The sequence below is a fragment of the Cygnus atratus genome, chromosome 5 (genome assembly GCF_013377495.2).
Source record: "Cygnus atratus isolate AKBS03 ecotype Queensland, Australia chromosome 5, CAtr_DNAZoo_HiC_assembly, whole genome shotgun sequence".
Classification (NCBI taxonomy): Eukaryota; Metazoa; Chordata; class Aves; order Anseriformes; family Anatidae; genus Cygnus; species Cygnus atratus.
Window position 1 is genome coordinate 44,733,485 of NC_066366.1, and position 144,179 is coordinate 44,877,663.

Below are 144,179 nucleotides of genomic sequence, written 5' to 3' on the forward strand. Positions count from 1 at the left end.
TCCTCCCCAAGATGTTTTTTTTTTTCTAGAACTGTTTTTAAGCAGCTATGGAGAGCTGATTGAATAAACCCTGATTTCTTCTGACCACATTGACCTGCATTTATTTTCCCTTTTGGATTTTACAAAAAGTTGCTAAAATAAATGGGCATTGATCTGTGTGCTTATTTAATTGCATAACCATATGTTTTCCTCTGCTTTCCGTATAATAAGCTTCATGGACACACAGTTGTTGTCACTGAATTTTTGCAATTTACGAACATCAGAATAACTGACAGCTAAGACCAACAAATCATCTTTTTGTTTTCTCATTCCCCAAATACATATATTTTCACTGAAATATTTGAGAAGAGTACTGCTTGATTTGCATCGTAAATACAAACAGTTTTAATGTCCAGACTGTTTTCTGTTTGGATTAGAGTCAAAAGTTTGATTACACAATTATAGCGGGAAAAAAGATGCAATGCTAAACAAAAAGTTTTGAAACTCTGAAAAAAAAAGCTGTAGAAATTTTAGATTAAAATGCTATTTTAACAGCAAATTTTTTGTCATAATTTCTTTTCTTACCAACTTCGGTGATAGTAGGGATTTTAAGAAGTCAGCAGAGTCTTAGTTTATAATGCAGCAAACATTAAACACTTAAGACACGAATGCATTTTATCTAAAATAAAAATCTGTAGCTGAATATAGGCCATTTGAGAAGAAAACTCTTCTTTGCCTCACTGTTGGTTGATCCATAAAAGAAAAGTTGATGAATTTAGGCGAGTTCATAGGTCTAAAGGAGGCAAGAACTGCTGTCGGCCTCTCTAACCATGAGGGTCTCTGCAAGGTTAGCGTGAGAGCATGTCCTCTCCTCCTGCTTCTGAATAGCAACTCTCCCATGCATAGATTCAGGATCTCCACTGACAGTGCTGTGGCAATGTGTGCATCTACTCTTAGCAACCGCTTTCTTTTCATTCTCCTTTCATGACCTGAGTTCCCCTCGAGGGATGGATTGCATATTTTAAAGGCATAGTTTTAAAGCTACAATATCTGGAGCATGAGAGAATATTTAGGAAAGTATTGCTATCTGCTTGCCCTAGTTTTATACTTCTCCCTGTGCATTTACTATATCCCAGGAGAGATAATACTGAGTTAGATTAACCTTTTGTCTGACCAGAATGATTGTTATATCTGCATGTACCTTCATTTAATGTATATCCGATTTTAGAAGTTAGTAGTACTCCAGAGATCTCCACAAAGAGTTGTTTTTCTTTGCAGGGCATCTTCCTGAACATTCATTTCTGTGTGAAGGTTCTCTATGTTACATTTGCTGTCTGTGGCGTAGCAGGCAACTACGTCTTTGCATCTTGCACTCAGAGATGCAAGGCGTGAGGTCTTTGGTTACCCTTGGAGGACAGGACATGGAAGAAGAACTCAGGCACTCATTTCTCCTAAGTGCGTGATGGCCAGATGACACACAGTCTTCCAGAGTTTAGATATAAGTTGCAGGCATCACCTGACATTTTTAGGTGGCATTTCCATAGAAAGTGATGATGTGAATTAGCTTTAGTAGTCTCTGGATAGTGTTAAGTAGGCATCTACAAGCCTAGGGATTTATAATTATAGTTCTCCAGAAAACAGCTTTGTTTTAGCCCACATGCAGCGTGGGGTTTAGTAGTTGTACAGACTTAGCAGGATGTTTCACAAAGACACAGTGTTGTTCCCAGGCAGAGGCATATCCTGCTCTAGGAAATGGGAAGAACATTTTTCAAAAGAAGAGGCAGGTGAGAAGTACTGACGTAGCTGTATTGTTGGTTAGTTCCTCAGGAGAGGAACTAAAGGCGACTCATAGAAGAACAAAACTTCAAAAACCTTCACTGAGGATTCGAATTAGTGAGATAGAAGAAGATCTTCTTGTGACCATGCTGCACCAAAACAGGCAGTACTACCAGCTACACAGTGTGTGTTCAGTGTATTCAGAGCTGAGTGACATATTACATCTTCTTTCCTGAGCAGGTATCCTCTTTCCCACAGCCATTCTGTGGCACGGTTCCATACAGGGTTGTACAGGAAAATGCAGGGAAAGCATTAGTGCATTCTTCCATCCTTCCATCATCAAAATCCTCTTTTCTATAAGAGGATAGTCCAGGACCTATGACAGAGGTCATGATGGAGACCAGAAGGTGGCCAGGAGCCTAACAGAGTGTGATAAGCAGCAGATGTAAAACTGCCCCCTACAGACTACAGCAAGCTGACTTGTCAAAAACAACATAATGTATTGTACGAACAGTGCAGTCAAAGCACACGTCTAGCAGCAAATTCAGTATTACAGAATACTGTACAGGCTCAGGAGAGCTGAGTTACGGGTGTTGTGGGAGCTATAACAGTGACTTTCCTGGCTTTTTTGCATTTTCATGCTTCTTCTTCATGCATGCATTTTGGGAGAAGAGCCATTTCAGAACCTGAAAAAAATCTTTTTGCAACAAAACCATATCAGTGAAAGGGAGCTGTTATAACCTGAGAAACTACAGAGACAAGGTAATCCTTAAACTCAAAAACAGGGAAGATTTCACCCACATCTTGGTATGTGTTTCTGCAGTGGGCTGCCATTATGAGTCTCAAGACTCCTTAGTTCTCTAGAATAAAAAAATGCCTGGGTAGTACTTCAGTACTATTGTATTTATTAGCAATGGAGCAAGATACTAAAAAGGCCATAGAAAGCAATTATTTTCCTCTTACCTCAGTCATCAGAGGTCTCAGCACAGTTGTGACCGCTTAAACCTTATCCACCAGAATAATCCCTAATGATGTGAAAACCCTCCAATGTCTCCTGCCAAATGATCTGCTTGAACAATAGTAATAGAGGTATTCTTTACACAAAATACCCCATTTCCACCAAAACATGAGTCCCTTTCATTTTCATGTAATATTCATGTGTGTGTGACTTACCAGCTCTGTACTCTTCTCACAACCCATCAGAACCATTCCTCCCGATGCTTCCCCTTAGCTCACCAGGCCAGTACTTCATGCAGCATCTCCTGAGCACCTTATTTAAGCCATTTCCCTAACAGCTGCTCCAGAGTCACCTTGCAGGTTGGCCCTGCTGAAGGGCGCTGTGTTAGATAGGGAGGTGACAGGTGAAAAGGCGAGATGGGCAGAGCCTGTGTGTGCAGACAGCAGCGAGCAGAGGCATGTGCAGCAAGTGCAGTGGCTGTAACTGGTGCAGTGTAAATGCCTGGTAGGCCTGGTGGCAGGTTCCACAGCAGTGACAAATACTTCCGGTGTGCCTGACTGGTCTGATAAATTATTTCCAGTATCAAAGCAGGGTTAGGCACTGTACCAGCATCAGCTTAACGTTTAAGAGCTCTGAGCAGAATATCTAACCCAAACCGGCTTGTTGTGGGCTCCATTTTGAAATCACCTGCAACCGATAGTCCTAATTTTTCAACAGGACAGAAATTAACACAGATTTCAAGGGCCATTCTAATACAACTTTGAGACTGTGCCTAAACTTTGCCATATGCTGAAACTGAGGCCATAGCTCTGTTATGGATCAAGGCCACAGGTGAAAGTCCTGCCATATTCAAGCTAGAAACCTACTGGGCTTTGTTTTGTTTTGGCATTTGTTCTTTATCACGTTGCTCCAATCACAATACCTTTTTCTCTAGTACCAACAAATACTTTGCTCAGTGCATTTCTGTATTGTAACTTCTTTTTTGTTGTCACTGGTCATACGTGGCTGTATAAATAATTCTTTCCTTAGACTGAGGTGCTAGTGCTCAGAAAGCACTGTGCTGGCACATCAAACTACGCACTGCATCTCTGCCTCTCCTTCCAGCTAGAGCTGGGATACCATCAATATGTTAATTCAAGGCAGCAGAGAGCAGAACTCCCTACCTGCATCTTTTTAAACTCACACATCTTCTAATCAGATTCCTAATTGGGACCTAGGGGACCCACTATGCTTTAATAATACATTTGACAAAATCTCTCTTTTTCTTTTAAAATCCTTAATTATGAGATGCATTTTAAATTAGTTTGATCAGGGTGAATATCTACATGTTCCAGGCTTCCCCTTCCCCCCCCCTTCCTTTTTTTTTTTTTTTTTAAGATCAATACACACAAATGCTCTGGTGTCAGACATGAAATGCTCCATATGGACAATTTATTTAATCCATCCATTGTATGGATCCAGTCACTACACAATAACTTTATTTTTGATTCAGTTGTTTTTGTTGTCTTGGCTTCTTCAGTGACCACAGTGATTGATATATGTATTGCTGTGGTCAGATTGATTTCTGTCCCAGACATTTTGAAGGACTATATAAGATACCGTGTTGGAATTTTGGAACTGACAATATAGACAAATAATTTGTGTGGTATACGTTCCATGGACACTGCAGGAAAATAAATCAGTTCATCGCAACGTTTCTGTAGGCAATTTCTCTTACAGAAATTGTGATTGGTGATTGGCACCATGTAGTGGGTTTACGTGGCACGGTTTTGGTAGCAGGGGGCTGCAGGGGTGGCCTCTGTGAGAAGAGTCCAGAAGCTGCCCCATGTTAGATAAGGGACAGTTTCAGTTGGCTCCAAAGGGACCCACCGCTGGCCAGAGCTGAGCCAATAAGCAATGTTGTTTGCGCCTCTGGGAAAGCAGATTTAAGAAAGGGGAAAAACAAACAAACAAACAAAAAACCTGCTGGACAACAGCAGCTGAACGAGTGAGGAGTGAGAACCAGCCCTGCAGTCCCCAAGGCCAGTGCAGAAGGAGGGCAGGAGGTGCTCCAGGCATGGAGCAGAAGTTCCCTGCAGCCTGTGGAGAGGCCCCTGGTGGAGCAGGCTGTCCCCCTGCAGCCCATGGGTCCCACACGGAGCAGATCTCCACGCTGCAGCCCGTGGAGGAGCCCCCGGTGGAGCAGGTGGATGTGGCCTGGAGGAGGCTGCGGCCCATGGAGAGCCCCCGCAGGAGCAGGCCCCGGGCCGGAGCTGCAGCCCGTGGAGAGGAGCCCATGCAGGAGCAGGGGGCCTGGGGGGAGCTGCCACCCGTGGGGGACCCGTGCTGAAGCAGTTTGCTCCTGGGGCATGGACCCCACGGTACGGAGCCACGTGGGAGCAGTTCTTGAAGAGCTTCTGCCTGTGGTCAGCCCCTGCAGGATCAGTTTGGGAAGGACGGCATCCCGTGGGAGGGACCCCACGTGCAGCAGGGGTAGAAAGTGACCGTGAAGATGACGGCAGAAATGAAGCGTTAGGGACTGACTGCAGACCCCATTCCCCGTTCCCATGAGCCTCTCAGAGGGAAGAAGGTCGAAAAGGGTGGATGGCGGGAAGGTGTTTTTAGTTTGTTTTCTTTGTTTCTCATTTCCCTAGCTTGTTAGCAATAGGTAATAAATTTCTCTAATTTCTCTATGCTGAGTGTGTTTTGCCCATGACAATAATTGTTGAGTGATCTCCCTGTCCTTATCTCAACCCTTGTTTATTTTCTTCCCCTTTGCCTGGGAAGGGGGATTGAGAGAGCGGTTGTGGTGGAGCTTGGCTGCCCAGCTGGCTAAAACCACTACACACCATGTAGTCCCTGAGCTTGAGAACTTTCTTCTTGCACAAAGATAAAAGCCTTTTTTTTTCCTTTTTTTTTTCCCTCTTTTTTTTTTCTTTTTTTCCACATAGCCAGGCACAAGCAATAGACACAAGTATAGGAAGAAGCTCATATATATCCACAAAACCAGTGACCTCTGTTGCATACTCTATGTGCTGATATAGTGACTGCCCAGTTTGTAAATCATCATCTTGTTGTTTCTCAGCTTACAAGGTGAAGACAGAGTCTTATAACACTTACACAGCTATGAATTTTGTCAGTCAGTTTGATTTAATTTCTGAGATACTGATTAAACTCCAAGCCAACATAATTTTCCCGTGAAAGTTAGATTAGATCTTCACAGGGACTATCCTGTATTGCCTTTTCTTGAGTCCCAATGAAGAATTCAGCAACATTATCCGTAGGACTTCAGTGACTGTCTTCATGGTTTCATTTTTGGGTGATGTCCATGCCAACTCTTAAGACTGGAAATCGCTGTAGTCTAAATTAGAGTTTTGCTTTGCTTTGTGACTATTCATGAGAGGCACAGTAAGAGGTATCAACACAATGAATCTCTTCTTGGTATGTCTGTGGTCTGCTTATGTCCTGTATTTTGCTGTTTGTTAAGTAACTGTATTCTTTGAAAGAGCAATTCATCTCAGTCTTCTTTTACCCAGCCAGGAGGAATACCATCTTCTCAGTTGTTCTAGGACATGCAACATATATTGATATGGCTGGCTTGCAAACTTTGTTTTCCTGCTGCAAACACAGGCAAATCAAATATGTATGTCCCTGACACTGTGTGTTCTGCCATCACCCGAATTGGGATAGCAGCTTCTGCAAAAGAAGCAGCAGATGTCAAACTGCATGACACATCCTCTTAAAAGAGAAAAGCAAATCCCTCTGTGTGAATAATTGCATAATAAATAAAAGCTCTTCTTTTTCAAAACTGTTGACATTCTGGGTCAAACCTCTCCCTGGTGTAATACCCCTTTCTTCAGTGAATTTACATGAGAAGAAAAGTGGCCTTCTGTTTAGACAGAGGAAATTCTGCCCATGCATTTGTCTCAAATCTTGGAAAATTAGTGTGACCTTGTCTGTATGTGCCTGTGTAAAATATATACGTGTGCATGTGCAAATGCATGTGTGTGCAGTAAGAAAAAAAAAGTAAGTAAAAAAAAAATCAGCTCTGTTGTAAATTTCAGTGTTCTTATTTATCAGCTTAATCGCATTTGGATCATCTGCTAGGTCCATTACCTGCTGCAATTTGCCTTTTCACTCTTGATGTAAACCTTACTGTCCCTTAACTTGCAGTGAAACAGGGTTCTCATGGTAATTTTTAGCATTAAGGATCAAAACACTATAGATAGAGTTTAAGTACCATAATAATCATAAAAGGGACTATAAAGCTGCAACTTCCTCTACAACTTATCTGCTATTTTAGTTCCTTCAGATTGTAGCTGCTGAATAAAAAGAAGTTTTTTTCTTCTATTTTCCTTGTAGCCTAAACATAACTACAGCAGACAGAGAGGAAACCTTTCTGCCTCATAGAGATCAGTTCAATGATCAAATTTTGTTTCAAATACTTTTTTGGGGTGTTGAGGTGAGAAACAACAAATACCAACTGGATTGCAAAATGCTGCAGTTGGCTATGAAGCATTAGAAAAAGGGGAAATAATAAATTTGTCCTCAAATCAGGATAAACTTTCAGCTAATTAAAAAACAAACAAACAAAAAACCACAACACACACACACAACCCCCCAACAAAACATTAATGGTTACTTCTCTGGGTTTTCATTTCTGCAGGGAGAGAGCACAAGTATCAGTGTCCTGCACAATCTGAATTGCCTTCCTGTTCACCAGAAAGAAGGGTAAAGCCCAACTAAATATATTTCCAAGAAATAAAGGCTATCTTACTATTTGGACCAATGGACAGAGATCAAAGCAGATAGAGTGGATGAAAACAAGAGATAAAATAAGAGACGAGCAGGTGGAGAGCTGATGAATTTGTGTATCTCTGTTAGAATTCAAGGCTGTTGAACAATCTCTTTGGGAAATGCACATATCCAGCAGAAACATTCCTCTTTAGTGCTCTGATGCACATTTTTTCCCTAGTATCTTCATCATTTGCTTGCAATTTTAGTAATATTAGAACATCTCTATAGAAGAATTTATCTGAAAGTTTATAGGGAAATATGCCGAGAAATTCAAAGCAGAGATGATTGTTTTTCACACAAGTGATTAGACCATGAAAATGACTCTGGCAGGTCATCATTGAAGGCAATAGCTTCTCAATATATGAGAAAAGAATATTCAACCAGGTAACAAAACAACCTGAAATTTTCATAAGTACCACCAGTCTCACATTTTTTTTTAGGGGGAAAGGTTCCTGAAACTTCTTCCTCGAGGCCTGAAGCCAACAACTAAAGTTAAAAATGGAGGCTGAGATGAAGGGGGAGGAGTCGACTGGCGACTGGAGTCGACATGACGCCCATCTACAAGAGGGGCCGGAGGGTGGACCCAGGAAGCTATAGGCCTGTCAGTCTGACTTCGGTGCTGGGGAAGCTCATGGAGCAGATTATCTTGAGTGTCATCATGTGGCACTTGTAGGGCAACCAGGTGATCAGGCCCAGTCAGTATGGGTTTATGAAAGGCAGGTCCTGCTTGACGAACCTGACCTCCTCCTATGACAAAGTGATGCACTTGGTGGATGAGGGAAAGGCTGTGGATGTGGTCTACCTTGACTTCAGTAAGGTTTTTGACACCGTTTCCCACAGCATTCACCTCAAGAAACTGGCTGCTCTTGGCTTGGACTGGCGTACGCTTCGTTGGGTTAGAAACTGGCTGGATAGCTGGGCCCAAAGAGTTGTGGTGAATGGAGTCAAATCCAGTTGGAGGCCAGTCACTAGTGGAGTATCCCAGGGCTCAATACTGGGGCCAGTCCTCTTTAATATCTTTATCGATGCTCTGGATGAGGGGATCGAGTGCACCCTCAGTAAGTTTGCAGACGACACCAAGTTAGGTGCATGTGTCGATCTGCTTGAGGGTAAGAAGGCTCTGCAGGAGGATCTGGATAGGCTGAACCGATGGGCTGAGGCCAACTGTATGAAGTTCAACAAGGCCAAGTGCCGGGTCCTGCACCTGGGGCACAACAACCCCAAGCAGAGCTACAGGCTGGGAGATGAGTGGCTGGAAAGCTGCCTGGCAGAGAAGGACCTGGAAGTATTGGTTGATAGTCAGCTGAATATGAGCCAGCAGTGTGCTCAGGTGGCCAAGAAGGCCAACAGCATCCTGGCCTGTATAAGAAGCAGTGTGGCCAGCAGGTCTAGGGAAGTGATTGTCCTCCTGTACTCGGCTCTGGTGAGGCCGCACCTCGAGTACTGTGTTCAGTTTTGGGCCCCTCACTACAAGAAGGACATGGAGGTGCTCGAGAGAGTCCAGAGAAGGGCAACGAAGCTGGTGAGGGGTCTGGAGAACAAGTCTTACGAGGAGCAGCTGAGGGAGCTGGGATTGTTCAGTCTGGAAAAGAGGAGGCTCAGGGGCGACCTTATCACTCTCTATAGGTACCTTAAAGGAGGCTGTAGTGAGGTGGGGATTGGTCTATTCTCCCACGTGCCTGGTGACAGGACGAGGGGGAATGGGCTCAAGTTTCACCAGGGGAGGTTTAGGTTGGATATTAGGAAAGACTTCTTTACTGAAAGGGTTGTTAGGCATTGGAATGGGCTGCCCAGGGAAGTGGTTGAGTCACCATCCATGGAGGTCTTTAAAAGACGTTTAGATGTAGAGCTTAGTGGTATGGTTTAGTGAAGGACTTGTTAGTGTTAGGTCAGAGGTTGGACTAGGTGATCTTGGAGGTCTCTTCCAACCTAGATGATTCTGTGATTCTGTGATTCTTAGTAAAGAAGCATGTTACTCCACTCTGTCCTGCTGTGCCATGCTATGCAAGCCTTTTCAGAGCCTGGGACAATCTGAGAGTTCAGCCTTTCACCATGATCTTTGGGCTTGAGAAAAATGTCTCATGCAAGGCTTCATTTGGAGCATCTGATGCCAATCAGTGTCAGAGACAGAACACTAGCTGGGTAAGGTTTTGGTGATTTTCATGTTTCTTTTAGCTGGAAAGCTTTAAAAAAAACCATCATCTTTACATTTTATAAATAAAGTTTTAATGTGTGTTTTCTCTTCTGTACCTCTTTAATATCTTTTTGTGCTCTGTAGAGGGGATCTTGCTGTAAAGCCACAATACTTCCCTGTGATAAATGCTGATGTTTTCATAATGTGTAGTGTGCTTTTTACACCTACATATAATTGTGGCTGCCTGATTAGAAGCTGTATTATGGAAGAGGGACAGTATTAAAAATATCATCTCTATTTTATGTACTGTAACGTGGAAGAAAAAGTGCTGAATTGTAAATGAAATAAAAATGGTTGAATTAACACTGTATCATGCCACCCCAAAAGTGGCTGTTAGATGTACTGCAGAAAGGTGGCTGCCTTGCATAGTTTTCAGAATATCAGATTCCCCTCCACCACACAATGAGTACTGATTGTTAAATTCATTAAATATAAAATGAAGGTTAAATTGGTTTTTGGCACTCGGACCATAAGCATAAACCATTATCTTCCTTTCTCACCTAAGAAAAAGCGGATATTTTTGCCCCTAATTAGAGTAGGGGTTAATTCCATATATTGGGCAGCATAGGGCTGGGAGAGGTAGTAGAGGAGACAGTATGCATTGAACAGAGGTCTCTAACAACTCAGGATTAATGCAGGATTTGATTCTTTTAAGTGACTTTTCCCTTAAATAAATTAGGAAAGGTTAGAGATTTGGTGCTACCAGACCACCATGCTGCTGTCTCCCTTCCCATTTTCCAGTGCATAGACTCACCCAGCTTGTGATTAATGACTGTGAATAGTGTATTCAATAGGCGTTTTCTATGCTAGAAGCTATCATACTACAAACTAATTTAAAGCACTTCATGTGCAATGTAGCTTTTTTCCCACTGACATGAGAAAGGTCTGAGGGAGAGCAGTGACATGCTCCAGAGAATGGGAAAACCTTTTGAAAAGGTTTGTGATAAAACTAGTTTTAACGTTTTTCAGCTACTGTCTCATGAATATCACATCCAACTAAATAGGCTATAAAACAACACTGAGATGGAAATGAGTATTTCCCTCGTCAGTATGAATTTAGTGTAGCGTAGCCATTCAAACACTTCATTTAAAGAATGGATTATCTCAAGCTGAATCTTAAAGCTTCTGAACTACTTTTTGAGAGCCTTTGAAGTTCCGGGGATGACTGTGCAAAGAAGGATGTACAGGTTACTCTGGCCTCACTTGGACTGCAGTGGCTACTTTGTTCATGAGAAGGATGTTTGGATTTGATCCTGAGTTGGCAATAGCTGCTCCCTCATGTTTCCCTGCCTGTTTCTCAAGTAGGTTGTGTTACATTACTGATATTTGAGTTAATTCCTTTGATACAACAGTGGTAAGAACTGAAGCCTGTATTGGTCTTTTTGGGAGAGAGCCTTTCGGGGCTACACAGTAAGACACCCTCTGTGGTGAGGCAGCAGTCTCTTCTTTACATGTGTTAACAATATTTCCCCATCCCACTTAAGTAAACACAAGGGCTTGATGCACACAGCGGGTATTTGTAAGGCTTCAACATGACAATGCCACTGTTTTAAAACTAACTTTAGTATTATTGATTTGTCAGCAGGAGAAAGATGACAAGTGGAGATAAAATATTATTTATGTTGTGATATCCTTTTTCCATTTATTTGTCTGCTTTTGTGAGGGATGCTATGATGGAGAATAAAATACAGTATCTATCTTCATTTACCTGAGCATAAAAAGTTGCATTTACAGACTCCACAGCAAGGCAATGCGTTCTGTTCACCACCACTCCATAGCAATTTTAGACTAACTCTAATGATTTCTAGAAGGCTTCTTGAGATGATAGAATAAGAGAGCTTAACCTGTCTAAATAAGATGACAGTGGGATTTCTTCAGTATTCAAAACTTCCTTTAAAACTCAGAACTCTGTACAATTAGCATTACATTTGAGAGCGGCTGCATCAAATACAAATTAAATTGGATAACTGTGTTAAATGTAGTCACATCAGAATTTTTGTTGTCTGCAGAACTGGGCAAATAAGATAACCTCCTAACGTCTGCTACACAGACTGATAACAAGATACCATGGACAACCACAACAAACACCTTGAAAAACATGCCTAAATGAAAATGTTTATTCAGTTGCAGCCAACTCTTGGGAGCTATCTACAGGTGAGGGAAAGCTCTGCCAAAAAGAGGTCACTGACATTCTTCATGGTTGTGTTTCAGACGTTGACAGTTTTATATATTTAACTTTAGAGCTATGACCTGCTTTCAGCCTAGCATGACAACAGGTCTGAGCAATGTTAATTGCCAACAGAAAAGAGAGATGATCAATAGGGATCTGTGCCCACAAACTCCCAGTACATGTGTTTATCTCCATCAGTGGGAGGGTCCATTTAAAATCAGTGAACCAGGAGCAATTGTAAACCTAAGCAGATACACGATTGAGAACCTCTGAGATTCTTCTTTCAGCTCATGTAATAGAATTGTCTTCATTTAAAGCAGAGAATTGGTCCTACACTTCTGTGAGGCGTCTATGATGTTTGTGGTCCACAGATTCATGATATATAACAGCCTAGACTTTTTTTTTTTTTTTCATTACTTGTATTCAAGCACAGATCCAACTCCCAGGATGAATAGGATTTGGTCAGTAGCGGAATTGCAAATCTCTAAAGAAGTCTAATAAGGTATAATGGTGCTGGGCTGTTGTACCTCTTAGTTTAACGTGACAATACTGTTCTATCTAGAGTGCATCTCACCTGTTGGGGAATAAAGACAGTCCTGGGAGCAAGGTGAAAGCCTGGCCCTTTAAAAGACATAGATTTGTTTTTCTGTAAAATGCAGAATTGTCAGACTGCCTTTTGCAATGCATTTCTCTTTGTTTTCTTGCCACTCCGACTTCCCACTTTCTCAGGTCTGTGGCAGCTTAGAGGAAACCTTTGACTGATAAAATAAAAGTAATTTTTATAAATAGGGAAGTTTAGGAACAAAGCTACCAATGCTTCTCAGAATTGGAAAACTATGGAATGATATTTAGAATAAAGTGAAGTTCAGATAGGTGCTGAGAGGCAAATAGGTTGTGGCCCAGCTGCGTTTGCAGCAGAGCAAAATAATCACAGAGGTCCAATGGCCATTTTCAGCTCTGAGGAAGCAACATTTCTGGGGGGAGAGAGAGCAGGTAATTTCATTTTTGTTTCTATTTTTTTTTTGTGTTCATCTGAACTCACTGTACACCCTTCACTGGAAGTGTTTAAAGTTTTGGCAGTCTTTGTTGACCGTTGGAAAGGCAGAAACATTGATTTATGGTATGTGTAAAAGGATCATTTTAGTCATCAATGAATTGCATCCATTTCTGGAGATAAACACAGCAGGTGCTTCTCTGAACACAGCAATTCTAAGCAATAGCATGAGATAAGATCAAGAGCCTGTCATATTGTAGAAGAGCAACAGAAAGAATGGTAGTAAGAAAGAATTAATAATTGGGGATAGCCCTTTATTTCTAAGAAAAGCACCATTGTGAGACACCGTAAGTGCTCAGAATATATCAGCAGAGTGCACCTTATAATCAAATTGTTAGTAACTTGGAAGAGTGTGACCTTTATTGAATTTATGAATTCATAAATTCATTGAACCTGAAACCAATTCATATTAGAGGTGGCTTTGAAAATGTCAAAATTGAATACCAGGAGAGAGGCAGAAGTAGATCTCTGCTATATGACATCGGTCTTCCTCTTTTTCCTGTATTCTTTTATAAGTGCATTCACTTTTATGTAAATGCGGTGGGGAAAATAAATAAAAATACCCACTACACACACAAACATAAGCTGATAAATGAAACAGCAGAGGCAGAGCAAAAAAATCACCTCAAAATTCGGAGTGCCCTAAGTATTTTGATTATAGTCCAGCATAGTAACATTTTCTTTCACCACAGCTTGACGTGGGTAGCCAAGGGTTTTTGATCACCCTGAATTGCCCGGTGTGTCATAGTTCCAGAAACACCTGCAAGAATCCCTCTCTGCTGATTTTTTGTTACAATTCACAGTGTTCAATGGTCCTTGATTTGTTTCATTCCTCATGGCAGATGTGATGGTCTAGTGGTTGTGCATGGGGTAACAGTATACAGCATGTAAGCATAAAACACATTTTTTCCTGCAACTGTAACTGTCAGATTTTAAAAGGGGAAAAAAAAGGCTTTTTTTTTTCTCTCTTTTTTTTTTTTTTTCAGTGATGAACACTTATTTCAGATCTCAGATGCAAGCAAATACAAAAACTCAAACTGTGCAGAAAATGAAATCCACAGAGATACTTCCATGGTGATGTAAAACATCTAGTGAACTGTCCAAAAGGCTTTCTATGACACATACTGTACAGGTATACACCGTGAATAGTCATCAGTGCAACAAGGGATAATTTATAGTAGCTGGTTAATTCTGTTGGCAATTGTATTTGTGTAGATGGTTCGTTTCTGTGTGCTGGCTCATTGCTACACAGTATGTTTTTCATTATTAAGTATCTGCATTAATTCTTTGGGATTGCATGTATTATGATCTGTCAGGCATTGCAGGTGTTACTAAGGAAGGACAGAGGACCAAATTGTGTCCCTTTCTTACCTGTAAAATGGGGCTAACAGTACTTTGCCCATCTTAATCAAAATTTTACAGCTTTTGGGACATAGCCTCTCTTACACTGGATTTATTTTGCCTGCTGCAGGGAAGCATTGACTCAGGCTTCAGATTCTGAGTGCTTCACTAGTGTGGCTGAGTTTGGCCCACCATCTTTCATTAACACATTTTCTCTACAAAAAGAATTAATGGAAAAAAAATGCCATAGTTCATCTAGAAGACCACAACCATCTGGAACAAAACTGAGTTTGGTATCAAAACCTGTACTTTACCTGGAAGACTGCTCATCTTGAGAAACGCCACTGCACTATTTCAAGGTTTATAGCAGTATAAATGATAACAAAACAAAAAAACAAAATCATATCTCACATTGGGTATATCCCCCTTGGGAAGGGAAGGTTCCATGGTCATTTTGTTAAATCATCCTTGTATATTATCCCTGTAACCATGGGTGGCAATAGTTTTGCCACCCATGTTAGGTGGAGAGGCAAATCTGGTATCTCCTGGAGGACACGAAAGAAGAGAGAATGACATCCTGGGAATGCTCTGCCAATGTGGAAAGCATTTTGACTTCAATCACATTGCTATTATAAATTATTATAGTGTCATATTTATAGTGTCAATAGTTATCGTGTCAGGGCATAGTGTCAGTGTTACTATAAATTATCTTTAAGCATTTCGTTATATAATAGATTTTTGTGTAGAATAATGATGATCGCATTCCTAGATATGCCATTCTGATGGAGTCATAGTACCAGAAATGTGTGTTAGTCATACCGAAGACAGGATTTAATTGTATTTGAAATGATATAGAAAAGTGCCCACATGGTGTAGCATAGCTATCAGAGATAAATGGTATAAGGAACAAAAAAAATTATCTTAGCACTGTGCTTAGTTAAATCAACTGAAAATTATTCAACCATGCACTACAGGACAGGTAGTAAAGACAAGTTAGAGACTGCTAAACTAGGCTGGCTTAAACACTGAAAACAGTCTAACAGGAGCTGCACAGAGAAGGGGGAAGGGTTATTTGGGGTTTATTTATTTATTTATTTATTTATAATATATATTTATATATATTTATAATATTTATTTATTTATTTATTTATTTGGGAAAGGGTTTATTTTTTTTCTCAGCCCCTTGCAACTACTGTGTAGCTTGGTAGTGCTAATGAAGACTGCTATATAGCATTAACAGGGAAGAAATACAATCTGATCAGGAAATCTGGGTCTGACTTTTGCTGCCACCTGCAATGAGGAGTGTGAAATTCAGAGGTTATGAAATCCAGCACATCTCATGCTGGGTTGTAACAGACATGCTATCGTTCCAGTGCCAACACTTGTCCTTTTCTTTCCAAAGTCAGCCTTTCAAAACACATTCTGAAAACATGGTTCCCTTTCGATTTTCTTTAGAAATACCTGCAATAACTGAAGGCTCCTCTATTATCCAAGTCTTCCTCCATGTGAATTTAAAGCTGGGGTCAGGTGCAGGATTTCCATCATCAGCATCTGAAGCTATCTGCTCCTAAAACAGCTGTAACAGAGATGAATGAATTAGGCAGCTTGAACTTACCCCAGGCTTCTTTTAATTCCTTAAGTTTCCCGCTGTGCAGGTCGTTTCATCATGTAATGGGAGCTGACCACAGCTGTCAATCATGTCACTTAAACTAATAACCTTAAAGGCCCTGGGAATAGGTTTAGGTCACTGCATGACAGAAAGGTGGATCCAGACGTGGGTTTCCCTTTCCCTTTGAAAGAAAGAGCATTTTCATTCAGGCCTCCCTCCTCAGTGTGGCCTTTTTTTTTTTTTTTTTGGTATATCTTCAATAGATAAAGCTGTACTTGGGGTTTTAATCTTGGCTGTGACGCTTTCTCCCATCCCTTTCTCTCCTTGGAGCTATTTTTCCTTCATTGTCCAAAAATACTTCATGTCCTGACATCCCCTCCCACCCGCAGTCGCTTTGCCAGGACCCAGGAGGGGAGCTCAGCTCCTGGCAGTGTAGGTGACAGTAGGTGGCAGCAGCAGTCCACGGTGGGAGCCCTGAGTGGCAAAAAAGTGATGGGAAGCAGAGGGGCTAACAGAAGGCTGGCGTGTTAAATAGCATCTTTTTTCTCTCTCTCTTTTTTTTTTTTCTTTTTTTTTTTTTTTCTCTGGCACATCTCTGGTTCTGATTTTTCCCCCAGATCGCCTACGTGTTCTATAACAATTATCCAGAAGGGCTTTTCATTTTATTTGCTGTTATGCTTCCACACATGGGTGATCAATAGAAGCCTTGGCCGCATACCCCTCAAAACATAAGCAAGAAGTGAATTTGGGAGGCTCAGATGATTTCTCTGCAAAATGCAGCACTCGGATTTATTCTTGGTTTTCCTAACGCTTCGCTCCCCACATCCTTGCTTACAAAACAAGGTGCTTCTAAATGACTTATTTGGATCCTCATGCCTCTGAAACTGCCATTGTGTACTGCAGCACAGAAGCCTGGAGAAACTGCTTTCTTCCTTCTGAACACTCTAGTTTTAATTGCTACCTCAGTAGTGTGTCTTATAATGAAGGGAAAAAGTAATTTTCTTTCATTATGCCAGGAAGTAGGGTCCCAGAGGACAAAATGATGGCCTTCTTGTAATCTTACATGCTAATATAAGGTTTTATATTTATTTAAGTGTGGTGAGTTTGCCCGTGCGAGTGACCCCAGTGGGCAGGGATTCAGCCATACAACCTGCTGAGTGGATATTTCCACTCAGTAAGTTCCAGCATTGCTCCAGGTTTCAGGCCTGTAGGGAGCTGCCTGAGGTGCAAACCCCATGAGCCTGGAGCTCACAGTGTCCTTTTTCCCAGCAGTAATGGTGATTTCTTCACACTCCTCTGTCACATCGAACACCTCCTTCCCAAAAACAACCTGTAGATTAACAGCTTCACAAGTCAGACGTGTGCAACAGCTACAACCAGGCTGTCAGAGACAGTAGATGGGATCAGAAGTCTAGAAAGTAACAGCGTTTACCCTACCAAACAAAAGCAAAGAGAGAGCATTTAACAAAGAGCAAAGTAACTGCAAGCCCCTTCACTCCTGATGGATTCTGAGTGCTGTCTGAGTCCATGAGGGCAGGGTTATCCCTGCTTCATCAAACTGATTCTCTTGCCACTAGCACCTGCACAGCCTCTAGCTTGTGAAAACTCCTTAAAACAGGATAGTTCCTGTCCTCCAGGCAGCGGCTCTTGCATCACTTGCCTCATACATTCATAGACCTTTGCTGCTGACTTTGTCAAAAATGACCCCTCCCTCACAAATTACTCTTTTGGATGTGATCCAGCCTGCTCACTAGGGCTTGCACGCTTAAATGCACAAATTACTGAGACTTGCTTGTTAAGCTTTAGAAATGGTTGTTTTGGAGAGAAGCAGTGAGACAGAGGACAGTACTGCATAATGCAAAATGGAGTCTGCAGGTTTCTGAGGATACAGACAGGGAGTTCATTATTTCGTATAGAAATCATAAATTGCATAAACATATTTCCTGTGCCTCCACCTGCCATATCATTACTTTTCAAATGCTGTATTCTCCTGTGGTTTTCACCACTTTTGTCACAGGCTACCTTAAACCTGGGGCAGGCAGCAGGGTTAAATGCAAACATCACTGGAAGAACTATTCAAATAATAATCAAATGATAATGTATATGTTGTTGTAACTGGTATGTCCCTTCCCCCTGTTTATGACTAGAAAAAAACACTGTTTTTGGCTCTGGAGGATAATTACATGCTGCCCTTGGGAGGCATATTTGAATGCTGAGCTGTGATATAGAAGAGAAAGGGCAAGCCAAGTATGTTTTGCCATTTTTGTGATTTACATTGTATGCAAGATTAGAAGTGTTTCCAAGAACTGGATAATAAGCTAGGAGATTATAAGGAATTGTAAGGTGACAACAGAAGTTGATGGCTTGAGTTTTCATTGACTTACATAGTAAAGCAGAGCTAAAGCCAACCCCTTGCTTTTAGACTATTTGCATAACTTATAGTCTAAACACTAAGTGTAGTCTAAAATGGCATTAATTGTTTGGTAAGATATCTGCCACCTTGGATGTTGGAAGTCTGACTTCATGGCTTACTTCTGAAAGGCAGCATTTTCCTTTACAGTTTGATTTGACTGGGATCCAGAACTGAGGAAATTAGTGTCCAAGCTTTCATTTTTTTGCTTTGAGATCATTTCTCTTGACTTGAAAAGAAATGTATACCTGATGTATGGATGGCAATAGAAGTGATGAGAGTAACTCAGGATTGCATTTGATGGTTCCAAAGGTTGGCAGGAACCTGGAGTTGTTCAGTCTCTGAACATTAACACCGGTTCTGTACTCAGTAGAAATTATGGTCTTTACAAACTTACTGTGATGAATGAAGACACAAAGCTTGGTGTAAGTTTCTAACACTGTTTGCAGCAAGTCAGCAGTTGGAGACACTTATCTATCGTCTACTGCCAAGTGGTAAAGCATTTCAGTTACAGTAAAAGTTTCCAGAAGTATTATTAGTAACAACTTTGAAGGGGGTTTGAAAGTAACATTAAAAATTAAAAGGAGTCTGAAGTATTCCTTAAGGCAGAATAATCAGCTTATCTCACTGCATTGTCCTAAGCACAGTGGCTGGACAGCCATCATTACTAGCCACACATCTTCATTATCCTGACTGTCTCTTACAGGTGAAAAGGTCTATTAAAACCCACTGTGAAGAAGTTTGTGAGAAGCAATAGTAATATCTGTGAAGGTTCTACTGACCAGCTTGAGTGTAAAGAACAAAATTAGCCTTCCAGCAATGGTAATTTCCATCCTAAGACATTACTCTAGATAATTCATCCACAGAATTCTTCATTTACATAATTAAAAGGATAGCACCCCCTAGTATTGAGTTTTCTTGCTGCATAGCAATTTGGAAAAAAAGGGTTAAGAAGTGTTTTAAAATACACAAAAAGTCTGGAACTTTCCTTGGTGTATCTGAGGTTGGTTCACAGATGTATAACGCAAAGTTGACTATATTGTGCTGTCCCAGAAAGGAACTTTAGAAAATGATAAACAGAAACAAGTATAAATGAGAGTGACAAAGAGATAGTTGAATCTGGAAGGAAAATTGAAGATAAAGTCTGCTTAGGTGATAAAAACTGTATCGAGAAAATCTTTGAAATCTGCACAGGAATGGCTCAGCTACATTCACTGCAGAAATAAAATAATAGTCTGCTTCTCTTAGATAATCTCTTCCTTTACACAAAGTGAAGATCTCTGTGGATAGCTAGAGAATCTGTCCCTCTCAATAGCAATAGCACTTCTATTTTTTAGACATGGAAAATAGGGCTTAGATGTAGATGTTGGCTGTAATGGTGGTCAGCATGAGTATTCTGGGGTGTATTATAAAATTTTGAATATTTTGTGTCAAGGAAGAGAGAGAGGGTTAGGATGAGAAGACACGGAGAGAATATAGGTAAATGTGTATTTGAGTTTCTGGAAGTGAGTGAAAAAAGCATCTATTGGCAAAACAAGCCGGTAAGTGCAGAAAAAAACAGGAATTGAAATCAAACTGAGCTAGGTCTTGCACAGGGCAGCAATGTGTTCTTCAAATATTTTTTAAAGAAAATGAGAAGACAGAACTCAAATCATTCTTCAGTGAGGATGAGACTAAACTAATAATATAGCTAAACCTCTAAACAAAATTCTTTGCTGTATTTTTTGATAATGATGGTGACGTCGATATTAAGGACGCAGACAAAGACTAGTATGGGTGAATAAATGAAAGTGGAGAAGATTGTAGTGATTTAAAAGCAAAACTCAAGAGCATTATATGGTTTAGTTGGGGTATTGTACTCATATATGCCGAAGACTATGTTTCAAGTCCAGGATCGGAAAAGGTACAAAAATAATACAAATAAAAGGGGCTGGGGGGGGGGGGGGGGATGCTGTATGAGCAATATATACAGCCTGTTAGTAAAAATATTACCCAAAACCATAATTAAATGCATGTAGGCAAGTGTGAGATGGGATAAAAATGAGAGATGATTTTTATCACATATATCTCATGCTGTTCTAAGCTAGATTTCTTTTTCTTTCCTTCTTCCTCTTTTTGGCAACAGAGGATTTGGGATTTTGCTTTTTTGCTTTATGATGGCAGCAGTTTCAACTGAAGAAGAAACAACATGTCGGATATAGATAATTAGCAGACTTCCTCAAAGATTGGTCTTACAGCTAATCTTCTTTGATATCTAATTAATAGCTGTGACAAAAATACAAGAAATTTTCTGATGAAACAATGCTTGTAGGAATATATTCGAGTAACATTTTTGGTCAGAACATCCCCAAAATGGGTGCATGACTAGAAACAGGAAGAAACATGGAAATAAACTCATGGTCAAATGTGAGGATCAGCTAAGCTAGTGATATTTCTCAACCCATTTCCAAAAGAAGAGGAAAAGCATTACTGCCATTGCAAAAGTTACTGGTGAGAATTTGTATGGAGATGTTTGTGTAAGTTTCTGACTCCCTCCTACAAGATTATATAAACTGGAACAAGGATTGAGCAGGCTGTTACAGTTAAAACAAAGGAAATGAAAAATAGGGAGAATAACACTGATGCTAGAAAGCAGATGCTGAAGGAGCCATTTAAGTTCTTAGAGAGGAAGTGCAGTGGTTGGGGCTTCTAGGAGAAAAATCTTACAGGATGCTTGTTCATCTTTAGTTAAGATATTTAAAAGCAGTATCAATTCCCTCTCTGTCAAGCTGACAAGTAGTAATAGTGTAATAGGAAAAAATGCTCTGTCATGGAGACATTACTGAATAGTGGTGTGTTCCGACATGTTACATGTTCTGCAGAAACTGTTGGTTCAAGGGACTGAGGTGATGGTACCAGAATCATGGTACTGGTGAATGTGTGCATACAACAATCTGCCTGTATGCAAGGTAGGCCTACATAGCCCAGAGAGTGGCTCGTTATGAATCATATTTGCTTAATAGTAGAAATACAGCAGTAATCCTGGAAGCACTCATACTCAAGCAACTACATCGATGTTCTGGTGGTGATCTGCACCAAGAACACTGGACAACAGAAAAAACAACAAAACAAAACAAAACAAAACAAAAAAAACACAAACCAAAACTAAAACCAAACACGAATGGGTTATACTGCTTTTCATTATCCATTATATTGAGAGGCAAAAACCTGGAATTCAAATGGGGCATGCCAGCTTCTTTGGTCTGTCCTTCAAGTGATTCTGCATGTTTTAATTGAGCTCACTCTTTGCACCTGATATTTAGAAGCATCAAATAGAACAACAACAGAAAAATATAACAACAACATGGAAATAAGGCAAAGGTATAAAACCAGATCCAGCAGTGTTAAATGTCAACATGTGCTGGGCAGTTTCCAGACCTTGGAAGCAGAGGTGGCAGGAGGGGGCATGAGAGGAAAATGCTGTGACATTTAAAACAAAGTTGAATTCACAAGGGAATCTTTTTCTCTTGAAGGCAATTATATTTTGTGAAGTCTTCATTCCTCTCAGTGCCTCACCTCCTTGAGATTATCTTAATTAGATATGAGCTTGCAGGGTAATATAGCAGCAAAGTAAATTTTGGAGCAGACAAGAGTGGAGCTGGCAAGTAGCTCTACTGAGACTGCACCTGGTGCATGGTGTTCAGTCAGGTTATACTAGAAAGACATTAAAAAACAGGAATATTCTGATTTCATGCCTCATGATACTTAACTTTATCCAAAAGGATCCTCATTATGTCAGGAAGCTTGCAAATATGTAGAAGGTGTAGATACTGACTTGGGTAGCAACAGTCTTAGTGAAGAAGGCAGAAAAAGGAGTGGAGGGATTAAAAGTAAAAAAATATAAATCCTTAAGGTCACAGAAATAACCCAGTGATTAAGCCAAAAAATGTAACCCACATTTTCCAACTTCTTCTTAATCTCTAAAATACAAAAGGAGTTTTCAAGCTTTTTTTTTTTTTTTTTTTTTTTTTTTTTTGTGTGTGTGTGTGTGTGTTTGTGGTGTTTGGCCTGCAGGCCGCTTTGGGGTCAGTCTTGTCCCACTGCGGGGCTGGAAATGCCCACCGCCAAGGCTGCTGCTGACTCTGGCAGCTGGGGAAGCCTGTTGCTGCCCTGGAGTAGTGCCTCTTACAAGGGTCTTCCCGTTCAAGCCTTCTTTCTCTTCTGCTTGTTGTCTGCAATACCTAAAGAATTATGAAAAGTGAGGGGCTGTGGTAGGACAAGAGAGATTACTAAAAGCCAAAAGTTAAGGCCTCTACCACTTAGCCTTACTTATTCCAGTCCACTTAATATTTCCAATTAACTGCTGAACAAATTTACATTACTGATTTACATTACTGATTATTGTCGATTATGACATTATTTTCAGCTAAAATAATTATTTGAAGGGTATCGTGTGTTATCCACATTCAGTTAATTATCCTAGCCATCCTGTAGCCTTTTACTGTGCATTTGCAAATCAGGAACCTTTGATTGACTTGTTACGAAGGCCAGAGAAGACAAATCTGCCAAAATATTATGAGATGGATGATGGCATACTCAGACTGAGGATGTACAGCCATGTGCCGTCCGTAATGAAGCTATGTGTGTATACGGGCCTGTGCTAAGCAAGAGGCTTTTTTCCCTGGCTGCACTTACTCTTTGGAAAGGCAGGGCCTGCACTCAAAATACCCTATGGTTGTATATGTCACAGGTACCACTGCCACGCCTGCTACAGGCTAACAACTGGCTGTGGTAAAAGTGCAGTAGGAGCGTCGTCATTCTTGCTGCCCTTTAACTTAGCTACAATCACCGTGTCATAAAATCATGAGCATATAGTATCCATAACTGAAACATATTTTGTTGTAAAGTGCCCTCACTACTGTCCACTGTTGGGCTGCTGAATTATTTGGATGAAACCAGAAAGATCTGTGCAGTGTGACACCTGGGTTCAAAGTCCTGTGATGTTGCATGTTTTCTGGTGCATTAGGGAAGCACTGGAGCTGCTGTAAAGGGAAATAAACAATTTCTGACTTCTGCCCCCCTTTGAATTCTCAGCTCCCTGGGCTGCCTTTGTGTTGTGCTGCCTCCCCGCTTCATAGTGGTTCATATGGTCTTGTAACACTGCAGAAACAGGGATGATGCAGGCTTCATGATAGATAATTTCCCTGGAAACTTCCACTTTGCTGAGGATTTCTCCCTAGCTGAACAGGGAAGGATCAGGAGACTTGTTAAACCTTACAGTTTTCACTTCAAAATCAATGAGAGACAGGGAATTTCTCTGCAACTAAGAGGTGATCTACTGAAAACTCTCTCCCTTTTCAGCTGAATTCCCTGGAAGGAGCAACCTCCTCCAGGATTAAACCCTTCCTCATCTCCCATCCCATGGAATACAACCTTGATGCTTCCTTTTCCTATGCCTTTGAGGTTTTGTAGCTGTCTGAGTACCTCAGTACCTAGCACTCATGCAGTGTTTTAGCATGTCATGAAGATTAACAAATGTCTCCTCAGTGTGTGTGTGGTGAAGGGAAGCTTTGTAACTTCATCTCACAAGCAAGCAACTGAGTTTTAAAGAGGTTAACACTGTGGCTGGACTGGGAATTGAGTCTCTATCCACCGAGTTTCAGATCCAGTGAATTAATTAAAATTGATTTAGGCCTTGACAGTACTTTCTATCTTGACAGGAAGAAAACAAAACAAAACAAGAAAGAAAACAAAACTGCACCCAAAGTAGAGTAAGATCTTGCCTGACAGTGCAGGTTACATTCTCATCTCACCCTCTGCAAAAAACCTGTAGGTAGGTGCTGTGCATTGTCTAGGTGCTTGTTGTTTGCCATTCTGTGGCTGTAAAAACAGATGACATGTCAGATCAATAATCTTGTATCCTTGAGGTATTTATATCTCATCTAATCTCCATGTAATGGGTTATACAGTGTACTTGCACTAGGGGGTTGAATTTCATTATTCTTATTAAGATGTCATTTCCATAGCTGCTTCATTCATTTTCATTTTACAAAGGCCTGTGCTGAAACTTTGGTGGCTTTGCTAACCAATTACAATAATGTCTTTCAATTATGTTACAAGACTCCGGTAGCTAATATTTAGAATGTGAAATGTTCGTCTTTTATTTGGCCTGACACTTGAGATATGCAAACATCCTCTGGTACTATTGTTATTCTAAAACATTTATAGAGTGGAATCAAATCACACACATTTTAGACACATAGAAAGAGACATGTTACCTGCCACAAGGAGCTCATATTTTAAGATAAGGGAAGACAAATATAAAACAAGACACTTGACAACAGATCAGTTCAGAAAGTGTCTGGTGGAGGATGGAGAGAGGCAGGTTGGCAGATAAGCTCCAGAAAAATGTTTTAAATGTAAAGCAGCATGTGAGAAGGCACAACACCCGCAGTGGGAAGTGAAATCAGGTGCAAGAATTAGGAGCTGTGACTGGAAGCAAGGGATAAAGGGAGAGCTCCACTTTACAACAAGCTCATATGTGGCCATCCTGTCAGGTACTGCTGTCAGGGTAGCTTGCTTCAGAAGTGAGAAGCAGCTGCATTGTCAGACAGGCAGGACATGGGGTAAGCCCAACCTTGTCAAGGCATTGAACCCAAAGTTCTTATGTCACCTTTCATTCCACGTGAATTTTCCTGCTATTACTTCTGCATTGGTTACATCTTGTAGGGACAAGTCCAGCAGGAGCTAGGAGTCGATACTGAGCTGACTTCTCTTTGCAGCTCATGACTTGATCGTGTCCACTTAGACCTGGAAAGCTGAAATCCCTGCAGCCCCTTGTTTTTTCGTGAGATAAAGAGAGGTAGAAGACAGCAACCATGGACTTTGATTCGTTAGCTGCTTTGTGGCATGAGTATTACTAGTTTGAAGAATGAAATGGAGAGACAGACAGTAGTCAGCATCAGATCTGTGACCTTTGTGAGTCCTTGGGTTGAATCTGTCTCTTTTTGATGCCATTTTTGAATGAACAGCTCACCCAGGTGAACTCTCCAACCATATTATTGTTTCAAGAGTGCCATAGGTGTGACTGACAGTTAAAAGGCACAAGATGAGAACTGTATCCTCATGAGCTTGCACGCTGTTGTTTCACTGAAACTTTCTGCTCAGAAGTGACAACTCTCTAAGGAAAACTAGCTTATCTTTTTGCATTATCTTTTATTAATTTGGCATGAGAGGATGACCTTTGTCTCAATTAAATAGGATCTGGGGAATGAAAAGCTGCAGCAGGCTCAGCAATGCTTGCAGTCATAACAACTCTGCTGTGCTTATCCCACCTGCTGTCTTAAGGTCTGAGACCCGTACATGTCGTGGAAAGAAATGCAGGGTTTGGTCTTAACAATCTCAGAGAACTTTATGAATGTTAGTAGTTCATGCTAAATGTCTCCTACCACTGAAGCTTGCAAGGGGGCTTACATTAAAGCTTGTGGTGGCAGTGCTGTTAGGACAGTATGATTTGCGTTAGGGCCCTGTCAACTCCTCTTGTGTTGTTGGTGTAAGAAGACAGCCCTGTTCTTTGATCATGGTGGAGAGTGTGACATTGAACATGGAGTGGACTTTCTCTTTTTGGCTGAGGATGGATGGCTCTTTAATTTGGGCTGGGGCTGCCCTCATAAGTGGTATGGCTCATGCTTCTGAATTTTAAACTGATTGGTTGAAGCAAAGGGAAAAGCATAAGTGGATTTATTAGCTACAGATCTGTGAAAGACAAGCTGCCCTTGCCTTCATTAATCATCTGCTGTCAGGTTACCTGCAGTGATTATTTTGCTAACCAGAAGCAGAAGAAGGAGAGGAAAAATGGAGAAGTTTTCCACACTGCACGTACAGGGAGGGGAGAATGCTATATGGATAGACAAAACTGCAAGTGCTAGTGATACAGAAAGGTACCAAATAGTTCCCTGAGGACATCCAGATTATCAGAACGAGTACAATTACTGATGTTTTCATATGCCAGAGGTGCATGTTGGTTTCAGCGTGACAGTGAAGTTATAAAACGTACCATAACAGTGAGAGAGAAGTCAGATAAGTCAGGCTATCACTTAGGAGATCTGGTTTCAAGTGTCTGCTTAGCAGCTTTCTAGAGCAAATTGCTATATGCCTTTGCACCTGACCTACCTGTGAAACGCAGATAACATTTGTAGTGATAGTAGTTGCATTAGAAATTGAACAGCCCTCAAGTGCTATGCTTGCTAAGGGTTCGTAAAATGAGGTCTGTTGGCCCAGGCCAGGTAACAGCACCCTGAAGGGATTCTGGTTTCACCAAAAACATACCAAAAAAACCCAACAAATCTCTAATACATCATGAGGAGGAAATAACATCTGATGTGAGTTTGGAGCACATCATTGAGAATGATGAGATAACAGCTACCTCTAGCTAGGATAGTAATTATCAGGGAATAGTCAGCTATTACTACTTCTGCCACAAATATGCCACAGATAAAGACAAAGTTTTTTCTTCTGTTCTGGAAGCTTGTGGTTTTCTGAGTCTCTGTTCTCTTTTGAAAACAGTACACTTCCTTGTCTAGAAGAGAAAAGCCTGAGTTATTTTTCTGCATTTAAGACAACACCCTTTAAGTATAAAAACATATATTTTGAGGAATGTGTATGCTACTACAAAGAAGGAAAAAACCTGCAATTTCATAGCAAAATACACTTACAGGGGTGATGGGAGGTGGTAGTCAGATCTACCATCAGATCAGAGAACATTTCTGGGACTTTTCACATTTTCACACTGTTTGCAGTATGACTTGATTTACTTTAGAATAAGAAAATGCCTCCTTTAAATTTACCTACTTTCTTCTGCCTGCAAATCTCCCCAAATGGCTGCTGCAGTACTGGAGTACTGGTTATAACTGCTTTTACAATTACAGTTATATGTGTTCAGATAGAAAAATTGTATATACCTACCCTCACTAATCATTGTTTATATCTTGCTTTAAGGCTTTTCTCTCTAGTGGTGGAAGAAAGGAATCCTTAAGTAATTCATGAGGCAAGGTAAAATTGCCCTTAGCAATGCTACAGTTAATATTTTGTAATACTTTTCTCTGGAAAAGTATGCAGCTTGGAAGTATCAGTGTCATTTATTGCATTTCTCATATGTGACACCATACTAGCATTTTATTTGCTCATTAATCAAAAAACACAGAGTTTCTTTTCTGGAATGCCAGGGACCACCTGTGACTAAGACTGGAGTAGGAAGAAAAATTGCTAAAAACTTGCAGAAGAATCTTTGATGGAGGTTGTGTGTTTGTAGCCCTTGTGCTAACACTGCATTTTTTGTTTGTTTGTTTTCTCTGCTATTTTATCTCAGTTAGCTCTGAATATTATAAAAATCAATAAATATTCAAGACAAATGCTAACCATATTGTACATCTAACAGTTTACAAGTCGATTTTAGTTGTGTAATAAAAGTGTAGTAGTAACAGTTCTGGCAAAACCAGAACACCCTCAGGGTGCTGATAAGCTCAGAAGAAATAGAAGAAGACATCAAAAAGGGAGAAGTCTCAAGTTTTGTGGACAAACATTGAAAAGACATGAAATGAATATATTTTAGATATACTTGATTTTGAGCTTTCATTTTTAAGATATTTCAGGACTTGATAACAAGCAGTAGATATTTTTGCATGTGTGTGTTAAGTTTTTCAGGATTTCCAGTTTCTGCGCATACATTTAAGGGCTGAGGATAAGATTCCCATGACTCCCAGCTTAGCAGCTACTGCAAAATAGAAGGTTATATACAGCATGGTATTTGCTGTAATACTTGTTGAGATATATCCTGATAAGCATTTGAAAAAAAAAAGAAAAGATGATCAGGGTCATCAAACCTTATTCATAGTAGCAGTAAAGCGTCAGCAAGCCAGACGGTACAGCTTGTGCTTTGTGCAAAAGATATGAGATATGCTAAGTAAAGGGTGAAGGATGAGAAATGAAAATGGATTATTTTTTGGCAAAATATTAACTTTGAGGAGGTATAACTAAATGGAGGCACCCTACCTGTTAAGCAAAAGGAAATCTAGAAGATTCAAATTGACACATGATTCATCTTTTAAACAGAGTAAATGCTTTGGTGATGGCCTCAGGAGGCAAACTCTTTTCTAGAAAAAATAAAAGAGCAGGAGCTTGGCCATGAGGGACAGTAAAGCTAAGGGGTATTTGCTGACCATAGCAAACAAACAAACAAATGCACAAAAAAAAAACAAACAATAGGGAAGGCTCAGATGACATGTTAGAATAACATATCCGGGGAGAAGCTGAGGAGGGGATGCTCTGAAAATCCCTCAAAATGTCTCCCTAGTTGCTAATAATGGCAGAGAGCCTGACGAAGAGGAGAGAGAATTTTTTTTTTCTTTTTCTTTTTTTTTCCCCCAAGGGAGATCTAGTTCCTCATGGAGACGGAAAAGCTTTGACAAGGTCGGTGAAGATTTGTCTGGATGGCAGAGCTCAGAGGGCTGTGCTTAGAGGTGTGGAGTCTACTTGGAGACCTGTAACTAGCGGTGTCGCCCAGGGGTCAGTACTGGGTCCAGTGTTGTGCACCCTCAGCAAGTCTGCTGAGGACACAAAGCTGGGAGGAGTGGCTGATAACCAGAGGGCCCTGCTGCCATTCAGAGGGACCTCGACAGGCTCAGGGTTGGGCTGAGAGGAACCTCATGAAGTTCAACAAAGGCAAGTGGAGGGTCCTGAACCTAGTGAGGAATAACCCCAAGCACCAGTACAGGCTGGGGGCTGACCTGCTGGAGAGCAGCCGTGCAGAGAGGGGCCTGGGGGTCCTGGTGGGCAGAAGGCTGACCATGAGCCAGCAGTGTGCCCTTGTGGCCAAGAAGGCCAACGGTATCCTAGGGTGCATTCAGAAGAGTGTTGCCAGCAGGTCAAGGGAGGCAAGGCCTACCCCTCTACTGGGCCTGGTGAGGCCTCACCTGGAGTATTGGGTCCAGTTCTGGGCTCCCCAGTGCAAGAGGGAGGTAGAACTACTGGAAGGAGTCCAGAGGAGGGCTACTAAGGTGATTAGGGGACAGGAGCACCTGTTGTACGAGGACAGGCTTAGAGAGCTGGGCCTGTTTAGCCTGGAAGAGAAGACTGAGGGGAGACCTCACCAATGTGTATAAATAGCTGAGGGGAGGGTGTCAAGAGGATGGAGCCAGCCTCTTTTCAGTTGTGCCCAGTGGCAGAATGAGAGGCAATGGGCACAAACTGAAGCACAGGAAGTTCTGGCTGAATATGAGAGGGCATTTCTTTCCTATGAGGGTGACAGAGCGCTGGCACAGGTTGCCCAGAGAGGCTGTGGAGTCTCCTTCCCTGGAGATATTCAAAACCCGCTTGAATGCCATCCTGCACAATGTGCAGGTGATCCTGCTTGGTGGGGGGGGTTGGACTAGATGATCTTCAGGGGACCCTGCCAATATCAGCCATTGTGTGATTCTGTGAATGGCCCAAGCACAGGCACTGGCAGAGAATGAAAGACACAGAGGGATTGAGCATGTTGTGACTTGGGGCAAGAGGTTGGATATAATATGAAGAATGTGGCTTTGTCAGTATGAGGCATATATGGAACCAACTCCTTTTTGAAGCCCTAGACAAGGTGATATAGCAATTTGTTAGTGAAATGAATAATTGCAAGGTTATATTCGACCATCTTATTTACTGTTTGATAGTTTGATCTTTTCATTGAAAATAAATGAAGGGGGATTTTCTGACATTGATTTCTTCAGCTGGACCAGTAAGCTGCTTTAGTAGAATAGAGGACTTCAACTCAGTCTGAAATTACATCTGCTTGTAGTTGAGGTTGCAGAGTTGTAAATCTTGTTCCCTCTAGCACATTCATCCACAAAAGGAGGTAGCGTATAGCAGATCTAAATAACTTCGTTGGTGACCCGTGACTTTTGTGCTGTCCTGTCTCTTTCTGTTGGTGTCCCAATGGATGCAGAAATAGCAGCAAAATAGCACTGGCGAAAAAGCTTCAGGAGTAGTCAGGACACTGGAGCAGTCAAACTAAAAAGGCTAGCAATCAGCAGTGTGGCTGCATTTGGAAAATATTAATAGACCACTGTGGTGGTTCTGTAAAAGGGAGATTTTTTTACACTCTAAGACTTGTTCCAGTTATGTACATGACAATCATAATTATAGACGTCTGGATGGGTAAAAAGTTGTTTGGAGTAAAATGTGTTTGAGAGTCATGCCAACCACACAAGACTGTGTAGCTGTAACTACATGTGCAGATTACAGTGCCATCTGTTTGAGCACAGCACATGCAAGCACCATAGATCTGCTTCAGCATGCTCTGTTGGTAGTTTGTTAGGTTATACATGTGAGTTTAAGTATCTGATAACCAGACTAAAAGTTTTTGTCTTTTCCCTTATGGAGCAAGCAGCCATAACTGCCAAGGGAAGCATTATGAGAAGTTATAATTCACATGAGTGGATTCTTTGACGTAGTTCAGTGGAAAGGAATATTCTTGATGACTTGATTATGGGCAGAAGACAGGCAACACGTTTTAGTCTTTCTGAAGATCTTCATGGACCTGGAGCTCCAGAGATGCACACTTTTATAGTGCATATGTTAGAGGCTCACCCGGCTCCTTCACTGCTGGAAAGCTGCTGAAGAATTTCACCTCTCAGAAGATCTGGCATGCACAGAAGTACAGCTTCTAAGTGCTCTGTTTAGAAACTCTGAATTCCACCTGTGAAACTTTGCAGACTCCCCCACTACTGGGATTTCAGAGGTAAATGGGTTGTTACTGTGTAGGAATGACTGATAGTAAAGTAAGCCAGTGGTAGGTTGGTTCTTTACCTTGTCTGAGGTATGGTGGAGCTGCTGTCAGTGTGTTTGGAACGAGTCTGAGCTACCGTAGAATTGGCATCAATGTGCTGGAGAGAAAAAGTGGATTTCTTGAATTTGTTGGAATAAGACTTCTGGCTTGCATAAAGAACTGGCCTTTTAGTATGTAAGTTCTTTGTAAGAAGGAGATAGAAATTTACACTGGTAAGATGATATAATAATCCTTTTCAGTCTGTCTTTATGGCTACTTAGAGTTTTATGTTCATGGTGCATCATAGTGCTTCTTCCTCAAAGCAGGAATAGCAGACAGGTATTCATTGCTGTCTATTCACTGGTCACTGTGTGTTGAAGACAAAGAAAATATTAAGATATGGGTTTCAGGGTGAGTGGTTGAAAGTGAGTCATTTTTAGATGGTTATGCTGTAAGTAGACTGGAAATCCAGAGCATTTAATTTAATATTGCTTTTTTTTTCAAGGCTGTCTCCCATTACTTGAAGACAGAGTGAAAACTTGTAAGGGATGTGAGATAGTGCCCTTTTTTATTACAAGATACAGAAAAAGACCAATTATCTCAAAAGATGAGAATGTACCAGTAGAACTAACTGGGAGCACAAGCAGAAGCACAAGTATGGCTGGAACTGGGCTTGGAGATGGGGGATTTCTCGAAAAGAGACTTCATTGTCACAGCCCTTACTGCCCAGGTATGTACTGTCTGCAGAAAGGAGTAATTATATCCTTCTGTGCTACAGAGATAAGACTGGTGATGACTTCTATTCATAATTGTTTTGGTACTCCATTTTTTTCTGTAAGCAAAATCAAGCAATATTATATTGGACATCTCCAAACTTTAAATGACATTTTCCCTGTCCTCTGTTATTTTGGCAATCAACAGCATAAAATGTGAAACATCTCTTTCCACTTGCATGATGAGAATGGCAGATGAATTTAATCAGTGAGCCCCACTAAATGCCAGATTACTAAATTGTTCTAAAATTCTTCATATAGTATAAGCATAAGCCTTTTCTTTTTCAGGACTGTCATTGATCCCAGTAAATGCTTTTACTGTTCTTCCTCCCAGTGATTACCAGGGTTCATTATGCCACTGTAGATATGATGAAATGGTTTGCCTGTCTTTGAAGCATGCCAAAGACAGTTACACATTAGTAATAAAAACATTTTCATAGCCCATTTCACCCCTGCTTACAATCACTTAGCACTTTTTTTATATAAAAGCAAGATCATTGCCAGTACCTTGACAGATGATTTGACATTCATGAATCACAAGGGAGGCTGGAACCATCCAGTGGGTGATTATTTTAAGGGAACTCATAAATGAGATCCCAGAAAATCAACACATCATGCAGCATGTGTCAAAGACCAAAAAAGTATGGGTAAATGTCAGGTGGAAAGGCTTGTGTAAAAGACAGAGGGGTTTCTCTGAATGAAGAAAGATCAATTTCAGCTCTTTTGGATGATTCAGTCTCAGATTATGGTGCAGCTGTTAAGGGAAACAACTTTAAAAAAGCTAGAGAGACTCTGCGGGTGTCCAATGTTAAGAAGAGCACTACCAGGCAATAGAAACAAAAACATCTTAAGAAAAATCCTTAGTTCAGCAGTCTTCATAAGAGGCTTAAAACCAAAAAGATAAATCATGGTCTGATGGCTTTTGGAAGTTGGTATACATTGGAAATACCCCTCTTCTGGAAATTTTCAGGGACCACCAACTTTGGTAAAAGATATTTTATGAAAAAAAAGTCTGGAATAATGCCAAGAGAACATTGTTAGGACTGAGAATAGAATAAAATAGAATAAAATATTGTAACAGTTGGCAACCTCTGTATAAAGACTTGCTTTATAAATATCCCTTTATTAAAACTATAGTGGGCTTATCTTTTGTTCTGATTAGTCAGTTGTTCTTCAGCCATGAAATAAATATAAGTTATTGTAGATGATTTGCTGTAGTCTGCTTGTGAAAGTAATGAAACGAGGAAAATCTTTATGAAGTATGTACACCACAGGAAACTGAATAGCAGGTGGGTAGGCCAGAACATTGTCCCTGGGAGGAAAAAAAGAGAAGTTTTCAGCATTAACCTGAACACAAGCTATATTTTTCTTTTTAAAAAATCCTGGGGTGAGGTGCAAATAACAGCTTCAAGCAAATTGAACTATTCTGGTAGCATTTAGTTCTTTTTTGAAAATTTAAAGAAATGCTCACCAAAACGTTAAACATTGTGGTTAATTGCTGCTGGATTTAGGTGCCCTTGTACCAGACGCTTGTAGATTAAGAACAGAGCTCTTCCTTCAGATTGGCCAGTGGTCTGTATATTGAAAAGAACTACTGCTGGGTATAAAATGAACGTGCGGGAATAGAATCTTTTAAAGCCTGAGTCTGCTGAAGAAAAACATGTCCAGCTGTGTCAAGAGGAATATACCTCCCTTAAAACAACTCATCCAGTCTTTTCTTCCCAAAAGAGAAAGCTACACACAGTTTGCTCTCAGATGATTGAATAGCAACCATTTCAGAAAGGTCCTGTAATATCTTAACAGGAAACATTCTTTTGATGGGACTCAAAATTGGGGGTCCTTAAAAAAGGCTAAAAACCATATGAAAAAGCTGAGGAATAGAAAGCTCTCTCTTGAAAGAAGGAATGGCTGGTGAAACAGTTGGGGGGAAGTTTAAAACAGACTGTTACTAAATTTTGCCATATTTTCTGCTTATTGGTTTTAATCTGAGACAGTAAAATGAATACAGAGAACAAAACAGATCTGGAGTTCAGTCACAAGAGAGATCAATGAAGGGCTTCTCTTGCAAAGGGAGAAAATAGAACTACAGCAGCTGAGGTCCTGGATGTGGAGGTACAGGCTATTTTCTAAGGACTAGGTTTAAGTGAATTTGATAAAGCAACATCTTCCTTCTTTATGCTTCAGAGATGTCTGACGTTTGAATTAGGATTGTGTGGATAAAAGAAAATCCAGTATGTTTCCTCTAAAATAGGCAGAAAATAGCTTCAGTACCTACCTTGTAAGTCAGAAAGCCTTGTATTTTGTGAAAAAAAAAAGTCTATTCAGGAAGATGCACTGGCAGATGCATTTTATCTCTGCGTAATAAAGGGTTCTCTTGTTAATGGTTATAATATGCACAACTTAGTTTGTTGTGCCCTGCAGACTCTAGTCTGTGCCATTAAAACCTACCTAATGCTGGGGATGCTTTTATGAAGCATGGGGGTATTGGCACGAAAGCACTGCTCTGGCTGAGGAACTCATCTTCTGCCACAAGCAGCAGTGCCGAGAGGGTCATATTGGAACACCTGAAATGTCAACTGCATACTAAAATTCTCTGATATAACAACTTCAAAGGTGAAAATTGGTTAAAAGAATTGTCTTTTGTTGTTCTTTTTTTTTTCTTTTGTAATGATGTTCATATTTACATAAACCTTTCCACTTTTCCTTAACACGTTCTCTGTTGTTATAGAGGATTTCTGTGAGCATCTAAATACAAAACTGATTTTCCTAAGCAGCAGTGATTCTTCATTAAGGAGTGTGATAATCATAACCTTGCAAAGGCATGACTGGATTTGTTGGAATGTATCTTGAAATGACTGTCAAAAACTCTCTCTCTGTAGTACGGAGCGTATATATAGCATATGAAGTGTATATAATAGAAGCATTTACTGCAGATAGATTTTCTACCTCTATAGTGTGTATATATATATATATGAGTAGCATCATTATTTTTTCATAATAATGGTCAGAATACGCATTGAAATGTATTTAGAAGACAACCTTCTCTTCCTGTAGTAGGAAAAATATGCAGGTAAAAATACAGAAGATTTTGTAATCTAGGCTGAAATATGGAACTCCCAGTATTGCTGTATAAGCATTTCATAATCTTTCTAGAAGGCAGAACACTGAGAACAGGGTTGGGGGCAAAGGTTGCTACTGTGAGTCAAAAACATTTTGAAATAAGGACTTTCATATTAGAATTTGCTTGTGAAGTTTGAATTAGGTGGAACCCATTTTCACATGTCATCGAAAGGCATTTTCTTCTTTATGCCAGTATTAGAAACTTCATACATGACAACATAAAGTGGAGATTGATAAAGTTCTTAAGAAGTGTGTTTCTTCTCTAAAGTTCCACTTTTTAATAAGTGAATAGCGCACACTGCTGATGGACAGGCAAGACAGACATGATATATTGTTTGGCAGACTCTTGGCAGTCAGTGAACACAGTCAGATCTTGCAGTTATAGGCATATATAAATGCCACGTGCCAGCTGCCTGTATCCTGTAGTACTGCCATCAGTGTCAGAGTCTGTGGAAGCGCTGAAGTGGTTGTTCTCCACCAATGTGACCAAATATCTCACTGATGTGAAGAATGTAATAGCATCTGTCTGCAGTTAAATGGATTTATAACAGTGTTTGTGCTAAAGGAATAATTCTCTGTGAATCTAGTAAAAACTCTTTTAAGCAACTGTCCCGAGAATAAGTTTTCCCAATTACTGACGTGCTTGCCAAATAGTTTCATCATTCTTGGTCCATGAGATAGCTGTTTAAGTGGCACCCGCAGCTTCTTCACATTTTTTGAAGAGAGGGAAGTGGGTATTGTTGCAGTTGACACTGACCAGCTGCAAGGTCACTCCTTTATACCGTAGGTGCTTTAATGTGAGGTAGTTCGCTTTTCTCTGTCTTCCTGCTGTGTCTGGGCTGTCAGGTTGGCATGTTCCTCTAGAACCATGCTGCTGCCCGTCCTTCAGGGGGTTGTCAACCAGAATGTCTTTACAAGGAGGCTAGTCACAAGTTGGGTGACCAGGGTGTAATGGCTGTAATTGAGTGGCAGCTTCTCCAGAGGCTCTGTGGGCCTGCTGACAGGGTGAGTGGAGCTTCTGAAATGGCAGCTCACATCCTGCTGGCTGGAAAACACGTCGGGAAGATTAATTTAATTTAATGCCAAATGAAGGGGGATGGTGAGAAACAGACAAAACTAAAAACTTCCGCATCCCCTTCTTCCCAGACTCAACTGACTTCACTCCATCCCAGCTCTTCTACCTCCTTCAGCCCAAGCAGTACAGAGGGGCGAGTAATGAGGGTTGCAGTCAGTCCATAACACTTTATCTCTGCCGCTCTTTCCTCCTCACACTCTTCCCCTGCTCCAGTGTAGGGTCCCTCCCATGGGACACAGTCCTTCATAACCTGCTCCAGTATGGGTACCTGCCACGGGTTGCTGTTCTTCGGGAACAAACTGCTCCAGCGTGGGTCCCTGATATTTTGGTATCAGAGGAAAATGATAATCACTACAAGAAGACAGTTCCCAGACAACTTTTCTGTTTGACAGACTTTATCAGGAACACTTCAGGAAATGTAGAGTGATTCATCTGTAATTGCTGAAGGGTTGAAAATAACCTCATCACATGAATATATTCTTTTTCCTGTTCGAAAAAGAGATTTGAAAAGAAATTAGTTTACTTATACCATTTCATCTGTAGGTGTGGGGTATTTCTATCAAAACTTTCTTCAGGACTTTGGATTGCCAAAGATTTAACTGTAGAGGGAAATCACATCATAAAAGTGTTACAACAAAATAAGAGCAATGGGATTTTTTTTTTTGCAGCTGCATTTGGAAGTGTCGTCTCTGAGAAGTTTTTTTTCAGTTGATGAGTTAAGCAAACCATGGAAGACCCTTGACTAGTTTGTCTTCTGTCAAGAGGACTTTAGTATGTTTATATGTTACCATCAATTTTAGAATAGGTGGGGTGTAGTACGAGATAGGCAATATGCCACACCTTTCCTCCAGTCTGAAGGCTTCTTCTGAACTCCTGGCAAAGGTGCTGTGCTGGCAGTAGGGGCTATACATCACTACAACCTGTACAGTAAGGGATGGCATCAGGTTGGGAGGTCCAGGAATGGGACTTCTCTTATTGGTCCTACACTCATGTCACTTTTGTAATACTGAATAAAAATACTGATGTGAAATTGATATATTAACTATTCCTTTCCAGGCAGTTGGAGAGCTTAAATCTGGAAGCTGAACACAGTCAAATCAAGTAAAGGCTTTAACTTAAGGATCAATGATTTAGAATATTTGGAAACGGGGGCTCTGCTGTTTATTTTAAAAACTAAACTCCTCCCTCTTTGTGGTATCAAAACCATGCAACATGAATACAAAATACTCAGAATTCAGAGGTAGATTGCTTGTCAGTACACTTTATGAACAAAGTGAGAAATAAGAACTCTTTAGTAAACTTAAGCATCTTAACTCATGGAATCATAGAATGCGTTGGGTTGGAAGAGACCTTTAAAGATCATCATCAACTCATCAAAACTAGTGAATTTAGAGCAAAAATAACTTGGACTCTGGGTTTGTAATGTTCATTTGTTGTTGGAAATGGGCTCAAAGTAGAGCCAGACATGAGGCGTTGCAATATAGAATAGTTGAGTGCTGCTGTGTGAGCTTACCTAAGAAATATAGTTATTTTTTATTATTGTATGCAAAGTTCAAGAATTAATGATTTAGAGGAAGAAAGAATCACTCCTTGGTTTGGCTTTTGAAAGGAGATATATTCTCTGTCTTACTCAGTGCCAGATCTAGAAGATCTACTGTGAAGCAGAGAGGAAGACAAGCATCACTAGGACTGAAGAGGGATGTCAGAGACTTCAGGGTATACAGTATTTGCAGAGAAAGGGTTGAGGTTCAGGGGGCATTTATGTATTCATTTCAAAACCATTATGATACCAAAAAGTAATGTATGCTTTCATTTGGGAAGGGGCTGATAAGAGCCTTAGTTTAGCTTCTTGAGAGTTGTTTTCTCTTCATTTCCCATTCTTCATCAAAAACCTTGATTGAATGGAAGTTAAATTCCTTTTAACTTCAGTGAGATCAGGACTTCCCTTATGATTGCCAAGTTTTATGTAAATTATAGTTCTCAGGCACAAAAGCTAGAAATTTTCTCAAATTGTGAGTGAACACCAGAATAGCCACAAATAAAAGAAGGAAAACTATCCCACTTATGTGAAGAGATCAGCTCTCCTCTCTGATGAAAAGACATTTTTCCTGCCTGCCACTGGAATCTCTTCAGTCTTAGAGACTACGTCAACTGAAAATACATTCATCTTTCCACACCATTTAGGCCATTGCCTACTTAATGGAACATATAATGGGTTGAAATTGCCACCTGGTGGTTGAGACATGGGATGGCTCCCAAGGGTATAATTATATAGGCTGTTTTTTAATATTCCAATGGTTATAGAGATGTATTCCTGACTCTGAATTTAGTTAATATTATGGCTTGCAGAAATCAGTGGCATTATTTTGCTATGCAGTTTCCCTAACTGTTGGCCTGAAAAGTCTATTTCAAACGTGAATTAAATGTATGTATGAGCTCTGGGCTATGGAGCTCTGGATTGAAGTGTGGTTGAAGGAGCAGAGAACAGAGGGTAGTAATGAACAGTAACATATGAAGTTGGAAACAGCTAGTGTCAAATGAAGTGTTGCACTAACTTGGTTTTACACAAGACGTACAAGCTGAATAAGTTTTTTATTGAAGTCTGAGGGTGCTGCCAACACATAATATTAAAGTAAACCCAGATATTTGACAGTCAAAAAGCCCATCCTCTTTATTTTTGAGAGACTACCAGGGCAAGGAAGAAAAAAACTTAAGTGTTGAAGGAAAAAAGAGAAAGAGATGGCACAACACCTTCAGTTGTCTTTGTTGAACTAGAAGAGTAAAAATTGCAAGGCAGGTAAGATGATTAGGCATGAAGTCAATTACTAGTCATGAAACAGCAGGTCATTTAAAAGGCACCTCAAGGGAGGCCATCACTTTCATAGATACATATCATGACAGCATGAGTGGAAAAATGCATGGAGTTATCATGTAAGAAGAAAGAGAATCTGATGCACATAGTAGGAAAGAATCAAACACATTATCTTAGAGACGCAAATCCTTGGGAGGTGCAATGCCAAAATACATGGCTAGTAATAAGGTGCATCTGAAATTGCATCTGAGTGTGATATGGCAGGATGTGGAAATGTTCATGCTGAATCATCTTGTCAAAGAACAGAGAGGGTAACAGGCCAGATACCTGTAATCTAATTTTTGTGTAAGCACTAGTCTGAGAACTTCCACTGGTTTTAGGTTGATGCAATGGCTGTTTGCATGGAGATGAATCGTGGTGTATATGGCATATGATTGCAATGAAGTATGATGTTTCCTTTTTGCGGTCAGGAAGATGTGATCCTCAGAAGGATGAGGGGCTGAGAGAAGGTTGTGGCTGAGCTGCTCTTATGATCAGGAAAACAGGGAGATGGAGGAAAAATAAAACTGCTGTTCTGTGATGGGAAGACAGCTGTGAAGGGTCAGGTTTGCTGTTCACTTGAGTGATTGATGGTGGGGATCAGTCTTGTATTGACTGCTACTCCAAAACTTCTGTTCCTATATCCTTAAATTTTTGAAATTGGTGGTGGCAGCAGCAGCAGCAGCCAGCCTGGGTAAAATAAGCAGAGTGGCTGTTTGATCCTTTGGATGCTTCCTAACTACTCTGGGCAATAGTTTACTTTGCCTAGTTCTTATGGAAGATTGTAATTAAATTGTATGCGCTGACTTTTTAAGAAGGATTAGAGTCTTGATGCAAGGCCACGACAGAAACTTATTCAGTATAATAAATGATAGCCCTTCTGGAGCTTCTTCCATGCCAGCAGTAGACACAAAATATCCTCCCAGAACTTAACAGCATCCTCCTCATATCAGATTCCTTAACAGGCTTTGCTCTTCAGTACTGTGTGTAATAAATTCAGTCTCCATCCCTTCTATGTTATTGCTTTTCCTAACCTCCCCTTCCTTCCCATTTCTATTTCTTCTTGAAATTGCTGGGTTAGAGAACGTCCTTAGAGATTACATTTGTGTAGCATTCATGATACAGTGGCAGTGTTTCAAAAATAGCTAATGGCAATGAGAACCATTCCTGTGGCAAATGTGAGACTGCAAACACCAGCAAGGAGTGTAGGAGAGGGATGACTTTGAATTATCTGATGAAGTAGATCTTAGGTGCAATAATTGTGAATAAAACTCAGAAAAGATTAGACTGAATAGCACTGAGAGGAAAAAAAAACAACACACGGTTAGCAGCAATGAAGTCTGCTAGGTTCTGGAATTGTCTCCTGAGGAACTGCTCCAGTCACTTTAAAGTGTACTGAACACAGCCCTAAAGAATACACTGTTTTGTACTCGTCTCCAGGGAGACAGGCTAAGTGTAATCTAACAGGCCATTTTTATCTCTTCCTTATGTGTCTCTAGCAGCTCTAGCCATGTGCTTCATTACTTCGGTAGCTGGGTTCACAGAGTGCTATCAGCAATCAGCATTTCTCCTGCCAATCTGTGGGTTTAAGCACTCTGTTCACCATCCTGCTCCCTCCTTTCCGAGGAGCAGAAATGTGAGGAAGGAGGGAGGGACGGGACAGGGAAGCTGCTGAGTTGAAGGCTCACGGTTAGTATGCTGTGCAGATAGACAAATCAATCGGCCCCTGCCCAGGCATCTTAATCAGAAGCGTGTGGTTCACTGCAGTGGTTAAGTGCTACCGTGCTGCTGATGGCATCTTCTTCAGAGACACTATTGATTGCTCTTCTCTCTCTTCTGAGCAGAGATTCCAACTGGGTAGACAGCACCAGGGAGAGAGCTGGTGGAGAAGTGGCCTCTTACAGCTCTACAGGATTAGGATCGACAGTTTAATTTCCCGGGGGGCAGGCAAACTGTCACTCTAATTCAGCTAGACTAGTGTGGGAAAGAGGAAGGAGGTGACTGATTGAAAGGTCCATTGATTATCCGAATAAGCCCGGTGTAAGGCCAAAGATGACGCAGTGCAAGAACCATGCAAACTGAGGCAAGTGAGCATGTGTTTGGGAAATCTCATTTGAGGGAAAACCACTTTCAGAATGAAATGGAAGCGTATTATAGAGAGACCTTTTCTTGGACTGGAAGAGAAACCCAGAGCTAGATGATGTTGGGGTGGGAATGTTAAAATGCTCTAGCAATGCTATAATACCAGTCTGTTACCAAAAAAAACCCACACACAAACAAACAAAAAAAAAACAAAACAAGAAAACAACCCACAAAAAACAAACAAACAAACAAAAACAACCCACAACATATGAAACAGAACATGCAAACAAACATACATGATATTCAGTGTGGGAGTATCTTCTGGTGACTGCATGTTTGACTGTATGTGCATCTGCTTATGTGTACTCCATTAATAGTCTAGTGATTTTTGAAATGCAAGTGTGCTATAATGAAGTGTGTGATGCAATGTTGACAGAATGTATTTTCAAGAAAGGAGGAGATGCCTTGTGACCACACATGCCATTATGCTGTTATGAGAAATTTCTGTAGACATAAAGTAAAGCCAAAACTTGCTTGTACAAAAACATACCATGCTGATAAGAAATGAAGTCTGCTCAGTTACCTGTCTAATTTGGGCTATCCAATGTGTCTTCCACATCAGTATCCAGACTGCAAATCTTCTGGGAAGCAGATAGTGTAGTCTCCTCTGCTGTGTTTCATTGTACGTTATCATCAAAGATGAAGACTGCAAGGGAGGCTTTATAGTTTCTGTTTTGAAGAGACTGCCCATGAACATATTAATTAGTTGCCAGCTCTATGCAGATTTAGACCTGAGTTCTTGTTGCCAGTCACATTGCTGTGCTGAGACTGACCTCATTATAAGGTAGAATTCTCTCCCTGGTTTGTTTAGCTGTGAAATACTTGTTGTTTTCATTTGGTAGCTATTGAGAGAGTTAGTTAGCCAGCTACATCTTTCCTGGGAATAGGAATTTTACCCAAGATAGATCCCCCAAAATGCAGCTGGTGCTTCTAACCCTGAACCCCCACAAAGAAAGCAGCTTGGTGTGTCATATAATATAAAAGCAGGAGAGGGTAGGGTTTTAATTGGCAGACGGATACGGTAGGTCACGTTTATCAATGATTATCATGATGCAAGAGAATTGGGAAGGCTAGCCAGCAAGTACTCCAGTGAGCAGAACACTGGCCACCTCTTCACCAAACAGATATGGGTCAAACTGAAGACGTATCAGGAAATCTATGTTTATCAAAACTACAGATAATTCTACAAAGCTAAATTGTACCCATGTTCATTAAAACACTTCCTCAAAGATACTGCTGATTTGCACTCGTGAAGAGCAGCAATGTGTTAACTGTGGATGTACGTGTGAATATGTAAGGGGAAGGGAGTGCTATTTTCTTCACATTTATCGCTTTGTTAGCTTTTGTTTCATTCTCCACACCCGTAAATCAACTGCCAGCCCTTGCTTTCGTTGCTGGGTCCCTGTTGCCTCTGCAATGGCTAGCATGCACATGTCTGTGGGAGATCACAGAGCATAAAATGCTGAGCTTGTCCTACCTAAATAACTTCTTGTTGAAGCTCTTGCTGTTTTTAATGCATGTGCAGAACATTGAGGAAGCTGAAAAAGGAAACTGCTTTTTGAGAACTGGTTGACTGTGATAGACGTGACTCCAAAGAGCAGCTCTTAGAGAATCCCAGTACTGACAGTGGTAGAATAAAAAGGTGGGAGCGGTGGGGAGCTAGTGGAAGAAGCCCTTGTTCCATCCTGTTTGGCTGAAGGTGCAGTGCATGGTGATGTAAAAAATCAGAATTGTTCAGTAGTGGTCAAGCATGGAAATATATTGATTTACATGAGCTTAGTGAGAGGAGACATGATTGACCATTTTTCATAAGCCTCTTTTGTTCTCTAGGTGAAAAACAGCCTTTTAACAATTTGTTTCACTTAGCATCTTTATGGCCAGCATCTCTTTTTAGTGAAGCCTTTTCCAAACGTATACCTGTGATTCAGCCTCAGCAGTAGTTCCAGACCTCACCATAACCACGTTGTTCGGAATGAAGGGGCGCAGGTAGCTACACCTGACAACAAAATAAAACCAAACCAGGGAACAGCATGTGGAATGGGGAACAGCTTTTGAATACTGTCCAGATGTACGATGCTGATACTAAAGCATACTATTACTGAGTGCTGATAGGTTTAAAGTATGGTGTTTTTTTTTTTTTTTTGGTGTTCTGTTTTGTTTCTATGTCTGTACCATGTTGACAAGATGTGTATAGTTTGAGAAGTCAAACGCTCTCTGAAATTAGAGATGGGAAAGCCCACCATAACAGTTCTGTCTTTTCTATATTGTTGTGACCTATCCTACAGGCCCTAAGGTGCTTTTGGACTCTCTTGTCATCTAGTACTTCTGCAAAGGAAGTTGTCACATCAGCCTGTGTTGATTCATCCCATTGCAGGGGCTCTCACGCTCATGAAGCGGGGCTGCTGCTGGGTCAGCCAGTCAGTCTTCGTTGTCACATACCGGCAGAGAGTAAAGCATGGGTCATATCACAGAAAAGCCTAGGGCAGAGACCAGAGAAACTCTGCAGGTATTTTGCTAGGAGAGTTGAATTAACCCAGCAAAACTCACCTAAGTCAGCCCAGTAGTTTGTGCTAGACTAAGCATTTCAGCATTCAGAGACTAAACAATCGTAACTCTTGGAAAAGAAACACATTACTGCAAGTTTTCCTGCAAGCAGAGTCTGTAGGGTATTACAACACGTCAGTCCATCTAAAGGTGATAAATATTTTAGTTACAGCTCAGGTTGCAGCCAGTGGGCTTGCCAGCAAGGCTGGACCTGACCTGAAGGGTGAGAGGCTTGTCCCCACTCCAGTGCTGTCACAGGGCAGCACGTGTATTCCCTGAGTGTCGGTCACGGCAGGGCAGCGATGCTGTCCTGCTGCTGTCATTGGGCTCTGATGGGGCAAGCTGGATCGGGCTGCTGGGCTCAGAAAGGTGAAAATGCTCCAGGCTCTTGAACACGAGACTCGGGAATTTACTTGTTTCTTGCTCAGAGGAGGTAGCTTTTTGGAGTGTATAGAGGTTAAGCACAGTCTGATGTTTTATTCATCTGTGTATTTAGGGAGGAAGAAAATGTGGTAGGTGTTGAGCTATACAAATGAGTGGACCGTAGGGTGATGCCTCTGCCGTGATCTTGTCTAGCATGCCCTGCAAGACAAGATAATCTCCATGAAACTGACTCTTTGCAGAGCTGTGAGGATGAACTAAGTGTGTTTTGCAATGCACTGAAAAATAAAATCTAGATATTTTTTATCTCATTGTTCTTAACCCATGGAGTTTGGGACAAAGCTATCTATCTCTGTACTATAATACTCTTCAGTCACTTCTCACCTGATTTTTTTTTTCTCCCTGAACTGCTGGAGCTCAATTACACAGCAGGATTTGGCCCTTATTTGCCTGAAGCTGACAGGAAAATGAACATCTGATGAAGACTGAATCAGTGTAAATGCATAGTGAAAAATAGGTTCTTTCTGTGGACAAGGTGGAAATAAGCACCAGCCCTGCTGCAGAACATTTTTGTAAGCCAAGGAGTTTTCAGTGTGTTACAATGTGACCTCCCATTCCCCCTCATTATATTCCTCTTATTAACCCTGATCTAACTGTTATTGATGGCTCCATTATTCTGCCTGGGACAGCAGCGATGGTCTCACTGACCTTGCCCCAGGTGATCAGAAACTCATTTAATGCTCAGCATACTCTTTACAAAAGTATGCTGAGGGAAAAGTATATTCAGCATGAGAAGCAGGCACGTGTTTTTGCAAGGATCTCTTCTGGCACTATTAATTATCTCAAGAGGTGGACTGTGCTCCACTAAATATATCAAAAACTTGACTAAATGCCTCTTTAGTCTTAGAGATAAAGGTTGTTGTAAGAACAAGAGAAGAGGAATTGTTAATCTGTGATGCTGCATGGTTTTAATTGTGGGAAAATGGTGCAGGAAAGCATAACTAAAGGCAAAACCAGGGGTGTAAGATTATACTTGCTTGCATGGTTCTCTTTTTCTAGATTATCTACCTTTTTGGCACTGTCATTAGCTGCTTTCTAAACACTCACTGTTACACAGAATAAAATTTCACCTTGCACCCACAAACTTTGTTTAGTCAATTGTTGGCAGACAGGCAGCACTTCTGTTTTATAGAGTTATATAATCCAGAGATCGCACTGCACCAGGATCCTGAGCACTTGGATGGAGAATAGTTAATCCTCCTTGAGAAAAGGAACGAGCACTGTGGCTGTGTAGTGCTTCCCTGAGGACTGGAGTTTTATAATACCACTCAGGTGCCACTGAGGCTCAGATTTCTGCATGTGATGTTGGGACAGTTAGGCTATAAGAAACACTTCTGTAAGTTTATGTTGATTCCTTCCCGCTTATATGGTCATATTTAGTTTTTAGGAATTTATAATGTATCTTTTTGTAATGGGAATGGGTTAAAAATTCCTTTTCTCTGGTAATTATTTTCTTCTTCTATATCCCTCAGTTTGGGCAATGGAAGTAGTCAGCTTGTCGATTAATCACTGGTTTTAATTTCCAGTTTCTGTTCCCTTGCATGTAGCTCCACTGCTTGCATTGCATGTACTGTGCAGGAATATTTAATTGCTTTAAAATGAGATCACTGATGGAATTAAAGTGGATGCACATTCCATCTGCTCCCACAAACATGCTATATACGAGTGCCTTGGTTTTAGAGAGCTGATATTTTGAAAATCTACTTTCAAAATCAAACTACACTTCTTAATCTTTAGAATAATGATAACATTTTTGGTGCTCCTGCTGCTTGGAGGCAGGAAGGATGAGCTTTTCTGAAAGCACTGGCTAAATTGCATATGGACAAATGAAGAACCCAGCACATGTTTTTGTTTCATTGATACTTCATGTCATAACTCCTCATGTCAGTAGCAGAAAATTTATTAACAATAAGTCACTGGAGGGTGCAAATTAGCATTTGGTGAAAATGACAGGACCTCAGGTGGTGTTTTTTCTTTTTTTTTTTTTAAATAAAAAAAGGTGTCCAAGTGGTCTCTCCAAAATGTAAGTGTATATCATAGTGAAAACCTCTGATGTTCATTTACCCTGGATAAAGAAATAGCAGGTCTATGCAAGATGGATCACTGCTAGAACTGACCCCACGGAAGTGCTTTTTAATGAATTTCTGATTCTTTTGGCTTTGCTTTTGTGTTCACGTTCAGGTTTATTCCACTGCCTCCTGATGCTTTTTGTTGTTGTTGCTGTTCTTACTCACTTTCCTGTGACTTCTGCAGTATCTACATTGTAAGAGGTTAGCATAATAACTGAGGGTAGAAGCATCAAAATGTATTCCTCTTAGCATTAACATTTCTCCTTGTGGCCTTTCTGGCATTCCTGTGCTAGGATTAATTGGAGACAGACATAGCCAGATTTAGGAAACCATATTTATACAAAATATAACAGCTGGGCACAGCTCAGTAAGTGCTGTCCCTGTTTATGTTGGGCCTGAATTTGTCTTTGAAAATTCTGCTAATAAGTAAGCAAGGAAAGGATGGTTATCCCACAAATAAGGAGGAATAAATTCAGACATGAATGATCTGTTTGCCTTTTGGAAACATTGAAAAGACCTAAATATGGTTTTCTGTAGGTATTAATAAGGCTGAGCAGTTAGAACATCACGGTAAGAAAGGAAAGAAATGTGAGGAGAAGAAATATGAATGCAGAAATTCTTGTACAAGAGAAATTGATCAATTATTTAATCTATGATCCCACCTGCTTCTACCTAGCTCTGTATCCTTCCTTCTTCATGAAAATAATTTGGCTCGTTGGCTGCTAGATCGTATCAGAACTTCCCCGTGTCTGACCTGTCAAAGGGTTTTCCTGGAAACCTCATTTTATCCAGTGGCTTCTTCTATTAAGTCTAGCCTAAAATATTACTAATATAATTTTTCTCTGGAGTATCATGGCACTTTAATTCTGATCTTAGATAAATCCCCCAACAATTGTGGAACCTTATAGAGCCTTCGAGGATATGTTTTCTCTTTTGTGGATAAACAGTTTTCGGGAAGTGAGGCTCTTGCTTCTAAAACCATTCATTTATTGTTTTTGTGGCCGAGCTAGTGCCTTTTCTGGAGAACTCACTGTTCTGTGCTCACGTTTGTTTGCATAGGGTGATTCTAAGATTAACACGCTGGCTTGTAGGTTCAAAATCCCTAGGCTGGGTGTCCCCCTGTCTGAATCTAATCTAGTTCACCTTGCTATCTTCTGTAAAGTCCCCCCAAATATTTTAGGGACAGCACTGTATTGTTGCTACCGCAGTTCAATGGCATAGTTGACTGACATATCTGAATGAAAGCAGAGCTGCCGTAAGTGTGTGTGGTGGTGGGGATGACAACTGCAGCCATGTGTCAGGTCTCCTGACTGTGCAGCTAGGAAAACCTTGAAGCTATGAGAATGAAGTTTTGAATTGCATAAGGCACTGTGATCACTTGTCCTCTTGTTAGCTCACTATTACCTCTTCAATGACTACCTCTGGGAAGAGGTGGCAGTTTTGAACTTTGAAATGTCTTATGAACTATTGATTTCTTCATTGCCTAAAACAAGGTAGTGTGAATTTCAGTAAGGTTCGGAATTCATTATCTTCCATTTGACGCTTGCAATAAAGTTGAATATTAATCTATCACTTTTTTTTCTTCCCTTTCCTCCTCCTGGTTATCTTCCTCCTCTCTGATCTCTGTGGGCTGTTTCAGAATTGTACTGCCCACATAATTTTCCAGACTCCTGTCTGTTCACCCTCCGTGCTATATTTATTCAATTACATTTACAGCCCATTAAATTAAGCTGAAGGTACAATAGCTGACCTTTAAGAGCTTATAAGGCCATGGCTATACCAAGTTAATCAATCTGAGTTTGTGTAAACTCCCTATTGTGCTCATTGTCAGGATTTTTTGGGTCAACTTTCACCACGTTGAAAATATCAGCTAGTAGCATATATACCCTTCCCTCAGCTAGAGTCAGTTGTCAGTCTTAACTACTATCATTACCTCTAAACCTGAAGGCTCTCTTGGATGAATGTTCGAAACACTCATCATGTTAGGGTTACAAGTCCCAAGTCACCAAGTTCCAAGTCCCTTAGTGTCATGCCCACATGTCTCTCAAATACCTCCAGGGATGGGAACTTCACCACTTCCCTGGACAGACTGTTCCAGTGCTTGGCCACTGTCTCTCTGAAGAAACTCTTCCTAATATCCAATCTAAACCTTCCTTGGTGCATCTTGAGGCCATTTCTGTGTGTCCTGTCACTTGTCACCTGAGAAAAGGGACTGTTGCCCTCTTGGCTGCAACCTCCTTTCAGGTAGTTGTAGAGACTTATGAGAAATTAGAGCATTAGACATGCTAACCTTAGAAGGAACACAGAGTTCCTATTGTAGAGAAGCAGCCTGGTTCCTAGTATATCATGCTTGTAGGCTCTGACAGGACAAAAAGGTGATAAAAATGAAATCTAGATCTGTGTCTTGAGGGTTGTTTCAAATCTAAGCATGAGTTAGGAACTGGATTTAAATCCAGAATATGTTGTCCCTATACAGATAGTGCCACTTGGGAAGCTAAGAGTACTGAGATGGATCTGCTGTTGCTTTGACTGACCACCATAATGATCACCAAAGGAACTGATTATATTGTAGCTCTTTCCTAGGACTGACACACAATTACTTTGTTTCTCTGCACCAGAAATCTGGAATGTTTCTGCAGTGAATCTGTGACACTGTTTTGAGTGCAATGGAATCATTTTATGATTGCCCAAATCATTTTATTTATGCTGATGAAACTCAGATAGAATCAGATCTCAGGACCCATGCTGTTCTGGTTTGGCCATTTAAGGGCATGAACCTAGAAGCAGAGAAGAAGGGGGAAAAAAGGAAAATACTGGAAAAAAAAAAAACTTTCTTGGATAAAATCTGTACCTACTAGAATGGTTCATTTTCTAAGAAGATAAATCAAATATTGATGTATTTGTCTTTTCAACTCTTCTGTGGTTCCTCAGGTGTCCCTGAACTCCTCTCCTCATTCTTTATTATAGTGGTAACTAACTGAGGGAGCATCGAGTTTTTAAGCAGTTTTATTTGCTAACATTTTTCTAAATTAATTTTTTTTATCTTTCAGGAACTTTGGACATTTCTGGCATTGGGTATCATCTTACTTTACTGTTTGACTAGGGGAAAAAGGAGCAGAAGCTAAATATGTCAGAGGACATCACTGAAAGATTACAAAGGTAGTGAAGAATGAACCGCCTTCATCAGGTATATAAAGTGCATGTGTAGTCTAAACATTCCTTCTTTAAACCCCACTTTCTATGAACCACTGTTGGTGTGTGTGAACAGTGCAGAGACTCTATGACCAAGAGCCTCCAAGTGCCTGGAAAATTATCATTAGAACTTTCAAGTTGCTAAAATAAGTCTGTGCTGAGCATGAAGGCTGTGGTTTTTCAAACACTTATTGGCTAAATGATGAGAAGTTTTCACAAGGTTCATAAAGACCACCTCTCTGATTGCAAAAGAAACCCCCTGGCTTCCTTGCCAAGATGCAGTACCTGATTCAAAGCAGGAAGGTAATAATACATTTCAGAGAAAAGAATGCCTCAATAATATTTAATACAACCAAATATTTTCCTTTGGATATATTCTCAGAAACAGCTGAATGGTTTCAGTCAAATTCTTTTCCTTTGTTAAACAGTAGTAACAGTGATCAGCCTGGCAGATACCTGGCACAGAAACTTAAATTCAGACTGTAAGTGCTGTGGCATTGTAGCCTCTAAGATTGCCAAAGAATTTTCATTATAATGACAGGCAGCACTGTCAACTTGGTCTGTAATTAATCCAGTTTATACAGTGCAGCCTGCTATTTCAGGAAAGAAATGTAGATGTTCATTTGTTCACAGAAGGGCCAGACGTCATTTTCCTTATTCCATGAGAACAGCTGGAGTTTTGCCTGGGTAAGGATTGCATTATTAAGTTGACAGCATAGAATAGAAATAGGAGGTGGCCTTTTTCAAGGGAAGCTCCAGAAGCTGTGGAATCACAGTCCAGTAATTTAAGTGTTCTGTCATTGTGAATCTCTGCATTAAATTTTCTTCAAATTAAGAATTTCATCAAAAGACAAAGGAGTCATGTCTTGGGTGAGCTTATACGACGGGTTTTGCCCCAAATCCACGCGTAATGCTGGAGATAAGGAGTACTCACAGATTTCTTTGGCCAGGAAGGATCATTCAGTCTGGCTTTTTGTATACCATGGGCCAATTAGACTCATGCAGTTTTTCTTGCACTTTGACTGAAGCATATCTTCTCAAAAAAATTGTTCATCAAGAAATTGGCAATCTGGTATTTCTTTGGGTAGTTTTTTTTTTTCTCATCCACGCTGTTTAAAAATGCTTATAGTCTTATAGTAGAAAATATTGTCTTCCTAAAAGGAATCTCTGTGAAACAATCAAATTATTCATATTATTCTGGTGATTAAATTGGTTAATATGTCTAGTTTTGTTAAAAATATTGCTGAAAACCCTTTTTTCCTGGTTCTGTACTCATTTTTGTAATTCTTCTCTGTGTCCTTGCCTCCTTAGGGAGGCCTGCCTTCGGTTTCTGTTCTGTTATTGTGAGTCAAGGGACAAGTATTGTTGCATTAAAAAGGAAATAAAGATGACAACTTTGTTTAGACAAAGAAGGACACTATACCAAAATGTTTAAGCCTGAATTATACTTAGTGTTTCAGAGGGGAAAAAAAAAATCACTGTAATCTGCAAATCTTAAGGAATAGCTGAGGATGGAGTATACATTTCTTCTGTGTAGTAGCAAACTACTGGACAAAGCATTTTGAGTGTCTTGCACTTGAATGTGCCAAATGTGATTTACAGATACTATTGGGCAAACTTTATAGCATTGTGTTGACAAAGATAAAATAGTGTCCTTTTTATGCAGAGGAGAAAAGAGGCAAAGACAAAGTGACATTAGGAAGTTGGCGTCAGTCAGAGGAAAAACAACCCAGAAGCCTCCAAGTTTCTTGGGTTCCCTAGTTGATGCCCACTAAGAATTAACCTGTCGTACATCTGACAAATGCCACCTGGCATTTTTTTCTTGGAAAATTGTTACTTTGTGTTAAATATAGAATTATCATATCAGTTGTGAGATCTTCTCATATAAGTGAGAAAAGGTGCAAAATTGCCATGATTCTATTCATCGTAATTTCAAGTTTAAACCTTATTACTTTTCTTAGTATGAGTCTGTTCTTGGATGTAGGTGTAATTGATCATTAATGCAAGACACACTGCTGTTAGACAGAAAGGCAGTTCATCTCATGTTAGCTTCTTTATTTCGAAGGCATAAAATACTTCAAGTAAGATGAAAATGAGGTGTTTAAAAATCCCACACTGTGAATCACTGATCATTGCCATACTTTCTCCATTTCCAAGGGTGAAGGATATTATTTATTTTTAAGAACATTCAAAGATTTCAGCTGTGATGAAATAGCCACCTTGTGCTTTGAAAAGAAACCTGGGACAGCTGATGTTCCATCATGTCTTAAAGGCACTGAGATGGCAAGTCAGAAGACCAGTAATTAGTGTTTATGCATGCAGCAGGGAGCCAGATAAGAAAGGAATAGCAGCCGATGAGAAAATGGTGATATAAGAAACTATCCAGATTAACTGAATTGTTGATACTATGATGATAGCATATAGGTAGAGTGATCTGATCAGACACAGCAGGGATGTTCACATGTCACAGAATTGATACCAATGAATACGAGCCTTCTGCAGTTATAAAATAAGTGCTCAACATGTTTTAGTGCAGTAAAGTGTATTGTAATGATAGTTTCTGGCTATAAGATTACCCAAAGCATTCTATAAACTGACAAATCCATGCAAGGCATGTAGTCAAATTTATTGTTTGCATTTTGGAGATGAAGGAATAGAAGTACTGGGTAAAATTATCACAAATCACAAAAGAAATTCTGGGACAGAATCTAAATTCTTCACCTACACTACTTGTAAAATGTACTAGAGAAATGGAATTGTTTCCGTTCCCCAAGGAGCAGCAATTGAACCGCTTCTAAACCAAACCAAACAAACAGAAATTTCAGTTGATTTTCAGCTGATTAACCTGCAGATAGAATTGAAATCCTGCTTGATGTTGTTACCAGGAATTACCAGAGATTTCTATCTTTCATTCTAATCTGCATGAATTCAAATTATTCAAATTAACTTTAAGGTATTTTTCAGAAGAAAACTTCAAACTTTGGGGCAGAAGTTTTAAGGACTTTAGAAAGCCCTGTGGAAACACATTCTATATTTATACATTTGAAAGCCAGACAAGTCCTGTGGCTTTGAGTTCCCTGTTGTTGCTCCTATGGCTTTGTGGACAGGCTTGGTATTGTGATAGAATGAGGGACACTGTTTCAATGGGAGCCTTGTTCTGGAGAGATTTTTGGTAGGTGAATTCCTTCTGGAAATCTCTAGGTATATGACGAGGACTCCCTATCTTAATTTCCCTCTATAGTGGTCTCTAATATTCAAAGATATGATGAGACTATTTGCTGGACTTGATTATCACAGTGCTTTTAGTAGGTAATTAAGTTACTTATAGCATGGATCCAAACAAAAGAGCAAATGGTACAAGTCATTGGTAGTTTTCATACTGCAAATCTTCCCATTTAAAAAAAGAAAAAAAAGTAATTGAATCAAGTTTTTCAGACAAAAGCATCATTTTCTGTGAGATACTGAGGTTTTTTTTTTTTTATGGCAAGAAATATAAAAATGAAGTTTTATGCATCAAATAGAATTTTAATTAAAATGTACTTGTCATCTTGTTTCAGTGGAAACAGCTGCTTCATTTCTTTTGTTTAAACAATTAAAAACCTCACAAACCAACAACAAAAGTGCTCAAATAAATCTATCTTCTACATACAAATGTCTATATGAAGTTAAAAGTTTCATTTAGTTTTATCAAACACATGCAAATTCTTTGACACTCCCTTTCTCGCAAATTTCCATGGTGTTTTCTTTTTTTTCTTAAAACAATCAAGCACTTTTTTTTCTTTTCTGAATTGAACAGTCTACGTGGTATGAAAACCCTTCTGCATCTCATGCTACCTTTTTGAAAGCACTGGTGATCTTAGAGAAGGGAAAGTCAGGTTTGGGGGTTATACATTCAGCCCATTTTGAAGCTTGTTGCGCAGCTTTGGACAAATCACTTTCATTTCTTGATCTTCAACTCCCCAAACACAGGAGGGAAATAAATGCTTCCTTCCCTCAAGCAAATGCTGAGAGGCTCAGGTGGAAACTACTAGAGAAGGGCAAAGCACTGTGTAATATTATTAGCCTCGTTAATCCAGGTCAGCCCATTTGTTTCTCACAAAGACTGCAACAGAACTGAATTTTCTCTGTTCTGCTGTTTGTATTTCCTCAGTGTTCTTCATCCTGTCTCCAAATGGAGCAATTTTAGCTGTTACTAAAGGGTTTAAAATTCTTGATTTGTGGCAATAACTCCCACCAAGATGCATTATGGGCACTGAAGTGGTTATCTTGAACAGGCAGAAAAAGGAATGCTAACTGGCAATTGCATTCCAGTGTCTGCCCCTCAGCCTAGCACCTGCTTTACACACTCACAGCTCCATCGTGGAGAGCTTTATGCATTAGTGAGGGCCATTCAAGCATTTAATGGAGCTCTTTACATTGAAACAGCTTTGTTTGCTCCCATCTATCTTTTAGGCTTTGCTGAAGACAAGTCCTTTGAAAGGATTCAGTTTTGTTATGACTCCATTCAGTGAGCCCTTCCGTACTGCCCTGGGTAGCTTTGCTGCCCTTCACCTGCCTGCGGATGGAAAAGGTACTCAATAAAGCAAAATCGTAGCTTTTTAAAAATTTTATTTGAATTTTTTAATCTCCCAGCAAGACATTAAGAAAGTCCATGTAGTTGCTGCATATACTACAATGTTGTTGTAAAGGTTTCTTTTATAAACTGTGGAGGGGCTCGAAGGATTTTAGAAGTCTGTGCGTTTTTTTTCTGTGTACCGTTCCTAGGGGTTTGGACCTTATTTATACCTGCATGCACACTCTAATATTAAATATAACCATATTTTGTTTTTTAATAGAATTTTAAAACTCTCAAAAATGCAGCCCCTGAGCATGGAGAATAAGATTGTTCAGAAAATCGTAGGAAATGCATTAGTTTAGAATTAAAGCAGAATCACAAAGCAAATAAAACACTGGTAAGAACAATGGCAATGGTGCATTCAAATGAAGCACAAGCCATTTAATTGAAAAAGGTAAAATGGAAGCACTATTTATTGAAAATCCACATGTAAATTCACCTCTTTTCAGTCTTGTGAAAAAAAACAAGTATAGATAGTATGACTAAATTATGAACTTAATCCTGTTGTAGGGGGAAAAAGGAAATAAATCCTTAATAAGACAGAAGGAGCCAGTTGATTACGTAAAGAAGCAACTTAATGTTTCCAGACCTAGAGATTGCAGTCCATCTGGGTGTAGAAGTCCCAATGGTAAAGTCCCATGGACTAAAAACTTATTTTCTGTTCAAGGCTATGAATGTTTTTCTACTGAGTTTTAGCTTTGGAATTTATTTCAACCTAGATAATGTTTCATGTTTATTTTTCACTAGTTAGCTTCTGAACAGTACCAGTCTCTGAGTCCTGGCTACACCATATTTTGTCTCTGTTGTGATACACAGAACTCTTTTGGTCTTCCAAACCATTGATATTAGTTTTTGAAGACACTGTCCTGATCCTTTTGAAATTGGCTTAATGTTGTTCTCTGTTAGGGCTTACATTAAGTTTGAGGAAACATCCTGTTAAATATGTAGAAGTAAACTGCCTGCATATTTCTTTCATTTTAGACTTGACTCTTATTTCTTTAAAAGATTACAGGCAGTCAAACTGTGTATTCAGTAGTTCCATATGTGTAGGGGTAAGGGTGGGGGATATAGCTTCAGTCTGAATCTTCCAGTCAAGGAAGTTCAGAACTTGACTAGCATTCTCCAGTTCCATGTTTTTTTTGTTGTTGTTGTTTGTTTTTTTTGCATCCCCTCCTGTTGTCCAAAGTCTGCTCTAAATAGGAGCGAGACATCCTCTCTAAAACACTATGAAAACATTTATTGATGTGTAATTACAGTGTAATAAATGCAGTTTGACTTTGTCGTTGTTGAATGGTACTAATCCATGTCATTCAGACATGGTATTTAATTTTTAACATCTGTATTTCCTTGCACTTCTTATTGAATTAGGAGTACTTTTTATTAATTTAAAAACATGTGCCAAAGCAGATATATGGGCCAATAATAGTCTATTAACTTTTGCATCAATATTGTAGCTTTCCAACTGGACTGGAATTAAATTAATATTTAAAACACCAAGCAAATGATACATTATGGTGATAGGCCATTTTTTCCCCCTTAATACAGCATTTACAAAGTCTGTGATGTTACTCAGGGGATGAATTTGGTGGAAAAAGCCAGATCTTTCTCTGGTATAAATCAGCCTGCCATCTCTAGTGGCAAATAAAAGCAAGTTTTACTATACCATCTTTTATGGAAATAACCAAGGAAATAGTGTGGAGGTGGAAAAAATATCTGTTTTTATGGAATTTAAAGTCTTTAAAAGCATGTCATGAACCCATTTTGTGTTTGAAATAGTTGAACAATTTACTGGCAGCAGCTACTTGTCTCAGATACTTGTGGCAGCCAACTCCTTCTGGTTAAAGCCTTATCAAAAACTGGTGGTAACTTGTGTAGTTTCTCTCCATTTGAACAGTTTTTCACATTTGGATCTAACTGCAATCCGTAAACCCCATAGGTAACATGGAAACAGTATTCTGTTAATCTAGGACCAGTTTTAGCTTTAAGGATACAAATGGAGGCTTCCAATTACTGCATAAATTCATTTTTCCATTCTGCTTCCTGTAGTCACTCATCTCTACCAACTGCTTAAGACTTCAGGGGGGTCACAATGTTTGCTAGCAGTGTTTATGGCCACCTGCAGTAAACATGGGCTTGAAATTACACTCTGGGAGACCAGATCTGCCTGGAAATATGAAAGCCTTGTTTAATTCTATAGCTTTGACTGTCTTAAATTCATAACAAGAGTTGGGCTATGCTTCTGATTGACTGTGATTCGTGTTCTGCCAGATGGGTAGAAGCCATCATTTGCCAAGAGAAGCACAGCATGTTTGAAATACAGAAAATCACTCCAAACCTGTAAGTCAGAGTGCTTTGACTGAAAAATAGACAGGTCTGTATCAGGGACTTATGCAGCTGTTTCCCTTTGGGTGATCTGTTTAGATCAATGTAATGTTGGGATGGATCAAATAGATCATTTCCATTTGAGTATTGTCAAGGAAATGTTTAGATTGACTCTAAGAGATTATTCTGTTTATTGGCTTGAAATGGTATCTCCGAGTAGGAATCTGTGTATGTGCACAGGCCAGGAAAGATATTCCCCTATGTTACATTTGGCTGGTATTACTTGTTCTACAGTACATAGAAGCTGTTGCTTTCTCTGTTTGTGAAACCAAGGAACTAAATTATTCACAAGATTGAAAGACTGAAAATTATACCTTTGGCATTGTCTTTTCAGTTGCCCAGATTTGACCTGGAGAATGAAACTGGAACTCACTGTTGTCCAATATATTTTTACAGAACTGTGAAAAATAGTTTAGATAATGTACCTGGCTCATATTTGTGCCTCTCTTCAAGCTTTTCCTACACTGTAAATTCTTCTGCACTGTTTGTTCAGCAGCTGCCTTTCTTCATAATGGAGTTTTGGCAAAGAAATTGTATCAAGTTAGCATACAGTAAAAAACACATATAAAAAAAAACAACAAACAAAACCAGTCTCTTTGCATTTCTGTTAATGAGTCAAAATCAGACGATAAAGAAGTCTGTTCTTCAAACCAATGAGGCCATTCAGTAACTTTGAAGACAGTTCTTGGATATATCTATACACAATCTCTCCCTTGTGGAGTTTTGCATGAAAGCATTTGTCATTTCAATTCACATAATTATACATTAATGAAATATGAAAATGCCAACAGTTTTTCCCTATTTTTTTGGCACTGCAGCTGATTCACAGGGTTCTGCTTTCCTTCAATGTCATTATTAGGAAAAAAGAAGTGCGAGAAATGAAGTAGAACTTCAGCATTCAGATTTTGGATGTTGAATTTTCAAAGTTTCTCAGAAAGGCTATTTAAGTTAGGAGGATTTATGGCAATACTGAATTCTAAACACATAACTCTGCATTTTTTCCCTTTTGGTCCATCCTTGATTCTACTGGGGTTCAGCCAACATAGTGTATTTTAGAGATTTCCAGAAAAGCCACATGGATGATCATTCCTGGCACATGAAAATGACAGTAGAGACTCTGCTATCCTGAAGAGCCAGGAGACTGCAAATTGACTGGGACGTTGCATTTTTTCATAATCTCTCACACTGAAACAACCACCACCATAAACACCATCTCTTCTCTTTGTACTTCTGTCAGGAAAACACATAAGTAGCACGAACAACACTAGAATTTACGTTGTGTATACGTGAAATGGTTAGATGGGATACAGCATCCAAGGGAGAGGTTCCTGCCCTCTCATTTCTTTATCACATTTTTATTCATGATGATTTCTTTTCTGAATGCCTGACTAGATTTCTGTTCTCTGTACAGCAGGGCTTGGGTAGTGGTTGGAGCATAATCTTTACCCCCATAAGTCCTGGTTTCCACCCGAAAGGATACTCCATGGCTTTCCAAACTGTGTGGAATAATTGGAGCAGATTTAGGTTTCATTTGAACTTGTTTACTGGCTGATCCTGTGGGGAAGCTGAGTGGCATAAAGCATCTTTTTGTCAGGGAGACGTAAAATAAGTGCTATGATTAAAAGAGGGATTGTTCAGAGGTACTTCCAAGTGTCTGGGAGAGGTGGCAGCTACTTTGAATGGACTTGGGCCTCAACTTTTTTTTTTTTGTTTTTTTTTTACAGTGCTACTGAACATTGTTGCCATGTGGCTATGATGGTGCTCAATGAAGAAAGCAGTGATTTTCTCCAGGACCAAGCAGCTGCCAGTTTTTCTAGTTTAATACACATTCATCTTTGCTATATTCAGAGGAACAGGTAATGAAAATCACCATATTAGTTATGAGCTGTCTGCAGCAAAGAATTTCAATTACTGTCTTAGAGTGTCAACTTACTGCAGAGAAGGGATACAGCATGACACATCAGAATAGCAAACTTGTGACAGATCCATTTTAATTGCCTTTCTTATCTTTACTTAACCTCTAACGTTGTAATAAAAAAGAGAAGGGAAGAGAGGATCTAACCTTGTTTTCTTAAATACAATAGTGGAGGGTAAAGCAGAGGATGGAAAGGCAGCCAGCAGTTATTAACCTATGAAACAACACTGTCAGGGAGTTCCTCCACTGAGACTGGCTGGTGTGTGTTCCCTGTCCTGATCAAAACAGTTTCCATATAATCATCTGATTGGATATTCTTGCTATTAGCCACTGCATTATTCATCAGATGAAGAGGACCAGCTGGTGATCTTTTGTCATAAACAGGGTTTTGAACAAGGTAGTAATAGAAGCTCTGCCAGTGATTCCCCATACTCATATGGGAGTGTGTTTAGGTTGCTGCCTCTAAAGCAGTAAGATTTGTTTTTTGTCCTCGGTCTGTCCTTAAACTTTTCATCTTCTCTGATTCAGAATTATCTTTACTCAGGTAGGGGAATTGTTTTGGTTGTTCAGCAATGTCAGTGAGGTTATTACCAGGCTTGCTACCCACCCAGCTTGATTCTGTACAACTGTGTTTCACTGCACAAGGATCTTTCCTGTCAAGTATCTTTTGGGCAATGACACAAGTTCTGAACTCTTCAGTACTCATGATCAATGTCATACTGAATATACAATGATAGGCTTTATTGGTGAATGCTAGAAAACAGGATGAGTCCAGGTGGAAGTGTTTGAAAAATCAGTAAATCATTGTTTGGGAATAATTTTCCCTTTGAAATAAAAATGTCTTTAAAAGTGAGAAGACTTCTATAACATGTCAGAATTATAATTACTGTGTCAAAAGGATGCCCTAATCACCTCTAATCCATCCCATGTCTACAAAATATAATTTGAATTTTAGGTGCTGATTCTTGCCATCTGTGCTGTGGGCAGAGCAAGATCAGCCTACTGTTGTATTTCAAAATGACTGAAGGGTGCAAAGTAAACAGTATAAAAGATGAAAAAGCAGCCTGGAACTTTGAATGGGCTCTTGGGATCTGACTCATGATTTCTGCTTGACAGTAGCCTTTTATGTTAGTCTAAATATGTGACATAAATATTCATGAACAATCCTGATGAAACATGCAACACAATTTTTCAGCTGTGTTTGTAGATTCTTCACCTGATTCCTTAAAGATGCTACTGGTATGCTGTTCACTTAGGTTATTTTATTCATTATGATGGTGTGGATATAATGTTTCAGGATATAATCAAGATTTTTTTATTATTATGCACCTGTACTTGCCTCCTAAATATCATTCTTTAAAGCCTTGGAGAATTTCTAGAGGTTTTTAAAAAGCACTTGATTTTTAAGCACATGAAAAATTACTAATTTATTAACAAAGGCTGGATTTGATAAGACTACTTTATGTTTCATGGGAACGTCCTGAGCCTTTTTGTAATTACTTCAAATTTCTCATTTTTCCAGTGAGACAGGAGATTTAACAGACATTCAGTCCTAAAAGGGAGTTCTTTTCTCTGATGAAAAGACCAAAGTTTTCTTTTCCAAGTAATGTGTGCAGCTTATTGTGCTGTGCTTCCTTGATTTCCCACTTGGTCTTAGTTGCAAAGTTCTTCCTGTGCCTACATTGCCAAAATGGTACTGTGCCTTGAAACACTTTATTATGGACCAGGAGGCTGTCTGTGCTGGATAAATTCCAATCCAGGATTCTGTCTGTTTGATCTCTATTGTGAGATCATCTTTTCTTGTGCCGAATCCCCAAAATAACTAGATCAGTTCTTGAGCTTCCTATGAGTTGCAAAATCTCCTGTACGCTCGTGTTCTTTTTGTAGCCTCTATGTTTCATTTTGCCTGGAATCCATGTTTCTGTATTAGAATTTCATAAATGGTCTCCTATGCTTGGAGATAACTGAAGCTGCTAAGACGCATCAGATGATTCAAGGATCACTCATTGTCAGGCACAAGATATGTTGATTTTTTTTTTTTTTTGTATTGCTTGCCAGTATAGCACACACGATACAACTATTTGGGTATTTTCCAGTTTTCTGCAGTTCTGGAGAATTTAAGCTCTTACAGAGCTTGGAACTGCTCCTTGCTTCCTTCATACAGTTCACTCTAACCCCAGGCAACATGCAGTCTTCAGTATTGTGTCTGAACAGAGAATTTGGCATCTTCAAAGTTACATATCTCAGTCCTTTGATTTCAGTTCTGCAACACAAACTTTAACTTGAGACTCCCACTACCTATGTACTTTGTCAAATGCAATTTCACTGTCCTTTTAATGAGTTGTAAGACAGTGCCATCAAGATCACTAAAGCTACGTAGGGAAGTGTTGACTAACCAAGACTGAGACTTACCTAGATGCTGAAATTGTTCCTTGTTTTCATATCCAAACTTGAACTTTCTTTTAACTTTGCAGTAATTAGGATATATTTCCACTTCTGAGAAGTAAGGCTCAACACAGTTTCCAGGTTTTGTTACAGTTAAAGAAAATCCAAAACACCTATTTCCAGTTGGCTGTCCCCTGGTTAAATTTCAAGTCAAACCACATAGCGTAGTTTTGACAAAAATAAAAGCAGGGAGGGGATGCGGGAAGAGAGAAAAAGGTTTCATCTTTTATTTTCCGTGAAAATGTCACATTAAATTACCAAGTAATAAGGTTCTGCTCTGTATCCTTCACTGATGTGCAGAAAACTACCATGTACTTGTCTGCATGATTAAAGTTGGAACAAGGGTATAGGCTACAGGTCACACAAGAACCAGGTACTTTACTGTTCAACGTATTGTAACTCCTGGACTATTTTTGATCCACAAGGCAGAAATGGAATTCAGTCCAAGTGAATGATTAATTATGTGTAAAAATGCAATTCTGTGTTAGTATTTAGTATGACATTTGTGGCTAGCCACTACAGAAAAAAATATCCCTGTATTTATGTCCAAAGATTTAAAGTGTGAAATTAATCTGAATAATGATGGCATCATCCTAAGAGATCTCCTCTTAGAGTGTACTCAAAATCAGTTTACCTGGCTTCTGAGATGACTCATTAATGTGTTTTGATGGTATGCACAAGGAATTAAGATTACATGGTTCATTTAGTGATGGCAATTGAAAGACAGAGTTTGGGGAGAGTAGGAGAAAAGAGCATTGTGTTTTAGAAATACAGCTGTATTTTATTTGAGGATTACTTTCCTGGGGGGGAGAGGGTGGAACAACTCTGTGCTGAGACTTGAACTTTAAATCAACACAATTACTGAGCTGCTTTGGCAGGTACAGTCTGTACATCTTTTAAAAAGACTTAAATGGGCATACTGGTGTCCTGAAAATCAACTCAGGCAGTTTATTCCATAGACTGGAGACTCTGAAGTAGAACATATGAAGCAGATTATGGCAGATTTAAATGAACAGCTTGATTTACAGGGTAGTGGGAATAACAGAAGAACAAAGATCAAGTCACAGAAGTAAGCTGAAACAGACAATGTAAGTGTGCAGCTTTTATGGAACCTGAAGAAAGATGAGTTTGGATCCATTTTAACACATTTGGCACAGAGCATTCTGCCAACTTCCCCTCAGTCGCCTGTGATCCTCAGAAGGTGACAAAGCAACAGGAGCACCTAGATCATAACTGTGGGATTGCAACCATGTTATTCAGATGAAGATGAGGCTTTAGCAAGTCTTGATGGGAATGGCATCCTATTAGAGAAAACAAAGAAGTAAACAAACAAAACTCCCCTGAAAGTGGCAAGCTGGAACTGTCCTCACCAGCCACTGAGAGAGGCTGTAGGTCTGAGGCAACCTCCCTTGCTCCTCTGATTCAGCTTCAGCACCGTGCAAGGCATCAGGCAGCAGTCCAGACCATCATGAAGTCCACGACTAGGAGACAGGTCCAGGGTCAAGCTGGAAATGCAAATTGGGATCAAGCCTAGTGAAGGGAATGGGAGGTGGATACAGCCCTTGGCTGTGAGAACAATGAAGGTGGCTGCAGTCCTGGTCTGACAGAGCAGCCATGACCATGTAATATAGCAATGTGCCATGTTTACACCATTAATTTAGCTTTAACTGCTTTGCATTTAACATTAATCTCCAGATTGCCTGTTTGCTTTGTGCTGCTTTGGCTCCCACCGTGATTCTGTCATTGGAGAAATGAAGTGATTAATGACATTTAAATTAATTAAATCAATCAATTAATTAAATTAATCAATTAAAATTAATTAAGATGATTGGTGAAATTAATTCCAGTAACTCAGATCCCACTGCCTGCTTTACCTTTGTGTCCTTGGTGCTGGGGCACATTGTGGTGACTGCCTGGCAGGCACCAAGAGGAAGTCTCCTAAGGCACAGATCCACTGCATTAATCGCCAGAGGGCTGCAGAAGCCTCAAGAACCTCTGACGTGCCTCAAGTGATTTGTTTAGTTTTTACTTCTCTACCCTGTTCCCCACTTACCAGATTTAGGAATGGTTAAAGAGGCTCTGGTTTTACTTTTTGTGAGGACTGATGATTATCACCAAGAGATTGCTAGTGTCTCCTGTTGTGTTGACATCCTGGTGAGATCTCTGGGACCTAATCAGAGCAGCCTGCATTTTTAACTAAGTTTCTGTTTAGACTGTAAGTGGTTCTTTTGGCATCAGCACAACTCTAAGAATATTTAATGAATTCAAATAATACACAGTACAAATGTAAGGAAAACTCCTCTAAGATATGCCATAGAGTGGCTGCTAAAAACCCAAGCAGTTGACTGACACCAAATAATAACAGTACAAAAGGGGCAAAATTTTATAGATTCATTTAACTTGTAAGGTGGATTGAAAGCATTTTGGAATTGCATCATCCCTGGCAATCCCACAGAAATTTTCTTAGAAAAAGGTTTCTTGATAATTCTGTTGACACACAGGTGAGGAATCTTCATAACAAAATGGTTTCTTAATATAAAGGGCTCCAAATTTGCACAGAAAATATTAAAAGACAAAGGTCATTGGATTTTTTCCTGCTGAAACTTTGTTGAATTTTTGCAGATTATAAGACATTCGTTTGAACAGTTTGCATAGTCCTAATTACTGTTACTTGTGTGTATACCCTAACAGTTTGCTCATTAAGCATTTTGTGCCTATAGTAAGTTACAATCTCAATAGTTAAGATTAAGAACAGGAGAAAAAGAGTTGCTGAAGGCAAGAAATAGAGCTAAAAGTCAATAATGTTCTGTCTACACTGCTAGGTAAGGGAAGTTCTAAGAGGCTGCAAGTGCAGATTGCAAATGGGCAAATGAAGACTATATATGGATCTAGGCTATATTTTTTGAAGCACACAAGGAGTAATGTCGTCAAATATACTGCTAGTACATGAACACCCTAGGACATACAGCATCTCTCCAATTCATCTCCAAGACAATGATTTGAAGAGGGAATGGTCTGAGGCAGAACTTCATTATGCCTTTAGAGACTTCTGTTTTATAATGTAGCTGTAACTGATGATCACATGCAGAATTTATGAAGCAAGAAGTAATCTCAGATCTTTTAAGTCCAAGTCCAGAGTCCTGATCTTTTCTTTTATAGAAAGTTTTTCTTGTTTTTAGGTTCTTGTAGTCAGTGTTCAAGTTTGTGTCTTAGAAGCCTGTTAAATGTCAAAGTACAAGGTAAATACATTCCAAACAAGTTCTTAAAGCACATAGCTCAAAACTACAGAATTAAGGAGTTACTTGTTTCTAAGGCATATACAGTATTCATATAGCATCACAGACAAGCCTGGAAAACATCAAGGGACTAAGCAGAATACAAGAGTTGCCAAAACCGAGAAACCAAATAAAGCAGAAGAAAGGATGGTGTATCCTGGAGAGGGCTGATTACTGAATCTGTAAGGAGAAACAGCATAACTTTGTCAAATAACACAGTTTGAGAAGAAATTAAGGGCATTGAAAGGAGCTGGATGATGTCTCCCTGGACACCTCTGGAGCAATTAGAGAAAGGAGAGGATTGGGAAATTTATTTACAGATAAAAGACAGTAAGAAGGTCTAAGGCTTTGATTGTAGGATTAATTACTTGGATATTGATTTAGGTAACAAGTATGCAAAAGCTAAGGAGGATGTGTTTGAAAAAATACTTCTAAGGGTTGTTGCCTTAAAGAAATACATCAAAAACTATGTAATCTGAGGCAATTGGGGGTTGCTAAAATCATGAAATAGATGACAAAATAATACCCAGTATTTTCCCACAATCTTTATTTCTTATAGGTCTCAACAAAACTTCCTGCACTAAAAACCAGATCCGCCATTTTTGCTTGCATCCAGAGTCCTGTATTCTTGTACTCTTAAGTAGTAGCTTGAAATAAATAGAACTATTGGAACTCAGTGAAAGAAACAGAATTTAATCCTCAGTTTTTACTTATACGCTGGCCAAATTCCTTTTCATTTGTGCAAAAGTAAGGACAGAACAAAGCCCTCAAGTTTTGGCAGTGTTATTTGTTAAACACAGACTTAACTTCCATGTTTGTACTGCAGTGATGCTTATATTTCTGTTAAGTACAAAGAGAGGAAGAAAGTGGTGGATGCTTGTTTTTATTCAGTCCCTGCAATTAAGCAAAAACTAAACACAGAAGATCTAAGACATCTGGAAAGAGGTGAGGTAATGACCGGACATGTTCTGTGGTGTCTGAAGCAGCAGTGGAGGGGATTATTGGTAAGCGCAAACTAAGAGCTGCAAAAGAGAAGTCTTTTAAGAGTCAAACCAATCAACTCTGGGGCAAGAAAGAAGGAAAATACGTGAAGGGATAATCGGGATGAAGATTATGGAAGTGAAGAGTGAAGTCTCATGCTGTCTAAAGTGAAGATGGACCTAGCCATCTTATTTGAAGCAGAGGCAATACTTGGTAAGTAATATTGCCAGTACAGCTTTTTCATCACACACACACACAAACAGAACAACAACAACAAAAGTTGCTCAAAACAGCTTTTCTGCACAACCTGTACTTCCAGGTGAGAGTTTACACTTTTTTTCTGAAGAGCTTGCATGGTACTGGCATTCTCGTTGGTCTACTCAGTATTACTGAACTCTATCTTGTGGCTACCTGTATAGCCAACAAAATCTGCTCTGCAGGTGTCTTGTGCGGGTATTGCCCCTCTTTCTATCAGTTAAATGCATTTTCTGCTGGCATGGAGTTTATCATTTACCAGTAATGACAATTCATTCTTGTCTTCACTTCCTTGCTTTCAGATGGAAGCCAGCTCTGACACCATTACTATTTAGGTTTTTCTTGTGTTTTACCCGCTTTACAAATAATTGCCTCTTGTAGAGTACAACTTAGTCTGAAGGTGATGAAAAATCCCTTTATTCTATTAGAATCTCAAGGGACAAACTGTAAGGGAACAGATCATTGGCGGTAATATACTTTGAATCACAAGAACTAGTCATTAATAGAAATAGTTTTCAAGAAAGTGTAGAGTTGTACAAGACACTGACTACAAGTACTAAATATTACTTAAGAAGTTCTCGATTTCCATTGCTTGCTAGACTTGTCATGCAACACCATGTTACCCCTTCTTTGCGCCAGCTCAACTGTTATACACACAGTTATACACTGTGTGTTCTGGATTCAGCTCCTCTTCACCTAAAAACGGTTATCTTCAAGCTGAATTGTTTCAAAGAATCAATTTGTAATGTGATTTCCCAAATAGCTCTATGAACAAAACTGAAGCGAAGGGAGGAATAGAAGACCTTTTAGCTATCTTCACCATCAGAGTTACAGCTTAAGCTTATCTTGACACAGAGGAGATTCTACTGTGTGATCTATATGCCCTACTAAAGCTTTTGCAGTTTCAAATGGTGCATTGCCTTGAAATACCAAATGGGCTATAACCCAAAATGGATTTCAGTGAAAATTGCATTTGCTGTTAAATGCTCATACAGCTATATAGCATTCTGCTTCATCTATGAAATCCAAGACAAAATATTTAAAAGTGAGCTGGATGAGTCTTGAAGATCTTCCTCTAAGAAGTCACCTGCTTTCATGTAGAGGGTGTTCTGCAGTGCAGAAGGCGTTACAGAAAAAGGTGGGCATGGGTTCATTGCATGGGGGAGGAAATGAAGGGTTGAGCTGTTCTCTATGCATTAATATCTGCTAATGTTGTGCATGCTATTATGTGATGTGGTAATACCGACTGGCTGACCCCACTTTTCTTACATACCTCGAAGACTATATAATGTGGGTCTTTCAGCAGATTTTGTAGTATCATTGCATGATAGGGCTGTCCCCTCTCATTTCTAATCTTCCTCATGCTGTAATCATCCTTGGATCCAAAGGGCTTGTACGAATGAGGTTTCTGCCACATACAACATGCAAGAGAATGGTAAATATAAACAGTAACATGATCTGAAAGTATGTGTATAATAGAGCTGGAAACTGTTCTCATACCCCAAGCTTTGGTTAACATTTTTCAATAGAGAAAAAGATCGGAAAAGATGGTGAGAGTAGAAAATATATATGGCCATATCCAAAGTTGGCACAGATCAAATTTGTTCAACTGCAGAACTTGGAGTAGTGTCAATTTACCCCAGGTTCTGGCAGAGAGAAAGTTTGTAAATGTCACTGCAGAGGTTGGTCAGGCACAGTGGATTGGGGGTGCTTCCTACTAACACCACCACAATTGTGTGTTGAATTAACAAGCAAGACACGTCAGGGCAACTAAACAAACATAATCTGTGACCTGCTCCCTTTAACTGGTACTTCAGTGTGATGAGCTCATTAAGGGTAAATCTGCTAACACTCATTTCATGCTGGCAGAAGACTGGTTTGTGGTGCATGCTGTCATCTCAACAGGAGATCAAGAGATACCCAGCTCTGACATGACCCGTTATTACTAAATAGCAAATTTGTGTAGTTACTTGTGTTTCATGAAATGCTTGATGCACATGAAAGGAAACCTTTTGAACCCTAAGCTCATTATTTTTTTTTAATTCATCAAATTTGCAGGCAGACTGCTGTACAGTCCAGCGCTCAGCATTCTCTTGTCAACTGTCTAATGAATATGGATGTTATTTGTGCTGCTCTTTTGGGGCAAAGGCCCAAATCCTGATGCCTGTGTCTCCCCCTTGGCATTAACTAGATTTGCAGCAATTAGGGCCCAATCTTGTGAAGTGTTGAGAGCCCTTAACTCCGCTGATTATAGCAGACTTGGCATCCTGACCAAAAAGGCCATTATGCCAATGGAAGTAAGCAGAAGATCTTGGCATGGAACCAGTTCTATGCAGTCATTTTTCCATCTTTTTGTGTACAGTTTCTGTTCCTAAATAAAAAAGAGTTAGTATATTTCCATTCATTCAACAGCAGTTCCATTTTTTTATTTTTTATTTTATTTATATATATATTTTTTGCTTGGGACTGATTTACTTTCCTGAAGAGCATAGATTTTTTTTTTTGGACTGAAGTCTTAGCACAGAGAATTGATCAACCTCTGTAGGTGAATATGTACTGGATAGCCCAAATGCTTGATATGTGGAGTTACATATTCCTTAGTTTCCAGCTTAAATGTATTCAGCCTCAGCAGTAGTTCACTACCAATCACTAATCAAATGGTAGCAAAAATGAGTATTTTTTTTTTTTTCTACACAGATTTTCAAAATATAATGCAAAATATGAGCGTTTGTGTTAGGCTTTTTTTTTTTAATGGCAATTTAGTGATAGACATATTATTAGCATAGCCTATGGGAAAGATAGTCTTAAAACCTCTTGTAGACAGGGAATTTCAACATCTTTATGAAATGAGTTGCAAATCAGAGAATCAGAGGTGCTCTGGATAACGAAGACAAACAGCAAGCAATTAGCATTGTTTCATGTAGCAGTGCTGTGCACAGTGTAGGACAGGCTGTTATGCATGGTTGTAATCAGCAGGCTTCCAGAGAAAACTTTATCAAAGCTCAGGTACAAAAAACGTGGTAGCTGCCCTTTGGTTATTCACCTTGTCCCTCATGAGATCCATCTAGTCTTCTTAAATATGGAGTGGATTTACTCTTTCCTGGCCTGTTGAGTCACTTAACCAAAAGGTTCTAGTCAAAGACAAAATCTACTTGAGAAAATGAAAGATACTTAGAATTAAAAAAAGAGAAAACAACTAAGAAACAGTCAACTGATGACTAGCGACGGTTATGGTGAGAAGGGACAAAGAAGTGAGTCAGTAGTAGAACCTTACTACTTAGTAAAAGTAAAGGAAAACGAAGCACTGGAAAAATAATTGTGAAATCTTTATAATTGCAAACATGGCTTGATCCTGCTTTGATTTGGATCTCTTTTCTGGGTTTTCCTTCCAGACCTATTTTCTACCATTACCATCATTTCACCCACTGAAACAGACAGAAGATTCCAGCAAGCCCAAAACTGCTGGGTGCCTTATTTGTAGTCTGAGTTTCTGCATCTACGCTTTCCTGGCCCCAAGGCCCAACACACACTCATATCAATCAACCATGCATGTAATTTGTTACTGAATTTGTTGCTGGGTGTGCTGTCAGGGCTGTCTCTGGAGCAAGCCAGAACAAACTCGGAGGGCATGCCACTCGAGGGTGCACTTGGCTGTTGTACACATAAGCTCCAGGACTCTGCCCAGATGAGCAGCTCCCGTCTAGTCCATCTGCTCTCACAGAGGTATTGCATGGCTGATAGCCAGCAGGCCAGATGGTACTGAGTACTTCCCTAGAAGAGTCCCAGCATCAGCTGCAACAAGGATAGGAGGAGTTTCTAAGCTCTCTGAGCACAGGCCAAGCTTAACTTGCCTCTAACACAGCGTAGATGGAAAATCTCAGGTTTGGGGAGTTCTCTGGGGCAGGTCAGATCTAATGCATGTCAGTTCTACCATATATTGATACAAGGTCGATTTGCCTACATTCAACTTTCCTTTACATTAAAGAGCCTACACAGGGAAGAGATTCCGTACAGTGACTGATCTGTATTTTGTTAACTGAGATGGTCTGACTTTCACTGACCTTTTCAGACATCCTCCAGCAAAAACCGGCAGTTCTTTCAGTTGCTGTTTTTGAAGTAAATGTTCATTCAGGTCAAAAAGCTTTGTTTGTTTGTTTTAAAATGAGAAGAAAAAAATATCCTTTCTGCATCTTTGCAGTTCAGCCTGTAGTTCTATTTGACACCTGGTGTTGAACCTTATTGTCAGTCTCTGTGTTTTGCAAATTCCAAGTGCAATAACCACATCCTTAACACGCCATTTGGGCTAGCTGAGATACAGACAGTCAGCACTCTCTTTTCCATATATGTCATCCAGTATGATTTCAGAAGCCTAGTTCCATGTTTAAAGATCTGAAAACAATTGCTTAAGCCTTTTGTTTTGACAAAAGGGAGGGAATAATAGTTATACCTGAGACTGCAAGTGTCATGAAATAAAGGGATAGCTTAGTGGAAATGTAACTAAGTGATGCATGTCAGAGGCTACTAGAATTTATAAATAAAGCTGCTTTTATTTAAAATACACTAGAGCAATGATAACAATAAAAAAAGACCAAACTAAAGATTTCCACCTGGTCATTAACATGTAAATCAGTATCTTAATTAGAATTCTATTCAATAAAATGTTTTTTAGTCCTTATTCCTATGTGTTTTCAGTATTATTGAAAATCATCAGTTAGATTTCTTTTCCTGCTTTTAGTTGTTGGAAAGACTGAGCTGGCTTTTATTTTTATTTATTTATTTTTTTAATTCTCTGAATAGCAAGAAGGGATGGAGAGCTGAGAGATAAGATCAAATGTTCCCAGTGCTTAACCTATGAAAACTAACAAGGAATATCGATGACTTTGTGTGTGGTATTGAAAACATGATCCAGGGGAACAGTGTTTTGCAGCTAGACAGTGTAAGGACCAAACAAAAAAGAGCTTTTCTTTTATTTCTTTTTCAAAGCAGACCTGTCAGGTCTCACACTGTTCACAAGCAGCTGCAGTCTCATGCAGAGTCCTAAATCAGGGTCAGAGAGAAGTAACTCCTGGGCACACTTTGTGCCCTGTTAAACTGTTAGTTCTCATCAGCCCAGCTTCTCCTTGTATGTTCTTTCTTCCTTATGTCACCCATTGTGGACCAGAGAGCCTGGGTAACATGAAGCAGACATTGATTTTGCAGGATTCAGTCTTGTTACAGATGGGTGGAGACACAAAATCCAGTTTCCAAAGCATTATATACCTCTGACAGGTCTTGTTTCTTTTGAGATTGGGTCTGTGATACCATGGGAGTCAGGGTTACTCTGATCAGCTTGCTTGCTGCTGACTGCTAATGGATACAGTCAAGGGTGAAGTGTGCTGTGGAAGCACAATGAACAATACGCTAACTAAAACAGAAATCACGGTCATTCATTGAGAACCGAATTCCACAGATGCAAACCTCCACTACTTGAGCTAAAAAAAAAAAATAAATAAATGCCGTGTTGGGTTTGCTAGCATGTTATCAGCCCCAGTCAGTTATCCATGTGAGACAATTGCAAACACAGAACTTGCAGTAATTCCCCTCCTTCATCATCCTTTGTAGTCTGGCCACCACTGATCTGCCAAATTCTTGCCTTGAAGTGACAACCTCTAATCATCATTCTGAAGCCTCTCTCCTTATGCTGAATTGTATCTTGTGCATGGTAGTAGTGAGGTTCCTGAACCTACGTTTGTCTAAGAATGTAACAGAGGCAAGTTTTGTGCCAATAGTGTCTTTTATTAGATCAGTGATGTGGTTGGGAAAAGCAGACAAGCTTGCTGAGCTCCTAATGTCTTCCATAGGTCATTAGAACTGTATCTTCTTCAGCTAGGAAGCACTCCCTCCTTTTCCTGGCAAGTACTCTTAACAAGCTACCTAACTTCTCCTTCATTGTAGAGTTTTTCTTTATTATTTGCTGAAGGTATCATTGTCTGCTGCTGACAGCTTCTTTTCAACTGACATTCAGAAGACTTTCTGCCATCTGTTCCAGACCTTTCTGCTTTGGACAGAATTTGCATTTGAATTTTTGCATTCAGAATGAGCTCATATGAAGAAAGCACAGTTTATCATTTTCCTTCCCCTGAATTAAAAATTGCAAGTGATCAAATTCACTTAGAAAAAAAGACAGTTCTTTTTCAGATCTATTTTTTTTTTTTTTTTCTTCCAAGAGAAGCATTAGACCTCCAGGCTTCTTCTACCTCTGCTCAAAATAGAATTACTGGATGATCTGAAATACATCTACTTAAAAAAAAATAATAAAAAAATCCACAATTAAAAGTTTTTAATGGTTCTTTTGAAAATCTTCCTGTTTTTCCCTTCTTCTTCCAAAAATGTTAGCAGAGAGCAATCAAATCTCATGTCTATTTATACTGTTTATCTCTGCATTTTCATCAGAATTGAGCTGATCCAGAAGTGAAGCTTGAATTAACACACTCAGTTCTTTTTCTTTAGGATTGTTTTAATATATATTAATTTTGCAAGTTAAGTATCTGTTTAAAATTGACTTGTCCCTGATGAGTTATGCTAAATTTATTTTTGAAGACTGAAGTTTTTCATTTGTTCACAGGAATACGTTTTAGTTAACCAGGACATTTTTTTTTCCCTCATTATCAATGCTGTACTGAAATGCAAACACCTTGAAAACTCACAAATGAAAAATCTTCAAGTGTCACAGCAGAAGACTGAGAGCTACCTTTTTTATAACATTTGGTGATTTCAACCTTAGGTGATTGCGAGGTTTGTGATCAAATCAGAAATTATTTATTAAGGACACTCAGAAATGCTACAGGTGGTGTTATCTGCCAATCAGTCTTATTGAGGCTTTTGTGCTGCTCAAGATAGAATAAGACCAGTTGATCATATTACATGTATGACATTGGTTTTTCAAACCAGTGGAGGCGATCACTGTGAGGAAGTGTCATCTGGCAGCATGTTATTCATAAAGCTGACTTATGCTGAAAACTCAGCAGGACTCTACAATCATGTTATTCCTTCTTTTCTGCACTCCCTTAGTTGGCTGGTAATATTTCTCGAGAAGCTCAAGCTGTTATTTCTATTCTGTTTGTTGCAGCCTGAAAAACATTTAGAGAGCAAGCTTAGGAGGATTAGAAAGGAGAAGATGGGGAGCTGGGCACAGATGGCATTGATAATAAAGCAAAGCAGCTGTCAATATTATCTCAGAATGAGTTATTAATGATTAGCACTCTAGTTTGATATGTTGACAAGACCAAGCTTGCAGTTTGGAGTATGCTAACTTGCATGCCAAGAGCAATATGGCTAAAAGCAGAGAAAAGGGTCTAGCCTTTAAGTGTTTCTGATTGCTAACACTTCCTGCTTTGTTTTTTCTTCTTTTTTCTTCTTTTTTTCACTAGGAGCTGCATTAATTTGCTGTAATGACATATAATGAGCTTACAGGTATTTGAAAAATGTAGGAAGAGAAAGCATACAGTAGAACTAGGTCATGAAATTGGAACAAGTAACACCTGAAACATTTTGAACTTTGCCCTTTAGTCATGCTGAGGTCAGCATGCATCTGCAAGTATGTTGTTTATACAGACCAGAAAAGAATAATCCGTCATACAGTGATGGACTTGGTCAATAGCCTTCCATTCTCTTGAAGTACTAAGTGTGGGCTTTTTCCAGAATCAGGATATTGGACTAGGTAAACTGCTGGTGTGATACAGCTTAGTTCCCCTGCCTGACCTTATTTATTGCTGAAAAGAGTGTTTATTTATTTATTTATTTATTTATTTACCTCTTTCTCACCTAACAGTGCCTACTTTAGTCTCCTACTCTAGTCTCCTACTCTAGATATTTAACTACAAAACAGTTACTGCAACTGGTCTTGTTAGCCTGAGTTTGAGCCTTCCTGAGTTGTATGGTATGCAAAGGATATATTATGATACTGTGTTGTACAGAGCTGGAGTCTGAATGTCTCAAAGGAGTGCACTGAAACAAATGTCTCTATTGCATGCTTGTGATGAGCATATGCCATGCTGTACTTCATTTAAAAAAAAGAAAGAATAACACTGAGGTGACTATATCATATGTCCGTCTGAAAAACTGTGAAAGAAATGAAAGTGAAAAAGGAAAATGTATCATCTTCCAGAAAGAAGAAGAAAAATATTTTCTTAATCAAAGAGCTTTAGTTGAAGTGCTTCATGTCTGTCTGTCTGCATGTCTTCTCCACAAAGTACATTTTTGCATTTATTTTTTTCTTGAAGGTAGCAAAGACAAACCCAGCTTTCTTGGGGTAAGATTTTTTGCTTAGATTTGTTTCTTTAAGATTATTTAAGTACACTTAACTGTACAATGTTCAGTTTACTTCTGAAATTGATGCTTATAAAATAAAACATTACATTAGAATTTCTTACAATGCTACATAAATGCTGTGGAAAAATCCAAATATATAAATTAATTTGCGTTTAAGCAAGCAACCTAGTAAAAGTTACAGGAAGTGGATGTTTTATCTGACAAGTTCTGTCTGCCTTCCCTGAAACCCATTTTTCATTTCTGTTGAGAGATTTTTACATCATAGCATTCTAGTGTTTTGCTGAGGATGTCTGAGGCTGCCTGGTCAAGATTTCTTATTGTGATTATTGAGATTTTAGTTGCAATTCTTTACCCTTTGATTTTTCTTCAGTTTTCAGAAATGATTACTAATTGGCATTTACTGTTTAGAAAAGCACTTACACTGATTCTGGTAAGACTGCTGTCAGGTCCTCGAGTGCATCTCCCTTCTAGAAGTTCAGCTGGTTGAGTCCAAGATCAGCTCCTTTGCTGATAAGAGCTGTTGTCAATAAAGCTGTAAGTGAGACCCTGCCCCTCCTTTCCCTTGGGAGCTGCTTTTAGTGGAGACTTTACTGCTGTCCCCACCCATGCTACACCACAACTGTGCAGCAGCTATGTCTGTGCCTGCTATCTCTGTGATTCTGACCCAGACCTACTGTTTTTGCTTCCTGGTTGGCCTTGGATCTGCCTCCCTGCTCCTGGCTGTCTGGGTGAGCACTGCGCTGTCTGACCCTGACCAGTCTCTGGACTCAGTCCTGACCTAGACTTGCTCTGCATCCTGCTTCTTGGTCAGTGGGGTCGGTGCTTCCACCAGAAGCACGGTCACGTTCAGCTCATGACTTACCTTCCCATGCAGGGCAGCCAGCCCTCACTGCTCCTGAAAACCATTGAGTACAAGCTATCAAAGTCAGTCAGTTTGGAAATGTTTTGTCTGAACCAACGATGCCTTTGTTGTTTGAGCTGATGGTGACTTTGTTGTAGATGATAAACATGATGCTCTGAAATTTCTAATATGGGGGTTGAACTATCACATCACTGTGTACAGTAGCAGCTGCATTTGGAAATGGACCCAAGTAGAGGGATTAAAACCATGATTTAAAACCATGGTACAAGTACCAGTAAGCGTGATTTTTTGTTCCCAGTCTCGTCTTTTGACAGTGTTTTTTAGGTTTCTGTGGTAGATCTGGGCTGAAAGGTAAGACAAAATGAATGGTTTGGAAAGAGTATTATCCACATGGTAAATGGGTATTTCTGACTTACTGATTACGCTGAGAAAGGTTTACTCTGCTATATAAGCAGTTGTTATCATCACAGAGCTTCTGTGATGGCATGTAATGCACTGAATAAAGCACGTTACGCTGTGGAAAAGCTTTGAGATGGGAGTGAGGTGGGTATGAGAAATGCATTGGAAGGTGTTGCAATTGTTCTTTAGGCATGGTCTGATTCAATTTGGTATGAGTGCGTGTGCAGAAATCTGTTTCTGTGCAGTTTGAAAAAGAAGAGCTTTATTTGAAGAAGAGAATTTGAAAGACAGATTCAAGTTCAGGTCTTCTTCCAGAACAATTTATAGTTTGAGGATTGACTTTCTGTACATGTCCCTGGCTAGGGTAGTATGTGGTAAGGTCTTTGGCTTATAATATGATTATGTACACTAAGGAGAACTTTACTCAAAGCAGTCTGTTAGATATTACCCACTGTCTTGGTGGGTAGGGGTTATCTTTAGGTAGTTTATGTGTGTTGTACACTTCTTCCAACAACTGCACTGCTGTCTGCAATGTTTAGGATGAGCTAGTTGTTCTGTGGAGGCATCGGTTTGTGTATTTTGTATGACACCATTTTTGTGCTAACCATTAGCTCTGGAATGCTGCTGCTGCTGATTAACCTGTATTTTAGCTTTTTGCATCCTAGCAACAGCTGGGGGGATAGTTTTGTCCTGTGGTTATCTAATAGTGCAAAGCGCTAAGTGTACAGTCCCTTTTAAGTCTTCCATGTTTTTCCTCTTGAATATTCAGGGACTGGAAAAAAATTGGCTTGCTTCATTTTGTCAAGTCAGATTTGATATCCAACTAAATTTTCTCACCTGGATCTATACCAGAATTTAAGAATTTGGGCCCAAATGACAAAAAGTTAAAAGCTGAATTAGACACATGGAAAGTTGATGGAGTTGATGGACCTGATGCATTTGTGCAGTCTACTTACTAGTTTCCCATTTTCCACTGCATACTGCTTTTCTTGTCACACACTTTTCCATTGCTGCCAAATGTCCCAGCGCATTTGGTCTTTTTAAAAAAAAATGTGCCAGTATCTTACAGACTGGTTTCAAGACAATGGTTCTTTCTGTATGTCCCGTTTGGTGTGTTTCTGTTATTATTTCACAGGTCTTCACCTTCTACACTTGCAAATACAGGAGTTTCAAAGAAATTTCCACAATGTCCAAAATCATGAGATGTCTTAGAAGTTAAAAAAGAGTCACCAAAGCATACTTAGTTTTCTGCTTTAAACCAAACTACTTGGAACCCCATGACTGAATGCAATAGCTGTCAAAAGTTGCTGACTATCTCTATATCCCTTGGTGTATCTGAAGTCAATTAGATTTTCTATTGATGATGTAGTTTTCCCGGTAGGAACTAACGTATTCTGTATGAATGAGTGGTTTGAATTAATGTCTCCAGGAAAGAAGTTGTCACCTAAAAAACCTTAAGCCCTTCTTAGGTCTCTGTCTATATTGCCAGGTGAATGTTGTCATACATGCCACCGCCATCCAGAACTGCAGCCAGGAACAGAAGGGAGAACATGACTGGGCACTGCTTTTTCTCTTGTTCATAATCTGAGCAGAATGAGGGAATAAGAAGGAGCTTCCCTCTCAGTCAAGAAGTGGGGAGCAGAGATGCTGTTCCTGCTGACAGATTCCATTAGAAGCTGCTCTGGAAGAAAGCTGAGATTTTTACAGATGGTTCTACTGAAGTGATTTACTTCCAACATAGACCTATCAGGTGTCCTATTTCTTCTTTACTGTAAACCCTCTTTTATGTTCACATTGGTCATTTCAAGATTATGCCATCTTTTTCTGCATAGAGAGAATAACTTTCACCTTATTTTGACTCTTTATTCCTGAGAATATCAGCCCAGAGCTGGTTTGATTAGAACAGACAGTTCTATGTGCCCAGATCGGATACGAAATTTGCAGCGAGTCTATTAGTTCTGTTCATCACTGTGTGTTAGCCCTGCCATGAAATCTGTGTTGTTCCTTTACTTTACGCAGCGACATTTTTTTAGAAAGAAAAAAAACACCATACAGCAGTGAAATATATGCCTGTGCAGATGACATAGAAAAGCACCACCAAAAAGTGCTGATTTAAACAATTCATGAATGTTCTTTCACTGGGATGAGAGCAGTTCTGATAGTCTGGGGAAGACATATTTCAAGTCTGAAAACTGCTCATAATACATAGATGCAATGGAGTTCAAGGTACTTTTCATGAAACACTGTCATCAGAAAAATATTTGCTAGTCAAAACATTCATTTTCAGTTAGAATCTTAAGTGGCTGGGTATAAGTTAGATTAGAAGAAGTGTTACTGAGTATAGGATGAATTTTTGTGGGATGGTGCAAAAAGGAAATGATATTGAAGCCTCATCTCTACTATTGGTTTCAGACCAATAAACTTATTCAGTACTAAGTGACTTTATTCACTGTAGTGACTTCCGAAAACATCTGTTTATTTTATGCTGAAGCTCAACCAGATTATTATGCTGGAGTAGTTCTACACTGTGAAAAAAGATACAAACAGGAGAGATGGACATCTTCAGTATTGTGGCTTAGGAATGAGGGAATTAATGAGGCTTAAACAGGACAACTTGAAGGAGTTTTTTTCCAAATAGGTAATTAATCAGAATGTGGATTAATGTCTGAAATTGTGTCTTTCTTAGCTCAGCAGTTGTTGGGCTGCATCAGGCTTTTCTTTCTGGAGAGAATTTTGAGGATCCTGATGTCATCAGAACATAGAACTTGAAGTTTACTCGAAAATTTCTTACCAAAATTTGTGAGTGGGAAACACAGTTTCCTTTCATTGGAGGCTGAACAGTGACCATGACATGATTCTTGTTATCATGGATGGAATAGCTGGCCCCTTGAGCTTCCTTAGAGCCTTGTTTTTCTATTATTCTCTCTTAAGTCCTACTGAATGTATTATTTTCCTTCCTAATCCCATATTCACATAATTAGCTGCTTTTTATCATTAGTGAGTTTATATGTCTTAATATTGACACTGATTGAACTCTTATTTATGTACTAACAGTTGACGTAACACTGAATTAAATTCTGAGACTCAAATACAATAATTTTTCAGATAAATAGGAAAGGGACACTTAAAACTGTGAGAAGCTAGATGTGGAACATTATTCAGGCCAATTGCATATTCAGGGTGTTTTGAGGCCAGCCCTACAGATTACAATCAGCTGAAAATTTTCAGAACTGGTCTCCTGGATTTTTAGATTTCGTCCATATGTTATGGTCTAGCTGTAAGCATTTAATATACATGTGCATCTTCCTTCTGACCGTTAAGCTTATTTCATAAGGTCATTCTGTTTCTGTCCATCAATGTGACTCTCCTGCACTTGGTATCTTCTTTTCACTTGTGCTGCCTCAGACAACAATTTCTCCTTGACTACATATTTTTCTGCCATATATATGAGTAAAATATCACAAGATATTTCTGCCAATATAAGCTCATATTTCAAATGCACTCACTTTTCACATGCTCACACACCTCTTGCATAGTTTTCTGTGAATGTTCTAGAGATTCAGCTGACTGTCATGAAGGTACTATGTATGGTATTACATACATAAGCTTTAAAAGAAAATGAAAGTTAAATTTGGTAATACAACTCTTTAATCCAGAAGTATGTAAACATTTATCCAGTCTGGGAATAAAGATCTTATGTAGCTTATCGGAACAATTAGCTAGTCAACAGTTCAGTAAGCCCCAGCTTAAAGAACTTGCACATGTGAATAACCCCAAGCACAAAAATCTATCAAGCTCCATCTTTGGTACTTTCCTGATTTGGAACTATAACAAATACCAAAATGCTCACAGAAAACTACTCAGCCCAGTTTAAGGAGCTTGAAAGTTCTGCAGTTATTGATTACACATTTTTTTTTTAGCAGATTCAGGAGAACTCTGCCATCATTGTCACTGCTGTTCCATTCGCAAGAGATGTCTGATAGTACTCATTTCTGTTTATTTTTTAGACTTACCTTTGGACATGCCCAACTCTCCTAAAGGCAGACAATACAAGGGGCAGCATAAAGAAATCTGTTTCACTTTTATTGTAATGAAAGGAGGAAAAAGGCCCAAATCAAGTAAAGGGCTCACTGAGGTAGGCATGCATGAAATGGGGAAAAGAAATATCCCAGTATCTACTCTAGACAGAAGAGTCAGTGACAGAAAAGTTGGAGAACAGATGATTCTTAGGCTTGGGTCATTACCAGAGCTTATTTTCTGTTGTGCTGGTTTTATAAATGAAGTTTGCTATTTCTGATTCTGCAAGAGATGGACTTGGTCCTATCTGCTGAAGATGGTCTGCTTAAAACAGAAGTGGCAGAAGCCTCAGCACCTGTTTTTATTTTAAATGGTCGTAGGTACAAATCTTGGTTTCCTATAAATGCATAGCTTACTGCTGGCTGTTGCTGTTATCTGTTGACATGGAGTTCATTAAAGCATGAGCATAGACGGAGGGTGACCGTTGCCTCTCTAGCCGTGTTAATACTGCTCAGAACATTGTGCTACATACCCTGTATGGAGAAGAGATGCATTAGATGCCCAGCTAATCCCTTTGCTGCTGTCAGCCCTACACTCAAAAAGTAACTGGCTCCAAATACAGGAAGGACAATGATTCATCAAGTAGATGAACTAAGGGAGAAGTTTCATATTGCTCCCCAAGGGGTCCAGTAACAGAATGAGGAATTAACAAGAAGTATTTACCTATCTTGTATGAATAGCCTAATTTCCACTTATTTTTCCCTTAAGGAACTGACAGACGTGGTAACAGAAGAAACCACAGTAAATGAGATAGGCTGTTGGTCTTTCTTGGTACCATAGCTCCCATCATTTGAGTTAATTCATTAGAAGGAAAAGGCTGTTATGAAACGGTTCTGAAACCAGGTCTTCCAATCTACTGTCAGAAACCAGTTGCCTAAGCCTTTGTGACAGTAGTAAATATTCATTTTAATTTGCTTGATTCTGATTCATATAGAGTTTTATATTTTATTTTATTATTTATAGGCTTGCAGCATGAATCAATATGACATATTGCTAGATTCTTATAAATAATGTACAGGAGGATTGCACCGAGTGATAAAATTACGGTGATTTATTTTCTGCAGCTTGATAAAGAACATGCAACTACAAGGAGCTCAGAGAGAATTTAAAGCATGCTAAACTTGCTGTACTCTTTTGTATATTTATCTTCACAGTGCTCCTGTAAACTAGTTCAGTATTTTTATGTGTATTTTAGAGAGAAGTAAGGGGAGAAAAGAGATGAAGTGAGCGCTGAAGTCAATAGACATGACGGGAACATTGGCTTCCTAGATTAAGGCTTTAACTTTCTTCTGTAACTAGGCAAATTCATATTTCATCAGGTTCAGGACAGGTAAGTTACTGAAACTAACATTGGTGAAAAGTTTTATTATTGTGTAATTGAATTATTGTCTAATGGAACTGAATCCTATTATATTTAATTAAAATAACCTGAGGTATACCTGATATTGAGATAAAATGTCCACTCTAATATCATAGCTGATTTTAACATCACCTGTGCTTAGGGGTTTATTAGATTAAAATAATCCTCTCTTCCTTCACCTACTCTTCTTTTAAGTCCACAGAAACTTGCTTTCTCCAGGGACATGTGTCCCATAGCTAGGAGGTAGACCACATTTTCTCTTCCTATTATTTTTCAAGTGCTTACTTTATTAGGTAGGTTTTTTGTGAGATCACTGTTAATTATCTCTGGAGGTAATGATTTGGCAAAGGTTAATGACTTGCCTCATATAGGAAAAACTGCAATTGAGTTCTACCTCTAAATGAAAGTGTTGATTCCTACGGCCAAAGAACCTTTTTGGCTCAACTAAACTTTAAATGGAATAATGTAACGACTGAGACACCTGCACTCATTTGGAATATTTTGAATACACACCCTTAATGTATTTTGTAGTGTATACACACAGCAGAATAGGTCTACATAAATTTGTTTTTGACTAGAAAGCGTAAATATTTAACTTGTATAAGAACTGTGACAACTTTTATATGTAACAGTCCATTACTCTGCTGCACCAACTCTCACAGAAATCAGATCTGAATGGTATGCAGCAAACATTACTAAATTCAGCTTCACTTCACTATCAGGGGAAACTAGGGTACATAATAGTGATTTATGCCACTTGTGTTACAGGTGGGGGCACTTGCCCTATAAAAATGTTACAAACAGAAGTAGATCACAGTTTGTCAGGCAATCTGCTAAAGATATCGTAGAAGTGGAGCATACAATAATATGCTGAGCTCCTTTCCATTTGGGCAGCCATTCATCAAAACCCCTATTTATTATTTATGGTCCTTTAAATAAACAATTTCTGGAAAGTGTGGGTCTAAGGAGGAAGCACTATCAATTTATCTTGAATGTGCACATTTTTTTTGGCCATGCAATTCAATTATACTGCAAAATCAGAAGCAGAAATTCCTTGATTAATTCTGAACCTAAACACAAGTGAGAATCTTCTTTTTGCTATATTATGCAATACTGTATTTAGCACTGGCCGGCATAGAGACACCATCATATATTTGCCATGCTACAGCAATATAGTTACAAATGCATCTTACCTTGATATATGGCTCATATAAAATTTTTAAATGGAGGAATTTAAAGTAAAGACAGTTTTAAAAAAATACAATACAAAACAAAAAAGCCATTTATTTTGCAAGAGGTATTTGTCTCACAAAATTTCACTTGTTACACATAGGCGTAATCACTTCTCATTCCCTCCCATGATGTTTTGGCTTCCAGTATTACATGGGAAGTCAACATTAACGAAAACAAGACTTTTCCCAAAGCTTTATTAAAAATAACAAAAAAGCAGCACATCACATTTGGTTGTAACAAATCTTCAGTTTTTCAGCAAAATTTAATTTATATCTGAGCTACTTTAGAGTCTATTTTGTCAAGCAAAGTATTTAAAGCAACTCATCAGCATGGTACCTCAACACCAAATATGGTTCCAGCTTCCAGTAGGGTGATCAAAACCCACATTTTTAACATGATGTAATGAGAAGTGCACAGTTTTCTTTTCCCTCATGTTCTACTGTAATATCCCAATTCTTCTTTGCCTTTTTTTTTTTCTTTCTATATCCCCTCTTCCTTTGGCATCCTGAAAGAGAAAGAAAAAACAAGCAGGCAAAAAAGGCAAGAGGGTATAATATGTTCCTTTCAACTTCTGCTTCACACACAATTCTGGGTAACAATTTTACATGTATCACTCAACACCAAATACAGCCAGAGGTCAAATCAGTATTTAAACAGACATTTTAAATGGAAATGAGCTGCAAGTCATTTATATGTGCTTGCTGCATGCAGATTCCACTCTCTCAGTAACGGTGTGGAGATGGAGCCTGAAAACAAAACCTGTAAATATTGATTACTTTGTATACTTGAATGCAAATCTGGTGCAAAGATATTTCATTATCTCTTGCCCATCCCTCTCACAGTGATAAAAACATGAGTATTTCCTTGTAGTATGTACGTCCAGTCTTAGTTTCTGATGTGATGGCGTTTAAGCCTTTTTTTTTCCCTTGAAAATGCTAATTCTATGGTCCAACATACAGCATATTTGTACATTATTCCTGCTATCTCATTTAGTTTTCCTTTGCTTAGTTTCACTTTTTATTTCTATTCTGCAAATGAGTCCTTATCCCAATACATTTAGTGCTCATTATTGGTTTTCATATGCTGTCTTCCTTCAACTTCAGTTGCCATATGGCCGATAGCTCTGTAACCAGTACCTGTTACACTTCGCATCCTGACCATATGGACCTTTCTACTGTTAACAGGTTAGAATTCAGATCCTTCTGCTCAGTGTGCTGGCTGGCTGACACCCCCTGACCTAAAAGATGTTTTCTTCTTGAAAATGGGGTCCTGAAATAGAACCATTCCCTGAAAACATCCCTTGCATTTCTGAACACGATGTTCTGTGACTGTTATTGCCCCTTTTGTGCCTGTCTTCCAAAAATATTCTAGGAGGCAAGCTTGCCAGTGGAGATGTTACATGCATCCTCCCGGGAACAAATACACACCATGTGTTTGCTGTAGCCTATCAAATCTGAACAGCACAGCTGGAATTTCAAATAGCAAATCCTTACAGCTAAGTACTTGTGGATGAGCCACTAAATTTATCTGGGAAATAAGTTTGAATAGCAAATTAATTCAACAGAATCATGATCTGCTTGTCAAGTCAGAAATGGGGAAAAAGAATACTTGTCAGCGTATTCTTTGGAGCATTTTTGCCTGTGACTGATACATAATTAAGTAGTTCCAAGAATTCTAACACTGATATTAGTCCATTCATCAAATCTTTGTCTTTAAATCAGTCTCTCCATCTGTTTAGTTTTCATCTTTTCCTAGGTTCCCTTTGTTCTTTCAGGTCTTTTTTGTTACTAAGCACTCCAGAACTAAATCTGGTACTCTCAATGTGTTTTGACTGAAACAACAGAGAAAGAAGCTATTAACTCTTTGCTTTATAATACAAAACTTCTCCATATGCTCCTTTTCCTTTCCTGCATTCCTGTTTTTCATTTCAGCTGCCACAACTGCAGATTCTATCCAGCAAATAGAGACAGAGCCTACTATGAGAAAATGCATTTCCAAATCATTAGGGGCTCATTTTCAGCTATTCAGTGAAATTTATTGCAGCTTGCCACCTTCAGAATATAGTTTAGGAACTGTTATGAAGATTCTCTCATTACTCAGTGGTGTAATGAGAAGCTCTGTCAGCCAGTCAGAGACCAGAAAAAGAGGTTTGAACAAACAAGCTAGAATTTTTCATTGCTCTTGAATGTGTCTGATATTCTAAACTTCCCTGGTCTACAAAGGATATTTTCTAAAGGCACAGTTGGAGAGAATACGTACAATTAAATGCAAGCCCATCACCATAGCTGTTTTTATTTGATCAAAAAAGCTGTGTGTTTCCTAAATCCCTGTTAGACAGGAAGCAGAATTTGAGTTAAAGTGACAGGGAATTGGTTTCCCAAAGCAGGAGAAACTGAACAAAAGATGTCATTGTGGAGCCACAAATGACTACTGGGCTACTCAGTATGAACCAGGTAGTCATAGATTCGTTGCATAAAAGAGAAAAAATGGAGCAGTCGGTAAAAGTGATAAGTTATTGACTGTTAACCAAGAACAGTAATAGAGAACCTGTTCCTCTATCAAACGTGAGGTACACAGTAGGGAATTGAATTGGAAGGAGAACAAGGTAAAAGAAATGAGAGCTACCGTGCAGATCTAGGAAAGGATTTTACTGTACTCTGTTCAGTTTGTAGCATTTTTCACAGGTGGGAATACTTGGAATTGTATGGAGTTTAGGTTCAGGTCATTATTTTACTGGTCGTAACTATCTGTGCTTTTTTATTTGATATAATACTTATATTTATCAGAAATCATAGTTACAAATCTTCTTAAAAAAAAAAAGACAATTTTCATTTCCTTCCTTTCATCTTAGCTCTTCTTGTATTTTGTTAATGAGCTAACTATAGACTGCTGACTGGCCAAGTGGAGAGTCCCTAGTAAAATACCTGAGCATTGATTTTTATGTACTGTCTGAAAAAGTACTAATTGCATGGCAAGAGAAATGAAAATTCACTTTCAAGTGACCGTTCATTTTAAGGACCACTGTTCTGGGGTTCCTAAGATGAAACCACCTTGAGAGGTGGGCCTGAGCAAACAAGTTCGACAAGGCCAAGTGCAAGGTGCTGCATCTGGACTGGGGCAATCCCAAGCACAAATACAGGCTGAGCAGAGAACAGATTCAGAGCAGGCCTGAGGAGGAGGACCTGGGGTTGTTGGTTGACAAGAAGCTCAACATGAGCTGGCAACATGTGCTTGCAGACCAGAAAGCCCACCATATCCTGGACTACATCAAAAGAAGCATGGCCAGCAGCTCGGAGGTGATTCTCCCCCTCTACTCTGCTCTTGTGAGACCCCCACCTGGAGTCCTGCATTCAGCTCTGGGCCCCCAGCACAAGAAGGACACAGAAGTATTAGGACGAGTCCAGAGGAGGGCCACAAGGATGATCAAAGGGCAGAAGCACTTCTCCTATGAAGACAGGCTGAGGGAGTTGAGGTTGTTCAGCCTGGAGAAGGCACCAGGGAGACCTTATAGTGGCCTTCCAGTACCTAAGGGGGCCTACAGGAAAGCTGTGGAGGGACTCTTTGTCAGGGAGTGGAGTGATAGGACAGGGAGTAAAGGCTTTAAACTAAAAGAGGGCAGATTTAGATTTGATATAAGGAAGAAATTCTTTACTCCAAGCGTTATGAGGCTCTGGAACAGGTTGCCCAGAGAAGCTGTGGATGCCCCATCCCCGGAGTTGTTCAAGGCCAGGTTGGACAGGGCTTTGAGCAACCTGGTCTGGTGGAGGTGTCCCTGCCCATGGCAGGGGGATTGGAACTAGGGGACCTTTAAGGTCCCTTCCAACCCAAACCATTCTATGAGTCTGTGACTCTATGACCTCGTAAAGAAGCCTGTATATTCATAAGAAGCAAAAGAAAATATGAAGATTTTCACGTAGATTTTGTTGAAAAAAAATTGTCAGTATGAAATAAAATCAATTTTATAGTGAGTTAAAGTAAACAGTCTGACAGATCTAGGCAAAGATCTCTTTCTTTCTTAGGAGATGTATCTCATAGTATTTTTGAACTTATCATTTGTAATACTAAGAACTCCTAACTATGACCACTGAAAATACTGCATCAAAATACCTCAATCAAGATGCACAAACTTGCTAATTATTGGTGAAGAATTTCCTTGAGATCTGTCAGAGAAAGCATGCTGTGGAATATTTGACAGTTTAAGTGACTGCAGAACATTCCTAAATTTTGTAAAACACACCTTTTCAGTACGGTTGTCCTACCAAAATCCATCAGATAGAGTGATTAAATCTGCATCAATTATGTAATATAATTAATCAATATGGCATAGAGAACCCTGGTGCAGTGCTGATTAATTTGCAGTTTAGGTGCATGCATTTATTGCTTCCAGCTCACCTGAGAAGTACATTAATCAGCTATGCTGTACAGACAGAAGTTGTTAAACAAAGATGTCATAGCTACTTCTAGTCCTTCTGCTATTTACTAAATATCGTGCTGTCATCCTTACAAAATCTCTTTGCTACCCATTGTTTTGTAGATTTGTATTTGTAGAAATTGTATTTTCGAGTATCAATGTCCAGAACAGGCTTGAGGCAGGAAAGTGAAATTTAAGATCAAGCTTGCAATCCCGAAAATCCTATTCCACTGCCATTTAATTTCAGAAGGCTTTAAATTCCCCAAATATTCTGCTTATCAGTTCTCCAGGCATCTGATATTGCCCTATTCATGCATAAGAGTGCTATGGTCAGGAGTGTAATGAACAGATAACACGAAGTGTAATGGGGCTTTAGGAAGTAGGTGTCACTTTAGTCTTTGACTTTGGTGGACATTCTCAGATGTGCTTAACATAAACAAAGAGAACAGGAATCCTCAAAGTCACAAACTGTTTTCATGGCAATTGGGGTAAGACCTGGTTTTTGAATGGCTGCCCTATTTGGTTTGAGCTTCACCACACTAAGTACGGAGGGCCCTGAATGTAATGTTTAGAGAGAAGTTCTGGATTCCACATGGGAACCAGACATCTAATAAACAAATAACTGGGATGACTTAAATGCCACTTTCCCTTTTTGGATCATTCAGAATGATCAGGCCCAGGTATTCAGAAAAGCAAGTATCTGAACTACTAGCCAATATTTTCTAGAACAAATCAATGCAAAAGGTACAGGGTAAATATGGGTGTTTCATCCTCACATTTCATCAGACTTCCCTTTGATTTTTGAGACCCAAGTTATTTGGCCACTTTTTTTTTCTAGCGCTGTTCTCGATTGTTATTTTGAAGCCCAGTTTAGATTTTTAAGTGATTCATCTATAATATTCCCAAGGTATGATAGTAATGGGCTGCATAAACAGAAGCATGAGCAGCAGGTTGAGTGAGGTGATTCTCCACCTCTACTCCACTCTCATGAGACCCCTCTAGCCTTCTGCATCCAACTCTGGGATCCCCAGCACAAGAAAGCCATGAACTGTTACAGTGGGTCCAGAGGAAGGTCACAAAAATCATCAGAGGGGTGGAACACTTTTCCTGCAAAGGAAAGCTGGAGTTGTTTAGCCTGTAGAGAAGGCTCTGGGGATCTTATTTGCAGCTTTTCAATATATAAAGAGGGGTTGTAAGAAAGATGGAGAAAGACTGGGCCTGTAGTAAAGGAAAAGGGGCAACTGGAGACATCAGACTCCTGAGTCTCACCAGGAGACAGAATCAGATGCATCCCTGTAGTTTACTTCACGTGGAAGAGAAGAACAAAGAGAAAGTAATCACATAGCTCTCCACAGCTACAAAAATATGAGTGAGCCCCTGTGAGGGGGCTGTAACCCCACAGGTTACGGACTAGATAGCTTGACCCCATAGCAGCTCCCAGTATCTGACATTGACCTCAAAGTGGCAGCGAGCTAGAGGAAGGAAAGAGATTCATGGAATTATCATAGAATGATAGAATGGCTCAGGTTGGAAGGGACCTCAAAAATCATCTAGTTCCAACCCCCCTGCCATAGGAGGGGACACCGCTCACTAGATCAGGTTGCTTAGGGCCTCATCTAACCTGGTCTTAAACACCCCCAGGGATGGGGCATCCCCAACCTCTCTCTCTGCCTTCCAGTGGGAAGGCATGTGGGATATTTCATATCTATCAAGACGAGTTCTAAAAATGTTTTCTTGAGATGGTTTGAAGTCTTCAGCCGTCTGTCCCTCTGTCTGCCCTATCTCTTTAAGAACAGAGACATTCTAAAAAAGGGCAATTCTTTTGAGATTGAAAAGGAGGAAATTGTAAGTTCTGGTTCTTTTGTTTCTAAAAATAGAGATGAAAAACTCTGAGTACACCATTCAGTATTTTCAGATGGAAAGGTTTCTATTTTACTTTTTAAATGCTTATTCCATTTGTAAATTTAAATTATAATTATTGTAAAGTACTAAAGAAAGATCATTTGAAGTTACCAAATTGAAATATTTTGGAACAGAAAATATTTTGTAATCTCAGCATTTTTTTCTGGGTTTCAGTCCCTCTCTCTACTCAGTTCTAATTATGTGTGAGAGGAAATTACTCTCATCAATGGGGAAAATATATTTAGTCTAATTTACACATAAGCCCTATTTCTGCCTGTAGCCTGTATAAGTCCTTCATCCAAAAAGGTCCCTTACTGTAAGACATCAAGGACAATCTGCTGGGGTTTCTCTTGCACACAGTGAAGCTCTGAGTAACGTTCTTCCCTGAAAGGAGGCAACATAAGCATGTGACAATGAAAATATTCATTAGTGAAAGTGATACATTGGTTTTACCTATTCTAGTCAGCTTTATTTTCTTATTGCTATAATGCAATTCATTTTGAGAAGTGCCTTCAGCAACATAAACAGCACCTACTGCATACAGCTTTTTTTTTTTTTCCTCACTCTTTCTCCATTAACAGTTACCAATTCAGACCTTCCCATGGGTTGCAAATTAAACCTGATAAATGACCTGTTATGACCCGTATCTTCTTCCTCCTCCTCTTCACCCATTCTCCCCAGGACTGCCATCACAGAACCATGTCTTGTGAACTGTAGAGTTTTGTGAAAAACGAGAGAGCAGGAAAAAGAAAGGGGAGATTTTGAAGACTTGCTTACTCTCTTCCCCTCCCTCCCATACCTTGCTTGCATTTGGATTTGAATAACAAACACAGAGCTTTAATCCAACAACTATTTGATCTCCTGTGGTCTAATAAGACAAAGAAAATACATGTGTGCTGGAAAGAGTCAGCAACCTGACCTCCCCTTTGGTCTTGGAATCCCAGCTTTCTTTGTAATAAATTACCATTTTTAATAGGGAATTACTTTTGCAAATGTCCTTCAGAAATTAGTCCACGTCAGGAGTCATTAACTGGTTTGTATCCCCAGACACATCTTCCCAAGATCTCTAGCTGGCCAGAGGAAAGGGCTTAATGCCTTTTCTTTCTATCTGAGTGATAAAGTAGAGCCTGAGGGAAGGGGACCTAGAGCTGAGAGCAGACAAAAGCCTAATTCCTGTTGCTACAGCAAGTGTAATTATGTATGTGTACTTAAAATAGCGACTGAATGGTTCCTGTAGCTTAATGAAGCATTGATTTGGTAGCTAAGTCACAAGCTCTGATCTTTACAACACAGTCATTGGCTGAAAACTGTTACTGCACAGTGGCTGTCAGAAATTAATTGATGGTCAATCTACTTCCTAACTGACAGCCATGAAATCATAGAGTCATTCTCGTTAATACCTCAACCTTAACAGGGGAGCTTTGAATTAGCAGAGCCGTGACTAAATGTGGAAATGGTTTGCATCACTAGAAGAGTGTAGAATATCACTGGTAAAGTGCATTAGAGTTTACGCAAATGCTCCTCTGCCCCTCACCTATTGATTCACTCTGAACTTCCAGAGAAATGACCAGGCTTGACAAACTGGAATTTTGCTCATTTCTAACACCTTTCCCTGCAGGAGACAAAACTCCTGCTTCCAAAATTAGATTTTAAGAGCTTATTAGAAATGCAGCAAAACTGATAATTAAACTGAGTAGCTCCACTGCTGTCATTCATTTCCTACTAATCAGAGTACCGGGTATGCTGAGGGATATTTATGCTATACAACTCCAGATTTCCTGTGACTATTCTATAGCATTTGGCAAAGTAAAGTGCGTTGCTGTTGTTCTCTCCTCTTAGGAGTTGTCCCAGGATGCCCTTGTAATGAAAAAGAATAAGTTTTGTGGCTGTGTATTATTTCTGTGAATACTTGAGTACATAACATTATGTGTACTGGAACTGCTCAGTCTATTCAGCTAATCAGTGCAAGCACATATAGCTTATTAAATCATTTGTTCAGCTTTGCAATGTATCTTTTTCTTGTTTGAACTCAGCCTGTCTGGATCTGAAAGCTTTGTAACACTAGAGGCTTTCAAACCTATGGCATTTTTAGCTCAGATATCCTAACACTGGTGAAGGGTGATCTTTTCAACACCTCAGTCATGGGGAACTTTTGCCGTTTGTTCTTAATGGAATGATTAATCCATACAGAAGGATAGAGTTAAAATATTTGAACATGCAATTAGAAAGACTGCTTCTCAGTCTTGCCAATCAGGCTGCTTTCCAGATGCTGGCACAGCAGAAGCATCATATTTTCCCCTCAGAATCATGATGGATAATTTGATGCATCTTGGATGAGAGGGAATTTTCTACAATTTGACTCAGAAATTACATCCTTTGGAGGAGAGAGACTGAGGGAGGCAGGTTTAGCATATTGAGAGTTGGGAGCATTTGGGCACACATCAGATAAGCCCTTTTTTTTTTTAAGGTCACCTTTAAAATCCCAGTTGTGAAACACCGTACATTTGTGTCAATAAGGCCTTTAATTCTCACTGACAAGCAGAATAGAAAGCTGCAGCAGTAATACTTGAACCACAAACCATCCTTCTTCGACCTCACAAATGCATATAACCGTCAGAGGAATGCCATTTCCTTTGAGACTTTCAAAACTCCAGCCTCCACTCCAACAAAGTATTTCACACAGTAGGTCTTTCTGTCTTAGCAAAACCCTCTTAAAATCAATAAGGCTTTGGAACATTGCTTTGTTATCTTGCTGCAAAGGAGGAATCCATTGATTTTGGTGTAGCGTCTAATTGGGAAACAATGTACTATGTAGTCTTAAAATGAAGAACTGGTACCTGACAGTACACATGCAAACTTTTGTGATGGCAGAACTCCAAACACCACAGAATTTAAAGTCTTTTCTGAGCTATATAGGAATCAAACACTACTTGCACAGAATTGCTTACGGTTTTGAACAATTTTGCTTATGTAAAGAAATTTAGATAAACTAGTTCACACCATTATAGGAAGACTAGGATGTGAGCAAGCTTGTCTTATAGCGGTGAAACAGATTATCTGTCCGAAGAGTTGATAAGAGTGTACTTCAGGTGTCAGAATCCTTAACCTATACTTTGCCTATATTTCTTCAATTTACTCAGATAGCTAACCAGTTCTAATAATCTCCTTGTGCAGTTTTGAATTTTTTCTTTTTTTTTTTTAGCTTTGTAGAATTGACATATTTCAATATGTAGTGAAAAAGCTGCAGAACAGGTATTTCCTGTTACATATTCACCTATCTTTCATCCCATATACATTTATAAGCCTTCATAACTATACTGGCTATCATTACATGTTCTAAATGAATAATGGCCCCCCCCGAAATACTTAACTCTAATATGTCCTACATGGCAATTGTCTGTAACTATGTTAATAATGTGTCATTATTTATTTATTTATTTATCCTAAATAGATTAGATATGGCTAAGATGAGGCCCTTTATGAGAAAGAGAAGGTCAGATGTAATTGAAAAATACTAATGATTACCAGGTGTGCTAGTTCAGCTTCTTTTGAAAGCTAAAATGGGGCTGTTTTTTGTTTTTTTATTTAATGTTAAGAAAATATAGAAGGAGTTTTAAGGAGTGCTTTCAGCAGAGGTTAAATTCTGAGAGAGGAAAGGGAGGCCTGGGAAAAGGAATGAAACGTGATTGCTAATGGGCTATCTAGAGACCTCAGGTTTGACTGTAAATAAACAGCATACACTTGGGATGTGTATAGTCAGAGAAGAAATAATCTAAAACTCTAGGGGCTCGTTCAGTCCAGTGTTAACTTCGTTCAGCAGGGTTGTAATGCTCTTGGAGAAGAATTAATATAGTTGTGATTCAGGCAGGAGGCTGTATGGCTTTTGAAAGCTATATGCAAATTTTGTAAGATAAATTCTAAAGCTCAGCGTAGTGGAATATCACTACAGGCTTGTGCAGAGCAAGACAGCATTTGTGAAATATCTTTGTTTTATTGCTGATTTATGTCTTGCTACATAAATAACATCCAAAACTAAAATTATTGTGAATTCTGGCAGAAGCCTGGTTTGGGTGCCTAGATTCTTTACAGGTGTCTCTAAGAAAGTTAGGCATCTTGGGACACATGTAGGTTACAAATCACAGTCCAGAGCAAGTAGGTAGGAAACACTAAGTACAAGGGTGTCCCCAAAATTTGAGGGCTGAGTATCTTGGTTTCTGCTTCAGAATTCTTTCTTGAAAAGAGGTGCCTATTATGTGCTTCTTTTTGAAGAGTAAGTGTAATTTTTATTTCATGTGCCTGCCTGTTTTTCTCAATTAGCATGGTGGTAATGTGAGATTTGAATTTTAGGCCTCAGTTAACCTGAGGTGTTTTAAATGGGGATTTAATGATCAGTAGACCTTGGGAAGGAACGGCTTATCTAGTTTACTGAAGTTGTTGCACTATGCCAAAAATGGAAGACTTGAGAGAGAGAGAACATGCACTGGAGGGAGCCTAAATCACTGGTAGTAAAGGAGAGAAGAGTTTGTGGATCTAGTTCCTGTTTCTCATGGTGTGCTAGTACGTGCTATGTGATCTCTGGACTTAAAAACACAGGAAGTGCTGGCTGTAGGGACTACCACATGTGAATGTCTTGATAATTACAACATCGTGTTATTGAAAGGACAGTGAAACCTGGGCTCTTGCAATATTGTTGTATTATACTGCAAACATCTGGTTAGAGCACTCACGTGCATTTAAAAAGAGATTTTTGTTAGACTTCGACTTATTAGACCAATATGTTGCAAGTAATGCTTGAGTAGAAGCTGCTGGAAATGTAAGCATTGCTGTGGAAGGAGTATGTGGGTACAGACTACGTCAGGAGGCAGCAATGTGGGGAGAGACAGCAGGTTCTTCTGGCTATTGATGAGACGTTATGGAAGAAAGAAGACACAATTTACTGAACCAGGGGTGGGTGGAATAACAGTTTTCTCTAGCCTCACAGTTAGAGACCTGATCAAGTTTTGTGAAATACAGCCACTGAGTTAAATGTGGGAACAGTACTTTATTTCACAGGGCCTCTCAGTTCTGTGGGCGTGCAGTGCCCTGATCTGTCCGGTACCTGAACATGAATCTGACAAATAATAAACAGTGACTCTAGGCACGTAAGCTTGGAGACTGCCTTTAATTTCTCCTTGCCTGACTCTTAATTTGCTTGTTTTAAAGCCATTTCAGGAGTTATCAAAGCTTGTAGAGTTAAACATCATTCTGGACTGTGATGGGTGTTTAGTTTTGGTGAGGAGACAGAAATGTTTTAAGACTTGTTTAGGCCTATGACTTTATATTCCCTTTTAAACTATGTGTTTTATGCCACCTCTGATAATATATACTGCTAATATTATTTGATGCTGTGCTCTCCAGTGCAAGGATCAGCCTTTCGTCAGCCCTTAGAACAGAACAAAGCTTTAAGTCAAAGAAACCAAAAGCTTTAAGTCAAAGAAATACAGTCATGTTATTAGACATTGCAAGAGGTCCAGGTAAAGCATAAAGTAAGATTCCCTTGCTCTCCTGATACAAATGATTCAGAGCCATCTTTACCTATACCGCTACTTTCACTAACAACCAGAAAGCAAATTTGAAAGGAAACTTTGTAAAGCAAATGTGAAAACAACTGACTGCTGAGAAGCTCTGTTTTATGCTCAGCAATAGTCATAATCTCTGTTGAATCCAGAAAAGAACCGAGGCTTAATGGGACTTGAAAATAGCCATATTGTCCCTGGGTAACTGCATCCTTCAGTGTCTTTGTTGCCTCCCAGCTTTGGCTGTGTTGCTGTTTAGATGTCAGGCTCTGCCTGTGGATCTGCCTCTGAGTATGTCTAGCAGAACGAAGACATAATTGAGGCTGTGATTTTTCTCTGTTCCAATTAATAAATAGTGCACTCACTCAGCATCCATGTTATGTGATACAACAAGCTTGAATGTCTTCCCTTTCCTGCATGGGGGAAGCTGTTTCTCCTCTGCTTTCCTTCACCTCACAGCATGTTGCCTTCATTCGTATGTGTGGAATGTGTGTAAGAAAGGATATTGTCCTCTCTGGAGGCTGCTCCTCTATTTGTTCAAGAGGGGGAGGCATAAACTGAGCCATTAGTGGGAGAAATAAAGCCTGAGCACACAGCAGCAACCATTTTTTAATGAGTCTATTTGTACTGGGCCAGCGGGTAGCCCTGACGTGGAGTCAAGCCTGAGAGTGGAGCTGGCAGCTAGCCAGCGTTCTGCTGAGAAGGAGCTAAATTATGCATCTTATTCAGTACATTTATTAAGAGATCTTCTAACATTTGCAGGCAAATGTCCCAAAACAAATGCTACTATCTTTTAAGAGCCTCACACTCCTGAGCTACGTTCAATGCATCGCAATTGCCTCATAATAGCTTTCTGGTGTTTGCTGAGCTTCATCTCTCACTGATGTGTTATAAGTTGTTATGGTGGGGAGATATTAATGGGGCAAGGAGTTCTCCCTGGGCTGGAGGCATGGAGGAAGATAAATGCCTGTGAGGCTGGGATGTGTGGCACTGCCTCCCAACAGGGCTAGGTTCAGGCATCCCATGTGCAACCTGTCGTTTCAGGTAGGAGGATGCCCAGTTCGGCCCTGACTCGCACCAGGCCCTGGCACTGCAGCTGTGGTAGCCCTGTAGAAAGGCTGCTGCCACTTGGGTCAAGCAGTGTAGTGACTTCTGCTCACTTGACGTATGCTAACAGATCTCAGGCAAACACTGTGGGGCTATTCACACTCCCTAGCCCCCTTTTTCTTCTACCTTCTCAGTTTTGAGGAGGCCAAAGGTACCTGCTGAAGAACAGCTTAATTCTCTGCGAGCTTGCTGGCACTGTTTTGTGAGCGTGGAGTTTCTGCCTAGGAAACAATCTTTTTTTTCTAAGCCCTAACATGGTCTGCTACAGTGTTTTAATAGGATACCAGGCAGCTGTTGTATAGAAATCCTTCTCTGATTGGAATTGGCACTGTGCTGAACCTTTTTACAGATGAAAACTATTAGATCTGAGTTGAGGATTTCAGTTTGTGACTAGAGCTTAGCTCACTTGCTAAATGCTCAGTAAACCCTGTACCACAGAAAGTGGTACATCTTTCTGACCAACTCTTCCTCTTCCATTATGCCTTACGTGCTTATTTTGCTTCTCAGCAACTGTCTTCCTCCCTCTGCAGGTGAGCAGTTTCCACAGTTGCTACAGGCTGGCCTTTCATTGTGGGAACTGCTGTATGCATGTTTGACTGAGCAACATTCAGGCAGAGATCTGGATCCTGACAGGGACTGGATATAATTACTGGCTTTAACTTCCAGCCCTTTAAAAACCTTTTCTAACCACCTTGGTGTCTCTATTTTTTCCTTTATCCAAATGATCTCTCTAGAATGGAATATTAAGGCAATATTCCCTAGAGATGAAAAGATAGCATTTTAAAACTTGGTTTGAAACTCAGAAATGATCCTAACGTGGTGGAAACCACTCCAGGAAAGCAATCTTTCTTCCTTTCTCTGCCCTTTTTATTTTATTCACCTCCCCTTCTCTTTATCTCTCCCTGTGTAATTGCTAAAATGGGGGATAAAAAGTATGCCATCACCTTTTGGAGCAGGAATACTTTGTAGTCATCATCATGTTACCACTCATCAGATCATTTCTTATGTAAAGCTCTACCTAGGTTGGTACAGGTAGCTTAGAGAAAAATTGACCTTTTTCAGTAGTGTACATGAGAAATGCAGGCTTCATGTCTCAGACTGCTACTCACTTTCTTCCTGATGCTTAATATTCAAGTTTGCTTATTTCTTTATATTTGGTGATAACAGTTTAAAGCATAATGACACAGAAAGCAAGGGAGAGAATTAACCGTTACCAATTTACATTAAACATTAGCCCTTATTGTAGGAGGGCATGATTAGACTGCCAATTATAACAGCTCCACGATAGTTAAGGTTAAGAACCATATATTATTTAAAGGTCAGTTCCTTTAAAAGATCCATTTTGTCAGTTGCCAGAATTAAGCACTTTGCCCCAGAAATTCCAATGCTGAATGTCAGCTTAGTGCAGATATTGTTTTTGAATACATTGTCCTAAATGACTCAATATTTTTGACAATGATAATAGGGAAAATATAGTTGGCTAGTTGCTTTAAACACTGTGCTGCTTTGGAGGAAGAAATTAATATTTGGCTGCACAGTGAAGTCTTTACACATTTTATCCAGGCTTTGGCTAGAAATTTGCCACTAACTTCTGTGTCCGCAGTAAGAATACCCATATGAGAGACAATCAGGACCTCATCTACGATTTAAACTTTGAAATGCTGCAAGTGATATGTGGTCTACATGCAAACACTTGGGTAAGCCTGGCAATCACTAAGCAACAGGGGAGTGAGGCAATTTAAGTTGCCTGTGCAATTCATTCCCCTTGATTAGATGCATTTCAATTCCAGAGACATGATCTTAAACATTGTGATGCTGTTTTTTTTTTTTTTTTTTTTTGTAGTAGTAGTAATGTTGCATTTACAACACAACATTGTACAACAGTGTTTTTGTTTTTCCTTGTAAAACCTCAAAGATATTGGGTGGTGGCTGGCAAATGAGATCGGGGACAGCAGGAAAAAAAAAGCATGGTGTCTTGATTATGGTAGCTGAATTCTATCCAAGAAAGTGGTTCTAACATTCAGAATATTGAATACTGAAGCTCGAACTACAAAACACGTCAGATTCCTGGGTGCCACTTTACTGTCCAGTCTCACCTTTTAGTTAGTAACTTCAGCAGCCACAGGAATTTTCTAGTCACAGGATTTTAGTACATACGGTATCTCAGTCTCTATTCTCTGTTCTTTCTCTTTAAATGATTAAGGTGTTTGTTCATTCACAAATGTGCTTAGGTGGTTAATTAGGCAGTTCTTTATCCTGGGAGCCCAGTTAAATGATTCACTTTGAATTGTGCTGGGCACTTGTCTCATTGTGTAGCGATTATAAAAATGACTCTGAAAAGAGTCCATTCTTTTCTTTTTTTAAATCCTTGCCTAAACCAGGTTCACTAGAGGCCGAAGACAAATTCAAATATTTTAAAAGAAAAAAACATGAACAAAAAAAATTCTATGAAGATCCATTAATAGAATGTTACTGAGTCTATGCGCTCAGCAAAGACTGGTCGAATTTCAGTGGGAATATTGCATTCTCTTTCCAGGCCTTCATCTTTGAGTAATTTGGTTATTCATAAAAGGAAGCCGTGAAGATGCTTAATGGTCACAGGCTGCAGCTGTCACTAGGTCATATGAGGAAGCTCCAGTGAAACCAGCAGCATTATAGGAGTTAGTGCTCTCCACCAATACCTGTGATGTTGCCTGTAGATTGACTTGGCTCTCCTCAGGGAGGTTTGAAGGCAAAGCAGCACACTTGCCCCTGCGTTCCTCGTGATTTCTTAGCACCTCCTTGTCTTCTCAAGCATACCGTTAGCTGTGGGCAACACTAGGGCTGTGAAGACAATGTTACAGGACAAATGTGTCCTTTTACATGTATTTCTTTCTTTCCTAATAGGCATCAAAGTAATTCAGGGTTGTTTAATTTATCAGGAAACCAAACAAATGAGTGCACTGTAGAAACCATACCAATATGTCAGTGATGACTCCTAGGAGATTTGCTGTGTGTGTGTATGTGTAGCTCTTTGTGACAGTATTGGTACAATTTAGCCAAAAACCTGAATGATAATTGAACTTACTTTTCACAGGAATAATTTTGGGTTATTAACACAATATTTGAATTCTACAGATTGCCTTTTTTTTTTTTTTTCCCTCAAGTCTTGTCTTTTATCTGATTACACACTATGTAGACTGCAGTAAAGATCGAGGCAAAATGGTGGAACACAGGCAGTAAAATACTGATTTTAAGCCTTTACTCTTGGACCATAATTTTTTTTTTTAGTTGATAAAATTAATTAAGAGCATTAAAAAACACTTCATTCAGTATAAACACAAGACATCAGTATGGAGCCAGAACTGGTATGTGCCTAAGCATCTAAATAGCAGTTAAGTTTCTGATTCCTAACCTGAGCCAGAATTTCTTGGCTTGGAGTTTCTTTGAACAACTCCTTTCAACTCCAAATAGTTAAGCCTTGTAATAACTATTTTACAGTGGGAAAACCAAAAGAGAGTGGCTTTTCTTTAAAGAATGACTTCCCTGTGGCCACCTGAAAGTGACATGTGTTATCACATGTGGGGCCACATATCCTGGCTGGCAATCTCCTCCTAAAGTCATGATGTTATGCCACCCACGTTGCCAAAAACATTAATTTGAGACAGAAAAAATGACAGCATTCACTTGTGACAGCTCTTATTACTCAGTCTCCTAGGGTAATGCCATTTCTATTACTAACTCTTAAACCATGACCTTATCTAACTGTCCAGAAGAAAGATGCTACTGTTTTAAAAGGTTGTTAAAGACCTTCATCTGAATTGAAAAGAAGAGTGAAATATCTGGCTTTTTAAAGGAAAATAAGAACTGAGAGTAAGCAAGGTAATTCCTCCCTGTTATAAACTTGATTCTTGCAGGCCAAGAATTGTGTTGTTCATTAAAATTATATTCATTTTGCCATCATATTAGTTGCACGTGAAGATTTTAAATCCTGTACTGATATCTAGGGAAAAGTTGTGGTGAATATGCTAATCTGAATGCATAAATAAAGCAATCAGGAAAGAATGTCGACTGGAAAGGTCGGATGGAGACTACACTACTGGGAGTTGAATATGCATCCAGATGAACTAGCATCAGAGATATTCTTACTCTCAAAATGTATATAGACATGTATGATTTATGATACCTCCCTGCTGCTCCCAGGAAGGCATAGGTTATATCTAATCTGAGAGGGAAGAGTGTATTGTGCTGCTTTCCTTCATGTAGAAGAGGAATCTCATTCTGCGGTGTACCGAGAAGTCTTGAATTGTCTTAATCTGACCATGGAGTAACAAATCAGAGATTTATTCTAAAATAGAAGGGTCTTAACAGTACAATTTAGTTTAAAATCCACCTCTGTTTTGCTGAGTGAATGCACACACAGGTGTATTCAATTTCATTTTACAATTTGTGTCTTTGTGCTTATGGAGGATTTTCTGAGGTGTGTTAGCTATTTTTTGTTTGTTTGTAATCTTTGGATGTGGCAGCTTCTGCTTTGCAGTGATGTCAGCACACAGGTATGATCAGTTGAATTTTTTTCCTCTTACCTGCATTACTTGAGTCAAAGGAACATTTCATATGCTAAAGGCAGAATCCCTCTGACAGCATGATCATCCACCTCCTTTGAGTGCTGCAGAGTGGTTATGCCATGCATTAAATAAATGACTAGATCTTTCTAATGCCAATGCAAGTTTATGAGTGAGGGTTATTTGTATTTATAGCATCCATAAAGCAATTTATAGTCCTTCTGCTGCCTGTTATTTTGTGCTTCTGAGCAGAAAAGTGGACTGCAATGACTTAAAATGCAACTCATGGGTGCTTCAGAGGTTCAAAGGCTTTCTGGGTCAAAGAGAACGATGTGAATAGCAGAAATAACTACACTTTTTTGTTACCATGTACCTCAAACTTTGCCTTTGGACTGCTGATTTCCTTGGGGACTGCAGGTGTTAAGTATGACTTGCAGCATGCACGTTTGGTAGGTCTGCAAATCAGGAAATGGAGGTGCTGTGGTGACAGGCTGTGTCCCCTACAAGACTGTGGTGCCAAAAGCAGAACTGAAGTCCTTGGATCTGTCTGAAGATGCTACTCAAATAATTCTGTTCTAGTCTTTGTAAATCTGGAAGTATTAGATGACTTTTACTCAAACTAATGTTGGAGCTTAGTGATATGTTAAACAGGGAAATGTTGGTTTCTTTCCTTTTGTTAAAGATTGCTGCCATTTTATGTTAGATGTCCCTGAATGATTTGAAACAAACTGACCTCCCATTCCAGATATGTAAACTGAACTCAAGACTCTTACCACCAAAGTAAGTGCACAGCCTCTGGATTACAAACTCTTTTAGTTGTTGGTATCCTCAGCCTTGCACATATAGCTGAAATATAAAAGAGTGAATCTGCCTGGACACTGAAGCTAACCTAACATTTAATAGTAGTGTGTTTCTCTAAAAGGTGAGAAGAGTGATATGGACTCCCTAAAACATCTAAATACACAGGGCTTCCCAGTTTAGGGGAAAATGAATCTTTGTACCTATTCAAGATGTATTTCTCTTCAAATTTGAATCAAATGCCCAGGCAGCAGAGCAATTTAGTTCTTGCTTTCTCTAGACAGCTCACTGCAGAATATGTTAAATATTTTGGATAGCACTTGAAGGCCTGTACTTCTAATACATTGGTTATGTCTGTGGAGCTGGATTAATAAATTTGAGGCTGATTGAGGTTAATTGTTTACGTATCTTGTCAAGTAACCTGCATGATTTTTTGGTTTTCTCTGTTTTAACGCTAGGTATCAAAAAGATCACTGGTCTTGCTGTTAACCCATTCACACTTCTCAAATGAAAAATACATCACCTTTGCAGAATGCCATGCATTATTTATTTATTTTCTGAGAATGCTAGGATGTACTCTCTGAAATAATCAGGTATCCTGAATGATCCAACAGAACACAAGGGCAATTTGGGAGGGAGTGTGGTGAACACAAACCAGAGAGTAAGAATCAAACTTATTTTGAAGGTATAATTGGGGTGTCTAATCTCAGGAACTTTCTCATATTGATTGCTCTGTGGCTATTCTAGCACTCCCTTTGGTAAGTGGTTCAAAGCAGTTACTGCTGAGATCCCTTGTATTACTGCAATTTTTTGGGATGGGGTATTTAGATTCAATATTAAATCTGAAGTGGTTGCACACCTTTATTGTATGGATGGTTTTATATTTATTTAATAGAAATGATCACATAAGCCTCTGTTTCAACTCCAATGGAATACTTTAAGCACCAGGCTATTTTTTTTACTGCCTCAGGCTAAGCATGTAAACATGTCTATAGCTGTGGCATCAACAGGTATTTGAGTTTGTATTTGGAAGAAACCTTTCCTGATTTTAGGGCCTGCAAGGTTGGTAGCTGCTGGATAACTTGTTTCCCATGTCCTGCAAACATTGCATAGTACTAATGGATGGGCTTAGATATAAAGCTGCAATAGTGGTAGGATGCTTTGTGTAAACTGATGACCATCCTGAACCTCTATTTGTGATAAAAAGAATTATCAGAACTGGTTTTGGGGCTCCTTAATATTATCCTTCCAGTAAGTTTAGGAGAAAATTGATAGAGATATGTTATTCCTTCATTGCAGGGTGACCAGAAATGGACATTCAACTTCTGTATATGGAGAGGAAACTTCCAAGGCTCTCTTGACAGGAGCTGATGATCTGCTTTTTTCACCTTAACAAAATGCCTTGAAAACCAGTATTTAAGAGTGGCTGTTACCCTATGGGGTCTTACTTACTCCATGCCACTGTTGATTATGAGCCATTTCAGAGTGGGAAACTCTACTGAAGGCAAAGTCATAGTTGGGACTCTGACTCCTCCACACAACTCTTTTCTTTTGCTTTGATTGTCTCTGTAACCCAGTTGAAATACTGTAAGCTTCTCCTTTCCACAGGTCCTCAAACTGCAGGGCTGTTAAGAGGATCTACAATCTCATTTGGTGCCTGGCCAAGGGTCCTTAGGCCTTCTCATTAGTGTTATACATTGCTGTGCAGTGCTGTATGAACCACGGAGGGAGTTGTTTTATAGATGTTTTTTTTTTTTTTTGTCTGGCTTTACCAGTCAATGTTATTATCATTAGAAAGTTGTGTTTTCTGCAACGCAGGCTTGGAAACCTCTGAGGACAAAGATGCTAGATGTTGAAAATGGGCAAGATCATTCTTGGTATTTGACCCTGCCTCAATCACAGGAGATAAGACCTTACCCTCTGTATGAGTGTCATGACACCTTCTGACAGTGGTGTTGTGCATAGGTCTTCACATACAGATCAGATATGATTTGTGTATGTTGGTAGCTACATGGGTCACAGCAAACCTCTTAAAATAAGCTGAATGCCTGTGTTCCCCAAACCCTCCAAATATTTGAGGCTTCCTACAAAAGTTGAATCAGCACAGAAATAATTGGAAGGTATCAGTGTATTTACATAAAAGAATTGTCATTGCTTTGTGTCCAATTGCTGATATAGATATGTCCTTATGATATTCTACAGCGGTGTAGCTCTGAAACAACTCTGATCATTCTTGCACATAATTTCACCTCCACATTCATATATAGGTTATGTAGAAATTATTTTTATGTGAAGCTTAAAAGTCCAACAGATCAATATTCCTTCTTGAATTCTTAAAATCCTTTTGAGACTTCTTGCAGTAGAAGCATGACAAATTACAGTTTGTAAGAGAAATTTCGTTTCTGTTGAAGTCAATAGCAGAGTTTCTGCTGGCTTCAGTGGATATTCATTCTGCCAGTCATCCTGCCAGGACTAAGGTTGTAGTTTTCAGTTATGTTTTGGTTTCTTTTGTTATTTCTTCTTTCTCCTTTTCATAAGCAGATGAAAAACTTAGGTAAAACTGTTAAGACGCAGCTACTAGAATAAGAATGAAGATGGGAAGATGATGGTGGGGATGGGTTCAAAACACAGATGTAAAAAAAAAACTAAAAATGGCCAATCCTACTTTGTAAGTAAGTGGCTTGAAGAATATTTGTGGAAGCTGTGAAGAATGACGGAAGGAAGCCAGTGAATGGTGTGTTACAAACCACCAAATGACTGTATAGACTTTACGACAGCCTTTCAATTTTGCTTGCTAAATGATACTGTGCCTCTGTAAGCATACAAAGAGTAGCACCTGATTTCAAGAAGTTGAATAATTTTCTAATATTGGCATCAATGATGTCTCCAGAGGACACATCAGTCAAAGGGGTTGGGAAGTGTAAGAATAAGATGCTAGTATCATTAAACCTTAAAACGAAATGCTTTACAACCATCTATTTTGCTCCAGATAGCAGTAGTAATCCAGTTGCCGAGCTATATTACTGAGTCGCACTTCGATTTATTTTCTAAACTGTAGGAAATTTTGAGATGTCTACTGCAGCAGTGATTCAGGAACTGAAAAAATTGCTACAATGAATGAAATCCAGGGAAGTGTCTGTAGTTAAAAAACAAACCAAAACAAATGCAAACAAACAAAAATACCGAACTTTAAGATTAGACACAAACACAGACACAGATTTCTAGGTTGGAAGAGACCTCAAGGTCATCGAGTCCAACCTCCGACCTAACACTAAGTACTCCACTAAACCATATTGCTAAGCTCTACATCTAAACGTCTTTTAAAGACCTCCAGGGATGGTGACTCCACCACCTCCCGGGGCAGCCCGTTCCAATGCTTAATAACCCTTTCGGTAAAGAAGTACTTCCTAACATCCAACCTAAAACTCCCCTGTCGCAACTTGAGCCCATTCCCCCTCGTCCTGTCACCAGGCACGTGGGAGAACAGACCAACCCCCACCTCACTACAGCCTCCTTTAAGGTAACTGTAGAGAGCGATAAGGTCGCCCCTGAGCCTCCTCTTCTCCAGGCTGAACAATCCCCGCTCCCTCAGCCGCTCCTCGTAAGACTTGTTCTCCAGACCCCTCACCAGCTTGGTCGCCCTTCTCTGGACTCGCTCGAGCACGTCCATGTCCTTCCTGTAGCGAGGGGCCCAAAACTGAACACAGTACTCGAGGTGCGGCCTCACCAGAGCCGAGTACAGGGGCACAATCACTTCCCTAGACCTGCTGGCCACACTGCTTCTTATACAGGCCAGGATGCTGTTGGCCTTCTTGGCCACCTGAGCACACTGCTGGCTCATATTCAGCCGACTATCAACCAATACTCCCAGGTCCTTCTCGGCCAGGCAGCTTTCCAGCCACTCATCTCCCAGCCTGTAGCTCTGCTTGGGGTTGTTGCGCCCCAGGTGCAGGACCCGGCACTTGGCCTTGTTGAACTTCATACAGTTGACCTCAGCCCATCGCTCCAGCCTATCCAGATCCTCCTGCAGAGCCTTCCTGCCCTCGAGCAGATCGACACACGCACTTAGCTTGGTGTCATCTGCAAACTTACTGAGGGTACACTGGACGCCCTCATCCAGATCATCGATAAAGATATTAAAGAGGACCGGCCCCAGTACCGAGCCCTGGGGGACACCACTTGTGACCAGCCTCCAACCAGATTTGACTCCATTCACCACAACTCTCTGGGCCCGGCTATCCAGCCAGTTTCTAACCCAGCGAAGCGTACGCCAGTCCAAGCCCCGAGCAGCCAGTTTCTTGAGGAGAATGTTGTGGGGAACGGTGTCAAAAGCCTTACTAAGGTCAAGGTAAACCACATCCACAGCCCTTCCCTCATCCACCAAGCGCGTCACTTTGTCATAGAAGGAGATCAGGTTCGTCAAGCAGGACCTGCCTTTCATAAACCCATGCTGACTGGGCCTGATCGCCTGCTTGCCCTGCAAGTGCCGCGTGATGACCCTCAAGATAATCTGCTCCATGAGCTTTCCTGGCACTGAGGTCAAACTGACAGGCCTATAGTTCCCCGGGTCTGCCCTCCGGCCCTTCTTATAGATGGGCGTCACATTGGCTAGCCGCCAGTCAACTGGGACCTCCCCCGATAGCCAGGACTGCCGATAAATGATGGAAAGCGGCTCGGCCAGCTCCTCCGCCAGTTCTTTCAGTACCCTCGGGTGCATCCCATCCGGCCCCATCGACTTGCGCACATCCAAGCTCCTTAGCAGGTCGCCAACCATTTCCTCATGAATAGCGAAGGCCACATCCAGCTCCCCATCCCCTTCCGCCAGCTCAGGGCACTGGGTATCCAGAGAACAACCGGTATTGCCGCTAAAGACTGAGGCAAAGGCGGCATTAAGCACCTCAGCCTTTTCCTCATCCTTAGTAACTAGGTTTCCCCTCCCATCCAGTAAAGGATGGAGATTCTCCTTAGTCCTCCGTTTCGCGTTGATATATTTGTAAAAGGATTTTTTGTTGTCTTTAACGGCAGTAGCCAGGTTGAGCTCCAGATGAGCTTTGGCCTTTCTAATTTTCTCCCTGCACAGCCTCGCTACATCCTTGTAGTCCTCCTCAGTGGCCCGCCCTTTTTTCCAAAGATTATAAACCCTCTTTTTTCTGCTAAGCACAAGCCGCAACTCTCTGTTGAGCCAGGCCGGTCTTCTTCCACGCCGGCTCGTCTTTGGGCACGTGGGGACGGACCGCTCCTGTGCCGTTAAGATTTCCTTCTTGAGGAGCGCCCAGCCTTCCTGGACTCCTCTGCCCTTCAGAACCGCCTCCCAAGGGACTCGGCCAACCAGCGTCCTGAGCAGCTCAAAGTCAGCCCTCCGGAAGTCCAAGACAGCAGTTTTAATGGTCCCCTTCCTGGCCTCACCAAGAATAGAGAACTCTACCATTTCGTGGTCACTCTGTCCAAGACAGTTTCCGACCACCACATCTCCCACCAGTCCTTCTCTGTTTGTGAAGAGAAGGTCTAGCGGGGCACCACCCCTGGTAGGTTCACTGACCAGCTGCGTCAGGAAGCTATCTCCCACGCTCTCCAGAAACCTCCTGGACTGCTTTCTCTGTGCCGTGTTGTGTTTCCAGGATATATCCAGGAAGTTGAAGTCCCCCACGAGGACAAGCGCCGACGATTTTGCAACTTCTGTCAGTTGCCTATAAAACTCCTCATCCGTCTCCTCATCCTGGTTCGGCGGTCTATAACAGACCCCGACCAGGACGCTAGCCTTGCCGGCCTTCCCGCGGATCCTAACCCACAGGGATTCAACCTTATCATTCCCAGCCTGGAGTTCCACAACATCAAAAGATTCTCTAATGTAGAGAGCCACGCCACCACCCCCTCTGTGCTGCCTGTCCCTCCTGAAGAGCCGATAGCCGGGCATTGCAGCACTCCAGTTGTGGGAGCGGTCCCACCACGTCTCCGTGATGGCAACCAAGTCGTAGCCTGCCTGCTGCACGATGGCTTCCAGCTCCTCCTGTTTGTTACCCATGCTGCGTGCATTAGTGTAGATGCACTTCAGCTGGGCCATCACCTTCTTCCCCAGCCTAGCCATTGTTTTAGTAGGTTTGCCTCTTGGCATACCGTTTTCTGTCTGTAGTCAGCTTGGGATGTTTCATTATGGAAAACACTCTCTTACATATTGTCTGAGGAAGTATAGCAAACTTTGAAACACAGTGGGCTATTTTGCCATAACTTTTCTTTCTTTTTTTTTGTGAGTAGGCAGCAAAGCAGACACTGTGTATGCTGCCTGTGCCTAGTACAGCTAATTTTTCAATTTACATAAATAAATAACCTGCCAAAACTAATTACTTCTCTTCAAATTCTAAATGCATTATTTCTCCTTTTCCTCCCCCACATCTGTCTAGGTTTAATTATTTTTGCATCAGTTGTCATTTTAGGAGCTGGTTTGGTCTAAAGAGGAATGATCGTATATGTCTTGCTGTTTTAATTTAACTAATTAAGGTCGCTGCTTTTGTGTAGGTATGTGGAAGCAGAAGTGGAGACGGTGCTCATATATTGGTACTCCTGATTTGATGGATAAAGAAACTGTGATCCATCATTAGCTAGTAATAAAACTCCAGCAGAAAAATTAAGGCCAGAGTTTACAAAACTGGTGGACTGATTTTCAGAAATGGTCATGAGAATTAGCCTCCTAACTGCCATTTCAGTCTGTGGGACTTGTCCTCTATAATCTCCGGTGCATTATCACCAAGGAGTTGATTCAGAAAGGAGTTGCCTGGCATTGTTGGTTAACGGTGGAAAATTTAAGTCATCAGGAATATCAGTGACCTTCTACCTAACCTTGAGTATGTCTAACTCTTTTGTGCTTTAATAGAATTAGTCATATCATGAAGTTTCCCAGTCATGACAAGACCATACAGTTTTCTTTATACCTGTTCTTTCTTTGGGTTCTTCAGATAGGAATCCTTCTCTTGTCTCACTGCACTGCTTATCTGGATCATATCTAAGCTCAAGTACTGGACACCGCACAGAGCACTTGAGGAGAAAGTTTATCCAGCAGCTCTGTGGCAAAGGTACTTGTCCAGCACAGAGGAATCTCTTTGCCTCTCTTCCACCTGATGAGACTTGAACTTATCTTTCCCATCCCTAAGGCAAACATTTAATGCACTAGCTGTAAGGGATCCCAAGTGGTAGAAATTATGTATTCTTATTCTCTTTCATTTCAAGCTATTTCTCTGTGAATGAAGTAAGAAAATGAGTAGAGAAGGTGAACCTGAGTTCACCATAAGTATGATACTCCTAGTAGATGCAGGTCCATAGTTGCTGCAGTTGAAAGGGAAGGATAAAGTTTGCAGCTGTATTGTGTGCAGAACAAGCAGACATCAGTTTCATTTAGCATGCTTCTCCTGTGGAGAGAAAAGGATCAGGCTTGTGTGACCTAGTCCAAATACTGGTGACAGGATTTTTCTACAAGTGTGTTCTAAAATTAGGTGATTAAGATTCTTCTGCTCTGGGCCATTGTTCCAGGAGATATTCAGGCTCTTCTTTCAAACTTCCATCCTTCTGCTTTACTTGCGCATTCTTAGCTTTACTTGAACATTCTTATCCAGCTCACTTTGTCCTCATCCTAATTTTTTCCTATTTCAAGTACGTTCCCAGGCTGAGACAAACACTTCCTGCTTTAGGCTGGTCTTTTTCTTTTGACAGTGCACTGAGACACATTTGATTTTCTACTGGTATATGGACTTCTATTTTGTGTTGTCATTTTCCACACAAAATTCAATATATTCCTCCTCTTTAATTTCAGAAAAGGCTGTTCCACTCTCACTCTGCTTCTCTGAGATAAGTGCTTTTGGCCATTGTGACTGCAGAAGAATTAGAAAGGAGAAATCCTATTCCACCACACTGGGCAAAATGCCCATTGAAATTCTGGATAAAAAGACTTTGTCTTGACATTTTGACACTAAATAATATTCTACCCATTCACGAGTAAGAGAACACAAATTTTATTATGTGCTGTATATGCGCAAGACAGCTTTGGTTTTACTACTGAGGAATCTAGTCTTTCATGTATCCAGTGGGAACAGTAACTGTAACATCTGGAACTCCCATTCCCCAATGCTTTTTGAAAAGATCCTCAACATACACCTTTATTGTAATTCTGTTAATCTTTGAAGTGTGTTAGTTAATCCATTTATATTTAAAGGCACCTTGGTAAATACATTTGCTAAGGCACCTTGTAACTTACACCATTTATTTAAACACAGATAAGTTATTTTTTCATACAAACTAGCATGCATAACTTGTCATTCACATATATATAGTAAACAAGTGCATTAATAATCCTATTGCATACTCTGCTGTTTCCCACATGAACAGAAGTGATTTGCTATAGCCTAAGTTAGTCATGAAGTTACAAATCATAAACATCTGAAATTTCTTTCCTTAGGCTACTTACAGTTAGATTATTATTTTCAGGTTTTAATAGTCTATTTTTTCTTTGCCAATACAAATAGTCTTTTTAATTTTTCCAGACTACTTCATTTGATCAGCTGAATCAGAAGTTCTACTTTTCCTAAGGGTTGCCTATACTTCTATTACAGTTTGCTGTCAGTATTAAGCTTGGGCCTGTGATAAACTGGAGACACTGACCAGAATTACATTACACTAGGTACTGTACACAGGACGAAATTGCGTTTAGATTTTTTTACTGCCACTTTTAAGACTTCAGTTATCAACTTACTGTTGCAACATTTCAGTTGAAAGCACAGTGAGGAGAAAAACATAATCTGTTCCAATGGATTATTTAAAAATACCCATATTGAGTCGAGATTTTGACTAATCTTGCAGTTAGGTCTTTCATAATGGACAGCTTCACAACGGAAAGAAGGGTTTTGAGTGAACTATACTTGTTTTCCTGGTAACTCTAGTAAGCATGGGTTGTATGCAACAAGCATTGAGAGTGGCCTCCACTATGAACTGAAGTAGATATTTGACTGTGCAGGGAATTCTGCGCAACTAATAGCTTGTTCCAGCAGAGAAACAAGCAGTTTTGCAGCAAGTCCTTAAAGTGCTTCTCTAGACTGGATACTAATTTTGAGGTATGTCCTTTTTTGTTGTCAATATTGGTTCACTGTTGCATTAACAACACTGCGTTCCAGCCAGCTGGCTAGGTAATGTCCCTACAATTTGGACTAAATGGATCATAAATACCCTAAATTTTGATCCTGGAGGTAGCCCCAGTGCCCCACTGGAATAATGTGCAAACGCATGATCACTGTAAAGCTGGAGGCTGCAAACAAGGAAGGACACAAAGACCATGTTAAGGTGATCTTTTCTTCTCTACAAAAATTCTGTCATATTAATGCATGATCCTTGATTCCAAAGAGCCAGTCAGACTTCCCAAGGCCAGGCATATGCAACACTGAGAATCATAACAGGCCTCAGATATTCTCACTACATTTCACAATAGGTGTCTGATGTGCCTGAAACCTGACAGCTGTCAGGGTCTCATTGCTAGAACCAGGACAGACCATTAATAACTGTGGGTTTATTACTATACCCCTCAGGCTTATATTATATGTTCCGTCTTCTTTATTGTTCCAGTCAACAACAAAAAGAAAATAAACAAAAACTGACTGAACGAAACCAAGGGAAAAACATATTATTGTACAGTTATCCATTATTTTATCCATATATATCACAATGTCTCAATTGTGCCGTCCTTGGCTGAAAGGGCACTTGCTGCCTTCACTCTATTTTTTCAGATTTCGGGTGCAGTGACAACACTTACTCTAATTTTGATCAGCTCACCAGGCAATAACATAACGTCTGTTACTTCTCACTCAGTGATGAGGGCCATAGGCCAAGGAATTTTTTTTTTTCTTATTTTTTTTTTCCTCCTGAATAAGTGTTTGTTATGTGACAGATTAGGAAGGGGAAATATGATAGCTATCTTGAGGTATGCCTGTGTTAAATTGACCTTAGTTCTACACAACTGAATGCATTTCCTCTGGCAAATGCCAATTTATCAACATGTTTCAGTGTTTGAAATTTCACAGTGAAGAAACCAAAAAAATCAGTAATGAATTTTTCTACTTTCTGCTTGAAACTTTCTACTCTAAAATAGAACATTTATTTCAATTTCAGTTAAAAATTGAAAAGTGCTACTAATTGTACTGATAAGTAGGCAGAATCTTTGAGGCAGTTAATCAAATCATGTACCCATGGACAAACTGGCAATGCTTATTAAGATGTGAAGATCTGTGGAGGAGATCCACAGACAAACTGGATCAATTCTGAATTTTTGTGTGATTTAGTTGCACAGTGCCATTCTGAAAGGCTCCATAGTGTCACCTGCTCTGAGAACATGTCAGTTGTTTAAGATGCCTTTTCACTATACGGCACCTAGTTTCAGCTCTCTTTTGTGGGAGAAGAGAGATAATCCACTTAAAAAATAGGCTTTATGAGAGTATTATGTGGACAAAGTCCTATAATTAGTTTGAGGGATGCTCGTACAGAACTAAGTAAGAGTATTAATGTTTTTGTTTGTTTGTTTGTTTGTTTGTTTCTTTTGCTTTTGCTTTAAGGAAGCAATCACTTCATACTGAAGTCATAGTAGCTCAAGTAGTGAGAAGGAGCCGTGACAAGATAAGAAAGCTGAAATCCAAGATCTGACATATCTTTTTCAGGATGTATTTTCAAATAGGATGTTGTCTCTATTTTTCAATTGCAGACTCACACCAAGTCCTGAATCACGTTTGTACATCCTACTGCTTCCCTCTTTGTGTTGTATTCAAGCATTCCCTCTGCTGTCTTCTTTCAGTGTGTACTGGCATTTGTAACAATAATCAGCTCATGCAGTGAAATGCAGAATGATTCTGGTTGTCCCAAAGGAGCAGTCAGCTCTTCAAATTTGAGTTTAAGGAATTTCAGACAAATATGTCATTTTGCCTCAGAGACACTTGACAAATCTTTCAAGGCTATTCTTGAAAAGTGTGAAAACAAAAGCAAACCTGAATGGCAACAGGAACAGAGACTTGCCCAAGAAAAATGTATTATTCTCTTCCTTCTACTGTGTTAGTTTTCTCTAAATTGCAGCTCTACTAGCCAACTTCAGGCTTATTCAGGTTCAAAGGCGCTAACATATGGAAAGAGGAAGAATTCATCAAACTACTCTTTTAATGCAAAAATGTAGACTCCAGCTGTCCCAGGACCAAATATTTTATTTAATGTTAATTAATGAGACCTACAAAGCCAGAACCCCACCAGCACTTCTCATTTGATGGTAGCTGTTCCAGAGGTTCAAGAACATGGAGTTTGCCCTATCACTTTTACAATAGCTTATTTTTAATAAGTATTAACTTATATTGTGTGAAATAGACTGATGGCTTAACAGACCCTAAATAAGCAGGTTTAATGTCGTCATACACTAATCTATGTTGCTCCACTTAAGTTTGTCGACATGTCTTAATGTTAGAATCCTGATAGTAAGGAGCATTTTTCCCACCGTCCTTAGTAGCACATTGGGTTAGGTGAGCTCTTCTATATGCAGTCTACCTTTCAAATGCTAAACAAAGCTGGTAAGTCATATGTTCAGGTGATATGTTCTATTAGAAATAAGGTAACAAAATTCCTTTTCACTCATGTCTTCAGCCATATTTTGCAAACAGCCATCAGGGTGAAAAGACAAAGTAGTCTGTAAAATGATCTGAGTGAGACAGATTTTAAGGACTGCAGTGTGGTCTCATTAAATTTAATGTGGACAGTTTCTTTCCAGTTTTCAGTGTTGATAAAACAGTCAAGTTTATCAGAAATGACATTTTTGTGATTTTTTTCCCCTCTAAGATTCATGACTTTCTAAGCTTTTTTGCTTTTGGCCATATCCATAGTTGACATATATCATGCCCAATGAGCCCACTATTTTGGAAATGGAATTTTACGTTGTTTATATAAATCTGGTTACGTGACCAAGTGTTGCTACATGAAAGGTAGCATAACTTCCAGTGACCTATGTGAAAGAGGAGGCTTTTGTCAGAACCAGAATGAGTAGTCTGATGTCAGCATCACAAAAAAAAAAAAAACATTAAAAATGTCATTTACCAGAAAGACCAGAGGAGAACTTGATGCCAGTCGAAAAGGTCAATCTCTACTTCACTCTTTATAGGATACGCTTTATAAGCAAAATGCTGATTGCAGTGAAATGTTGCAGGGCCATCCTTAGCCTGGTATTTCTTTGTAGTAAGAGGGGCTACTAATCAGGCATATTTCATTGGCTCTATGTCAGTCAAGGAAGGCTTAAAAAACAGTTTGGATTTGCTTGGATGTACTGCCAAATTAGGATCTGTAAACAGGTGCTAACAGCTTCTGAAGCCTTCATCTACTTAAATCTGTAACTGAAGATGCATTAAATATGTGGTTGGGGGCATGGGGGGTGAAGGAGTGTCTTCAAAGAGAGTGCTATAATCTGCTGTTGGGTCAAGGCTGGCATGACTGAGGTGTTCCAGGGAGAGGAACCTTTGGGTTACTGATGCTTAAATACATGATGAGGGAGGAGGTTGTCTGTTTCAGAAAAAGAGAAGAATGACAGCATCATTATATCAGCAAAAGGGGTATGTGAGAAGTTTCTCAAACTCTGTTCAGTGCTTCATAGACAAATTTCTTTTTCCTGTCATAAAAGATTAAAAAGGAATGGCTGATAATTCCTAATGAAGGCTGTGTTCAGTGCAAGGTGACTATTCCCTTAGCCCTGGTTTATATGACAGCTTTTGTTAAATTTCTTGTTTAGCATAATAAGCAAACTTAATTTAATAAGCTTTAAACACTGCTAAGAGTTGTCAAGGGAGTCTGATAATAAATAATACCAAATAGCTGTTAGAAATATATAAAAATGAAAGTGGAAATTCACTAGAAAATTTTGAAGAATTCTTATTCCATTTGTAAATGAAAAGTCAAAGTCAAACCTTAAAGATGATTCATACTTCCAGTTTATAATGAACAGATAAATGCAAGGAAACTTCTTGTGCAGTCATCACTTCCTGAGATATTTCTGGTCATGTGTAGAAAATTCTTGATGTGGAGAGTCATATTGTTGACTAAACCTTCAGTAGTTTTCTCCAGCTTAAATACAGAATTTTCTTGAGTTACAGATATAATACAGAATTTTCTCTTCATTAACCTTGGGCTCACTCCCCAAACCCACCAGCAAAGAAATACAGAACTAGATCATCCTGAACTGAGTACAAACAATTCTGTGGTGGGTTGAGGAATATACATGGATCCTGGAAAGAAAAGGGCAATCAAATTTTCCAGGGTTTTGAAGCACAAAAACAGGAACCCCAGGCTACACGAAGCAAAGATCTGTCAACTTAACTAGCATACGCGGCAAAGTGTTGGGAATGGGTTCTGGAAGAATTGTCTGACCTATTTAGTATTACAGGCTGAAATACCACATGAGCCAGCCACATGCTTGTTGCTGAAATTTCCTTGTTTCCATCATAAGAATGGCCTTGAACATGGGAAGGATAAAATAGGTTGGATTTTAGGAAGACAATGTTTCCTCATTGCTAAAACACACGTAGGAACACCTTACTAACCAGCTCCATTCTCGAAAGCCGGTGCTAACTTACTTTCCTAAGGATTTTGAATGCTGTCTTCAGCCCTGCTGCTTTTGATCACAACCTGTACATGTACAAATAGAACATGCAGTGGATGAAAATGTATACTTCTAATATGAACTGCTTGCACTGAATAGATAACACAATTGAATCAGTGACAGTAGGGGGAAAAAAAAAGAACAAGGGAAGCGTAGCTAGGTGAAGACTACATCAGCGCTACTGCAGCTTTTGTACAGCCTTCCTGTCTTGCTTATCAATGGCATGTATCTTATACTCGTTATACGTTAACACTAAAAATATACTTTGTCTCTCCTAAGTTGTTCTTAAATGCTGTAATCATTCCTTAGAGCTCACAGGTGGGAGCTATTTCTTAAGAAGCAAATCTTGCATGCTGAGTAGTTCAAATTCTCTGGACTTTCCTGCTAGTATTCCTTCCTTTAAGGTAGACTGTTGTCACTGAAGTCAGGGTTAGATGAAGCTTGCAGGATGGATTGTAAGGTGGGGAATGAAAGAGAGGAGGCAGTGTAGTAAAACATCTTTCCTATTATGGACCTCAGGTGACTGGTTCTGTTTTCAATGCCCTGTTTTCTTCACATGCCACTTACAGATGCTGTATTTCTTCCTTAAAAACTGGTGATGCTGGGTTTGACACCAATCCTCTGCCTGGGATATTAAACTGCCTAGGTTCTTTATTTTTATATAGAGTGGTTTGATTACTGAAATTCAATCATTGTCAAAATTTCTCCATGTGATGTGAGCCTCTGTTAGCCCCTTGTCTCCTAATGTATGCTACAACTGTTATTAGTATTGTAATGTCTTTGGTTTCTGTCTCAAATGCAATGGAATTGCCTGCCAGATGCTTTCTAGGGCTGCAGAATGTCTTGGCATGCTCTCTTGGTGCTGCTGTCTTTATTAAATTGAAAGTCCTTTCTGCTTGTTCAGAAATGATCAGAGAGTTCTCATTCATATCATTGTTTCCTCCTGCTGCTTGCAGGCACCTGACTTTTGGTTATGACAAATCTCTCTTCCCTTTCTCCATTTATAAGGTAATCTCTCCACAGTACCTTCATTTCATTGCATTTTATCCCTCTTCTTTTCTGCACTCTCATCCTGGAGAGGACCCTGCAAGGTGTGCTGAATGGATATACTTCAAAACATTCAGTGCTCCTTGGAAAAATCTGAGCAGCTCCATCTTATTTTGGTTTTTCATTATTACTTTCTGTTTTGCTTTCACTTCCTCTTAAAATCTTAACCAAGTTCCATACGCCAAAGTTCTTTGTACTTCTGTAATTTTATTTTTTTTGTGTGTGTGTATGTCATCTTATACTTCCTTAAACCCTATTGTCGTATGGCATCATTTGGAGTATTTATTAGGACTGAATATCTCCTTTATTCTTTTTCCTTTCACAGTTTTAGAAGCATTTATGACTGCTGCATTTAGCTATCTAGACCCACATTTTTAGAAGCACTTATCACTGCTGCATTTAGCTATCTAGACCTGTGGTCTACCTCTGTTTCTTAGAAAAATTTTGTGCTAAGAGCGTAGGCTATAGCATAAAACTCTTTTCTTTCTTATCAGCCCAAATCATTAATAATACTGATAATGACCAAGTGCACTAAGCTCAATGAACTTATTGCTAATTATGAGCTTCTCTTTTGCAATATCTGCCTCTGCCTAAATGTTGCTGAAACAAGTCATTAGTATAAAGTTATAGTTGCCAAGTGGTATGCAATTTCTTCTAAAATATCAGATTCAGCAAAATCTACACCTATGAAAATCAGGAAACAAATGAAAGTTAAGTTACTTCCACACCATCTCTTGACAACCAGGAGATACAGTTAGAGTATTCATGTTGAATCTTAACTTCATTCCTGGAGCTGGAGATAGTTACTAGGACATACCTGGATGATGTCTCACTTGTCTGTATTAGGGTACCTCTGTTAAGTGGCAACATAATGAATGATGCAGGTTTTAACAGGAGGAGGCTGTCAGAGCCATGGCTGTGGTACGTGGTGATGCATATACACCTCGTTCATGGACACACATTCACATTACCATAGCTGTGTTCCAGATAGTGCAAACCACTTAGGCAGCATTGGCATTGCGGTCAGATAGACCTCTAAATAGGAAAATGGCACCATGCCCTGCTGTTGCAGATGCCTAGGAACATGGGGGCTGGAGTTTGGAGAGACATTGTGGGCTCCTATAATTTCCACTGTTATGTCCCATGATCTGATAGGTCATTCTTGTGTGTTTTTTCAAATACCTTAGGTAACTTGATCTATTTTCAGATAAATAAATCATCCCCTTTTCCACTGACTGGAAAAACTATCAGGGCTGCAGTTACACACAAAAAAAAAAAAAGTATTTGCCCTTTAGAAGAAATAAAAAGGAAAGGAAAACAACTGAATGTGCTTGGCAAAACTCCCAGTGATTGCAGGTCACTCTCAGATAAGAGGGGAACGCATACATCAGACATTCAAGCACAGCAGCACATCCACATTCCCATAAACTTCCTTAAAGTTCTTGCCTAATCCTGCTGCTTTTGGGGGTCAGAACAAGCCATAACTGAGGGTTAAACTGTGCTCTTACCAGTGCTCTCACCACTGCTATCTGTGAGGGACAGGGCATTCAATGTGTGAGGTCATTGTGGAAGTCTAGCAGGGCTGTTTTATCATGGCACGCCACATTTGTGGCTTATTTTGATGTTGAGACTGATCTTAGCATTCAAAGAAGATGGAGAGTGGGTGGGTGGGTAGTTTCCGACATAGGTAGTAGCTTTTAGAATGCTGATAGCCCGTGCCATCAGTCTGCATGCTGATATATACCTCTTCATTGCATTTTTGAGCACAATGCTGTTATTCTAACTGTCCCCCTGCAGCCCATGGGTCCCACATAGAGCAGATCTCCATGCTGCAGTCTGTGGAGGAGCCCCCGGTGGAGCAGGTGGATGTGGCCTGGAGGAGGCTGCGGCCCATGGAGAGCCCCCGCAGGAGCAGGCCCCGGGCCGGAGCTGCAGCCCGTGGAGAGAAGCCCATGCAGGAGCAGGGAGCCTGGGGGGAGCTGCCACCCGTGGGGGACCTGTGCTGGAGCAGTTTGCTCCTGGGGCATGGACCCCGTGGTACGGAGCCACGTTGGAGCAGTTCTTGAAGAGCTGCTGTCTGTGGGAAGCCCCCGCAGTATCGGTTTGGGAAGGATGGTGTCCCGTGGGAGGGACTCCACATGGAGCAGGGGCAGAGAGTGACTGCGAAGGAGCGGCGGAGATGAAGTGTCAGGCACTAACCGCAGCCCCCATTCCCCTGAACCGCTCAGGGGGAGGAGGTGGAAAAGGATGGATGATGGGAAGGTGTTTTTAGTTTGTTTTCTTTGTTTCTCACTTCTCTAGCTTGTTAGTAATAGGGAATAAATTTCTCTAATCTCCCTATGCTGAGTGTGTTTTGCTTGTGACGATAATTGTTGAGTGATCTCCCTGTCCTTATCTCAACCCTTGAGCCCTTTCCACTGTATTTTCGCCCCCTTTGCCTGGGAAGGGGGAGTGAGAGAGCGGTTGTAGTGGAGCTTGGCTGCCCAGCTGGGTAAAACCACCACTGTGTGGAGCTGAGCTGTTCATTTAGTTCCTTCTGAATGGAATTTAGCTTGTAAGCACCAAAACCACTCAAACTGACATCAATGACAAACAAATGGAGACAGTTGGCAGGAAGGTGGTAGAGCTGAATCAAAACTATGCCTTAGCTGAAATCAAAGCACTAATGTAGGGGCATTTTAAGAAAGCATGCAAATTTTGGAGCACTTTGAAAACAGATTTTTAATAGAGAAAGGCTTCACAGCTTACTTATAACAGGTGCTCTGGTATGACCTTTCAAGACACTAAGTTCTTAAGTACTTTTTACTAGCTAGTGCTGAAAAAAATGGGTCTTTGTCTTCTCCCATATTCTGCAGTATTCATTATAACTTGTATTTATAGCACCTCAAATGTTAAACCCCAGCCTGAGACCTCTCTGTCCTGACCAAATATGGGCAAGGGGAAGCACAAAATTTGATGTCTGCTCTGCGGTGTGAGAGCACAATAGTAATCTCAGTCCTGCTGGTTTGTGGCATATGCACCTAAACTGATACAGGCTTACCCTGATTTATCCCCAAACGAGAAATGAAAATTCATCTGACAACACATACTTTGAATTTCTCTCTGTTTTTACCAGGCTTCTTCTCCAGAAGTTACTTTCATTCCAACTTGAACTACCTTTATGAAGACTTAGATTTAATGTCTGAAGCTTTTGAAGTGGTTTGCCATTTATGTCCACCTTGTAATAAGTCATTCTGCTTCCTTCCTGCTATGTAAAGAGATGGTGAAGTGTCTAGACCCATCACAACTCAAATGAGGCTTTCCTTCTCATGCTTCTGGCCCATTCCCTAGCTTCAGTGAGGTGTTGCACAATGCCCCTTTTTCTCTGGAAACCCATAGGCTTTCTGCAGCTGGTTTGCAAAGCTGACCAGCTTTGTCTGTGAGATTTTCACATGACAGCTAGGGTCACCGTTTACAGCTAGGGGATGATGAAGTAGCATAATGCAGACATTTCCATTAGGTAATATCACTCATATGCATGCTTTCTGCAGATGTTCACCTCTGTGGTTTGGCTCCATCTATGTGTTGCATACATTGGCAGGCACAAGGGATCTATGGATCTCAGTCTCTGCACATTTCTGTTCATTTTATTTGAAGATTTCAGGGTAGGTGTTTTAGACATGGAAGAATGTAGGAAGCTTCCTTCTCTAAAGGCGGATAAGCAGAGGGGAAAAAAAGGAGAAAGGTGTCTTGAGAATGACCTCATCAGTGTATGTTCAGGTTTGGAAATTGTTTAACTTTTACAAAGTGATTTAAATGCTGATTACTGATTCTGCCATAATGAAAGGTGATATATTGAAAAATGGAAAATATTCTCTCTTACGCATTCTCCACACAGGATATTGTACAATCCTCTCACTGGCTAGACTACATTTCTACAACAAATTCAGAACAATAGCAAAGCTGTTTCCCCATTCCTACCCCAGAAATCTCTCATGCAAGGAATGTGTGGAACTGCTAGACCTTTAAAAACTGTGTTCTCATGCAGTATGATCTGTCAATTGTAGGTTTATTTTGAGAACATACAGTAGGACTGTATTTACATTAGAATCACCAAGGAAGTTTTCTAGCAACTTCACTGAGAGCCCTTAATTTTTGTTTGTTGATAGTACATATAATTGTGTGAAACCATCAGGAATTATAACTTTTCTCTGGACAGCATGCACGATTTCAGTTACTGTCAACAGAAAATAGAGTATTCTACTGTAAAGCATTTCCTCTTTGCCTTTTTTTTTTTTCTGGAATTAACTGGTTTTTAGTTTTGTTTGTTTGTTTGTTTGTTTTTCATGTTCAACCACAACATGAAAAAAGAATTCCAGTGGTGATTTTCCTAACTGTGTTGAGTGGTTTCTTCTCACTGCATTTAGAAAACCCTGGGGAATTCCATGTTGTGATTCCTCCTAGCCAAAGACACACACATAAAAATGAGGGGTGATTAAGTTGATATTTCCATATTGATTATAAAGGCCATCTAACCAACTGCTTCAGAAGTAGGTTTTTAAATTAGATGAGGTCAATTCTCAAGGTGAGGATTAATCCTCCAAGGGAGGCTGTTGTTGATCAAGAGAACGGCATGCATTGTACTGGGAGTGGACTTGATTTGTCTTTGGTTTGTCTGTTTTTCCAGCTGCAGAACTGACCTCTTGTACAAGTTTGGGAGATTCATTTTATCTTGTTTACTCCTGTTTGCCTAAAATTCCTTTCCTATTTCTTTAGGCTATTCAGTTTCTTCAGGGCTGGGATTATTTCTGGGATCTTCCAGCAATTTGCGGAGTTGGGTCTTATCATTTGTTGGGCCCTCTAATTACCTACATCACCCACAGAGCAACCTGGGCAGAGTGTTCCTTGTGAACCCATTTTCTTAAGCAAGCATCTCTAGTCTTGTAACATTTCTGACCAAGACTATTTGTTGTAGGTGCTAAAGCTGTTCACCACCTCAACTGACACATGCTGCCCTCCATCTTGTTCTCTTTCTATGGGCACTCTGGGATTCCTGTCTCTGCCTCCCATGAACTCAGAGGATAAAGCTGACACTTTCAGTCTAACAACCTTTAAAGAACAAGCAGTGCAACTGTTTGCAAATTCCTGCTTAAATGGCAATGTTTATTGTAAGGAGCAAACTCCCAAGCCAGATAAATAAGTATGCAGTTGGTGTAGGGCATTCTGTTTCAGCAAATAATTTATGCAAACATTAATAAAACCCAGCTAACATCTTCACTATGTAAAATACAAACTCTAGCTTATAACTTGCTTTCCAACTCCATAATAATGCACATTTTTCTTTCAACAAATCAAACACCCCTGGTTCTTTCCCCTTAGGTTGCATTTTCTTTATTAATGCTTCCAGATGTCAGCTGAGTCAAGTTTTCAGATAGGTACAATGACCCAGTGGTATACTATAGTAAATTCCCTAAGCTTGCACTCTGTGTCTTCAGTACAGTGGACTCAGTGAACCTTGGGGGCCTTTATTTTTATGACAGCAATAAATTCACCTGGTGAGATGAAGACTTATTTTACAGCTCTTTCTTTTGATGATAGTAGCACTGTGTAGTGCAGAGGCAGTGAAACTAGACATGCCAACATAGTATGAAGTATGAAAAAGGGGAAAAAATAGTGATTGCTGTGGAAAGAACAAGATATTCAGCTGTCCAAATTCAGCACAGAGGAAAGGTGAATTTTATCATATAACCACTGTTTGGGCTCTGAATTTGCCAAAGGACACTCTTCAAGTCCCACAAGCTAAAAATTTATCTTGTAGGAGCTCCACTGTAACATTAGAGTTCATTTGAACACTCTCTGTCAAGGATCAAGGCCCACGAATAAAGAAAATGACAAATAAGCAAAGCTGTTTCCCAGCCTGCTTAGCAAAACCTGGTATGCAGAGAATAGACCTGAGGTCAGATTTGCTGTCAGAAACGTTTCATTGGTTATCCATTATGGAATTTCTTTGAGCTGGGTCAGATCAAATATAACCCCCTTTATTTGCTTAGCTCTGTATAAGAATTTCATTTTGAGCTCTGCTTCTAGCAGTGGAATTGGGTTTTAACCCACAAAATTAACGAATTTAAAATATTATTTCTCTTTTAATTTAGTATTTTGTTTTCTGATAGAAAAATATGTATCCAGTAAGGAGCGTTTCTATGCTGAGTGTTAGCCAAATGCATTTTCTGAGAGGTAGGTCGTCTGCCATGCAAATAGCAAATACACGTGTGTGAGTATCACCTTCCTCTAGTTGTGGAACAGTCAGTTTGCTACTAAAAGAACAGAACTGGACACAGCAGATAGAATAATTTATTGCTGTTTTTAAAGCTTATGGACCAGCTAAGTCTTTCTGTTTTCAGAAAGAAAAGAACCAAAGTTATGGGATTTCATTCAGACATTCTGTTACAGGCAGGTTCCCCTCCCACACCTGTTTCCTTCAACAGAAACAAAGATTAAAAAGTTCTTCTTGCCTATTATCTAATTTATACCTAGCAGATTGCGAGGGAATGTGATAATCCTCACAAGACCACTCTGAGGTAGGTAAATAAATGGGAGTGTGAAAAAGAGAGCCCTTTCTTTCCTCATCAGCAAAACACTGTCTCTGACCATCTGGGTCTCCAGTGGAGGTGGGAGCTCTTGTTGACCCAGAAGTTAGGCAGAGCCAGGAATTTTTACCATGCTTGGAAGAGGGTAGTGGGTGGGATCTGCACATCATCCCCACACAGTGAGGTGGGATAGAGCCTCGCAGCAGTCCTTAGCTCCTGCTCACTTTCTGTAAGTGATGAGGAGCTGCTTGTTTCTTGCTGCTCCTCATCCATGGAAGTTATGGCCTTGCTTCCCTCCAGGAAAAGGTGTAGACTGCATCCAGCTCTGCAGCACCTGCAGCTGGGGAAATGGCATCTGCTCATGGTACCATGTCTCTGTGCTGTCTTCCTTTGAGAACACCATTGTTCACAATGAAGAGGGGTTGGTCTTAGGTTGAAGGAAGAAAGCAGTCAAAATACTGTGCCATTTGGCATCTCATGAACAGAGGAAGTGAATTCTAGTTAATAGCAAAAATGTTAGCAATATATCATTTGCTATTAAAAATGGCATTAAATGCTGTTTTGGCAGTCACAGTTAAAGAGGGTAAGGACTGAACAGTCTAAGGGGAATAACATTTTCTAACACTTTTAGGAAATTCTTTCTTTGGGCACTGGACACTAGGAGATGATTGCAGAAAAATTACAGAAATGTACCGTATTTTGGCCCATTTTGTGCAAGGTCTGTGGATGCCAAATATCAGAAGGACACTCCAGATTTCAGGATCTTTTTTATCACTAAATGCATTTAAAATATTTTTTTGAAAAATAGAAGAGGTTTGGGAAAGGCATGTAGCTTAGAGTATAGTGTCCAAAGCCTATGTCTACCTAGCTCTAATTCTCAGCTTAGGAAAGATCCTTAATTCTTTTGTCCTTCGCTTTCAGTGTACAGTCAGCCTTGATTTATATAATGAATGCATGATACAATATGAATGTATTACCAGTGTTTATAACTAAATTGTTCCTAAAACGGCAAGCTCTGCTCTTATGGAAGTGCATACAACTGCCATAAGTGTGTGTAAGTAAGGCATCTGTACAGGCATTAATTCAGAATACATGTGTAACTGAGATAAGAGGACATTATATTGGCATGTAACAAGACAACTGTTTTTAAAATATAAATTCCCTGGTTTAGAGACTGTAGAAGAAGAATCTTTACTACAATAAGGTTCAAGGGATGGCAAATTCATTGCAGAAAGAGCTTGAAAAGCTAGGTCTATTTAGCCTACTCCTCAGAAAAGACTTGATTATGAGATATCAGTGCTTTCCAAAGTCAAAATTACCAACTAAGAAAGGCCTGTTTAATCTAGCAGGGAAAGGGAGAAAAAAATAACTGAATGTTTCATCCAGACACATTCAAATTAAGAATTGGTGCCTCGTTTCTAGGAGTGAGATTATTAAGGGATCACAGGGACTCTTTACTTCAGACAGGGCACTGAAAAGTATATTTTTAGAATATATATTTTGTTAAAAAGAAAAAATCACTGAACTCAATAAACAGGTGGTGATAAAATTTGTGGGCATGTATTACACACAAGGTCAGACAAGGTGGTCTGATAGCTCTTTCTGGCCTTAAACATCTGAGCGAAAGCAGACCAAGGGAGATAGCTTGTTCTCAGTCTTCTCAAATGCTGAATAAATTGTTAACATTTATCACCCTGTCTGTGACTTCGGCAGTATGCTTGTGAAGTGCAACACAGAAATACAGGGACCTGAACAATCAAACAGCAATTGCATTGTATAGATGGCAGAGAAGTGTTTATTGTCTAGCACTAGGCTGCTGTTGTACCCTGGAAAAAATACGTCTGCTCTGGCAAACACTGAATCTCATCTGCTTTATGCAAAAAGAACAAGAAGGAAGAAAATATATACACATAACAGCACTTCCTATCTGACAAGAAATATGTTTGTGTCTTACTCAAAGATACAGGGCTGCTTGCATATTCATGAGGTAGATACATTCAGGCCCCTATAGACATGGAATTTATTGATTAATGTGCAGTTTGTGCATCACTCGATGGAAGCTGACATTCCCTAGAAATTAAATGTGGTAAACCATTATCAGAAGACTCTGCACTTTCATATACATTATTGAGCGAATGTGAGAACTTGGCAGGTGGACAAGTCAGGTAGCGAAAGGAATTGTTCAAAGTTGTCCAAGGGTACGTAAGGGAGAGGCATGACATGGCATTATGGTACTGGGAAATAAAAGGTAGGTCAGGTTGAAGTTGTAGCAAGTTGTAGTCTTGCAGAGGGTACATATGAGATGTGAGAACAGCAGCAATGTCACTGGCAGATCAGCTATGCCTGAGCTTGACTTTGTAATGTTTGACTTAGTAACGACTTCAGTAATGTTCACACATTACAGGATGAACTCTATGAAAAAGTGTAACAGTACACAGTGCGCAGTTCTTATGCTAGGGAACTAGTGGGTTTGTAGTCATGACCCACATAAAGAGCTAATGTGAGAAAGCAAAGGCTGTGGAGATCACAAGTGTAGCACTGGTTTGTGTTAGGACTGAATTTCTAGGCGTGAGTCAAGCACAGAGTTAAATATGAACTGATGTGTATGTGTGATACCTGGAAATATGTGAGTAAGCACACGCTTAGCGAATAGAGATAGGTTTATGTGTTTAAAATAAAACCTTAGCCTGCCAAGTAAAAGATTAAAATATTTTCAAAGAAAGTGAGACTTGCTTATGTCTCCTTTATGAAGACTTATGTCCCCTTATATCAAACTTGTGCTCTTACAGTGATAAAAATAATGCTGGTTATGTTACTCATACATTGGTTATAGGCCTTGAGTATTTTCTGTGGGAATACAGTGACCTTTGTCAAAGTAGACAACTCATAAGGGATACCAACAGTTTTAGTGGAGGCTGGTCACTTCCACAGCAGTATACTTTGTTTGTGATTCATGTTTTTCTTTAATAATGCTCACCTATCTGTGTGAGTGCTGGAGTTTCAAGAACGGAGGTGAAAATTACCCCATTTGTTTTTCCTTCTTGTCTCCGTGCCATTTTGCTTTTATGATGTAAGGGGCTCTATAAGCTTTTAGAAAATAAGCAAATGTGTGCCCTTCACTTTTTTATTTTATTTTATTTTCAAATATTTTGCTCAGGAGACTATCACTCTGTTAGTCTAATTTTAATCCAAAGTAGCTCTGTTTATTTACACTGGAATAGTTCTGGCCCCAAAGAGGTAACTATCTCAAATACACTGATACAGAGAAGTATCTCTTTTCATGGCCTGATTCAAAGCCTGTTGGAAAGGGAATATCTACAGCAGATAGCCAGTATGTCTATTAAAATTCACAGCTTACTTCAGAGGAAGAGTTTCATTTTCTATTCAGTTTTTCCAGTGCTTTTCCGATAAGGTCCTTTTAGTTTGGGAGCAGCACAAGAAGGTTGGAAGGAAGCTGGCAGAAAACTGGAAACTGTTCATCCAACAATTTCAGATGTATTTCTAGAAGCATGTAAAAAATACTACAAAGGGAAACGCACCCCACTGTTAGAAGTGCTGTGAGCAGAATGTGCCAAAGAGATCACCGTCCAAGACAAGCATGACACTTTAGAGTAGAGGTGGCAGGTGACCATTCAGCATGATTGAACAAATCAGTTTAGTAAAGGCAAGATATACAAAACTAAAAAATTAACAGCTCAACTAATTGGAGGCTTACTCAGCATGCAGCAACACAGTAGAAGACTTTAATTCCCAGCATTTACTGAGGGCCCACAATGCAATACTGGTCTTGAGTTGTTGAGAACACAGTAATGTCAGAGCAGTGCAAAATGTCAAGCTCCCTGAGTTAAAATTCCCAGCCATGTGCATAGGGTAAAATAATTATAATCCCCTGTAAACAAAACAGAACAGAAGTTAAGAGATCATTCCTTTCTTTCTCTTTCTCACCCCCCCCCCCCCCCCCCCCCATTTCTTTTCTCTTACTAAACAGAGCGCATAGTGGATAACAAGAAGTGTTTAAATCATGCATATTGTTTTCTCTGTTGTCTCAAGCTTAAAGTTAATGGATGGACATGGCATGAGAGTCAACAAGTTCAGCTGGTTGGTCTTTTTTCCCATTGGATTTTGGCTGGGCTGTGTTAGAAAGCATTGTATTCATGTGTGTACTGTGGCTTCCAGACTGCAACCCCTCAAGCAAGAGGGCAGTCCAATGAACTGCTTTTTAGCCACAGTTCTCTCCTGGGTAGTTGTCACTCTGCTGTGCTTTCTGGGCACTGTGTTGGCTCTCGTGTGTGATTGTGCAGCCATTCTGTGAACTGGATTGGAAAACTGATCCATTTAAGAAAGAACAGTCATAACAGCAATAATAGTACAGCAATAAAAGCAGTAATAGTAGTTTCCAGCCTAGTTGAACATAATCAGCTGGATCAGGTTCTCACTCTGATTTGCAACTTGATTACATAAATGTTTTTGCATTATATAGAGAGTGATTCAGGGATGGGGGCAAAAGCAGAGGGTACTAAGGTCAGTTTAAGAAATACTGCTGTTTGGATGGCAAATCATGTTCTAGAAAAGGAGACCTGTTACTAGTAGTTCTTTGTGGAGGTATAGTTCTGTCTACTGGAAAATGTTTATGATCTACTAGTCAGAATGATTGGAAAGCTTTTCACTGATTGCTGAGGAAAGTTCACGATGATACTGCTGTGGAATGTTCAAAACAGATTGGTGGAAATGAAGTTGTGACGGAGCACTGCTCACGGCAGAAGTGTTGGCTGACATTTCAGATTCAAAAGCAGAGGGTCAGCTCTGTTCCCCTTACAGCTCTATCCTGTCACCTCAGTCCTTGCTTTTGGCAAATTTGGTATCCTTTCAGACTGAGGGGACCTGCTGTAAGAGAACCAGACAGGTCTTAATCACAACCCATTTAAGACAATAACAGCTCTCAGTGCTGAGGGTGCCACTTGAGTTGCTCCTAGGACTTCCTGAGCTTTGCTTGTGCCCTGTGAAATGACACTCTGCTGGAGCAAAGGTAAATGTATTAGAAATAATGTATGGATGTGACAGTAGTGGATGATCAGTCAGTTGTGATTGATGCAAAGCTGCATGGGTTGTGGTCATCTTCAGACAGAGCATGCCAGGATCACTGATCCAGTACTTCTCCCCTTCCACCTGGCTGGGTAGGAGTACAGACGCATCGCTCTGGAATTTTGTTCTTTCATACAGGCTAACTGCACAGCTTTCCACAAGAGTCGGTTGCTTAAAACACAGCCAATACCACAGGGACTTGAGCCTCAGCCACCGTTTAGCCAAAGACTGTTATTATGCCAGCATTAGCAATTTTGTTCTGAATCTGTCCAGGGATCAAAACAATAAATGCAGGAGAAAATGTTTTCTCGAGCATTGTATCTAACCCTTGCAGGGCCACGGGAAAGCAGTCAACATGATGATAAAATCCTATGTTGGGGGTCCGTCCTCCATCTACATATTCACTAATGATTTGCAGTGCTGTCTAATGAAGCTACAGTGGGATCTAAGGCAATTATCTGAGCTGCTTGCCTCACTGCAGTAGACAGAGGTATAAGACATTCAGAATTGGAGCTAGGACTAAAGACCACTCTTCACAGAATCATAGAATGGTTTGGGTTGGAAGGGACCTTAAAGATAATCTAATTCCAATCCCCTTGCCGTGGGCAGGGACACCTCCCACTAGATCAGGTTGCTCAAAGCTCCATCCAGCCTGGTCTTAAACGTTCTTGGCTTTTTGTCCTTCAAGGTGAAAATGATGTTTTAGATCATGCAGATTACATAACATAACTGTTTAATTCAGAAAAAAACAAATTAATAGCATGCTTAAACTCGTGTCTTAATTTTACAGGAATTAATCCAGTATTGTTAATTGCAAGAATTCAGACCTCTTAAATTAATAAGACAGGTTTAAAATTGTTGAAATCAAATCTCATTGGGCAGGGAAACGAAGATGCTATTATGTGTATTTTTCTTGCTTTTAGCTGCATGAGGGGCATTTAATTTTATTCTCTATTAAGAATAGAAACTTATTCTTTTAGTTCTTTTTTTTTTTCCTTTTAAAATTGAAAAATCTCATGTAATTACCTGCTTTCCAGATGCTTCAGCTTAAAGAGAATGCTGCTGGAGGCTGTGTTAAAACTGCAAGCTTTGGTAATATTGCAAATCGTGTTTTCTTGTGAAATGTTATGGCTGGGGTCAGTTTTTTCAAATAAACCTCTAAGTAGTTGGATAAGATGAGGACCAGGAAGAATAGTAGCGGCTCAGCCTTGTACATTACTATGCAAAAAAATGAACAGAACAGGTTTGTACTTATGAAGCCCTTATATCCACATCCTGGATTGCGGAGAAAATTTTCACAGCTTGAAAATATCTGACCTTTGTGTGGCTATTTTGCACAGTTAGCTGCAAAAGCAGCAAGTTCTGTGTCCATGGAAGAGGGGATCGGGTTATATCGTACCGGAACTGCAGTATATGTCCTACATGAATTTTCTCATTTTATTTGTGTGAATAATTAATGCTTTCATTTTCATACATACATATTACAAAATTAGAATTTCTTATTCCAATATAATAATTTCCGGCAAAATAAATACTCTGCAGAGATTTGCATAGCATTAATCTCCTTGGGTTGTTATAAATATTTAGAAACTGTGTGTAAGTAGAGCTATATATGGTTAAAGATTTCACCAAAATCTCTCAGTGGAATTGTTTTCTAGTAATTCTTTGAGTCAGTTGTTATGCTGTGTACACTGGCTAGTTCTGAGGCTGTATTCCCTTAGCTTTTTTACTCTTAGACAATCCTGCTGATAGCTTAACTGTAAGGAATAGCAAAACCCATTTCTTAAAACACCAGTCTTCATTAGATGGTATTAATAATAATACAACTCATATTTGGCTGTACTGGCAACTTTTATTTGAACATCTGAGAGCACTTAAGGAATATTAGCTGATTCAGTCTGTCTACTTTCATGGCAAAATATCTTTTCTATTAATGTTGATTCTCATCTTGACTTTTGAGCTTTTTTTCTGCAGTTGAAGCATGGGAATCAAGAGGCTTACTCTAAGGAACAGGAACACAGAATGTAATGCAGGAATCCTGATCTGTTGCAGGAACAGAAGGTCTTCAGTACCTTTATCTGATGAGAGATGCCATAGCAGTACAGAACAGGAGTTCAGGTGATTACAAGATGTCAGACTGATATCCCATGTAAGGGAAAAACCTTTCATTATACAGATTTTTCAGAACCAAAACAAAACAAAACAAAAAACAAAACTAAATACTGCTTTTCCTTTTCTGCAGGAGCTACTGTAGCATTTCTGGCAGCTCTGAAATTTGATTGTATTTTCAGAATTAGTTACATAAAAATGGAAGTTGTGTTCATAGGTCATTCAATGGTAATACTACTGTCACCTACTGTGTGTTTGTTAGTGCTTTATTCAGGCTAGTTCTGAATATCACAAAACAAGTAGTCATATAAGTAAACCAATATGTATAGAATATTTGGATGACATTTAAAGCAGTGACCTTCAAAAGGTGTTTAATGATTTCCTGGGATTAGTTTTGTTTGTGCCTGGAGTTCAAATTGCAGTTCAGGATTCTTGAGTTCTTTCATGTCTCAGGCATGTCAAGTTGTGACTGTGTCCATTTACATGGCCAGTACATTTGTGCGTATGCACACATACATACATATAATCTGCAGGGGCTGAATTGCTGCTACCGTTTGTTAAATGGCTGCAGATACTCAGTCCTTTTAACATAGCAAGCATTTAACTTAATTGAGGTTTTGAAGAAAACTAAAAGAAAAGAATTAAAATCCTAGCAAAATACTAGATGAAAACACAGTAGTTTTAGCTTAACTAAAATATTTTGAAAGTATTTGTCGTATTAATTTACTAATAATTATAGACAGTTTGGGAGAGGTTTTATTCTAATAAGATATCATTGAAAAAAATGAGTTTGTTCCTGCTGAAACCAATAGCCAAAATACTCATTAACTTGTTGGAACCAATGTCATATCAATTTTAGATGAAATACACAAAGTGATGAAAGGTGTGGCTTTTCACTTTTTTCAAACCTACACTGACATGATTAATTCAGAATAAACACATACTCACATTTGAATTCTCATTTACTGCAAAATAAAAGAATGAAGTCAGTGAGATGCTCTATGCCTCCATATTTGCAAGATCAGGCCATTTTGCTTAGTAGCAATGACTGAAATTTCAGCATAGGCTTTTCTTGTAGGGTTCTGTTGTCTTTTTCTTAAATAGCTGCCATGTCTTCCCACTTTGACCTTGTCTACATAAAAAGTAGCATTGTGTGTATTATGTTTTTTTTTTGTACAAATTCATAGAGTCCTTAAAGTTTTTTTTGTAGTTCTAGAATATATCTACTGGTATCTGGTGAATATTTAATGACTGCAGACAATTCATCTGCGCAAACCATTTTTTAAAATCTATATATACTGCATACCAGAATTATTACTTGTTTAAATCTCTGATTTGTCAGTGGATAGAACTGCAGCCTGCCATTGTGGTAATCCTTAGTTTATGACCTAATTTTATGTACTTTAATATTCTTTGTTCTTCTAAGTTTGTTTACTGCACTGAGTAAAACTATATGATCCATAGAACAGATTAGGGAACAAAAAGCTTAATAATGGAAGTTTCGCTTATCTGGTATCTGAAAAAAATTATGATATGGCTGAGATGATATGAGGAAGCCTATGCACTTCTTGTAAATTCTGGTAGATTTTGTGTAGTTGTTTATAAAAATGTACCATGGAGTGCTTCTGTGAGGATGTGAAATCATCCTCCACTGGGGAATCCAGGACATCTCTGCCACTTCAGAACCAAAAAGTCATGTTAACTGCAGTGACTGAACAATAAACGTACTGGGAAGGTTTCCGGTACCCTGTGAGGCAGATAGGTAATTACCAGGACTGGTGTAAGGGTACATGTCAGCATGGACAGATACACGTGAATCTTGGGCAAGAAGTCAGACCAGGTTATTCAGGGTTTTTTCCAACGTGGTCTAGCAAACACCTGTAGATGGACACTGACAAACTTTTCTGGGTAATCTATTGCATTGTTTGACTGCCCTGAATGCAACTGCTTTAGGGTGCAGACCAGTGAATTCCACTGCATTAATGAAGCAAAGAAGTCCATGAAAGATTTTCTCTAATTATTATTTATTTATTTTATCCCTTAGGATATTTGAATCCTACATACTGTAGAAATCCTATGTCCATACCCTGACATGCAAGTCTGTGAATTCAAACCATCCTTATTCCTGGAAAAGATGCCCTTAAATAATATAAAAGCCCTGGGATTTAGCACATTTCTAGGTTATCTAGACAGTTTCCTGTGAAAATACTTTGAGGTCTGGCCATAAGCAGACCCTTGATTCAATTCAGACTCAAGTACTAAGGTTTTTAGGGGCACACTGGATCCAGGAGAGCAGGCTGAGGAGCCCGTGCCTAAAAGGAAGCCTTCAAGAACTGAGACAGAGGTTTGAAAGAAACAGTGTGAATTAGCCTTGTGTATATCAATTTCCCTATGGAAATTCTCCCCAATAAGATACTAAAACACAAGGAAAATATATATTTTTTTAATTGGTTTCTGGCACTGTAAAGCATTAGTAAACACAATATGCAATCGTAGCACCTCAGCATATACTGTCTTTCACATGAAGAGCTTGAAGTTCTTCACAGACACCGATTAAGTCTTACAACACACCTGGGATGGAAACACTTCAGGCAAGTTTATAATATCGTTCCATTTTACATTTACATTAAACACAGGCAGAAAAAAAGTTAGATGACTAGTCCCCAGTGACACAGTAAGTCAGATTTAGATCAAGGAACACAACCCCAAGGCCCTACTTGAATGTCACTCTGCTGGAACAGTGGAAAATATGTATTGCAGTCATACAGTTCATAGCCAAGTAAATAAACTGTGTAAATATTTATTTACACAGGAAGTTTGGGATAGCAAAACATTACTGTGATTTAGTGAAGTTCATATTGTACAGATTGAGGAATAAATGCAGAGTAATGTGTCACAGAACACATTTCACATTAGCAGTACAGAAGGATGTTACCAGTCCTCTCTGCTGTCCGCTTCTGCAGATTCGTTGCAGATCCAGCAGCAGGACTAATCTTGCTTTCAGAATGACTTCAGCTGGAGGGAACTGGCACCTCAGAAGTGCAAGGAATGGTAGTAATAAAAGTTGCTTGAGGATCTGGCTCTCTATGCTCTTTTTAAGTTTCCAGTATTTGATTTTCTGAACTTGAGTCTCCTGAGGTGAAACTCCCAAAGGAATAGTGGTTGTGATTAAGCTCTTTTTTTTCCTCCAAGAACCACTGTAAGTGCCTTGAAGTGTGTTGTGTGGACCCTAACAATATTAGGAGTTTTAATTGCTCTTCAGTCTGAATTTTACAGGAAATACCCAGGAGATTTTTTTTTTCTTTATAAAACAAATTGTTGAGATTCAGCTTATCTTGTTAAATTCTGATGTTTTTCAGCCTAGTCATGTTGGGAAGTTGGACAGACACAAGTATGAATACAGAAAAGGAGTAATAAGAAAACTCAATAATGAAAAGTTAAATGACTGGTTTAACTGAAACTGTGCCTAGCATTGTAGACTCTGCATGGGCGACCAAATGTGTTAATTTGAAATACACTGTAAGCCTTTGAAATTTCTGGCCTTTCTAGATGGGAAGGTCCATAATGGGTTTTCATTGTTTCCTCTGTACTGTAATTCTGGCTTTTTTTTTTTTTTTTTTAAACAGCCTATATTGCTTTCTAAAATTAATTGGCTACTACCTTCAAGTTAGTGGAATCAGTCTGTTCTCCCAGCATGAGTTGCTGAGTTTTCCAAATGATGAAATAAACATGCTGGTGCAAGTTCACACACAATAATCCAGACAGTGTCATATCTTGAACGATCATCTTAGAATCTTAGGCAGCAGGTTTTCTCAGACCACGTCCCATGGACTTCACCACGAAGTCTGGGTCAATATGTGTGCCGTAGGCACTCAATACTCAGCAGAATCATGCTTGGGAAAGTTTTCTGAGCTATGGGACATTCAAGATCAGTCCATTCTTCTTCTGCCCTAAAGAACAGAACTGACACTAGCTTTGGTTTCCTCCTAAATAGCCTGATCATCAAATTTTAAGTGTTCTCAAAGGGGACTTGCTTATCTTTCCCCATTGAATTTGTTCAGCTTCAGCTCAATGGATGCTTTTTTTATAAAAATATATATGTACATATATTAAAATGTGTATACAGATATAACTCACAGCTTTAGAGAACTGTCAGAACTATAGACTATGTGGACTGTTTCCAAATTCTATATACCGGCAGTAAAATCTTTATGCCTGTTCTTCTGTTTCTCCTTCTTAGTTCTTGACTGTTGTCTAAAGAGACATTAAATACTATCAACTCTTTAAACCTCCCTTCTTTAATGTATTGGCCTTATCAGTGTGAATTTGAATTGTTATGCTTCTTCTCTACATAGGTTCATCCTGAATGCCTAAATTAGAGCTAAAAGGTGTCTCTTGGTGGCAAGGAGATTTAGCTGAGCAAAATTCATATAACAGGACTTTGATTCCTTGCTTAAAGACACTGAGACTGATTACATGGTGCTTCCTGAGAGCCTCTTCATGGATCTTGATTGGAGAGCCATGTGAGAAAGGTTACCAAAACAACAGACATACATTTCAAGAGAAAGTTGGTGACAACTGTTATGTATAGGTAATTTTCAACTATGCCATGAACAAACAAATTATAATTGATGAGAGCTGGAAGTTTACATCTGAATATATTACAAATAATATGGTGAAGGGATACTATAATTGTGGAAATATAAAGGTTTTTTTTGCTTGACTTGTCCCCTCACCTCACCCCCTCATGTTAAGAATGCCTTGGAATTTCTCAGGAAAACTCAGTGAAATGGAATTGGGAGCATAGGATTGCGTGAATATGCACATGCATCAGCAAGACTATAGCTAGTTTTGCTCTTAAATGAATAAGGTTATATATATATGTATCAATTTCTTTAAATGGATTTGATTGCTTCCTGTCATTCATTATACCATAACTGTGTTTATACCTGAAAGTTGTCTGATGTTAATTGACAGGGTAATGAAAGTAGCACAATCCCCAGATACGTAGCATTTATATCATCATTAATAGAGCTTGTACTTAACTTCTGGAATCTTCTGGCTTGTCTTTCCACATGGGTTGTTGTTTTCAAATATGGTAGTATTTATGTCTTAGAGTGCATTTCATGAGTAGTTCTTTGGAGTGTTTTTAGGAAGGATGTTAGCAGCATTACTGTGTTTGTAGAGACATGGACCAAGTGTCACTGAAACGACTTGACATCTAGGAGGCCAGTGGTGTAACCCACAGTAGAAACAAGATCTTGATCTTAGTTGTGTGCTTGACCGTCCAGGGTAAGTGTGATTATTTGTGTGGGAATGGAAATAACTTATGCTGGTAAAGGGCACCTGCACAGTGTCCACGCTTGGACTTGTTTTGATCTGACTTTCCTGGGACATGCTGATGACACCATCAACAGAGAGGGGGCTGGCAAAGGTCATCCTCATACAGAGTGTGGCAGCTTGCTACTGCTGCAAGTTCATCAGCAGGGAGAGTTACCCTTACTCAGACGTTTGATCCAGGCACTGTACTCTTATTAGAAATACTTAGACTGATACAAATGCACTGTGCTAATGAAAACACTGGAACCTTCCAAGAAGTACTAGTCTCTGGTGGTATAAATTCAAACACAGGGTTCAGTTTCTATTTAAATGCATGGCAGAACAGGAGACTTCCACACTAAGTGCTTTTAATTCCTGTTAAATTAACATTTTTGTAAGTAATTGAGTCATCTCAGAAAACACTTTCTGCTTCATTGAGATCTCCATTCCAAAGTCTTTGGAGAAAATGGCTTCCTTTCTGGTTGAAAAAAAAATCATTTTGAAAGGGCCTTGAGTAATTTCTTCCTCTTTGTGAAATGCTGGTTGGACTTGGACATCTTTTTACAGTGCTGTGTTTCTTGAAGCAAAACCCACGTTGCCCCTTGCTTTTCAGTGGAGTTTTTCACTGAATGCCATCAACCCACCAAAGCACTAATTTCTCAAGTACTTATTTTGTTACATTTTTAATTAAGAGTTTATGTCCTCACCTCCTCCCATCAATGCAGGCAGCTCCAAGAAAAACAATCTTGAGCTACATCCTGCATGCGTACTGTGCATACTTGATATCAGACCTCAGCAGGGCATTTGTAGGGTTGTGTAATGACAGGTCGGGTGTTTGGGGTGAGAATACAAAACCACTGTTTTTCACAAATGATTTATTAGGCATTCGTTACTGCCAAACTCATTGAAAGCCCATAAATTTGCATACATTTTTACTGATGTGACCCAATTGCAGCATGAATTGAATTCATTAAAATGTAAAACGTTGGCTCTCCTTCTAGTAAAGTGCTTATTGTTAGCTGCCTTTTATACCTTAGAGAAGGAGAGGCTTGCTTCAAGGAGATCTGCAGGCTAAAGCATTGTATGTTTAGACCCAGATCTTGCTTCTCAGCTCTGTCAGTGCTTTTTTCCTCTTTGTAGTCAGCCTAGTTGTATTGCTTTCAAGTACTAAGAGTAATCCCTGTAACTTTCACAGGCATTGTCAGCTGCTTTGATGCATGATCCACTGTAACATGCAAGCATGTGCTCATTCCACTGTGAGAAGTTCCACAGTATACACCTTATTCTTTATCTTCAAGGTGGTGCTGAGTGATGCACTACCTTTCAGCTCCTCCACATTGTTCCCAAATCTACAGGGTACAGTCCTTTCTTTTTTTTTTTTTAAATACGTTTTTTGTTTGTTTGTTTGTTTGTTTGTTTTTGTGTTGGTGAGTTTGAAATTGGCAGAAAGATGTTGAATTGAATGCCTTGAAGAATGCCTTTCTTCACAAGCAAAGAATAGCTGGGACAGTATACAGGCTCCACAAGCTACTTCTCAGAGCAAATCCACTTCTGTGCAAAGAAGCTACTTAAGTGTTACTTAAGACCTGCTTTAAAAGTAACTTTTGAGCATGTGACCTTTAAACTGCTTTCCTGCCTTACCAGCATAACCCATCACTGTTAATATATATTTGGGAGGGGAGCAGAGGATAAAACACTGTTTTTCTTTTATCATATGTCTTGAGTTGGTGTGTTTTAGGGGAGATGAAAGCAGAAACCCCACTGTACCAGTTTAGTACATAGTAACTGCAATGCTACAGAAGGAAGACTTGTGTACCAAAAACTTCTTTGCTGTTTTTTACTGAATCAGTTAATCTGACTGAAGATACTACCATTCAGTATGAACATTACCCAACTTACATAGTATGCCAGCCTTCTTCCAGCTGGCTGTGCGCACTTTGTTAGACCTAATATGTAAGGTTTCGTATGCCAACAGCATTTGCCTAAGTCATCTGTTGCTCTGTAGTCTCCTGTCGGATATGCAGACTGCATCTCATTATCTTTAAATGAAGTAATATGAGGCATTCATCAAGAGATGTCTCTCCTTAAATCTGTGCAGTGAGCTGTGAGAGGGAATACTATGATTTGTACCATGTTTTCCCAAGGTAATGTTGCTTTTAAGTGCTGTAGATTTAGAATAATGTAAATAGACATTCATGCAGTGATGACAGATGTATTATAAAACTCAGAGGTAAATGGATAGGGACAGAATATGTACTTAAAATATTTAGTATTATTTGTTTATTTCCCAGAGGTATTAAGATGCAACTTAAAACGAGCTTTTCCTTCTTTGTTGCCCTCATACCAGCAGCATTACCATACCAACTGATCTCCAGAGACAGAAAAATTATCAGTGCATTGGAATGCCCACTGATAGCTCCCCTCTCTGCTGACATAAACGTCAAATGAGACATCACCTAAATGAACACTGGTATTTCTAAACTTTCATAGTGTCTACATGCAGCAACCTGGATGCAAATATAAGGGGCACATACCTGTCCCCCAAACTTCTTACTGAGTGGTTTGTTTGAAATCCTTTCATGTCAATGAAAGGAGCCCAAAAAGGAAATCAGAGTCTGTACTCTGTAATCAGAGTACAGAAATTAGCAAGGCAAGTTTTTTCTATATGCTCCATATCTGTTGTTCATGCCTAGGCCTTAGCAGGCATCTGTTTTTAAGGATTAGAGTATTCATTGCTGCTCATTAGTTGGTCTCTTTACTAAAAGTGCCAACAGGGGAGCCAATTAGTGTTGCCTGTGGCTGTGATCTGTTTTTATGGAGGCACCTGTTCAGCCCTCAGGAAGGTGAAGACATACCTCCTTGTTTCACACAGGGCATTGGACTACTAGCATATGATGATGGTGATGATGATTAGCCTCCATTGTCCTGCTCTGCATTTAGGGTGAGAATGGAAAACATAATATTCATTACAATTTCTACAAGGCTTTCAGAATTTCTTGGTGGTACAAAAGTCCCCCTTGGGGCTATGAACACTTTACTAACCCTAGAAGAAGAAGAGCACAAGTAAAGACCATGTTACCACCATCCATGTCATCGGTAAGCCTCAGTCCTACACTGTAGGGTTGAAGATGAGAAGGCTTTGATTAGAGAACTCTTTCATTTTCTGATGCATTTATTTCTTTACATTCTAGACCTTTGAAACTAGACTGAGTTAGCATTTACAGCCATGGTATTTCTGAGCTGGTGGAGACCTGTCTAAAGAAAACAAGTTGTGACCAAGATGTAGCTTTTGTGAGAGCCACTGAAATTATTCATGATTTTACGTCATTTCAATTATTTTTTACAAATGACCTAAGATAGATTCTAATATGACCAGTAAATGTGAGAGGCAGTCATTCCTACCATATTTCTTTTTATATTAGTTTGCCCTCATATTTCATACTTCACTGTTAGACAGAATTTATGCCTCCCCCGAGAGCTGACTGCACTTCTACTATCTTACTCTTGTGGCAAAAGCAATGTCATCACTTTTTGTGCCTGTGACCCTTCTTGTGTGCACAATCTTCTTAAGATATTGCTTTTTGGTTACCAATGATATCTGCCTTTGGATAGTGTTCTATTTTATGAAAGTTAATAAGAAGAGTTGAAAACTTAAGTATGAGCAAGCACAGATTTGCTTTCGAACTTTCTCTGTCAACATTTCACACATCTACAAAGAGGGGAGCAGTTCCTTTTTTCAGGGGAAAATATGTTAACCATGTTTGAACTGCAATTCTTGTAAATGAACCTAAGAAATAAAAGAGAAAATATTTAAGTAAACCATGTGAACTGAATCAGACTTGGATAAGATTTCATTCAACTTTTTCATCCTTTATAGATTATACTGTGTCTGATACACTATGTAAACTAATTTCAGGGTTCTTAAATCTTATTACCATTAAATCTTACTACCATTAATTGAATGCTGAAACAATATGGGTATCTCGCAGGTGGAAGATGAGAAAGACTGAACAACACTCAGCAGCAACACAAAATATAGGCTTTGCATAGAGACTGAACAATTTGAAAACTGTAAGAAAAATGAAAAAAAGGAGTCAAGGGGTTTTGTGTAGGCTGTATGTTACTGGGATGCTTAAAGTAGCACTTTCTTCACACAGATAAGGATAAGATCCACAGTATAGTATCTCTCATATGTTTTAAGATCTTGATTTCACAACTCTTGACAAAGAATGCTTCCAGCAATTCAGCGTCTCTTAAATCCAGTAGCTATGCCAGGCAAGATAAAGGACACTACAGATCTCTGTATTTGTAGTGTAAATTTAATATTGCCAAAGTTTCAGAAGAAAAATGTCCGCTTTGTAAGTGCTATTCTTACAAAGTATTCATTTTACACTTCAGCAACTTTTAGTGTTGTCCAGTACTAGAGAGAGGTTTAATACATTCATTCAGCTTACCTGGTTTATTTAGACTAGTTACGTTTCTTTATTTTGTTCTTTAGAAAACCCCAAAGGAGGACCACAGTATTTTTGGCTTCATCCATCACACATATTTTATGCCAAAGCCAAATCCTGACTGGAAATAGAAAACAGCTCAGTGAAATTCTTCTCTCTGCCATGCCTCCTGGGGAGAAATCTCTGCACAGCCACTGCAGCATGGAGCTGCTGGGGGTGTAGTGTGTTTGCAGCCTTTGGTGCACAGAGCTTGCCTCAGGGGTGGTTTCAGACTGCCTGTTGGCTGGCTGTGCACTGTCTCACAAGCCAAACTTCTCAGCAAATAAAGTCATCAAGAGCCTTACCGAACAGTCGAGAGGGTTTAAGAGGGTTTTTGGTTACTTGTGTTGCTCTCCTCCCTTTCTTGGCGCCTCCCCCCCACCCCCCCCCTTTTTTTTTTTTGGCTGTGTAGACAGATTTGATTTTGATTTGGAGAGAAATATCAATGTCCCAGCTTCATTTTCAAGCCCAGGGGTTGCAATTCAGCTCTGTTACCTGATTGTTGCAGAGTTACAACTAAATCACAAAGTGTCCTGCCTGATATAGCTAGTACAAACTATTGTTCAGCAGTTCGGTTGCTGACTAGCAGAAAATGATGGCTGGATCGAGGCTTATATTGCAGAGTTTTCCTGGCTGAAGGTAGCATCAAAGATTCATGACTGAGCTTTCCTCTTTCTGGAACATGGAAGAGTGATCGTCTACTAACATGTCCTGCTATTCCTCACAATCAGTTGCAGTCAATAGAAACAGTATATCAGGGGTTAACTCCACTCTTTCCTTTGCTTCTATCTTATATGTGTATATATATATATATATATATATATATATTTAATGATATACTAAGTTAAATAAGGCATAAGAGCTTACCTGCCAAAGTATGTAAAAAGAGAGAAGCAGAAGAGAAGAAAAAGCCCCTAAGCAAAAATCTCACTTATTAGAGTATTTATTTTTTCATTAAATCTTGGCAGCTACTTTAAGAACTAAGATATTACTGGTTTTCAAATTTTACAACTGACTAGCTTGTGAATTTAAAAGCATTTGGGGAGGGGTGAATAGTTCATTAGCTTGTTCCCTCAATGACACTTTCAAATGCTTTCATTATGGTGACCTCTATTTTAAACTTACAGGAATCACTTAAGTGTCAAACAAGCTAAGTGGTGCATTTCATTAATGAAAAATTAATGGAGAAGACCTTGGGCTGGTTTGCAGTACTTGTTTACAATACATATAATTCATTAGAAGAACATCAGTCAAGCAAGGACCCTGCATGGCTGCAGTAGTGTTGTAAATGGGACTTTATTCTCTCTTTTCCAGCTAATGAAAGTGTGAGGCAGGGAAAAAAAGACATAAAAGAGATTTAATGAGTCTTTGGAAAAGTGTTAAAATAGGGTACACAAGTCATAAATTTCAATTACTAACTCTGCTCCAACCATGCTTATTAGTTTAAGAACAAGACATCAATTCGTAAAAGGATGAAAGTATTCGTGAAAAACAGGAACCAACTAACTTCTAGAAATTTGGGACTATGGTCCACTAGTTAGAATAAGGGACTGGACAGAAAGTCTTAATGCTCCTGTGTTGTCTGTGCCATTGAGACGACACATGACCTTAAAGCAAGTCACTGCTCCCCAGAAATGGTGCCGCTTCACAAATCTCACTTTCTTCAGAGGTTCCTCAGAGTCAGCCTTCTGAGAGAATCTCTCTCTGTCCGTCTACATAATGAATGGTATGGGTGACTGAAAAATCAAAGTCACACTTTCATGAAATGTGAAGGGCATAGTTTATTATCTTAAATGCAAGATAGTACAGTTTAAATACGTTCTCCTGCTCAAATCAAGCTATAGCTATCCATAAGCTTTGGCTCAGAAATGAAACAAGTTTTTCCTATAAAACTTTTTCATCATATAATAGCTGAGGAGTCTTTCAAAGGCTGTTCCTCCCAAGCACAATAATACCAAAACACCATCCTGTATTAAACATAGATATTAATAATTCAGGAAGACTTACATTTATTTTTATGATACAATTCTCCTGATCGTACTGTGTGTTTATCAGACAGATGATCAACATTGCACTTGACAGTGAATCCTGAGTTATAAGCAACATGGTATAGAACACGAAAGGCACGTGGATTTGTAAACATGAAGTATTCTGGGGCTCAGAAGAATTTCTAGGAAGTACCTGCTTTGAAGGAGCAGGGAGCAGAAGAAATTAGACGGCTTGGGACAAGCCAATGATAATGAGAAATTTACGTTGCAATAATGTCCTGATGTCAAATCCATGTATCACTGTGCTGAACACATATCTTCATTTTTTGAGTGTAGAAACCTCATATCGTTCAGACTTGCCACAAAATACAAGAGAAATTGTGTAAGAAGCTGTGGCTTAATGTCCCTGTCTGTAAAATGAGAATAGTGGCATTTGTAAAATCATTGTACCACCTTGTTTATCCTTGGTAATGCTTGCGTCCAGTCACTGAACTCTGTTCCAGTTCTCATTGCATGGTTACAAACATCTCTTTTTAGGAGAATGCTCTCAAGTGCTCTGAGCTTTCCAAGTGGTCCTCTAGGCCTGCTGGGGCTCACTGGCTGCTCCTTTTCCAAGGAGCGCAGCCTGATCTGTCTGCATGAAGTAAATGAGGGACGGCTGTTATGGCTTTTCTGGCTTTCCATCGGCAGTGGATTAATAATGTAAAGTACTCTACAAGACAAGTTACTTGTTTTTGCTGTGAGATTAAATGGAATCACTTGGAAAACTATGTGGGTTTATTACTATAATAACTTTCATATAGTGATAACAAATATGAGCGCTGTAATATCATCCAGATCAGTCCTTAATGGTCACATAAGCTGTTTAATGTTCTTAAATCAGTTCTGGAATACCAGCTCTGAGGATTATTTTGTTTAATAATGCTAATAAAAGTAACAAGAAAATATCCAGATGCTGATTATATTAATTGTACAGGGAGGAGAACAGACAGTAATTATACAGTACATCAAGGTAGAACTAAGCTGAAAGTTGAAAGGCTTTTCCCAGCACAAACCAGTTGATTTAAAAATCTTTTGAAATAAGTGTTTTCTTTTCTTTCAGCATGATTCAAAAATTTGTTCAGAACGAGACAATATTTGGAAATGGACCAGCATGAGCATGCATGTTGCAAGACGGCAGTTCCTCTGTATTCTTAATAAATGTATTTAGGTGTGGCTGTATCTGTGAAAGACTACAGTATCTCCTGTTCTGAAAAGTGGGATCAAAATGGTGAAAAATTGCACTAATTATGATATCAACATTCAATCAACAACCTAGGATTTCCTGATTGTTCATAGGCTTGGCTTAGGACCCCTGTTGCTTTAGTTGACATCAAAGTTGATGATAAAATAGCTTATATTTTTTCTTCTAAAATTCCTTAGCAAGAAAATTGAATGTAACTGAACTTCTTTTACATGGAGAATGTGTATGTTTTTTATTCAAATCTTGCCTCCTAGACTGTATTTCCCATGGCTGTTTTCTCCTGTGAGGCTCTTTTTCCTCTTGAAAATTTGAGATTGTAGTACATTGTGAAAAATCTTCAGCCTTAGAAATCTGTGGAATGAAAAACATTAAGACTTCCTGAGGCATTACAGCAGCATTTTCAATGTATTTGGGGCATTTTTAGTTGTACGTTTTTATTATTTTTTGAAACCATGTGTTTGCTCGGAGTTTTTGTTTGTTTGTTTAATTATATCCACAAAGTGAACTTTGTTATAAAGCTTGAAATCTTGTAATATACAGATCACCTGTTAGAGGATAGCAGGCGTAGTTGATTTGTGTTCAGTTCTTTCCCTTTTGGATTTTCTGCTGCCAGAAAAATGCATTAAGGCATGAGTTGTTCCCTCTCTTGTTCTTGGCAGGTTCCTGCAGAGTGGCTTACTAGCGCTTGTTGCTTATCTTGCCCATGTTGGAAGTCAGTCATGAGTGTTTGAAGGTAGAATAAGAACCAAGGCAGATCTAAACTAATTGCTTCTGATCCTGACTTGGAAACATGCCCTTGTGACATCCAAGCCTGTAGTATTAGAGACGATGGTGTACATATGGAAATATTCACTCAAGAAGATCTTCTGTTTTCAGTGTCTTGAATGTGAGAAAAGCATTTTCATCAAAGAATTTTAGTATGTGGATGTGAAGAGAGCACTGTTTCTGTCAGGTTCTTTACCATGAACTGTATCTTCCTTCAGTGCTTTCCTTTTATTCATGAAGCCTTTGGCTTAAAAGACTGTTTCACTCAATAATAAAGCTCAGGATTATTTCTTTAAACTTCTATGTTTCTCTACACTTCTAGATTACTCTAAAGTTTTCACTGCTAATTATTCTCACTTCCTCTTTCAGTTTTCATATTTGAGTGCCATGTTGAGAACATGAACAGTTCAGATGTTTTCTCCAAATGCCTTACGGTTTGAAATTTTAGAGCCAGAGAATAGTATCTTGTATCTGCAATATAGCAATGGAAACAGCTTCCTCAAACTGCCTTACTAGTGTATTCAAAATAACTCACAAAATATACAGTCTTTGTAAAGATGTTATTCCTTTCAGTCAAAGGTAGTGCTTCCAGAAATGAGAGAATTGCTGTTTGACCCATTAATTCAGTTAACATGTTACTCTCTCAACAAAGTAATAATGAGTGATAGTCAGTGCAGAATTTTCTTCACTTGGATGGGTCCACCAGATAGCTGTCAGACCTTTTAATAGGAAAGGCTGTTACTTATGTGGACTGGGGGTAAAAGAAAAAAAAAAAAACAGCTTTAGAGCTTAAAGGCCATTCAGTTACTGTGAACAATTTTGTCAATATCATATGACAGGAAGGCCAGACAATAACACCTAGAAGCTAACATAATCATGACTGAAGAAAATTGGAGACAAGTGCATCTCCTTCTGATATATACCTGTTACTTGATACCACCAAGTACTAAAAAGAAAGAATAATGTCAGATTTTTTTACAACTCTATTGTACTTAGATTATTTGCCTGGCTTCTGGCTGACTGGCTAGTTCACTCAGTAGCTTATGGCTTGTCCTTTTTCTAGGCTCTCTGATTTTTGGCAGACTCTCAAAATCAATTTAGAATCATCTCATTAATCTCTTAAAGCAACACATGAAAAAGAAAAAATAATTTTAGACATTATTGTCATTTATATTGATCAAAGACTAGTAAGCACCTCTTGTATCAAAGACATAGTAATCTGTTAAATCAAATTAACTTCTAAAATTTGCTTGCTTTGACTAAGATAATTAAGGAATGTTTCATGAAAACTGGGGGTTCTTAGTTCAACATCTGAATTAGAAGTTGTCATGTAAATGCAGTGTCAAAGTTCAGAAGACCATTATAAAACAGAAGCAAAAAATATTTCAGAGTCTTAGAGTCAGGATCAGAGGTTTCCAGAATTAATAAAATTGCTTAGAAGCGTGGGGACTAATTATCTGCATTATGACTTTTTTTTTTGTATTTTTTCCCCTAGAACTGTCATTAGTTTCAGTAAATTTATGGGGGAAAATGCAGAGTACATCACAAAAATTCTAGGTGGTCTGTGGACATATTTCTTATTTATTAGTACATTCTGAACTGATTTGTGGAATAATACTCTACTTAAGTGGATAGCATTTATTAAAGAAATCAACAACTATAAATACTGATATTCTACACAGGATTTATTCTGATGTTCTCTTTGCTAAGTAGGAACTATATACTATCTAGACTTCTGTCCTGGACTAAAAGACAACTGATGTCTGGTAAACGTGCTGGAGGTGAACATATGTGAATAATAGACTGGAAGGTACATTGTGTGTGGAGGACATCTAATGCAATCCTCTGCCATTTCAAGTGTTTATCAACTGCTTCTTAGAAGTAGGTTTTATTTATTTATTCTTGCCTCTGGTACTTCTGTCTCTAATATTGTTCTAGAACCTCACTGTTTTTTCTGATGATAATATATTTATGCCAGCCCACACATTTATTCAGGTAAGAGAGAGAACTGATGGGTCAAGAGCAATTTGTGAAAAGGATAAAGGTCAGATTTAATGTTTTGCACAAATAATTGTCCCACTTCATTCTAGTGATTCAGCTGTGCTGGCAAAGTTTCTTTGTAAAGTGCTTTTAGCAAAGGAAGTGGTTCTGTGGCTATTTTTGTTCAGTGTATTTCACAGATACTCTTCAACATAAAAACAAGAAAAGCACAAGAGGAAATTTTTATAGCTCTAAGATAAGGAG